This window comes from Podarcis melisellensis (genome assembly GCF_964234715.1).
Source record: "Podarcis melisellensis genome assembly, chromosome: 4".
Taxonomy (NCBI): domain Eukaryota; kingdom Metazoa; phylum Chordata; class Lepidosauria; order Squamata; family Lacertidae; genus Podarcis; species Podarcis melisellensis.
Window position 1 is genome coordinate 15,808,725 of NC_138531.1, and position 144,179 is coordinate 15,952,903.

The 144,179-nt window shown below is 42.2% G+C and overlaps 3 long non-coding RNA genes across 4 annotated transcripts; 1 reads left to right on the top strand and 2 right to left on the bottom strand.

Annotated features, from left to right (window-relative positions):
- Nucleotides 1-22,532: 22,532 nt before the first annotated feature.
- Nucleotides 22,533-26,771, bottom strand: LOC309368369. The gene is made up of 3 exons (XR_014167742.1): nt 26,748-26,771; nt 24,602-24,697; nt 22,533-23,499 (listed from the first exon to the last, which is right to left on the bottom strand). It is a non-coding gene; the product is annotated as an uncharacterized lncRNA (long non-coding RNA).
- Nucleotides 26,772-42,550: 15,779 nt separating this feature from the next.
- LOC309368370 lies at nt 42,551-74,751 on the bottom strand. 2 transcript variants are annotated; one of them, XR_014167743.1, is made up of 4 exons: nt 74,576-74,751; nt 68,742-68,804; nt 55,739-55,807; nt 42,551-42,756 (listed from the first exon to the last, which is right to left on the bottom strand). It is a non-coding gene; the product is annotated as an uncharacterized lncRNA (long non-coding RNA). The 2 variants fall into 2 exon arrangements; XR_014167744.1 differs by lacking the exon at nt 42,551-42,756 and adding an exon at nt 55,296-55,388.
- Nucleotides 74,752-86,003: 11,252 nt separating this feature from the next.
- Nucleotides 86,004-100,145, top strand: LOC309368343. Its single transcript, XR_014167707.1, has 2 exons — nt 86,004-86,488; nt 99,592-100,145. It is a non-coding gene; the product is annotated as an uncharacterized lncRNA (long non-coding RNA).
- Nucleotides 100,146-144,179: the final 44,034 nt, after the last annotated feature.

The following is a 144,179-nucleotide window of genomic DNA, read 5'->3' on the forward strand; positions in this document are numbered from 1 at the left end:
GCCTATGTGCTGGTCCTGATCTTTATTCGTATAAGGTGTATGAAAATAGGAGGGTGACTTATGAAGGTCATTCCAGGCTTGTAAAAAGCAGCGTGCAACACAGACCCAGATCAGCTTTCATGCAAGAAGATCAGTGAATGTGAATTGATGTGAATCTAATTGCTTCTTTCTGTTCAACTCTAGCAGAACCATGGACAGTTCCCTGGAGGTGAAAGAATGGTATAAGGCCTGCCCTCAGCCTGCAGACAACTGGGTTGTAGCCTGTCAAGATTTCACATAATCAAACAAATTTAAAGCAGGCAACTATAAAAGATATCACTCAAAGTAAATAAGATGTCACGACTTTCAGGCCTTTGAGCAGATTTCCTTTTGAGATGATTCTGCTTCTTAGATGTGGTGATTTCCTCCCCCCCCCCACTATATGTTACCAAGAACATCAGCCACCCCTGAAGCATATTCCTTTCATGCTGATTGTTTGGATTGAGTTCCTTATATTACCTGACAACAGCTAGTGATGTAGACAAAGCTCAAATTGGGCAAATTTGGAAGACAAACTCCTCTAAATTGAAGTTTCTCACATCCACACTATACATTTAACACACATCTAGAGCTTATGGATTTCCTTTAGGATTCGGTTTGTTAATAGTGTTGGGAATTGTAGCTCTGTGAGAGATAAATTACAGCCATGTGCTTTAAATGTGTGCTAAATGTGCTTTTCACATTCACCTGGTACTAGACCAGCTGCACTAGCTCCTGGTGGAGTACAGGATCAGGTTTAAGGTGCTGGTTTTAACCTTTAAAGCCCTATACAGCCTAGGACCCTCGTACCTAAGGGACTGCCTCTCCTGGTATGTCCCACAGAGGACCTTACAGTCTTCAAACAAAAACATCTTGGAGGTCCTGGGCCACAGGGAGGTTAAGGCTGGCCTCAGCCAGAGCCAGGGCTTTTTTGGCTGTGGCTCCAATCTGGTGGAATGCTCTGTCACAAGAGACTAGGGCCCTGCGGAACCTGACCTCTTTCTGCAGGGCCTGCAAGACAGAGCAGTTCTACCAGGCCTTTGGCCAAGGCACACTCTAACCCCCTCCTTTGGCAATCCTCACAGAACTCTAGGCCAATGGATGCCATTAATTTGATTTTGAATTGATTTTAAAATGAATTGATTTTAGAATGCTGTGTTACTTTTAGTGTTGTTAGCCGCTCTGAGCCCAGCTTCGGCTGGGCAGGGCGGGATATAAATAAATTGTTGTTGTTGTTGTTGTTGTTGTTGTTGTTGTTGTTGTTGTTATTATTATTATTATTATTAAAATATATGATGTGCCTGGGAGATTCCATTTCTTATCATGTTATTGCACCCTGTATAAAAGTGTATGAAACCTATACTATATCCTTTGCTATTATCAGTTGGATTTTATTTATGTTTTGTCCCAGAGCACAAACAATGTATTCCTCCTTACTTTATTTCATACCACTGGCTTGATCTTCTGTCCTTGTTTTTGCCAGTAGCGACTCTCTCTCTTCCTGGGCAACCCTTTTGGGTTCTCTGTCATATTTTTAGTACAACATGAAAATTTCTACATCTTAAGCAAGTTAGAAAACAGAAACACCACAATTGTCTCAATTATTGATAGTTTCTCGAGGGACCTTGATGTTTTGTTCATTCTCAAGATATGCAGCGGCATGGTTTTCCAGTTTCTCAACACTTCTGTGAATTAAAATATTCAAGAAGAAGGAAAGGGGAGAGGGATACTGGTGATAAGTGAATTCTGTAAAACTGTCCTTAAATCTTTTAATTTGTTGCCGATGTTATGAGTAATAGCTGTCTTTTATAACAGAAAGGGGGCTATTAAAAGGCAGCTGGTGTCATTATACACAAAACACTCATACCAATCTGCTGTGCAATTCTAGATGGATATCATGAATCTTGTACCAACAGCTTTCTTAAATTGTCATCTTATTTCATTTATTTTTTTAAAAAAAGGTCATTTAAAAATTAAGATGGTTTGAATATCTTAATGTATTATGTTGCCCTTCTAAATATTACATGTTATAAAATGTGTTATGTCTTCAATGAGCTATTTTTCAGGAGCCCTTTAACTTCTATGCCTCCTAAATATATTGATAACTGCTGAAAAGCTTAGGGTTCCCTCAAACCTCTCTCTCTCCTGTTCATAGGTAGTACCATCAGCAGTAACACTCACAGCCTGAACATCAGAAATATAGGGATCCTGCAACAAAAAAAAGTTTGCATTTGGGATGGGGGAGGAGGTGCTGTGGAAAATCCCAGATGCCCTACACTCTTGAATTTCTCCATGATTGTCTATGAGAAGCTAGGTCTTCTTCCCCTAGGGAGAATGTGGATGGTAGTGAATTGGGGCTTCTTTTACCGATCCAAGGAAGCTCAGACTCCCAGGGGCTCTGTTGATATCAGGCCCCATAAGAGAAATGTGCAGGAACTAGAGGAGCTCTTCAGTGATCAAGTACATGCCGTATTTTTTGCTCTATAAGACTCACTTTTTCCCTCCTAAAAAAATAAGGGGAAATGTGTGTGCGTCTTATGGAGCGAATGCAGGCTGCGCAGCTACCCCAGAAGCCAGAACAGCAAGAGGGATTGCTGCTTTCACTGCGCAGTGATCCCTCTTGCTGTTCTGGCTTCTGAGAGTCAGAATATTTTTTTCCTTGTTTTCCTCCTCCAAAAACTAGGTGCGTCTTGTGGTCTGGTGCGTCTTATAGAGCGAAAAATACGGCAGTTTCCACATTTCCCCCTCCTTTCTGAATGTGCCTTTAAGAGCCAGAAGCTAAAAATACAATTATTGGATTGATCTGCTGTATATAATTATGAGGGTTATATCCAATACTACTCATACTCAGAAAAGACCCCATGAAATTCTGTAGAATTCACTGGGTCTACTCTGCACATGTTAGATATCTTCCTGAGAGTTCTCACTCTCCTTTGGCTATTCAGAAACCTACACAAGACATCTGAAATGGCCCTTAGCTCTTTTCTACCTCTATCTCAAAAGCCTGAGTTACTTGGATGCTAGTCCCACTTAATCCAATTGAGAATTCTTCCAAGTGAGCATACTTTTGTACCTTTAATCTTCTAACCAATAAGGAAGATTGAAAGCCCATGTATGTGACCCTTTTCGAATTTAATTAGAGAGATCCTTCCTGCGTTCATGTCATTTGCCGCGGTTACACACCAATTCATTCTTAGAGAAAAACAAACACAGACAATAGGAGGACAGAAAAGAAGGACAATTAAATGAACTCCATCTCTCTGGATTGCCATCCACTTCATTCATTCTTCATCACAGTCTCTCTCTCCTCGTGGGCATGGACTTGGCAGCCGCTCTTACCACTTCTGACAGGGCTGGCAGGTTCCATTACCGACTCAGCTCTCTGCTGATATCCATCCTTGATTCTGCAGCATTGGCAGGCGTGTATAAATGGCACTGGAGTCTTTTAGTACATAGCAAAAGAGCCTTAGCCTAAGTGCACACAGCTCTTGGAAGATAAGTCCATGATGAAAGAGTCAGCTGCGCATTTGAATGGTGTTAACAAACACAAGCATAGGATGTACTGGGCCAGTACAACTTCACAATGCCCTGGGGTTGATGCAGTTTGGCCATGGTATCAGAAGGTTTGTGGCATTTATCACTGCAGTGTCTAACAGGAAAATGATTAGAGGGATTGCAGGTTCCAGAGATTCAAAACATTAAACAGTTATTTTGTGTGTTTGAATGTTCTCACATTGTAAGTCCTTTCCTCCCCTCCCTGTTTCGGAAATATTTAAATATCTCCAAGGATGTTAAAAGACAATGGGTTAGACCCTAAGATGTTAACATAAGGAAATTCTGAAACAACCGTCCACCCACAAGACTCAGGGTTGTCCTGAACAATGGAGGGTGGGTTGCCAGAATAGGAAGGGAAAATAAACCTGGATATGAAAGTAAGTTGGAAGGAAGGAAGGAGAAAGAAAGAACGAACGAAAGAAAGAAAGAAAGAAAGAAAGAAAGAAAGAAAGAAAGAAAGAAAGAAAGAAAGAAAGAAAGAAAGAAAGAATCCTAAGCAGGGTACAATGGCGTAGCGTGGATTGTCAGCACCCGGGGCAAGGCAAGTAATTTGCACCCCCTAACCCGTGGATTTGCGCCCCCTAACCTGTGGATTTGTGCCCCCTAACCCTAACCCCCAGATGTTGCGCCCGGTGCGGCCGGCCCCCCCTGCACCCCCCACGCTACGCCACTGGCAGGGTATATAAAATAATATAAAATAAATATTGATAACACAGGTATAACCAGCACAAATTTAAAAAGCAAGTACAGTGGTACCTCCAGTTGTGGATGGGATCCATTCCAGAGCTCTGGTCAGATCTAAAAGTGTCCACAACCGGAGGTGCTTGTTCTGCGCATGCACACAGCACAATAGAGCGCTTCTGCACATGCGCACACATATACTTGCGTGTTTTCCGCGTGCGTATCCCGAAGGATCCATAACAAGAGGGGCATGTAAGTAGAGGTACCACTGCATACATAACTAAATTATTTGTCTAGGCAATCTTACGGAAATAAAAAGCATGTAAGTAGATGTACCACTGCATACATAACTAAATTATTTGTCTAGGCAATCTTACGGAAATAAAAAGCAGGTGTGTGAAAGAGTATGACAAGGATTAGGGCTTTTATTCAGCCAGAACTTGCCAGAACACAGTTCTGGCACCTCTCAGATGGGTGCCATTGCCATTCTAAGATAATGAGGAAGGTGTTCATGGTGAATTCTGACACGTCTTTTTCTAGAAAAATGGCACTGATGAGGGTATAATAGATATGGTTATCCAAACCATAGGTGCTCTTGACAGAAGGCATTATCCAGCTCCTCCCATCTTCTCCAGGTGGCTCCACAAAAGTTCCTAGGCAAATAAAACGATCTCACTCTCATTCTTAAAAAGGATGCAGCAGTGTAGCTTATTTAGGCAGTGTTACCCTTCTTCCCTAGCTCTTGCTTTATTGCTTTGTAATGATCCCTTCAAGGCCTTCAGAACTATCCGTAAATATCTGAGAGCATCTGTTTATTCTAGCAACCCTCAGATGAGCCTGAGCGAACCTGACCCCCCACATACATTCACTTATGCCATGTTTTCTCCATGCTCTGCTTTGCAATTTGATATCTTTGGTCAGAGTGCTCTTTTAAATAGTATTACTCCAGCTTCGCAGCTCCACTTGCTTTTCGCAGATAGTCTGCGCTTTCATTTTCTCCTTCCCCTGGGTTTGGGTTGACACAGAGGGGTGGGAGTTCCCTTTGCTCGGCAGGCACGTGCGGAAAGCAAATATAACATCTCATTTCCCTGAATGAAAGCGCCAAGTAATGAACTAAGTAATAACTAGTGTGATGTTAATCACAACAAAGACAAACAAACAGATAACAGCATTACAATAAATGTCATACTAATGAATACATGAATCCAAAATTAAGTTTGAAATATGTGCGCGTATTAAGCATATGCATATCTGTCATAAAAGGCAGCTTGAACTATTAAATTAGAAAACTTAGAGAAATTGCGGCACTTTTGATCTACATCCAGTAGTATTCCTTGAAGCTACAAAAGGCATATCTCCCCTACCTCTTTATCAAACTTCCCACCCCAAATCACTAACAGCTCTTTTTCGAAATAGGAAGATTGCGGATAACAGCTCTTTTTCGAAATAGGAAGATTGAGGAAAGCATCAAAGGAAGTAATTTAGATGCTGCTTTATATTCTTCCCTTTGATTCCAGCTGCAGCTAAAGTCTCCCACCCTGTAGACCATAGTCTCTTGCAACAATTGATGCGCTAAGAAGCCAAATTGCTGCAACGTGCTACAACCGCAGCCTCTTGTGCTGCATGCTTAGAGAATTGGGAGGGGGGAGAGGGAGTAATCAGGGCACCAAGGCTTAACAAATAGCCTCAACTAAATCTTTCAAGCGCCAGCCACTATAATTAATTATAAACCTCAGAGGAAAGGACATCGCTAGGCTGGAAATCCTCCAAAAATGATGTTAGCAGTTATTATCCTTCCAGCCTTTTCACATGCATGACATATCCCTTGCTAGTGAAACAACAACAAAAAAACCAACCCATGATGTGAGTTTATTTATTTTCTATTTAAATGACTTTTGGGCTACTTTTCAGGATCATAGATTGCAGACAAAACAGCTTGCAATGAAACATCACAGTGCAGTGATATTAAGCACCCCAACAGTTCTGATGGAAACAGGCTAGGTGTCATCTGTGAGTGAGATAAAAGTGTCGTGTCTTACAGCAGGGTTGTTGAACTGGCTGTGGCTGGCAGACTAGATCCCACCTCCACCCCCCAGCAGGCCAAGATTGATAGGGGCTGCTCATCTGTCAATCACCTCCCATGACAGTAACCCCAGGTGGCCTGTTTTGTCCATTTGCTTTGAAATCCAAGTCCCGTGGTTTGCAAGTCCCATCAATCAGCTTCCAATCCCTGTGGGTTAGCAAGTCCTGGTGATCAGCTTCAACCCCCTTTTCGGGTGCTCACGTGCTGGCTGTGGCTGGGTGTGCTAGTCCCGGGGGGGAAGGTACTGTTACCGTAGCCAAAGTTCAGTCCTGAGGCACTAGCCTGGTAGAAGTTCACAAGATGAGAGGCGAGGTCTGTAACAGGGAGCCGGGTGGGGTCAGGAACACTTGAAGATCAGAAGCAGAAAGCCGGGTGGGGAACAGGAATGCTGGAAGGTCCGAAGCAGGAAGCCGGGAAGGAAACAGGAACACTGGAAGGTCCGAAACAGGGAGCCGGGCGGGAACAGGAACGCTGGAAGGTCAGAAGCAGGAAGCCGGGCGAGGAACAGGAACACTGGAAGTTCAGGTCTAGGTCCGGGTAAGAGCAGGTACTCCACAACGACGTTGCTCCCGCAACCTGGGACTGGGCTGACTGACCTTTATCTTCTCTAAGGCCAGGGGCAGCCCCAGCCCCCAGGAGCCCCGCCTCTCCTGGCCTTAAGGCGAGCACTCCTCCTGGGAGAAACCAGTTCCCTTCGCCTCTCTGCCCTAAGCCTCTGCAGTTCAGGAGAGACCGAAGGGTTACTGGGCCCCGGGGAAGGCTCACCTGTAGACACTGAGTCCTCAAGCACCTGTGGGGCCAGAATGGTTTCACCTGGTGCCTGCTCCTGAGGATCTGACACAGGTGCAGGCTCCTCAGAATCTAGGCCTTGCCCCAGTTCAGCCGGCCCTGGAGGCGGGGACTCCTGCGCAGGCTGGGATTCCTCTGGTCCAGCCTCTGAATTGGAATCCCAGGCCATCACACTGGGGGCCCTCTGTGCCAGTGTTGTCTGGTTCACCTTGGCTCAGCTATCTGTGCACTAGTGACCTCCAACCTGGATGACTGTATTGATGCCTTTAATGATAGTTCAGGAACTTCAGCTGGTGCCAAATGCAGCCACCTGCATTTTCGGGCCAGGTGGTGAGAACATATTACTCGTCTATTGAACTGACTGCACTTGTTACCAGTGCTTTTCCACGCCCAACCAAAAACTGTTGATGATTATCTTTAAAGCCCTGAATGGTTTGAAAGTGGGTAATTCAAAAGGAGTGCTTGCACCCATATCAGCCCACTAGGACTGGGTGAGATCTGGTTTTCAACATCACAATATATCACCAGCTAAGCATCATGATATACTGATATATCTCGATGTCTGTAATAAGGATGTATGTGTGTATGTAGAGGCACTGGCTGGCTTCACATTTTTTCCTGCATTGTGATTTTTGCATAACACACACACACACATCATGATTTGCAATATATTGCCAGGTCAAAAATTATGAAACTGATATCAAGATATGGGCTTGCAACCGGTTATATCGGTATAACGATATATCGCCCAGCCCTAAGACATGTAATGATTTGTGATATATTGCCAGGTCTAAAATTATGAAACCAATATAACAATATGGACTTCAAACCAGTTTTGGACAATATATTGATGTATCACCCAGCCCTACAGCCCACTTGTGTGCTACAATTTGCTTCAGAGGCCTTGCTTAAATGCCCACATGCTAAGATAGACAGGCTCACATGCACATAGAGCACTTCCTTCTTGATGGTGGACCCACAATTGTGCAATTCAATTCTGTGTGCAATTAGGCCAAATCAACTCCCCCTACTTAAAAATAAAATAAAATAAATAGTGCTGTTGTTACAGTGGTACCTCGCAAGACGAATGCCTCGCAAGACGACAAATGGACAAGACGAAAGAGTTTTCCGTTTTTTGAGTTGCTCCGCAAGACGAATTTCCCTATGGGCTTGCTTCGCAAGACGAAACGTCTTGCGAGTTTGTTTCCTTTTTCTTAAAGCCACTAAGCCACTAAGCTGTTAATAGCTGCTAAGCCGCTAAGTTGTTAATAGCCGCTAAGCCGTTAATAGCCGCTAAGTCGCTAAGCCGCTAATAGCCGTGCTTCGCAAGACGAAAAAACCGCAAGATGAAGAGACTCGCGGAACGGATTAATTTCGTCTTGCGAGGCACCACTGTAGTAGTGTTCTGAAACGAAATGGTTATTTTGGCTCTTTCAATATTATATTATATTTGTTATTTTGGTGTATATTTCTTTTCATTTCAAAAGGTGGTCTACGGTTGGTTAAAAATAAAAATAAGTGTATTCTGATGAACACACAATCCTCCCTAAAATTAGGAAACCTGTATTATAAGGCTTCATGGTTGTGAGGAGGCTTCTAAGCAATTTCAATTCTATAACTTTGTAGGAAGAAAAAAAATCATTAGGGAACAGATTCTCTGTATGAGAGATAAAGAGAGACTAAAAGCAGTTTGCCAAAGTTTCTTAGGATTTTTCTCTCAGCGTCTCACCAAAATGACACATGTTGATGAGAAACTTACCATTTTAGTGTCAAATTTCCCAGCGAGTTTCTCCAAGTTGACTTGAATTTAGACCCTCAGGGATACATGTTCAGCACCGTATCAAAAGACGTTATGTAACTTCCATTACTGGTAATGAGAGGCATGCAGCTATATCACCCTGTATTGTGTGAAAAGCATTTCTCTTTATGTTAGCTTAATGCAGTTTAATGTATAGTTGTGGGCTTTGAATTGCAGGTGATACTGAGATGGTGAAGCAGAAGAGAACTAAAAGAGACAATGAACTTGCAAATCTGGTGCGGAGCCTTTATAGATTTTATATTTGAAATCTTAAAAGTTCCATTGAACCAGCAGTATTTCTCTCTGGATAGAAGGATAATTTTAAGAAAATATAATATGCATCATAAAACCAAGAAGATGAATAGAAATGTAGCTGAACCCAGGACAGCAAGTTTCTTTGCTTCTGCTTGAGTGTGAAACTATGACAACAGAATGAAAAAGGATGCAAGATGCACTTAGATGAGATGCAAGGATAAGTCTGACTAGGAATCAAAAGTCATTCAAATGTTACTCAATGGCAGTATACAAATGATTTTTTTTAAAGAAACCCACACAATTGCTTGATCAAGTATGAAGAGAATAAAAGCAACGAAGAGAACTTGAGATATATTTTCTATGATATGTTATTACAGAAAAGAAATGAGGATTTGTTATGCAGCATTTGAGAAGGGCCCCTTCCCTTCCTAGGTTTCACAGTCACTTTTCTGATTCTCACCATCAGGGGTGATACCTTGAATAAAATATTGGGGGGAAGGGGGAGGACCAGGTAAGCTCTGCCCCACATAATCAATCACAAGATGCGGCACTCAAACACCTTTTGGAAGACAATGCCCATCAAAGTTTGGGGCCCTCGGTCCCCTCAAATATTTTAGGGGGAGCTGAAGGGACCTCAGCCTCTAGAAGTTGGCTCCTATGTTCACCATAACCATACGTGGGAAGACAGGTGAACTAATGCCAGTGTACTGGAAGAAGCAAAGATCACCAGTGTTGAAGCAATGATTCTTCAACATCAGCTTCGTTGGACTGGTCATATTGTGTGGATGACTGATTATCGTCTTCCAAAGCAACTACTCTACTCCGAACTTAAAAATGGAAAGCATAATGCTGGTGGTCAACAAAAAAGGTTCAAAGACTCTCTCAATGTAATTTTAAAAAAATGTAGTATAAACACCGACAACTGGGAAACACTGGCCTGCGAGCGCTCCAATTGGAGAACAACCTTTACCAAAGGTGTCATGTGCTTTGAAGAAACTTGAACTCAGGACGAAAGGGAGAAAAATTCTAAGAGGAAGGCACACTTGGAAAACCCTCACCGTGATCAACTCCCACACAGAAACCTATGTCCCCACTGTGGAAGGATGTGTGGATTCAGAATTGGCCTCCACAGCAGTGGCGTAGCGTGGGGGGTGCAGGGGGGGCGGCCGCACCGCACGCAACATCTGGGGGGGGGGTGCACGCTCACACTCGCAGCTCTCTGCCCCTACTAAAATCCTCGGGTTAGGGGGTGCAAATTACTTGCCTTGCCCCGGGTGCTGAAAACCCACGCTACGCCACTGCTCCACAGTCACTTATGGACTCACTGTTAAAACTTTGCTCATGGATGACAGTCTTACTCGGCTACGAATGATCACCAAAGAAGAAGAGGAAGAAGAAGAACGTGTGAGGGGAAGTCATGTACCAGCTTCACCTCCAAATCCCATTGCCCTCCCTCCCATAAGTTGGGAGAGTGACCATCTGAAGGGTGAAACCTCCTATACTCAAAAGGAGCCTCAGCCCTTGGGGAAGATTAATAGAATGATGGTGGGAAAGTAAGGCTGGTGCATTTGTTCCTCCACTCCTCTTTTACAAGTTTCCTCATGTCTTTGAAAAGGGCTTAGGAAGAGGCTTCTAGGTCCAGTATATCTGAAGGAGCGTCTCCTCCCCCATCGTTCTGCCCGGACACTGAGGTCCAGCTCCGAGGGCCTTCTGGCGGTTCCCTCACTGCGAGAGGCCAAGTTACAGGGAACCAGGCAGAGGGCCTTCTTGGTAGTGGTGCCCACCCTGTGGAACGCCCTCCCATCAGATGTCAAAGCGATAAACATCTACCTGACATTCAGAAGACATCTGAAGGGAGCCCTGTTCAGGGAAGTTTTTAATATGTGACATTTTAGTGTATCTTTCATCTTTGTTGGAAGCCGCCCAGAGTGGCTGGGGAGACCCAGCCAGATGGGCGGGGTACAAATAATAAATTATTATTATTATTATTATTATTATTATTATTATTATTATTATTATTATTATCATCATTATTATTGGATGCTGACCACTGACCCTCACCTCCTTCCCAACTGCCAGGACAGCCATTTTAAAAAGAAGCATGGAACAGTAAAGATCAGTGACATGTACCAGCAAAAGACAAACACAAGATGGATAAGAATGTGCTTATTTTTAGGTAGAATTTTTGAATTTTTGATTGAAGCACCCACTCTGAACCTAAAAATCAAGCCATACTACATATTACTATCCCCCACGCGCACACCCACACCCAATCATTTCTTCTTTTTTAAGTTCTAGAAACCATAAAAATGATCTGGGGGCAGTTGCAAAAAGAAAGCCACCGCCCAGAGGGTATATAGAATATATAAGGTAAAGGCAAAGGGATCCCTGACTGTTAGGCCCAGTCACAGACTACTCTGGGGTTGTGGCGCTCATCTTGCTTTACTGGCCGAGGGAGCCAGTGTAGAGCTTCCGGGTCATGTGGCCAGCATGACTAAGCCACTTCTGGCAAACCAGAGCAGTGCACGGAAACGCCGTTTACCTTCCTGCCGGAGCGGTACCTATTTATCTACTTGCACTTTGATGTGCTTTCAAACTGCTAGGTTGGCAGGAGAGGGACCGAGCAACAGGAGCTCAACCCATTGCGGGGATTCAAACCACTGACCTTCTGATTGGCAAGCCCTAGGCTCTGTGGTTTAGACCACAGTGCCACCTGCATCCCATATATGAAATATATACTACTGGTCAAAGGGCTACAAGATTCAATGGAAGATAGAGAATGCTTCAGATATGCTAACAGAGCACAAGGGGATTTGAACCAGTGGCAAGCACACAATCTGTGTGTGGGAGTCGTCACACTGTAGCAAGCACAGGGTGACGTTGCTCATCCGGCTTCCCGATGCTTAGCATCGCTGCCAGGAGTCAGAGGCAGGTGAGAGAGGTGATGAGGAGCTAGGTGCAGTCTGGGTGCAGCAGCAAAGCCAACTGAATGTACCTGCTGCTGCACCTGCACCACAACAGACTCAGCACTGGGATGCCAAGTGAGCATTACTGCTCTAGCCACAGCACCTCGGTTGGCTGAGCCACCTCAGGGCCACCTTTTGTGCAATAACTGCATTGGAAGGCAGTTGCAATATGGTATCTAAGGTTGGCATGTTTATTATAACATCACTCCTGTGCTGCACAACAGGCAGAAGTCTTGGAGCATGTGACACATTCTCCTTCTGTATCTCTATCTAGGGTTAAAATATATATTTGGGGAAAGTTCCCTGTTTTGTCTATCGGATGGCTATTAAAAAACAAAAACCACCACAACCACTTTTACAAGATAGATCTGGAAGGCTTCTTGTCCCTGTTCCTGTTCTTTAGTCATTTATTTTAAATCTTCCATCTTGAGCAGCAATTAGGTATTACAACTAAATCTTTTTTAAAAAAATAAAAAATAAGGCACTGATCCTAAACATATCCATATAGATGTACATCTAATTGAAATCAGTTTATCTACCTTCTGAGTAAATACATTTACAATCAGAAATTTTGTGTGCAGATTACTATAATTGACTATTTATACTGCCGTGCTCTATTTGGGTCAGTTCCTTGTGCTTTATAATCACAGTGGTTTTATTTCTTTTTATAATTGTATATTTTATTGCTATAACTTGGGACTTTATGGTGAAGGGATGGGTAAAGAAATTTTATAAATTAGTGTACAAACACAGTGAAGCTTCTGTTTTGGGAGGTTCAAGTAAATTACGGCTTGCCCCATTCAGTATCTGGTTTGTTATTTCTTTTGTCTCCTGCTTCTGACTCTATCTATGCTTATCCTATCCATAAAGATTGTTCTTTGGAGTTTTTCAAGGACCATTTCTGTTTAGCTGTATCCTAGACGTGTACGTGAATATTATGTCTTACTAGTTATGTGTGTTCGTGCATTTGTGTGCTATAGCAAACTATTCTAATAATTATTCAGCTGAAAGATTCTTGCCTTGGCCTAACATCCTGATCTTTCAAAATATGACAAGAAATAATTGTACAAATAGAGTTGCTCAGAAGATGTGTTCTTTTGCTTTCATCTCACAAAGGTCACTAGCTCATCCATCAAAATATTGGTTATAATTTCAATCTCTCTGTTCTATTTTCATCTCTTTTGCCTCCCCTGCCATATTGTATAGACACTAGCTGTAGGTTAATACAAATGATGCTAACAGCTCTTCACTTCTAGTACTTCATAACATCAGACACCTATTCCTTCGAGGCAGCTGGCTGTAAGCAATCTTTCTTATGAACTGCTTCTTTCATCCTTGGTGCTTTTTCCATCCCATGGATTTCAGTGGACTCATGCATGAGTAACTGGGCAAAGAATGCAGAAGTCCTTGTATTCCTAGTAGGTTGCTGTTATGTACTGAGTTGAATAGGATCCAAAATGCAGCAGTCTGATTGGTCCTAGAACAATGCAGCAGTATAATTGGTCCGCAGGAGCCACCCAATCCAGCTCCAGGTGGAAGTGAATCCGCAACCTGATTCGCCTATAGGAGAATCCCGGAATTAGCAAATCACGTGCGGCCCATTGTGTAAATAATGTATATAGAGCAGATATTTGGGGGGAACTTGCATTCCTCACTACTATAAGCCGAATAAAGAGCATGAAATCCACACTCGACTCCGAGTATATTTCAATTGCATAGAAAGGTATGCATGTTCTCCTTGTTTGGAAAACTGGCATTTTAAATTTATCCAGTTTCATTTTGGCCACATCTTTTTATTTCAAAGTCCCAGGAACCTTATGAGATCACTCCATTACCCAAACCAAGGGTGGGCAATGTTTTGGCATTTGAAAACCACTTTCTCTCCGGGATAATCTGTCAGAGGGTGCACACCAGTGGTGGGCAGGAATATGACTTTTCTTTCCTAAATTAGACTGTTGAAATGCAGAAAGCTAGTTTTGAGCAAAAGGACTGTGACCTCAATTCAGTTCTGGTACTGAAAACAGATTCATACCATGTGCTTGGAGGCTCCCTGTTCTTTCCCCAAAACTTTAATTCTTTTGCACCAGGCTCTAGCTAGTTGATTGTGGGCTTCCAATAAAAAGCAAAGTAGGTCTGGCCACTCTAAAGTCTGTGCACTCCTGTACTAGACGGACAGCAGTCTGCCTTGTGGCAGAATAGAGCCAGAGCCACAACAGGAACAGATTCCTTTAGCACATGAGTTTTTTGTGCTCCAGAAGGGTTTATTTCCTTCTCTGACCCAGTTAAGCTTATGGTTTTAATGGGATTACCACAAAATGGGAGGGAAATAACCTTCAAATCTCTCATTTTGCCATTCTAAATTTAATTTGATGGGTGTTAAATCCAGGTCAAAAACACGCCTGGCATAACTGGCTGCTAAAGTTATAGCTGCTACTGAAACCTGCCCAACACAAGGCAAGTATGGAAGTTCCTGCATAAGCAAAACAACTAACAATTTCCAGAAGAACTAAGTTTCATTAAGGCAAGTGCCAAATTGATGAACAATAAAAAAACATACCCATGTAACAAGATATACCTAGCCAGAACTTAAGCAGAGGCCTTTCTCCAGGTTCTCCTGCCTAATGAGATCAGTCAGGTGGTTATTAAGGAGAAGGACTTTTCAGACGTGGTACCTCCAGGCTTGACTACGGTAATTTGCTCTACGCGGGGCTGCCCTTGAAACTGTCCCACAAACTCCAGCGGGTGCAGAATGCTCCAGCGAGGCTCCTCACTGGGTCCCTGCCATGGAAGCATATTCATCCACTGCTTTACCAGTTGCACTGGCTCCCGGTGGAGTATAGGGTCAGGTTCAAGGTGCTGGTCTTGACTTTTAAAGTGTGTTGTGGCTTAGGGCCCTCGTATCTACGGGACTGCCTCTCCTGGTATGCCCCGCAGAGGACCTTATGGTCCATGAATAGTTTAGAGTTCCCGGGCCCTAAGGAAGTCAAACTATCCTCCACCAGGGCCAGGGTTTTTTCAGTGATGGCTCCAACCTGGTGGAATGCTCTGTCCCATGAGACTAGGGCCCTTCAGGATCTAATATCCTTCCATCGGGCCTGTAAGAGAGAGCTATTCTGCCTGGCCTTTAATTTGAATTCAGCCTGATCTTTTATTTCCCCTCTCTTCCCTCCCCTGCCCTTTTATGAATGATCACCCACTCTGAGACCCCACAGCTAATTCTCCCCTGACATCCTCACTGGCCCAAGTAGGACCAATTCAGTCAGCTAGCCCTGGGGATTATCTAACTGATTTTTGAATTTTATTGTAATTCTTGTTTTTATACTGTATTTTATGCTGCTTTTATAATTAAGTGTTTTAAATTTGCTGTTAGCCGCCCTGAGCCTGGTTTTTGAACCGGGAAGGGCAGGGTATAAATAAATTATTATTATTATTATTATTATTATTATTATTATTATTATTATTATTATTACCCCAGTTGTGGAATATCCTCACCAGAGAGTCTTGCCTGGTGATCCATATTAGGTCATATTTGATGCTTCCAGGCATTTAGATAATTGAGGTTTGGTGCATTTCAGATCCCTGACCAGTTTTGCCACTACCACTTTGTTTTCATCTAACTTGCGTCACTTCGCAACAGTTTTGCTCTGATTTGTGCATTGATACACAGCTTCTGTAGGCATTAGATTGGTTTGGGTTTCGCTATATTTGTATTTTATCGATTTTTACTTTTAAAAGGATTGTAAATGGCTCAGGGAACATGGTTAATTGGGCAGTATAGAAATGTTCAAAACAAACAAATAAACAAAATAACCACAGCATGACAAATCAATTAAAAGCTCCTTTACTCAAACACTATTGACCCCAGATGATAAATACAGAAGGACGACCCAATGAGGCAAACAAGCAAATGAAGAGAAATCACATGCTCGGAGTAGCCAATCAGATTACAAGTTTAAAAAGTCCTGCAGCCTTGCAGCAGAAAGTAGAGTTTGTGTGGGGTTTTCCCCCCAAAGCCATCTAGGAGGATTTACTAAACTTTTGCTTGCCTCTTTCCACCTACATGTGCTTTCATTGACAAGGGTAAGAATGTTCTCTTTTGGTTGGTGTGGAAATGAGGCTTTCTCTACTAAAGATGTCTTCAAAAGCTTTCATCACGCTTGCACCTTGCTCTGATTAGTTTAGGCTGAGAAATGTTCAACAGAAGGACAGCAAAGCCTGCTATTTGTTGATTACCCTCACTTTCTAATAACATTTCTCAACAAGCAGTGACTGCCTATGTATGCTGAAAGTCAATAGCTTGCCGAAAGTTAATGAGAATTTGGTCTCCATTTAAAATGTCAGCCCCACTGGGGATCCACTATAAAAAGTGCACATTGGGGTTAGCACATCTGTTTGCTTCAGCTCCACTTACTAAAGCTTGTACATATGAAATATGTTCTGGGTAAATATTCCAGGAAACAGTTTGCCTAACAGTAAAAAAAAAAAGAAGAAGTAACTTTGGAAAATAATGCAAAGACCCCTGGAAGTGAAAAGTAGCAGATGTTTATTGTTGATGCCAGTGTTGCTGGCTGCTGTCAAGATGACACATGAGTGTCTTGCTCCTTCTCCTTCAAAATCAAAATGTATCATTCTGACGATGCATGCATTTGCTCCTAGTCTTGTGACTCTACCCTGAAAAATCTCTAGTCGCAAGGAAGTATTTGTTGTGACGTTTAGTTGATTGATCGGATCGAGATCCTTGTGGTTGGCTAAAAGGGTGCAATAATTAATCAGAAAGTTTTTATTAAATAATATTTTTGGTACAAGTATTTCTATCTGGAGATTACAGGCAGCCCCTTTAAAAGGGGAAGATAAAGCAATAGAATCACACTCAAATAATCAACAACATCAAATTAAACATCTACAGTCTTAAAACTATGGACGGTGATCCCATCCTTTAACCATTGGACATATCACCTTCAAACTCAAGAAAAGAACTATGTGAAGAGATATGTTTTCAGATGGTGAAGAAAGGTAAAAAGAGCCAGCACTAACCATACTTCAGAGAGGGGGGCATTCCATAAACCAGGTACCACCACAGAGGAGGCCATTGCTCAACTTGCTGCAATATGTATCTCCCCGATAATGAGACAAAGCGAAGGTCCTGTTTGAAAGATTTTAAGGCACAGGTAGGCTGGGAAGGAGGTAACATTCCTCCAGTTTGGGGACTCTGAAGGTACTTAGGGCTTTATCAATAAAACTAGGGCTGTGCATCCTGTCTGGACAAATCCCAGATCCCGAAGTGAATCAGGCCAACCCAGAATTAGTCCAGAACAGGTTGAAACAGTCACATATTGACACAGATCAGCTTCAGTCCACCCAGAAGGACCCAGAGCTGTCAAAAGGGGTGATGGTATTAAATATGTGGTTGGGTCCAGGAGCAGAGGAGATGATGCAGGCAAGATCTCCTCCTGCACGCTCTGCTTCATTCTCACTCCCCTGCCTCCTGACCCTAGAGATTTATAGTCTCCCCAATTTTAGGCTGGGCTAGGAGTGATCCAGCTGAAATTGGTAGATGAACTGGACCCCAAACCAACTTGGAAGTGCCTTGTTTAAAACCTTGGATTGGACTTGGAATCAAACAGGCAATCAGTGCAGATCCTTCAGGACCAACCTCACAGAATCCCAATATAGCCAAAAGCAGTTTGCTTTGGGAGAACTTTTGGGATGCATTTCAGGTGTCCCCAAAGGCCTGTTTTTCATGCCTAAAGCTTTTGGTTCAGTCTATCAATGATGGGTTTTCCAAACAGAGACTCTGTCCTTCCTCATTTTGAAATGGGTACTTATTGTCAGAAGGTCCCACACATGAGTAGGAACCTGGCAGAGACACATGCATGACTCGCATGCTCTCTCCCTCCTGGTCATTCGTTCGGGAGCTTCAAAATCTTTCCCCATCCCGAACATCACAGCGACTGATGCCAAGAGGCATCAGCACACTTTAGGATCAGCAGAGTGTGTGCAATCAGCGTACAGACTCAGTAGCACAGCATTTTGGCTAAACTACTTTATTTACATATAATACACTCGGAGCATTCTAACTCAGCTCCTTCCTCATCAGCATCAAACAGCAAAAAGTCCTACATCATGGAAATACAGTAATACAAACACCCTGTCCCCATCACTTCCCACAATGTGGAATGAAAACATACACCATCATGTGCTGAAAACAATCCCATGACTGCAAGCACGGGAAAAGAACCCTAACTTGCTGCAATATATATCTCCCCTGATAATGGGACAAAGAGAAGGTCCTGCTCGAAAGATTTTAAGGCACAAGTAGGCTTTAGACATGAAAAACAGGCCTCTGGGGACACCTGAAATACATCTGCTTTTGTACAATCTGCTTTTGTAGACTTCATTGCTGCTCAGTGCTAGTCAGCTGTAGTTTCAGTGCCCTTTTTTACCATTGTGTCAGGGGCCGTGCTGAGGAGGGCTGCACTGAGGAGGAATGGTGGGAGCCTCCCCCTCTCCCTGCTCCTGGTTTGGATTCTGAATCTTCCCAGGAGCAGGAGGACAGTATAGATTTGGAACAGTGGTTTGCAGAGGGACATAGTTCAGAAGGCAGAAGCTGGGAAATACTGGATGGGGAACAGCTAACAGAAGAAACACTGGGAGAGAGAGGGTTAACAGATTCACTGTCTCTTGAAAGCATTCTTCTGCTCGGCCCAAGGTCAAGAAGAGCTGAGAAGGTGGCAAAACAGAAAGCACTCAAAGCACAGAGGGTATGAGCTCAGATTACAAGACGTAGGAGTGACATGGATTTATAGGGACGTAAGGGGGTGTTATCCTTAATTGGGAGCATCACCATTTCTAGGATTTGGGTTCTTTGTTCTCTCGCTGCGATTATTAAAGTTTCTAACAAGTAAGAAGACTTCTTTTCCTTTGCTCTGCTTATATATTGCCACGAGGGGAGGAAGCTGATTCCCTGAAGCCTTATAATTGGTTTGCCAAATAATAGTGATGCCAAATAACAATTATGGGGCTCAACACAAGCCCCTCCACTCCCTGAAAGAGTGTTTGGACAAATGGCCTAGCCCCATCTGCCCCCCCCCATTATCCCCCATCCACCACCATGTGCCTCTGCCATGTTCCCCCGATGGCTGGATGCTCAGTAGGGCGGTTCATAAATTATTATTTTTTAGAAATGCTTGCTCCAAAGGTCTTATCTTTCTACACTAGGGATTATTTAGCTATATCTGAAATTTCATGCATATCAGTTAATATCTTGACCCTGTGCCACTGAATTGAAATGTCAGCCTTCACAACATAGGAAAATGGGCCAAGTAATAGCTATTTTCGTGGAGGAGGGTCAAGATATTAACTGATATGCATGAAATTTCAGATATAGCTATATAATCCCTAGTGTGGTAAGATAAGACCATTGGAGCAGGCTTTTTTTTAAGTTTTTTTATGAACCGCCCTAATGTTCAATGGACATTGGAACTCCACCTTGCACTGAGAAGCTCAGCTTCTGTACACTTTCTGATGCCTGTCAGATTAATGTGGCAACAGCGGCCACACGTAGCCTCTGTGCTTTCTTTCCAAGCAAGAGTTCATGAAAAACCCCTGCTTGTCATGAAGGCACTCAGGATTGGGTAAATGGAAACATCCCTGAGAGGAAATGAAGCCAATTCAGAGTGGTAAAGGTAAAGGGACCCCTGACCATTAGGTCCAGTCATGACCGACTCTGGGGTTGCGGCGCTCATCTCGCTTTACTGGCTGAGGGAGCCGGCGTACAACTTCCGGGTCATGTGGCCAGCATGACTAAGCCACTTCTGGCGAACCAGAGCAGCACACGGAAACGCCGTTTACCTTCTCGCCGGAGTGGTACCTATTTATCTACTTGCACTTTGGCATGCTTTCGAACTGCTAGGTTGGCAGGAGGAGGGACCGAGCAACGGGAGCTCACCCCGTCGCAGGGATTCGAACTGCCAACCTTCTGATCGGCAAGCCCTAGGCTCTGTGGTTTAACCCACAGTACCACCCGTGTCCCAGTTCAAAGTGAGGGTGTTTCTATTAATAAAACACTGCGATGGATATTTTAAAAATTCAGGTTCTTCCAGACTGCTTCAACAATACATATTAAAATCAAGCCTATTTTAAGCATAGGAATTCTTGCTTTAATTTCTATAGAACTGGTGGCTTTTTCGTGAGAGAAAAAATGGAAATGCAATTATAGAAACATAACAAGCTAATATGAAATGAAGAGTGAAATTGACATGAAAAAAGAAGACAGGTATGTCAAGGAGATGCTGACATTTACTTTTGCATTGGAACAAATCAACATCATCTCTAAAAAAACAGAACACGGACAAAGCGTAGCAGGTTAATAATAGATACATAACATAAGGTAAGATCTTTCATTACTTCACATAAAAGAGTACATAAAATACACGTAACGTAATTGCAAGAGTAAAAGGGGGTTTTGTTTGTTTGTTTCCAGTGGGCAGGAATCTGTTTTCTTAAAACATAACTGAAGAATTAATATTATGTATACAAAGCATATGACAAAGCATATGACTCCATATTCAGTTTTCATGGAACAAAGATTATAACGGAACTATATACTACTATTCCCTAAACTAGGCACACTACAGAAGACCATTTTTTGACCAAGTAAAATTTGAAGTGCATTTCAATATTATGTTCAAACCGATATGTTATTTCTCCATCAGCTCTCAGATAGATAAGCAGGCATCCTCCTTGCAACTGCAGGGCAGACCAAATTTTCCTCTTGGCACCTCACTTTTTCCCTTTCTGATCAGGCAGGGTTGAAGAATAGGAGATGCCAGTTTTGCTTGCTGGATCTGGGCCAAATTAGAAGTTTGTGGAGATTATAATAAGCCTCCTCTTCCTGGAGGTGAACATTAGGAGTCCTGAATTTTTTCTCTGGCTTGGTTTAAAAGCCAAGCGAAAGAATAATTTCGGATTTAGTCACAACACCCTGAGAGCTTCCCTCCACTCCACCTGCTGGGCCTAATAATAATAATAATAATTTATACCCCGCCCTCCCTGGCCAGAGCTGGGCTCAGGGCAAGTAACACCAGTAAAATTACAGTAAAAACATAATGGGGGGGGAGAGATACAGGTTAAAATGCAATTTAAAATGCATCCTTACTTTAAAAGTAGCCCATAGATCAAAACCATAAGGGGAGGTAAACATAAGGGTCAGAATGAGTCCAAACCAAAGGCCAGGCGGAACAGCTCTGTCTTGCAGGCCCTGCGGAAAGATGTCAAGTCCCACAGGGCCCTAGTCTCTTGTTACAGAGTGTTCCACCAAGTCGGGGCCAGTACTGAAAAGGCCCTGGCCCTAGTTGAGACCCAGACACTCTCACCCTTTTCTTTACATGGCACTTGTCAGGCAACTAGCACTAGTAGGGGCAAAGAGAAAGAGAATGTGAGAGGTCATTTCTCTAGGTAGACCATCACAAAGCATAGTTTTCCCAAGGGCTACTAGAGTGCCACATGAACTACTCACACCTTTTGACCAACCAGCTGGAGAAGGGAGGGACCTCCATAATTTCCTATCCATGGGACAGGACCACTTTGGCTACTGCTGACTTGACTTAGCAAGTCTTGTTTTATAGGGAAGTGGGGCGTGAGGATAGGGCCCAAATTCAGATGATAAATAAATTGATCTGTCCCCTGCTTGTGGGGAGATAACTTGTCTTGTTGTTACACCAATCTGGTCTCAAGTTAGTATCGGAACCTCTCTCTAGACAGAGCTTTTTAAATTCCTAATGCATTTGGTTCCAGTTCATAAACTGGGTTGTCGTTGCTGCTGCTGCTGCTGTGTTGCTGTTGTTGTGATAATAATGATGATGATGATGGTGGTGGTGGTGGTGGTGATGATGATGATGATGATAATAATAATAATAATAATAATAATAATAATAATAATAATAATAATAATTTATTTATACCCCGCCCATCTGGCTGGGTTTCCCCAGCCACTCTGGGCGGCTTCCAACTGAATATTAAAAACAGTACAGCATCAGACATTACAAACTTCCCTAAAGAGGGCTGCCTTCAGTTGTCTTTTAAAAGTAAAATAGTTGTTTATTGCTTTGACATCTGCTGGGAGGGCGTTCCACAGGGCAGGCGCCACTAGCCGATGCATTTGTGATGCATTTTATTGTTGTGACTCATCTGACAAAGGGTGTAATGTAAGTTTTATAAAAGAAACAAAGTGCACAAATGAAATTCGGAATGTGAAAAATATGGGATAAATTGAGAGGCAGCAAAATGTGAAAGCATGTTCATTAGTGATAAAAGGAAAGACAATGGCAATGTTTACAGATCTAAATTATATCCTTTATTTTGCTCTGACAAATATTCTGTTCAGTTTGGTTTCTCTGGTTGCCTTGTGTTCCGTGAAAGAGAACTGGACAGAAACACAGCAAACTCTCTCTCTCTCGCTCTCTTTTCGTATGTGTGTGTTTTTAATGTGTGTAAGTGAAAGCTGGACCATAAAGAAGGCTGATCACCGAAGAATTGATGCTTTTGAATTATGGTGCTGGAGGAGACTCTTGAGAGTCCCATGGATTGCAAGAAGATCAAACCTATCCATTCTGAAGGAAATCAGCCCTGAGTGCTCACTGGAAGGACAGATCCTGAAGCTGAGGCTCGAAGACTTTGGCCACCTCATGAGAAGAGAAGACTCCCTGGAAAAGACTCTGATGTTGGGAAAGATGGAGGGCACAAGAAGAAGGGGACATCGGAGGACGAGATGGTTGGACAGTGTTCTCGAAGCCACCAGCATGAGTGACCAAACTGCGGGAGGCAGTGGAAGACAGGAGTGCCTGGCGTGCTCTGGTCCATGGGGTCACGAAGAGTCGGACACTACTAAACGACTAAACAACAACAACAAATAAGTGCTTACACTTCGGCCCTATTCTGCACAACAGTTTTTCTCCCCTGTACGAAAGACAACCAAGGAAAAATATCCATAGGATACACTGGTACAAAAATCTATTTTCCTCAAGTATTTGTGTAGCATTGTTATCTCATGTAGAGAGCCACGATCCAGCAAAGAAAAAACAGCTGCAGAACTGTTGGCTTTCCTCTTGTTGGTTATAGACAGACTATGCTGCTTGAGTAAATGTTCTGTTTTGCTATTCTGTTGCCAGCAATGGAAAAACCTGCATGAACAGACTTTAGGACTGCAGTCCAAGGCTTAGCAACACATTTTGACTACGTTGGCTTTCATCCCCCCCCCCCCCCGTTTCATCACCAGAAAGAAAGTAACTAAATGACAGACCTGTATCTGAGCTGTTTCATCATGTATTATAGTCACTGATGTAAAGTTGCAATTTCTAAAGGCATAAAAATGATGAAAATGTAGATGCATGCATTTCCCCTTGAAATAAAATTTCTTCCATATTTACCTGTCTAACGCTGAAGGAGCCCAAGAAAACAAAGAAGAAATTAGTGATGCTCAGATACAGAAGTAACTGGAGAATAATAATTTGGAGAATAACTGGAGAACTGGCACAATTTGCACACACACAGAAAAATGTGGACCCAAAGCTTCTTTGGGCACCTGCAGAAATCATTAAGTGTGAATAAGAAAACACAGTGTAGCACAAGGCGAGAAAGGAGAGAGACGAGAATAAGAAGAAGAAAATGCAGCGAGCTAACCACTTATTTCTATTAAATGTCCTGACTGTTCATAAAACCTCTATTGCACATTCTCATGTACAGAGCAGGCCTGAACATTTTTAGCTCCCGTTGCCAGTTATATAAAGCCAAATTTATTATTTATTAATTAAATCCACTTCCAACTCTTCCAACAGAAAGAAGCAATTATATATAAGCCCCACTGGCTGTCACTAAGTCGGATGAAACCTGCTTTACTTTAACAATGTAAAAGCACAGGGCCTGATTTTCTCTCTCTGAGTGTTTCTCTCTCATATATGAGATGCATCGTAATAACTTAATGATATAATTATAATGATATAAATTTGCATGTAACTTTTTTGGGGGGACTGGCTATGAAAAAGCAGCTCAGACTCAAGCAGGAGCTTCAAACAAAAGGCAGTTCAATACAGGCAAAGCTTGATCAAGTTGGAACCACCAGATTCTGTGTATAAATTGGTTCAACACTGATTCCTCCCTTGTCTGTACAGCTGAATCACTCATATAAAAAGGAAAGTATCATGATGTTAAATTAGCTCTTCCCTGGAATCCGTTGCCCTTTTGTCTGTGTGTATTGGCGTCTCCTTTCCGATGCATTTAAAAACATTTGAAAATGGTCAACTTATCCACCCCCCCCCCCGGAAGCTTTTCTTCTGGCTAAATTTTATGAAATACCTTCATGTTATCATGTGTCTCCTTGCAGACCCTTTATTATTCTCACAGCTTTCTTTGGCTAAACTCTTATAACAAGTGGGAAGGTAGGGTCTTCTGGGTGATTACCTGCTTGTATGAACCCATTTTCTTTTAGGTGCTTGTAAATTAATTGTTGATAGATGACTTTGATTTCTTCTTGTTTCTGTGGGTCTTCTTTCTCCCCTTTGTTTAAAGATAAATGCAACAGTATTATTATTATTTTATTCGGAGACTCTGCCACGTCTATATATGACCCCATATATAATAGCAATTGGCTCAGAGGTTATATCACCTAGAATCCTTGGTCTCATTGCTCCTCTATAGGTACCTCATCTATCAGTTTTCTCTCACATGCTCTATGCAAAACAACAACAACAACAACAATCAGATAGCTCTGGATGGCTCCAACAAAGCCTCCGGCATCATTACTCAAGATGACCCTTCTGAAGACTCCTTCCGGCGTCTCCAGCAGATATTGAACTTGCGACCCTTACGTCTCTTGTTTTGCTTCCTGTCTAACAACCCTCCCATTCGCAGACTCCTCAGACTTATTGGATCAGCTCCAACCTCTTCCAGGTCTGAGAGGCTGTCTCTGAGTTTATCCATGCCTGATAAACAGCTCTGGCTGTGTTCTAGCCTGCTCTCAGCTACTGCCTTATCAGCCTCTCTGACAAGGTCAGGAAGAGCCGAAGTCTGCAGCTGCCGGCTCTCCCCTGTCTGACTAACATCAAAGCCTCTCTGTTCCTGGCTGCTTTCTGCAATTGACTGCAAACCTTCACTGGGAGTTGGCTCATTCCTGACACCAGCTTTGCTGCTGGCTTCCCAAGCCTGTAGAGGCAGGAAGGGACTGGCAGCATAGGTCTGCAGAATGCAGAGGCGCCAACATCTGAGGAACATTGAGGGGGCCCGAAGCGACGGCAAGTGTTGATGTTTCTTGCATGATGTTGCATAATGTTCTGGTGTTGCTCTGTGCCCAGCTTTGTGTTTAGCCTCAACAATGGGGGCACGCTCCCCCCCATAAATATTGAGGGGGCCCAAGGTGCCTCAGCCCCCAGGAGTTGGCACCTAAGGCACAATGCCCCTCTTCCTGCCAAGTTAGTGAAAGGGGATGCAGTCCACCATCCAGCTTTGCCTTCTCCCCAGGTGCCAAAATGCCTCAGTCCACCCCTACTAGAGACCATGAGTAGGAGAGTGGTCCTGTACTCATGCCTTGCTTGCAGACTTCCCATAGGAATCTGGTCATCACTGGCCACCATTAAAATATTAAGAAATGAATTGGATAAGCATTAAGTCTGACCCAGCAGGGCCCTTCTTTTAGTGTGCTCTTAAGGGAATGAATTTTGAACAAAACCCCACATACATTTTGAATTTCACTTGAGGCAAAATCTGGTGCTCTTACTAGTGTTCATCAAATACTCTCACAGCGATCAACAAACAAACCCACAAACAGGACCCGAATTCAACAGCATTCTTCCTGGAGACTGGGAATCCCAGCAAGTTGTGAATTCTGGCAACAGGGGAGGCATAACACAGCCATTTATTCAAACTGAATTTTTCTTCTCTGCTTATATTTTGTGAATTTTGCATTGTATTTTTAATGAAAAGTTGTTGCATTGTTTTATTACTGATGTTTACAGCCTTGGGGGGGGGGGACTAATAAAAGTCAGCATATACACATATTTAACAAACAAACAATGATGGAATGAGAAAAAGGGTAAGGTAAAGGTAAAGGGACCCCTGACCGTGACTGACTCTGGGGTTGCAGCACTCATCTCGCTTTATTGGCCGAGGGAGCCAGTGTACAGCTTCCGGGTCATGAGGCCAGCATGACTAAGCCGCTTCTGGCGAACCAGAGCAGCGCACGGAAATGCCATTTACCTTCCCGCTGGAGCGGCACCTATTTATCTACTTGCACTTTGACGTGCTTTCGAACTGCTAGGTTGGCAGGAGCAGGGACTGAGCAACAGGAGCTCACCCCGTCGTGGGGATTCGAACCGCCCACCTTCTGATCGGCAAGTCCTAGGCTCTGTGGTTTAACCCACAGTGCCACCTGCATCAGTGAGAAAAAGGGTAGATGGATGCTAATCAGAGTTGTCTACATGTCTCAGAAATAAAACCTGCCTTACTTCATGCCTATCCAAAGTAAATTATGGGAATACATAAACTCTGCCCCTTGACTTCCACATAGATTTCTGCCTTTCACCAAGTAGGACAGTATATTCGAGATAGTTACGTGCTGAAGTGAATCTGTATTTTCTCACAAATACTTGCAACTGGGAGTGCAAATAGGATGTCCCTATTTTTTATCAGAGCAATGTTGGTGGGTATGAAGTTATGTGACCCCTGAGTCAAGGAGATAAGGAACTTTAAAACCTATAGGAGACATCTGAAAGCAGCCCTGTATATGGAGGTTTTTAAATGTTTTATTAAGTTTTTAGATATGTTGGAAGCTGCCCAGAGTGGCTGGGGTAATCCAGTCAGATAGGTGTGGTATAAATATTATTATTATTATTATTATTATTATTATTATTATTATTATTATTATTGAATAGGCTGTCCCTGTTTTCATCAAAGAAATGTTGGAAGGCATGTGAGTTTCTACCTGATAGGAAACTAAAACCTGTCCATTCTGAATAAAAACTGCTCAGGAGTAGAGGAACAAAATTAAATGTACAACAGAAACAATTGTTAACATTGAAGAACTGGTGATTTGCCAGGAGATTCACAGACTATAAGCTTCAGTTTGTTCCAGGTGAGAATACCATGGTGTAATTTGGCTTTTACATCCATATAACACGTTTCCAAAGCAATTCATATATCCTTGAAATGATCCCCTATATAAATGCAGTTTCATCTGTTCAAGCAGCAGAGGGGAAAAAAATCTTTAGAACAACCAGGAAGATAAAATACAGAGCAACCTTTTATATCAGTGCTGATACAATCAGAAGGAACTAAATGGACTTAGAAACTTCATTTGTTTTCGGAGTTGAACACCTAAAAGTTGAGAAATCCATTAGTCAGAAACTAAGTTTTAGAAATAGTGATGTTGGTGGGAATATCTGCAGTGTGTATGCATGAGTTGGCAGCACTTCACACAACCTTTCTTTTACAAGGTTCCCTGATGTGTGAGTGCTTCCTACATGCAGAACTGTTCCTTTGGCCTCCTAGATGCATGTGTTCATACATTGCAGGGGGGAGCAGGGGTGCCAACAGGAATTTTGGGGGCTCATAACACTGCATTTTGGGGGGGTGGGGAGGCCCAGAACACTGTATGCTGATTTATCATGCCACCCATTTTTATGTTTCTTCAATTTTCCAGGGATAGTCCCCGATTTACAGAAGCCATCCCAGTTTCTGTTTTGATCCTGGAATGTCCCACTTTTCCTTAGGACATCCCAATTTCCATTGGAGAAATGTTGGAGGGTATGGAAAAGGACATCCCTATTTTCATGGGAGAAATGTTGGAAGGTATGAACACACTTTAAGGCTGAATCTACACAGCTATAAAAAAACACTCTGAAGATTCTTTGAAAAAATGTTTTAAACCTCACAATGGAAAATTCCACTGATTTCCGATTTCCATCTCTATAGTGCCATCTGGTGTCACGGTGTTATAATACATTTATGACGTTTCATTTTTACTAATGTAGCTGAGTCTTATGTGGGGCTGTAATTGCATCTTATCTGGAAGCGGTAACTAGTCCAGAATGTTGTGGCAAGACTGCTCATAGGTGTAGTAGTTCTGCACTTGAACTTCCTATCTAAACTACTGTAGCAGGGAAAAGTGATCCCTCCCTTTCAGTGGACTTCATAGCTGGTGTAAGTCTTATCTTTGCATTCCCTTGCCCATTCCTAAAAATGTGGTGTGTTATTTTCGATATAATTTACAAGTTCTTTTAGTGACTGTGTTGAGCCAGTACATAATACTGATAAAACAAGAGAAGGCAGAAAACACATTTTGTAGGTGTGTGTCCACTCTCTTGTGGGGATGATCTATTTTTTCATTTTACCACATTTTGTCTCGACAAGCTGTGCACAGATTTCATTTCTCTGAAATAACATAAAATTTATGAGAACAAAATGAAGAGGAATTGTATTTGTATTGGTTTTCCTTCCCAACAACGCATCTAACTATGTTGTGCACAACAAGACATGATTTGGCTGTACGTCTTGAGAAATGCCATCCTACGGTCATTCTTTCAGTTACTTTTCTGTCCATTTCTTCTGAATTTTCTTGCAATTTCCCCAGATTTGCTTTGCTCGCTCCTGTCCTTGGATGTGCCAAATGCACAGCGGGAGAGAAAAACATATCATTTTCAGATACCTGAATGCAAGAGGCTGTCATAAGCCTTTGGCTCATTTTCTCTATCAAACACCTGCAAATAAAACTCTTCATTGACTAACTCCATTCTTTATCCTTTGAGTTATAACTGAGCTTTGATGCATTTTAAATTTCACGCACAAAAGGCCTTCATTTTAGGTCACCAAGCTGTTTCTGTTGCCATAGAGCAAATGACAGTGTTGTGGAGTTCATTTAAGCAGTTGTGGTTTCACTGGATATTAGGGAAGCCTGAGTTTCCACTTATCAGAAAGGCTAAGACAGCTGGATGGAAAATACAGCCAAGCACTTTTTAAACCACCTTGTTGCTTAGGTACCATCTGAAAATGCAAGGCCCATATACTATCATTTTAATTTATTGAAAGGATTTGTATGACACACTTTGGATAACTATCATTCAGAGCAGCTCATATAAATTATATTGGGGGGGGGGAATAAAAGAAGTCTAAACTACATCAAAACAAAAACAGCACCAGCAGACACACAATAACAGCCTGAAAAAGCAATACAACAGACACAGAATGAACCCTCCTAACCCGTACATCTTTACCGAACAGTGAGCCCCAATTGCACTCCCAAAAACTACATGAACTGAACCAACTGTTTCATGCAGATGTTGAACATCGTGGTAGACAACAACAAAAAGACCTGAGGTACACAACAGCGAAGAACTGCAAGGTGGCTGGACCAAAGTATGGATGAGATAGGAATCCAGTGAGCTGGGTTTCTAAAGTGAATCTCATTCATATCATCGGCCCACACCAATGTGAGGAGTGGCTCACTTCTAACCTTTTGAACCTGCACATTGGCAAATTCCTATATCACTGACAGATTTCAATTATTAGGTGGTCTGCAGGTTGCCTCTCTTTGTTTTGTAGACAAGTGGCATGCTAGCAGGGGCAGACTTTGGTAATATGGTGCCCTGTGCAAGGTCAAAATTTGACACACACACACCTCACTGTGCCTTCACAAAGCTGAGTAAGGAAGGCTCTGGGTTTGGGGAAGGAAGCATGACAGGAGCCTAGAGCTCTCCCACCTTCTTCCCCAGGCTGGGCAAGCACTAACTAGGCTTTGGGAGGAAGCAGAAGGACTCTGGGACCCTGTCAGAGCTGGGAAGGAGGTGGGGAGGTGTTTCCTTGGCACTGCCTTAAATCTGCCTTTAGGACAAGGTGCACCTGCTGCATAGTGCAGTGCCACCTGGAAGAAACAGGACTTGATGATGCCCCACAGTTCCGAGAGACATTTTGCATGAGTAAAAACATAGCTGCCCCCAAAGAGTGATGAAAATAAGATGGTACTCTGAATAGAACTAGCCCTGGGAACAGTCTGTGGATTTCAGCTCAAAAGTTCTCAACATTCTCTTTGTCCCTAGATTCTTTCAAACATAAAAGCTCGTCTTATTGTGAATTTCTGTCACATAGTATCCACTCCCCTGTGAATTCTCCTTTTTTACCACTTCCAGATCAGAAACATGAGAGAAGATAAGATCCAAATTATGTCCTTATGTTTTATTGATGAATTGTTAATAAAAGTTTGGATAGATTGCCCCAAATTAATCTTCATTCAGACATGCGTTTTGATAGATTAGCCCTTGTTTCTGTTCTCTTCCCCCCACCCACAACATCCCCTCCCGCCCTTTGAACCATCATCACCAAATGCAGTTCTTACAATAATCAGTGTGCTATTGTTTCAGTCTAACTAATCTCTTGATACTCCACTGTGGAACAGAAATGTAAAAACAAGGTGAATGAATGCCCACAATGATTAATTTCACAGTGATAGTTGTGCTGGTCCAAACAGCTCTATTTAAAGGTCATATTTTAGTTGCTATTTCCAGTACTACCCCCACCCCCCGATGTGTGATAACATTTATGGGTTGAAGCAATCAGAACTGCACATAGTATTTTAAATTCTTGTGGACCAGTGATGTATACAAAGGCATTCTGATGCTTCATGTTTTATTTTCAGCCCCCTTAAAATAATGGGTGCTGTACAACTCAATCATAAACAGGCAACCTGTGAAGTATGTTCTATTGAATTCAATGGGTGTTACTCCTATGTAGGTGGGGTTATGATTGCAGTCTAAGTCATCCTCCAAATATACCTAGTGAAATCAACTGATTTCAATGCATCTCCTCTGAGTATGAGGAACATTAGATATCGCCCCTTAGAGATGCATGACTGGTTAGACTTATTGATTGCTGAAGCGCACTTAGCTGGTATCTTGGCTATTTCACCATATGAAAATGAGCTGCATCTAATGCCTGATCTGTTTTCATGTTATGCGTAGCCAAATTGAACATGCCCCATAAGACCCTGTTTGCACTGCCATGGTTTGGCAACAATTGTACAATACATCCATCTGCCATCTAAAAGATGTATTGTGGTCTGCTTTGCCACCCACTTGTAGTGACCCATCTGGTGGGCAAAAGCAAAAGGCGTGTTGTAGGAGTAGCAATATTTACAGCATCACAGGAAATGCAGCTGTTCACATATTATGAGGTTTGTGTTGTTCACCTAGTGGGCTGGTTTCTCATGGAGAGTCTAATTTCCAAGTACATCTGTCAAATTGCTTTGCTTTTGGCTTAATATATTTTTCCTCCTTCCTTGGCATATCAGAGAGGTTAAGGGGGCAAAAAGAGAACATGTTAGCAGAGTTTGCTGCCATCGAAATCCAGATCTCTGCTTTTGAAATCGAGCTATTCCGTAGGAACAACTGGACAAGAAACAATGCCATTTGTGGAAAATAAAGAGTATAACATTATCCTTTCGTACAAGAGTACAGTGCAATGCAAATGGAATCTGCAATGCTAATTACATTTGAGCAAATCTAGGTGTGATTGTTGGAGCTAGAAGCAGTTAACTATATGTACCAAAATACACATTTTAAATAAGTTGATACAAACTGATTTGTTTGAGGGAAGGCTATACAACGTTGCATCAAGCAATTTGACCCCACATTTCCCAGTGCAATTCCACATCACTTTGGTTATTGCAAGAAATCCTTTGGGGGGGGGGGTGTGGAGTGGGTTTTTTGCCCATCGGCATCAAATCAACTTTAATCATGCAACATAAATCTGTCAGTCAATGAGTAAATCCCATCCGAAAACAGTGACGGTCTGGAAGCACTCACAGTTTTCTTCAGAGACCACAGGTGGGATCACATGCTGATCACAAGCTTGCAGACAGTGGATTTTGTTTCTGGACCGATCTTTAAACAAAATACTTGCAATTAGTGACTGACCTTTGTTTGTACCTGGCTGAGTTGCCAAATTCATTGCCAATGTTCTCACCTTGAATCATCAGGAATGGAGAACCACGGTGTCCCTTCCATTTGTCTATTGTTTTTAGCCCTCCAGATGTTACTGGAGCAATTTCCATAAGTTCTAGCCCGAATGGCCAATGGCCTGGTGTGATGGATGTTATAGTCAGCAAAATCCACAGGGCCACAGGTTAGCTACCTCCAACTTAATTTGTTTTCCCATTGCAGGCAGGTCTCTAATCCTGTTGCTATCAGATCCTTCATAGGACTCAGTTAAATTCGTAAAGAAAAAATGTTTTATGTGTGTTGTACATGCATGATAACACTATGACACCAGATAAGCACTGTGGAGTCCCATCTTTCCCTACTGGATTTCCCTGTATGAGTTTACAATGCGCTTCACTGAATCGCTTCTTTGGCGTGTCTAGATCCAGCTATAGTTTGGCTTGGATACAATCTTAAAATGCTGATCTATCATAATGGACAGCAAACTGTGCATTAACCTTTATCTGTTGTTTGAGATAAGGTACGTGGAGGTCTATCCTTCACAGTATTCCTCTGGCAATCACTTCTGTTGCATGAGCTCATACTGATCTTCTAGGAATTCATCCCACAGTTTGAATGTTTACAACAGCTCGAGTCAAGGTGAAATAAGATGTGCCCTAAAAACCAAGAGCATCTCACAGAGTAACAACAGAAGAAAGCTGTCAGGGTTTTGTCTGTGCACATGCTCAAAATACTAATAGGCGCTGCCAAGCGTGTTTCTTCTCTGAAATACAGCCATATGATTCAGAAATATGGAAACTGTTAAAGGCAAGTAAAAACTCTAATGATGCTAAGTGAATTGTGATGGTTGCATAAACAATATGGGTCTATATTTGTTGTTTTTTTTAAATAAACACACAGAGAGAATGGCATATGAGGAGTTGTCTGTATTAGCTGAATCTTGCTAAGGAAGAAGAAGAGGAGGAGTTTGGATTTGATTTGAGCCTTTCACTCCCTTTAAGGAGTCTCAAAGTGGCTAACATTCTCCTTTCCCTTCCTCCCCCACAACAAACACTCTGTGAGATGAGTGGGGCTGAGAGACTTCAGAGAAGTGTGACTAGCCCAAGGTCACCCAGCAGCAACATGTGGAGGAGCGGGGAAGCGAACCCGGTTCCCCAGATTACGAGACTACCACTCTTAACCACTACACCACACTGGCTCTCAAGGATTGAAGTACTTCAAAACTTGGCAACTGGCAATGGTGTAAAAGTCTTGGGAAACAAGTAGCCAGGGGTGCCAACTTGAATAAAATATTTTGGGTGGTGGGGCAGGTAAGCGCTGCCCTGCATAATCAATCACAGTCATGGTGCACACACACAATTTGAATGGCAATGCCCATCAACTTGGGGGGAGCCTGACTCCATATATATATATATATATATATATATATATATATATATATATATAGGCTGAAGGGACCTCAGTCCCTAGGAGTTGGCTCCTATGCAAGTAGCTGAAGGGTGCTATTTCAGATTTGGATTCAGGATGTCTTGAGAGCACCTTTTGGGGGGGGGGTGCAAAGTCAGCACAACATCTGAAGCAAAATCCTATAGTCAGAGTTCTGTGCATTAAAGTCCTTTACCTGGGCAATTCAGTGTTTGCAGCAAGAGAAGCTGGCTTCTGAAACCTGTCCACATCATGCCAGTGTGGGGAATTTGCATACTATAATAATAATAATAATAATAATAATAATAATAAGAAGAAGAAGAAGAAGAAGAAGAAGAAGAAGAAGAAGAAGAAGAAGAAGAAGAAGCTGGACCATAAAGAAGGCTGATCGCCAAATAATTGATGCTTTTGAATTATGGTGCTGGAGGAGACTCTTGAGAGTCCCATGGACTGCAAGAAGATCAAACCTATCCATTCTGAAGGAAATCAGCCCTGAGCGCTCACTGGAAGGACAGATCGTGAAGCTGAGGCTCCAAGACTTTGGCCAGAGAAGACTCCCTGAAAGACTCCCTTCCAGACTCCCTTCCAGAGAAGACTCCCTGGAAAAGACCCTGATGTTGGGAAAGATGGAGGGCACAAGGAGAAGGGGGCGACAGAGGATGAGATGGTTGGACAGTGTTCTCGAAGCTACCAGCATGAGTTTGACCAAACTGCGGGAGGCAGTGGAAGACAGGAGTGCATGGTGTACTCTGGTCCATGGGGTCACAAAGAATCGGACACAACTAAATGACTAAACAACAACAACAAATAATAATAATAATTTATTATTTATACCCCGCCCATCTGGGTATATACTTTGTTCTTTAGCATAAGTTGTTTTGATTTTAGACTATTTTGCATGATTGTTACAAGAGGACAAACTCCCTCATCATATGAAACTTAAAACTCCATAACCGAAAAGGAGAAGATCTGATGCAAAACGGGCATATATAAGTAGAGAAAAGGAGGAGGAATAAAAAGAAGGGAAAGCTGGAATGGAAAGATGAGGCAAGTGTAGAGAAGGATAACATGGTCATTAATGTGGTTACAGATGTACAAAATACATTTATCAACAGCTTTGGGCTCATTTATTCTAGACATGTGTAGGATTAGATATAAGGATTTTGTCCAAAGGTCTTTCAACATTTTTGAGAAATGTAATTTGAAATGAATGTAACTTTACCAGGTGGTGGTGCATGTCTACATTTAAAGTACCGTATTTTTCGCTCTATAAGACACACCAGACCATAAGACACACCTAGTTTTTGGAGGAGGAAAACAAGAAAACAAATATTTTGAATCTCAGAAGCCAGAACAGCAAGAGGGATCGCTGTGCAGTGAAAGCAGCAATCCCTCTTGCTTTTCTGGCTTCTGGGATAGCTGCGCAGCCTGCATTCGCTCCATAATACGCACACACATTCCCCCTTACTTTTTAGGAGGGAAAAAGTGAGTCTTATAGAGCAAAAAATACGGTACTTGCTACATTCGAATCCATTGAGCAATGTTGCATAGGGACAGACAGCTGCTGCTCAACTTGTCTCATGGGAAGGGCCAACCCTGGCCATGAAATGACTACTAGGACCTCTCTTTAGTGTGAGGCTGAAATGGCAGCAAAAAAATGTTTGCCACTGCTGAAGTTCATCTAATATTAACATAAGCCTCTTCTGCCTTTGCATCATCACTATCATCAGAATATGTTAAGCTTCTCTATTGGTACAATTAGAATGGCCATAAATTTATGTCATTGATCAGATATGACCAGTGCTATTCTTCTAGAAAAGGAGGTGCTGAAACTCACCACAAACGCCTCCCTCTTTCTCTTAGAATGGCAATAGCACCTACCTGAGAACTGCTGGAACTCACCTGAAAGGTTCCAGAACCCACCTGAGAGGTGCAGGAACTGAGTTCTGGTGAGTTCCCTCTGAAAAAAAGCCCTGGGTATGATCTGTTTCTCCTGCCAACCTAGCGGTTCGAAATCACGTCAAAGTGCAAGTAGATAAATAGGTACTGCTCCGGCAGGAAGGTAAATGGTGTTTCTGTGCGCTGCTCTGGTTTGCCAGAAGCAGCTTAGTCATGCTGGCCACATGACCTGGAAGCTGTATGCCGGCTCCCTCGGTCAATAAAGTGAGATGAGTGCCACAACCCCAGAGTCGGTTATGACTGGACCTAATGGTCAGGGGTCCCTTTACCTTTACCTTTTATAATCTGTTTATCACCATTGGGTCATACACTAGAAGAGGGGTTTGTGATGGCCATCTTTCCATGACATTTGTTGGAGAGGTTAGAGGCAAAATGGGGTAAAGCGACAACTGTAGGTTTTACCTTTTGTACAGTAGGTTATATAATCATCATCATCATATTTATACCCCGCCCATCTGGCTGGGTTTCCCCAGCCACTCTGGGTGGCTTCCTGCAGAATATTAAAATACAATGATTCATCCACTATTAAAAGCTTCCCCAAACAGGGCTACCTTCAGGTTAATTTCTACACACATGAAGAAACACAAGCACATCTGCATCTTTCAAGCAAGCAAAATGCATTGCCAGAGTTCAAGTACACCTTCCCTCCAGACAAGTTGGGGCATGAAGCAGCAGGACCAGTGAGAGATGTGGGATGGGGAGAGTTTTGAGGGCCAGAAAGAAAGACATGGAGGGTAACATTTTAGTCCCTGGGCAGAGGTTTGCCATCCCTGCTCTAGCTTATCAGTCTATCCAACTTCACCTCTTTCCTCATCCCAAGCTAGTTTACAATATCAAACCATTAACAATCTAACCATCTGGTTTTAAAGCAGCGAATCCATAACAACAGGTGACTAAGGCTGGATCTACACTGACGTATTTAACATTTCCCTCTCTTAGAACAATATTACATATGTCATTCTAAAATGTCACAGGGCATACTTGTTAATGAAAGCTTTTTAACCTTGGTTTCTTTCAACAAATGTAAGCAATACCCGGCCACGCCATGTTCCAAAATGCTGTTTCTTTCCCTGCTTCTGGTCACTGGAGTCAGCATGGTGTAGTGGTTAAGAGCGGTGGACTTCTAATCTGGTGAACCAGGTTCGCTTCCCCGCTCCTCCACATGCAGCTGCTGGGTGACCTTGGGCCAGTCACACTTCTCTGAAGTCTCTCAGCCTCACTTACCTCACAGTGTTTGTTCTGGGGGAGGAAGGGAAAAGGAGATTGTTAGCCACTTTCAGACTCCTTAAGGGGAGTGAAAGGCGGGATATCAAGTCCAAACTCCTCTTCTTCTGGTTGTTCTGCTCTTTTCTCTGGTGTCATGTTTTAATTCTTCCTCCCTCCCCCCCTGAACACTGCCCCTTGAATACCATTGGCATTTGAATGCATTAAAAAAAGGTAAAACACCACCACTACTACTACTACTTCTTCTTCTTCTTCTTCTTCTTCTTCTTCTTCTTCTTCTTCTTCTTCTTCTTCTTCTTCTTTTTCTACTACTACTACTACTACTAATTTATTATTTATACCCCATCCATCTGGTTGAGTCTCCCCAGCCATTCTGGGCAGCTCCCAGTGTTAAAACCAATACAGCATAGGGACATATGAGCAGTTTTTCACCTATATAGTAGCATAAAACGATAAAAAATTAATTGATAAAAAGGCAGGTTAATAACGCATTATGAACATAAAAATTAGGATGTTATGTGTCCATCTATGTAATCAAAATCATTCCTTACCTCCACTTTGACATTAAAAACCATGTGTGTATATCGGCCCCAAGTAAAACAAAGAAAACTTAATAACAACTCTAGACCTCAGCCATCAGATTGTGCATACCCGCTTCACAGATGATATCTTTCATTGGAGCCAATCCAGTGCTGTTTTGCTTGAAAAGCAGCTTTAAAATGCAAAGTTTCTACTGAAGAATAGCCAATGCTGTTTCACAGGTTTAAGGGAGGGGTAAATATTGTATTACGTGTGAATTATTCATTCATTCAATTTTGCATTCTTATAGATGGCTACCATCTCCTTGCTATGAAAACAAAATGAGGTTTCTGGGCAGAAGGCATGCATTGGATTAGAGTTCAATTAATAAATAGCTTCTCTGGGCTCATTTAGCGGTTGCTAGAAGCAACTTTTAATAAGTAAAGAATGGTTTGTCGATTAGTCCTGGGCAGAGGCTTTGGAAACATGCAGTGCAAATGTGAATTGAATGACTGTGGTGTTGATCAAGAACGTGAGAGACTTGGGCTTAGCAAAGGCTTAGCAACTTGGGACCAGTTTTAGAACATCTGAATATTGGCTCTGGAAAAGGTCCATTTGTTAAGTCCAAAACTGGCCGAAACACGCGAGCCAAGGTGGAAGAGATTGGCTTCCATAATAAAATGGCATAGAAATGAAGTTATACTTGGCATAGTACACCTAACATTTAGGTTAATAACATTTTTGTAATAGTGAAGATACCATGCAAATAGATTTTGCATTCCCCTGCCAGCTTGTCCAAACACCATTAGAGCCAGTGATTTTAATGGATTTTGGTTCAAATCCTAATTAAACATAAAACTTATACCAGTAATTAGTCTGCATGTTTTTCATATTAGTGAAGCCGTTTGCAGCAATGAGGAGATAAAGCATTTTAACTTCAGCAGCTTAGACATTAGGTGGAAGTATAAAGAAATAATTTAGGAGAGCTCAATTATAACTTTTGGTTAAAAACTTTCCTGAAGTTTCATTATAATCCTGCTTTTGCAAAGTTGATTCAGAGCACCGGATTGGTGCTAGTTAATAATGATGATGATGATGATTATGATGATGATGATGATAGGTGTTATTCTGCAACATGATGCAATAATATGCATCGATGGTAGATTTATCCTAGACTGTCCTCGGATTATTCAGCCTTATAAGTTGTTCTGTGATGCTTCCCCTGTTATTGCCATCTTCAGGGATCTTGTATATCCAAGGTTAAGGGGTGGCCAAGAATGCTTTCTATCAGCTCCACTGGACAAAAAGACTTTTAAATCTCATATGCAGACTGCTTGCCATTTATTAATTCAAGTCTGCATTACTAGAACACACTTTAGAAGAGGCTGTCATTGCTTGGTGTTCTACAAAAATGCAAACGCAACACGCTGGCTGATCTGGCTGATCGCCGAAGAATTGATGCTTTTGAATTATGGTGCTGGAGGAGACTCTTGGGAGTCCCATGGACTGCAAGAAGATCAAACGTATCCATTCTTAAGGAAATCAGCCCTGAGTGCTCACTGGAAGGACAGATTGTGAAGCTCAGGCTCCAATACTTTGGCCACCTTATGAGAAGAGAAGACTCCCTGGAAAAGACCCTGATGTTGGGAAAGATTGAGGGCACAAGAAGAAGGGGACGACAGAGGATGAGAAGGTTGGACAGTGTTCTCGAAGCTACAAACATGAGTTTGACCAAACTGCGGGAGGCAGTGGAAGACAGGAGTGCCTGGCGTTCTCTGGTCCATGGGGTCATGAAGAGTCGGACACGACTAAATGACTAAACAACAACAACACGCTGGCTAATAACTGCCAGTCAATATATAATCGATTATGATGTCATTCAAAATATATGAATAAGCCACTTCAAAATAATGTATATATCATACAACACATCTCACAAAATATACAAGTAACTACAAATTGTTATATGCATCAGAGTCAAACAAAGAATCAAATCAATGAATAGCGAGGAATGCCAAGCTGTCTCTCAAAGGAAGACGTCTCACAAAAGTCACAAAAGAAGACGTCTCTCCCTGAAGAAGTCTCAAAAGGACAGCATTTACTGTATTTATATTCAGTGTTAGCCACCCCGAGTCTGGTCTTGGCCAGGGAGGGCAGGGTATAAATAATAATAATAATAATAATAATAATAATAATAATAATAATAATAATTGGTGTTCAGCAGCTTCCACTCACTTGACAACATTGACCCTATGAGAAGTGGGTCAATGGGAATGCTTTATATTTTGCACTCAGAAAAAGAGTGGTTCCTGCATTTCAGGGGGTCATACTAGATGTCCCTTCGGGTGTCTTCCAACTCTACAATTCTGTGAATCTGTGTCATCCATTTTGTCCACATGATCAGAATTATCTGGATCTACTGGAGTGGCCTTAGATGCAGCCAGAAGCAAGCAACAACTGAGTAACATAATTAAAAACAGCCCAAAGCCCAATGAATTATGCATGAATTTTGAAAGCTTTCTCCCAGTATTTTAAATAGTTTGTTCAATAAAGGATCTTACTTGATCTCTGCTTCTTCTTCTCTGGGACCAACACAGCTATCAATACTTTCATGCAAGAATGGCTAATGACAGATTAATTTACTTTAAACATGAAAACACTCTTGACAAGAGATGTTACCATATCCTGTAGCTTTAGATGAATGGGATGTAACAAAGTACTGTTTGGAAGGGGGAAAGAGGTGAGGAGTTCTTAATTTTATTGAAGTCTTTAGTAATTAATTAGGAGGCACATAATGAGTACAATTCTTAAGTTGTAACGGAATAATAGACTTGCCTTTTCATCTTGGAACATCAGAAATCTGTAAGCAGAGACAAGTAAGCATAGAGTAACTAGCTGAATCTCTGGGAGGCAGAGGGAGGGGGAATGACTGGCTGAATCAGTGCCTGCGTTCTTTCAAGATATTTTGACAATACTTAAGATGAAGGCTTTGAACAATTCTGCATTCAAAGCACAAAATGCCTTTTACAAGACTAGGTGCGACGCCTTTACCATCTGGGCAGAATTCTAATGCTATCTTACGTTCTTGTTCCATGGGACCCTCACATTTCTGTCATTTCAGTTGTCAGCGGCAGTCCTTATTATTGGAAAACATTCACACTTGTCATACAATTGCCAGTGGAATTCCATAATAGTAGACAAACTCAAACATGGTCTCCTTGACCTCATGAAGTGGTTTATACTATGGTTTTGTGGTTTGGATAGCTTTTGACAACCGCATGCTTCATCAAAAGCCGTTGTTGCTATGGTGGCGGTGGTATGTTCTTCAGTTGGTTAGTTAGTTTCTCAAGGCCATGCCTTAGGGAAGGCAGTATCAGGTGATGGTGAACAAGACAATCCAAGGAAAAGCGTCTTGCTTCTCATCAGTAGGGTTGCTGTGCTTACAGGGAGGACAATGTGGCAGGAACGTCCACGTGGCTCAGGAGTGGTGGTAGGAGCACAGAAATGGCTCTGCCACTGAACTTGTGCTGGTCTCCCTGCCATTGTACTTCTCTTCCTTCCACTAAGTGCGGTGGAAAGCCAGATGCCCATGGAAAAAATTATGGAGAAGGAAATGGGGAGTCTGTGCGTAAATGGGGAGCAAGCATAAAGGCTCTGAGTTCGGCTGGTAGGAGAATCAACTTTTGAACCAGCCCTTGCATTGCCATAGTTCCCCCTTCTATGAAAATTGTTACATAACACTTTCGACAGGCCAAGCTGCCCTTAAAGGACATGGCACAGCAAATGGAGGTTAATCAGACACTCCGCTGATCTGCCTTTCAATCTTCAGATGCCTCTTGTGCTGATGTATCCACAATTCTCTATGCTGGGCACTTGTCATGATGAGGCAATCAGTGATGGGGGAGTCATTTGTTTGGTTTATATTTTAATGTGGCCTTATAAATTTTCACTTTCTGAACCAGTAATGAATGGAAACACAGCTCTTCTTTGAAATCCACCTCTTTGAATTTTGCAGTGCAGTCCTCCAACCAGAGTGTGCATATTAGGGGTTTTTTAAAAAAAGAAAAAAGGAAAAAAAATGCACAGAGATTTATTTTCACTAATAAACATATCTTCACTAAATTAAGCGTTTTCACTATTATACTTATTTGCACTAATATGCATACAGAAGTCCATTCTATAAGGCGGCGGCGGGTGGGATTGCCTGTGCAGGAAAACTGTATAAAGAAATGTGCATTTTAGGAGAAATGCATACAAAAAAATAAGTGCAATTTCCTGAGCAGGCTTTACGAAAGAAGAAGGTTGGACCAAACTGGAAACTATGAGAAACTAAAATTGACAGATTAGCCCAGGCTTAAGAGAAGATGGGGACTGGTGTCCTTTTTCTACAATGCACTTAAACATTCACTTAAAGTTAGTTATGGAATTGAAGCAGCCCACTGAGTGTTTTAAAACATCATTCACTGTTAACAGTTCTTGGAGCAACAGAGTTGGGGCAAAGCAATGCTGCTCGTCATTTATTCTTTCCATGAAGGCCAGATCCTTTTGAGCGATGACTGAAAGATTGTTAACTGTGAGAACCGTGTTACCCAGGGCCAAGGAAATGTCCATAGTCCTGTTGCTTCAGAACACTGAAGTCTCCAAGAAACAGGCCAGCTTTGGACCCAGCAGTTCCAGCACTGGTCCTGCCCATGTAATGTCCCAGTTTGAAGCCATACTATGGTTACTGCTGATGAAAACACCATCGGTGGCTGTATCTGCTCCATACTTTCAACAGTCACATTGGGGTCCTGAGTATCAGCAGAGTCATTCTCCCCCTCTTTTAGTGGAGTCTGGTGGAAGGACTGCATCACAGGGTCCTAACCTCCCACCAACATCACATACTGGAGATTAGGATGGCTCTGTGTGTGCTGTGTTTTAAAGTAGATGTCAGCTTTAGGTAATTGATATTGTAAAAGGAAAGGAGATTCATATTTAGGAGATGTGTCACCATGGTTGATTTCTAATGGTGGCTGTGTCCATTACTTGCCATTGTTATTTATCCCAAAATATAGGAAAGTGTTTATACTAATTTGCTCCATTGTTCTCCCTTCAGATATTTTGGAATGAAGATTTAATGGCATTCTATATGTAAATCTTGTGTGTCTGTGTAGCAGTTACTTATTTGTCTTTTGTGCCATTTGCAGGAAAGTCTCTAGAGTAGTATTCCAAACTATATATGGACGCAAATCGGTCACAAAGTTTGTATTGCAAACTATAAAGATTTGCAGACAACTACCGAATTGTTAAGGGGTATTGCTTGTTTAATTTTTGTTCTATCTCTGCTTTCTTTTTAAATAACGAAAATGCATTGTTTGTGAATTTTCTTGATTTTGGAGTTCTCTGCTTCATTGTGTGGAATCAAATGTATGTGTGAGGAATCTGAAGGTCTTTGGACAATTAATAAATTTAAAGCAAAGAAACTGTCCTTGCTATTGTCCCAGAACACTTGTCCTTTGCTTCCTACTCCTGCCAATAGAGGAAAAAAATAATTTATTAAATTTAAAGCGAATGACCATTTCTTCACTGGCAAAGATTCTCTCTATCAACTTATTTCAACACACTCCTATATGAGGATATTGCCAAGAGGTTTTCAAGGGCATTTTTGGTGATGTCTACCATTTCCTTTTATTCCTACTGCCAACTCCAAATAATAATAATAATAATAATAATAATAATAATAATAATAATAATAATAATAATTTATTTATTTGTATGCCGCCCATCTGACTGGGTTACCACAGCCCTCTGGGCAGCTCTCAACAAAGAACAGTAAAAACACAACACAACATTGCACAGTGAAAACTTCCCTGAACAGGGCTGCCTTCAAATGTCTTTTAAAAATCACCTAGCTGAATATAATTATATAAATATGGTTATACAATGATAATCGCATATGGAAAGACATATCGACGCAGTTTGTGTGTTCAAATATACATGCTTGCTTGCATGTATGTGCAAAAAACAGCACTAGAATTTGCACATGCATTTCAACATAGCTTCTGCAGTGTGGTGGAAGCCAGAAGTAGAATGTGGAAATGCAAGGGGGAGACAGAAGGTCTGAGACTAAACCTGCTTTGTCACCTGAGACTCATATCAGCCAATTTCACACCTTACCCAGGCTACACGTACATTACTTATTTCTTCAATACAACTATTTTGTATTACAACTGGAAAACTGCTTAGATGCAACAATAAAAGAGGATTATTTTCCCCAACCCAGCAATGATATTATTTCCAGGTTATCAGGACAAATTAGTAAGGAAGACTTTCATAAGTAGTTTTTTGTCCATTTTCCAATCAGGTAGAGGAAGACCTGGAGGGAATTTTAGCATTTGTGGAACATCACATTGGTGGACTAAGATCACGGCCCTGAAATAACATCAACACTGGAAGTATGCACTGTTTGGCATGGAGGTCAAAGAAGTCCCACTCCTAGTATAAAATCAATATTTTAACCATAACATTTAGAAATAAGAATCAGCCATGAAATTCAACCATGACATTATGGTGCAGGAAGAGCAACACCTGCATATATTATCTCCACTGTGATGGAACAAGCCTTGCAATTCTGCTGATGAGGCATTTAAAGAAAGTCCAGCTCTAAGGTAACTCTTCTAATTAGCCTCCCGCAGGCAGAGTGATACAAGGCAATGCAGAATACTTTTAACTATTTCTCAGAAGTGCATGTGTGTGACCCATACCTTGTGGCAGATGAGGTACTTTAAGCATTGCTTTTTGATCTGTATGTCACTCTTCCCTACATAATTGTGTCTCTAGAGGAACTCTGGGGGGAAAATGAAGATGCAGTGAAATATAATGATGATATCAGATAAAGAGAATGCAGTTGCTTCAACCTTTCTATGCATGACAGATTTGTCTTGGTTCGTATAAAGCTTCTCAACTTTCCTCTACCCCTGTAGGTTAAACTTTTTTTTCCCCTCCAGAGGGTTCTGACAACTTCCTGTGAATTTTCTTCAGTACTCTGTGTGAGGATGTGATTTAGCCAAAGTTAAGCACTTGAAAGCCTGAGCGATTTAAGCGGGGGAACTCAGCATATTCTGATGACACTCAGCTCTCCTTCTCCTTTAGGTGAGGCGGTAGAAAAGCTGGATCGGCGTCTTGCCTCGATAATGGACTGGATGAGAGCCAACAAACTGAAACGCAATCCACATTAGATTGAGGCACTGATCGTGGGTGGTTCCCTAGACCAGATAGCTGGGAGGTTGCCTGCTCTTGGTGGGGTTCCACTTCCTCTGACGGAGCAGGTTCGCAGCTTGGGTATACTTCTGGATCCTTTGCTGTCACTGGAGTGCCTTCCATCAGCTTCAGCTGCTGGCCCAGCTGTGCCCTTATCTGGACAGGGATAGCCTAACTTCTGTCATCTATGCTTTGGCAACCTCAAGTTTAGATTACTGCGATGGGTTGCTTAGGATACAAGCTGCCTCTGAAGACAGTTCAGAAATTTCAGCTAGTGCAAAATTCAGTGGCCAGGTTGCTCACCAGGGCAAGACGGTTTGAGCATGTTACACCGATCCTATTCTGACTGCACTGGCTACCAAGTAGTTTCCAGGCCCAATTCAAAGTGCTGGTTTTGACCTCTAAAGTCTTAAACGGCTCAGAACTGCAATACCCAAAGGACCGCCTCTAGTATTGGGGAACAAAGTTAGTGAACAGCAAGTACGAAAATGCTCAGAAATGAGAGCTGTTGGGGGAAAGTGAAAGAGGAGAGTGGCTGATGGATGGATGGGTGTGTACACACAAAAAAAATGTGCTGAGCGTGAATGGGATGGATGAATGGATCAGTGTGAATGGCCTTGCCCATCACTGTCTTTGGTCCTGACCTCTCCTGGCATGCAGCACTGAAATTATGACCCAAATCAGAATGTGGGCCTCTGACTGGAAAAAGTTCCCCACTTCGGCCTAACCTTTGAAAGTTATTTAAAACCAGAACTTTGAGTTGAGTCCAGTAGCAGTTCTGATTGCTTCATTTTTCATATTCTCAAAAAATAAAAAATAAAATCAAACACACTTCACTTAAATTGAGACAGGAACATTTTTTGCAGGACAAAGCAGAAACCTCAGCAACGGGAAATATTTTTTCTTAGAACGGGTATTCAGCCACCAGCCAACCTAAAAAGGCAAGGTAAAAGGAGACTGAGTAGCTTAGGTTAAAGCACTTCCCTTTGGCTGCTATTTCAGTGCACACCAAGTCTCGCAACAGAAGCTAACAGACAGGATAAAGCCCCCTGAGGCTCTTAAACAGCATCCAAATCAGTGTCCAGAATGAAGATAAATACCACACAATTTAACATTAGCTTCTCTCCCCACCAGCACCCCAGGCTCCTGCATCAAAACATTGCAGTACACAGTGCAATATAAGCGCTTAGCGTATCCCAGGGCATTTTCTTGCAATAAAATCATTATGGAAAGATCGACCTTAAAAGGACAATTGAAAGTCAGCAATAGGGTAAATTAAAAGGGTAAAAAATTAGCCTTGCACATAAAAATACCAAGGGGGAGCCGGAGCGCCTCAGGCAGAGTGAACAAAATAGCATAGAATTAAAATAAGAAGGCCTTGCAGTCTTGGAATTTGAATAGATATATGAAACCAGCAGAGAATACTAGTACCTCGGCAAGCTTTTACAAATCCCGAAAAGTAGCTTTAAACAAATAAAAAGATCTTCAAGCAAACTTTTGTTAAAAGTAGCAATTTTATATATGTATTTATCTGAGATTTACAGCCCATGAAAAGGCTAATAGGAATAAGCTAATAGGACTTATTTATCTCATCTAAAACAGTCAATAGTCTTCTCTTCCTTGTTCCTGAAAAAGAAAAGTTGGGGATGAAATGGCTGTAAATGAGTTCAACTGAGATGTTACAAATTTGTGTCCAGTTTTCTAAGAAGAGCTGCAACCAAAATGTTCAGCCATTGAAGAGAATGTAGGATTTCCTGCACAGATAGAGATGGAAGCTTCTTTCAATACGAGTTCTCCCTGTTTCTCATTTTTCTGTTCTTAATATAATAAGAGAATGCATTTTTGTATGCTCTTTTCACCAGTACCTTCATTTCATGCATACTTTCCCCTAAAATGTGCATTTTTGTAAATATTGTTAGGTTGGAAAATTGCACTGCCAGATTTGGGTGTGTGAGTTTCAAAGGTTAGTCCATGTGTGTTTGGGGTCGTTTGCTCCTAGCAAGCTTCCCACTTATGCATACTAGTGGAAATAGCATTGGGCAGGATCAACGTAGCAAAGGAGGCCCCCATGGGAAGGCTGGCAGGGAGAGAGATTGGCCATGGCATGCCCTAAACATGGATTAAGACTTCTGCTTGGTTGATAACCTTTACCGCAGACACCCAATGGCACCCTGTGTGCCTAGCTTGAACCACACCAGGGCTCAAGACAGAGTAATCCCCATGGGGTTGGGGCATTTTCCAACCCTCACAGAACAGCATTGCATCAGCAAGGGCTATTGGAATGTGCAATGGGATCTTTGTCCTACTGCTATGCCAACCCCGCTTTCTATTGATTTCAAAAATATTTGGCTTGATTTTTACCCAACGCTGCGTCTTCTCTGATCGTTTCACCACTGCCTCAAGACCCCAAATTGTCCCTGCCGGTCAGGCAGCAGAGGAACCAACCCTCACGGCAGGTTGCCAGGAATGGATAAGACAAGGAAAAGTCCTAATCATCTGGTTTTTATTCAACATTCACAGAGAGAGGCTTGGGAATGCAGACTTTAAACAACAGACTAGCATAATGGCGTTGTCCCGAGTGAGTTTCCACCCCCTCTGTCTCTCCCACTTTTTCATGCATCATTGCTACAGGTGCAGAAAAGTGCCCTCTGCCTTTGAGCTTTTTGCTCTGCTACTTTCAAGGCTCACCTGGTTCTGTGAGTTGGGGGGGGGGGTCTGGAATGCTTCTAAAGACACTGTGTCCATCAGCTGTTGCCCCCCCAGTGCTTCTTTTTCTTCCTCCTCCTCTCCCATTCTTTCCCAGATTTCCCCCTCATCTGCCTCTGAGCTGTGATCTCCCTCCAACCCCTGTTGTAATTCTGAACTGTCCTCTTCTTCTCTGGAAGGGTCAGGCTGGTGAGGTGGTCTCCACCATTCCTCCTCTGCCCAGTCACTGACATCATCAGGGCAAAGCTACCGATAGAATGCTTCACAATCTTTTCTTTCTTTCTTTGCTTGGTCTTATCAATCTGAATGTAGGGACGTGGGTGGCACTGTGGTCTAAACCACTGAGCCTCTTGGGCTTGCCGATCAGAAGGTTGGCGGTTCAAATCCCTGCAACAGGGTGAGCTCCCGTTGCTTGGTCCCAGCTCCTGCCAACCTAGCACTTCGAAAGCATGCCAAAAAGTGCAAGTAGATAAATAGATACCGCTCCAGCAGGAAGGTAAATGGCATTTCCATGCGCTGCTCTGGTTTTGGTGTTCCATTGCGCCAGAAGTGGCTTAGTCATGCTGGCCACATGACCCAGAAAAACTGTCTGTGGAAAATGCTGGCTCCCTCGGCCTGTAAAGCAAGATGACGCTGCAACCCCAGAGTCATCGCCGACTGGACTTAACTGTCAGGGGTCCTTTACCTTTTTATCACTCTGAATAATTTGGCAAACACAGCAAACTTGTCCACCTTACTACTCCAGCTCATTAATTAAACACACACAAACATTTCCCAACAGGGATCCTGGAGACAGAAGGCGAGTGGAGTGCAGCTGCTTTGCTAGTGTGCTGGTCCCGGGGGGCTACCGTGCGGTGTGGTCCGAGTCCAGTCTGAGGTCAAGGGTGTGGTATGGAGGCTGTCCATCAAGGCTGAAGCAGGGTCCAAGGTAAGGAGTTGGGAGTGGTCCAAGGTAAGGAGTTGGGAGTGGTCAAGAACTCTGGCAGAAGAGCAGGACAGGGTGCCGGCAGGAACAGGTTGCCAACAATGTTGCTCCCGCAACCTGGGACTGGGCTGGCTGGCATTTATCTGCTGGCCTGGAGGCGAGCACTCCTCCTGCGAGAACTTAGTTCCCTCCACCTCTCTGCCCTGAGCCTCTGCAGCCCAGGACCCAGAGGCAACCTCACCTTCCCCTGACGGGGCTGAGAGTAGAGCACCTGCAGGCAATGGGTCTTCAATCACCTCCTGAGCCAGAGCAGATTCAGCTGGTGTCTGCTCCTGAGGATCCAGCACAGGTGAGGACCCTTCAGGCTCATGCCCCAGTCCCGGCTCAGCTGGTCCTGGAGGCAGGGACTCCTTTGCAGGCTGGGATTCCTCAGGTTCAGCCTCTGAATCTGATTCCCAGGCTATCACAGCTAGCTTTCCAGTAGCTGAGTCACTGTGGTTCTAGGAGAGGGGTTAGGAATGCTTTCAAGGGACACTGAGTCTCCCCTGGTACTTCTTCTTCCTGCTGCTCTCCCAATATTTCCCAGCTTCTGCCCTCTGAACTATGACCTTCTGCAAACCACTGTTCTTACTCTATACTGTCCATTCCTCCTCAGTCCAGCCCCTGACGCTTGATAAACAGTAGGAGCCCACTTCCTGAGAAGCTAACACAGTGGCTCCACCTCAAATGGTGAGCCACCTCAGTAACCTCACTTCTTGCAAGCTTCCATTGTGAGAACTGTCTATTTATTATTTTCTCTGCTTACTGGCTGGGAAAGGTTCTGGAGAGGCACTTCTGGATAAATAAAATGGCACCAGAACAGATAAACAATGTGCTGAGTATACAAAGCAGCTTCATTTATTCATGTGGTGGGAAGAATTGCTCTTGACACTTTGCTGCTTGAGAAATGCTGTTGAAATGAGCATAAACAGCAATTAATGCATATGTGGCTCAAGGGGAATCTCACCACACCCAATCCTCAGGGAATTTATTTTTTATTTTATTTTAAGCTCTGATCTTTTTCATGTGACTAAACAGCAGGGAATGCTAACTGCATAATACTTGGGGTCATTTTTGCTTGGAAATTAATTATATGAATGTATAAACTATGCTAAAATGTAGGCAAGTAATTTCTCTCAATTAAATGGAAGATTATTCAGGGACGTGTGAGAACTTGGACCAACTCCTACATTCTATATTTTTGCAAGATATCGAGATACATTTAAAGTTCCACTATATTTGTTTCTCTAGCAGGCAATAGTAGAGAGCTTTAACTCTGGAAAACTTACAGCGCATTGCAGAAGTCTTACAAAGCTAAATGCAAGCATATGTATTTCAAAGTTCACATAGCTCTAGGGTAATATGTTATGCAGTTCTATTTACTGCCATAAGATAGTAGTTTATTATGGGTGATTGCTTTTTTCATTTCGTTCAGTTGTTATGAAACAGAACGACAGCCGTATAAACTTCCCATAAATCCTCACAATCTGTTTCTTAAGGGAATGTCTGAAGGGAGCGTCACTTACCCAGATGTAAGTGAAGGGGGGGGCCACAAAAGGAGAGAACATTTTGTGTGAGTGACTACTTGAGGAATGCTTTCACCGCACAATGCAAAACTTGTGAATAGCAAATATAGACTTTAAACAATAGACCAGAACGATGTGGAAGAAAACAGTTGCAAAATGTTATTTTGTAAGAAAGGTAAACATTGCCATCTTTATTTTTTCCTAGGCAGATAACATTTCCTGAATACAAAATCAATTCTGCCGAATTTCTGTTTTTTATGGGAAGCTAGAAGTCATTAGGATTCCACACTTCAGAATGCTGGAATGTTATGCTGAATCTTTGATAACATAATATGTTTTATTGTATTGTATTTTGTCTTTCAAACATTAGCTATTTTGCTGTAATTAAAGCTGCTCCTCCCACAATGACTTAGGGCAGAAATTTGGTAAGGAAAGCACAGGAGATCTGCAGAAATAATGCAAGTTGTGTGGGAACTATCACAAACAGGAGTCACCTAGGACCTGCTCCTACTTAATGGGAAGAGCAATCCAATCTCCCAATTCAACATACTGGAGGGGGCTTGGATAAGGCAGATGTGTCCCTCCCCCCAGTTCTGCACAGGAAGATTCCACTTCTATGGAGGTTCTCACTTCATGCACTGAAAATGTGGACAGAAGCTGCTACCAGCACTATGTTAACCCTTGGCATCCAGCTGCTACCAGCACTATGTTAACCCTTGGCATCCAGTGTAAAGTGCTGAAACAGGGCATTTTGAAAGTGGAGAGGAGGCAGAACTGGGGTGGCCAAGCATCTGTTAGGTCATGGTAGCTCAGCATATGGACCAAGAGCTGCATGTGGCTCTCAAGATATTTTTGGTGGCCTCAGCAACATTTGAACACTCCAGAAGGCAGGCAAAGGCCCACAGCCCAACTCACTAGCTGGCCAGGTGGGGCTCGCTAGTTCTGGGATGAGGTATATGATTCTCTAGCTGGAATAGGCTGGGAGCAGGTGTGGGTCGCATGCATCATCAATCAAGTGTTTGTTCACTTGCCATGTCGAAGGACCTTGATGTGGACAGTCAAGGACTTCCATGCGACTGTACTTTGGGCTTAAAGCTGGATTGCATCCTGGCTTTGGACTTGGATTTACCCTGAACCTTGTTCCCTGACCTTCAGCCTCTGGACTTTGAATTTTAGACTTTGCTGGTGCTGATTGACCCTTGGATTTTGAACTTGAACTTGGCACAGTGACTGGTTACCAGGTTGGCCAGGATCAGGACATTCAGCAAGAATGGCTACAGTTGAAATAGTAATACATTACATCGCATTATTTTGAGTAAGATTGTGATTAGGGGACTTGTGTGGCTGCTCTGCTACTGATGAGCAACTTTGTCTCGCTTTCAAAGGTTCTTTGTTTAGAACATACAGATGTGGACCAGACAGACCTTCAAGCAAAGGACTCATTCAAACAGAACTGAAAGGAAACATGGCCACTCTAGTCTCAACCAGCTGTACCTTCTGGTGTTGTAGGAGGCCCCAACTGAGAAACCTTCCCCAAGCCCCAGACACGCATCAAATCAGCTCCTTCCCTGCTATCTGGCCCTTCAACAACTGGATAAACCTACAGTGAAACACAGAATGGGTAGGTGGGTGCCATAACCAGAAGCCAAGATGCTAGCACGTATGCCAAACGTATGGTGGCTCTGACATTAATATACAATTGACTCTGAACCTGAGCCACATTATGTTCCAACAAGGGCTTAAGGAGGCAGAGAATCTCTGGGATTTCCTTTTCAGATGCTTTCTGAAAACTCAGAAAAGACACTGCAGAAATAGAGTATTATTAAATTAATCAGCTTATACTTAATTTAATCATTCTAGTAAATTTTAACGTGTGTTTTATTGTGGGGAAAATTATTTGACTGTGTTCTTGGCAGCCAATATAATTAAAACTAAAAGTATATCATTGAGACACAGCTCAGACCAGAGACGAGTGGTTCCTAAAATAAAACCAAGGGCATTTTGTTTCCACGTCTCATTGCAAATGCATTGGCAAATTTATAGTCACAGGCACACAAAAATGTTATACTCAGGACTTTAACTTCCTTTGAAAAAAAGAAAAAAAGCCCCATTAGTTCTGGTTTTTTAACTCAGAAGCTGGGAGATGGGAAAATAAAATTAGATTCCATCTTCTTCAAATTACCTATTGATTTAATGTGTCACATTATCAAAAGGAACTAAAAATAAAAGTGCATTGCAAAAATTACTGCACTGAGTACATAAGGGGGGGAAAGCCTAGGCTGTTCCAAAAAGGGGTTCACAGCAACTCCAGAACTGAAGTCACTGCTTCCAAATATTCCTTCTGTTCTGAGTTGATAAGGCGAATCTACTAATTCATAAAAGTTCCTGTAGTCTTGCTTCCCCCTTCCCCTCTGTTTTCTCCCCTGCAACCCCTCTTAATAGAATCTTTCGTCACACACAGCAGCTGTAGGGACTTCTTCAAAACCCCAACATTTAAAAATTAGATTACATGCCAAAATCTTATTTCAGCATTGTTTTTCTTGCCAGAATTCCTGGGTCTTATACCAGCAGGAACACTTCAAGAAATGAATGGCCGTTGTAACAGGCAAATATGGCAAGAAAAACCCATGCTTGTTTTTTAAAGCCCCCAAAAGAGATGTATAAAATAATTGCCCCAATCCAGCTAAGGAGATTTACAGGTTAAAAGCAGGCTTTTAGGAGCATATCATTCCTGGATTGAGAAATATAGATATTAAGCAATTGGGCACTGAGATACACTGCCAAATGGGCATCCAAGTAGGGATTGATCCTGAGGAAAATTCCAGTGGGCACCTCCTATTCACATTCTTGCACAACGTGTCACACGCCCATGCCATATTTGCAGATGACTAGATTCAGAGCCAACATTTGTGAAATCTATTATGGGATGCAAGAATGCCCCTTTAGTTAAGGCAAATAGCAGCAGCTGCATGCTTCGGCTGTTCTAAGTTTCAAACTTCTGTTGCTTTATAAAAAAATGGCACCTGCTGAGAAAAAAAACACACTTGGAATGCATGAGGTATACGCGGACAAAAAAACTCAACAAAGTTTGTGTCTGGATTTTCACTTTTTGAAATGGGGCAACCCTACCTGAGGGAGAGCTATGAATGTGCCAAATTTCAAATACAGTGGTACCTCGGGTTAAGTACTTAATTCGTTCCGGAGGTCCGTTCTTAACCTGAAACTGTTCTTAACCTGAAGTACCACTTTAGCTAATGGGGCCTCCTGCTGCTGCCGCACCCAGTGACGTAGCATGGGTTGTCAGCACCCAGGGCAAGGCAAGTAATTTGCGCCCCCTAACCCGTGGATTTGCGCCCCTAACCCTAAGCCCCAGATGTTGCGCCCGGTGCCACTGTATATGCAGTAAAAATTGCCACAATTACAGCAATTAAATGGCCTCAGCCTAGTATACCTGAAGGAGCGTCTCCACCCCCATCATTTAAGGAACCACAGAAAGAGGGGGAAGGAAGACAAGTTTTGAAATGTCAAAATGATTGTAAACTTAGTGAAATGTATAAAATTAGTGAAATGTATAAACTTGAAAAGTAGAAATTAAAAAAAGAGAAACTCAGAAAGAAGGAAGGAAGGAAGGAAGGAAGGAAGGAAGGAAGGAAGGAAGGAAGGAAGGAAGGAAGGAAGGAAGGAAGGAAGGAATGGGTGTGGATCAAATCACCAGATAATTCCTCTAGCAATACCGTAAGGCTCACATGCTTCATAAGGCAATACAAGCCCAGGATACTTTGTGGCATATTGCTGGTCCCAAGCCCTCCATCCTCCCCAGGTCCCCATGGATTTAGGCTTCAAATATGAAAGGTGGGGGTGCCTGGAGGCTTACAACTTAGCTTACCCACACTTTTCCTCCATCTTTCAGACCCACTTCCTGTGCCAGGGACCAGCACATATGTCCCATGTTTCCTGGGCTTCTCGCATTGCCTTATGAAATGCTGACAGACACAATTTGTGACATTGACATTGCACATTATCGGCGCTGATCACAAAGCATGTCTATTAAGACATCAGTCTGATCTTCCAGTTTCCTGGCTTTGTGGATCGTGATACAATACTAGAAAGCCTAACTCTGATCTTAAATTGGCTCCTCCTCCTCCTCCTCCTCTTCCTCCTCCTCCTCCTCCTCCTCCTCCTCCTCCTCCTCCTCCTCCCCCCTTCCCCTTCCCCTTCCCCTTCCCCTTCTCCTCCTCCTCCTCCTCCTCCTCCTCCTCCTCCTCCTCCTTCTTCTTCTCCTTCTCCTTCTCCTTCTCCTTCTCCTTCTCCTTCTCCCTTGAATTTAGTGGATAACCCTATGCATACTCGGTTAGAAACAAGAGTCATTGAACACAGTGGGCCGACTAGATGGAGGGATGGGTGGAGAGAGAGAGCATTTTTCCTTTTTTTTTAGTTTTGTGAAATGCAATCGGAGAAGGACGGATAATTGGAAACTTGACAATGCTAACCATCTATTTAGCAGAAGACATGGAGCAGGAGGCAGTATCCTTTCCCCAGGGCATTTTGAGAACAGCAGTCCATGCACTAAAGCCTTCTTCTGCACAGGAAATATCCTTACTAGAATACCTGAATTAGCCCAACTGCTTTCCAAGATAACCTCTCTATATGCAAATATTTTGTCATTACTACTTTCCGTGAAAGCGGCGTTCCTTGATATTTCTTCCATCAAAGCACAGAAGAGGAGAGCTGGGCTTCATAATTCTAACCATGTACTCTGAGATACTCACCATTTAATAACCACTGGATTTAAGGGGCTTTTGAGCATGCAGCTATTTGAAATGTTGCCGATGTTTACACGCAGAATAGTTTGTGAAAAGGTGATGTGAAAATTCATTGAGCATTGGAGAGTGGCGCTGAATAGCAATATGTTTGTTAGCACACATACAAAGACGTATGATGGAAACAAACACAAGCTATTAGTATTTGCATTGTAAATGATATATAGGTATGTAAATCAGGATAGTCTCTCATACTGATTTTGAGGTAAAAAGTAGTGCTTCTGAGTAAGTGATTTCCCCTTCCCTAAAAATATATATATGCTTATTTGGCAGAATAGTTATAATTTTATAGCACTACTTCCTTCTATTCCCCCCTTTTAATGCCTTTGTACTATGTTTGTTCTAATTGCTAATTATTTATTTACTTAAGGTAAAGGTAAAGGGACCCCTGACCATTAGTCCAGTTGTGACCGACTCTGGGGTTGCGGCCCTTATCTCACTTTGCTGGCCGAGGGAGCCAGTGTACAGCTTCTGGGTCATGTGGCCAGCATGACTAAGCCGCTTCTAACGAACCAGAGTAGTGCACGAAAACGCTGTTTACCTTCCTGCCAGAGCGGTACCTATTTATCTACTTGCACTTTGATGTGCTTTCAAACTGCTAGGTTGGCAGGAGCAGGGACCGAGCAACGGGAGCTCACCCTATCGCGGGGATTCAAACCGCCGACCTTCTGATCGACAAGTCCTAGGCTCTGTGGTTTAACCCACAGGGCCACCCACGTCCCTTATTTATTTACTTATTTTACAGCTAATTTCACATAGCAAATAAGGTGATGTCACAACACAATGTGGTCAGCCGGTTTTAGCTACATTTTAATATCACTGAGGACAAATTCAAAAGCAGTGCTTACTGACTAGACAATTACTTTAGCAGCAATCTCACAGAACCTGCAAAAAAGGAGAGTGCTTTTTTGAAGCTGTCAGAAGCGTTCATGAAAAACAATGCATACTTTCAATCCTAAGAATAAACATGTCAAAACCTACCTCTTATTACCTAATGACTTTTTCCAATATTTCCAAAATGTGAATAATGTTCCAAATCTAATTGGGTTAACAAAAACTCAGTTTTGTTACTGTGTGTGTGTGTGCATGTTCAATCTAAAACCTCTTTCCGAGAAATATAAGGATTGGAGCACAATCCCACAAAATGGGCATGATCCAGCACAAATGAAGAATGCTTGCATCCAGTAAAAGTCAAATAAATCTCTCTCAGTTCAATGGGCCTGAAATGTGCTTACCTTTGACTGGTTTGTGCCCATGTTGTGTACAGTTAAGGACATTTGAGCTCCAATGAAGTAATCTTTTCACTGAGAAGAAAGAACATTTGTCCATTTAGAAGGAGAAGTTTCTCTTTCTTTGAGGATACCTTTGCCAGCTTAAATGAGTAATCTATTTGTTCTTCCATTGTTGGAAGTAAATTCAATATGCATTTGAAGGATTAAATGCTATAATGGGAGTAAACATAATTCATGCTGATCTTATTTACATACAAGTTTCAAACTAGTCTCAGGTCCAGGAGATAAAAGGGTTCCCATTAAAGATTTATTGAAGATTTAAACAAATGTGACTACCTTGAGGCCAGTCAGAAAATCTATTAAAACAATGCAAATTAAAAGATGGAAACACACAGATTGAAAGGAATAGTTGAGGAGCAATGCAACTGCTAAAGAATATTTGTTGCATATTGGGTGTGGCAACAACTTCCCAAGCCAATATGATCCTAACACCAACAACAACAACAGTCTTTCCTCAGACACTGGGTTACAATATTTAAGTTCAAAAGGGCATAAGTGTACAGTTGGATTAAAAAAAAATCATTAGTAAAGAAGGGGACAGAAAAAGAAAGAGATCCATTAATGCACCTTAGATTTCATCATTAATAATAACAGCTCCTTGTGATGTACAATGCAATTCTATATATGTCTTCTTAGAAGTAAGCTCTATTTTGTTCATTGCCAGGTAGGTGAGTATAGGACTGCAGAGTTAGTGACAGAGGAAGCAAAACAAAAGTAATGAATCATAATGAATCATAATGTGACCACAGAAATTGTATATGACTCGGTTAACCCCATTTCAATGTACATATCAGAAGGGCAAAATCAGTGGAGGTGCCTCATTTTTATGCCTTACTGATGAGCTTCCAGCTGACTCCTTTTAGAAGCAATACCCTGAATTAGCACCTTTGAGCTCCAAATCTATCTTGAAGACCTTGGGTGGTGCGGCAGATATATTTGTCCATCCTACTTATGATAGCGTTGAATGAAATGATATGGAAAACTAATTTTGAGTGAAATGATACGGAAAACTTATTAAAGTGAATCTGTGAATAATAATGCCACGTTCATGTTATATTTCAATATTCAGACCGATATATTTAGCAACAGATAAATTTAGCAACAGATGCTCTTCAGGATGAAGAGCATGAGACTCTTGATCTCAGGCTTGTGGGTTTGAGCATTGGGCAAAAATATCCCTGCATTGGAGGAAGTTGGACAAGGTGACTCTCACAGTCCCTTCCAATTCTACTACTACTACTTATCAAACCTTTATTAGGCATTATGCGAATAAAACCATAAAAGAGAAAATAACATATAAAGGCCTTGAAATATATATAAAAGGGCAGCAGTTGGCTACATACATATATATATATATACATATAGAGTCAATGGTTTTCTTTGTTAACCTGCTCCTTGGAGGACTGCTACCAAAAACTCGGCTACCCCCGCCGTTACCCTTTGGTCAACGTCGGATAGGTAGAGTCCCACACATTCACCTTGCTGGGGTTCCAGACCACCCGAGAGAGGGGACAGCACGCGTTGACGGAGCGTACTGTACAATGGGCAATGAAAGAGAATATGCTCTACAGTGTCCGGGACATTCATAGAACATCTGCAGAATCTCTTGTTTCTAGGAATATTTTGATATCTTCCCCTGACAAATGCTGAGGGAAAAACATTCAAACGGGCCAGCATAAAAGCCCTACGTTGGGCTGGGATTATTAATTTAGTGACGTAATTGGCTCTGCTATCTAAGATGTTTAAATCATAGAATATGGGGACCAATTCTACGATTCTATGATTTGCTTTCTGATACCTTCCTAATGCTGGAACATAGATGGTGAAATGATGTGGACAGCATTTGGGGACTAATTCATTTATGGCACGAGAAGTTCAAGTCTCATATCTGCATCTTTTTCTTCCCATGCACTTATTCATTGGATATACCATTGTATTACAATGAATGGAACTCTCTGAAGTGAGTTAGGTTCCAGGGAATCCGTTGTGCAGCTGATCAGGAAGGTTCTGTAGTTCTTCAAAGTCCAATGAAGCAGTGGAGACACACACACACATACTTCTGTGGGATATAATGCTGTTCTCCTGCAGCCATTTTGTACAGTGGTGCCCCGCAAGACAAATGCCTCACAAGACGGAAAACCCACTAGACGAAAGGGTTTTCCGTTTTGGAGGTGCTTCGCAAAACGAATTTCCTATGGGCTTGCTTCGCAAGACGAAAATGTCTTGTGAGTTCCTGCGGGGTTTTTTCCTTCCCCCCCTTTTCCCAAGCCGCTAAGCCGCTTATCAGCCGATCCGCTAAGCCGCTTAACAGCTGATCCGCTAAGCCGCTTAATAGCTGATCCGCTAAGCCACTTATCAGCTGATCCACTAAGCCGCTTAACAGCTAATCTGCTAAGCCGCTTATCAGCTGATCCGCTAAACCCGCTAAACCGCTAATAGCACTAATCCGCTAAGCCGCTAATGGGTTTGCTTCGCAAGATGAAAAAACCGCAAGACGAAGAGACTCGCGGAACGGATTCTTTTTGTCTTGCGAGGCACCACTGTATTCTTTATGTAATTTTGCTGTCTGCTGGCTTTCAGCCAGCAGCACATGAGTTCATTCTCCCTATGAGATGAACTCACAGTTTCTTTGTGTAACTACCAAGTAAAGTCTGCCTTTCAGGGATCAAATCATAAACTGAAACATGAGTAAACTTTTTGTTACTTTACTCAGAAAGACTCTTGTGTCTTTATTCTTTTAGGAGGGATCAAAGGGGACACCAGGAATAAAATTAACTAAGAGAGTCAAACGAATCTGCAAACTAGCTTCCAGCTATATTGAAGGGAATCTGCTCTGCTATATCACTTACTAGCATGAGTGAAGGAAGAATATTCAGTATATCCTTTCCTCTATCCTTAACATTCCCACAACTGCAATGAATCAACAGGTAAGGAGGAAGGTTTAGATAGCAGACTTCAGCAAGGGCATGTAATATTGCAGAGCCACGAGACAGAAATAGATTTATGTATGCACAAAGGATAGCCAGCTGCAGGAGCAGCACCTTAGAGACAGTGATCTCATCTTATTGTCTAGATACAGCCTGGGCAGGAAAGAACTGGGAATCCAGCTGCTTAGCTTGGGATCACTTACTGCAGGAAAGAATTAGAAGTTCACACCTGTTTGGAGCACCATTTTCTACAACAGGTAACATGGATTGTTTTCCTCCTGCAGCCCCTTCCTCTGGCACTCTTTTTCTTGCCAATAATGGGAGTCCATATCAAGAGAAATGACGCTCTGGGGTTGAAAATGAGTTCTATAGAAGAGCAGATGTCCAGTTCCTATCACCTCCATCTCCATTTGGCTCCTAATATTACAACCTTGCCAATACCTTGCTATTGGGGCCACAGGGTCTTTCACCATCAGAGACAAAGCAACCTGCTCTGGTACCTGGAGCGGAGCTCGTCCCAGGGGGCATGGCGCGCATCCCAGGGGGCATGGTGTGCCACCCACAGGGGCCATGGTGCATGTCCTGGGGGCATGGCACCCCCCTTTGGAACGGCACCTGGAGTAGCCCATCCCCCGCCCGCCCCCTTGGAATGCCCCTGGTCCCCATCATTAGTAGTTTGAGTCTCATGTGGTACTAGAGTGTTTCAGTTTTGTTTTATCTCCACTTCTCATTCATCCAGGCTCCAATCCGGTTTGCCACATTTCTGCATTGCTTTGTGAATTGTTTTAAGAAGTCAGCATACATGTTAGCATCTATAGACATTGCACTGTTCCCATGAGTTGAGCTGTGTGAGAAGCGATTTGCACATATTGGAACCAATTCGTAGTATATGTATCAGTCTTCCTCCCAGTTACAGACAGAAGGTACACAGGAGTTACTGCCTCTGTGGTTTCTCCCATGGTGGTCTAGGTCAGGGGTCTGCAACCCGTGGCTCCGGAGCAGCATGTAGCTCTTTTACACCTTTGCCGCAGCTCCGGGGCAGATACTAGCAAGGGGAGGAGGCGCATTGTGCGCCCCGACACTCCCCACTGTGGCGGGCGCTGTACTGGCTGTGACGTCACATGGGGCGGTGCGTGCGTTAGTCACGCACCGTCCCGACATCACCTTCCCGCCCACCTGCCCACTACATTGTAAGGGGCATGTACGCTGGTCACTGCATTGGAAGGGGGCATGTATGCTGGTCACTGTTTTGAAGGGGAATGAAGAACACACACACACACAAAAAGGTAACTTGTTAATTTAACGTTTATTTCTATGAGGAGGAGTAATTCAAAATAAGTCCCCAGGAAGATTTTGCTTATGAATTGTATGCAACTTGGTGCTAAGTTGGATGTGTTTTCTTGTACAAAGGAATATTCTCCCCTTCTCTTTCCCCAGGCTTAATCTGTGCTGGGGCTTCTCCCACCCTCCAGAATGCTAGTGCTGATCTTTGTGCTAGTGCAATTATTTAGTTGCATACTGCCCTATATTTGGGTTAGCAAATGTACCCACTTCACGTTCACAAGGTCCTCTTTGTGGTACTGGGTCTTCAATACTGAAAGTACAGTTGGTGGGTGTGTGAGAGAGCCTTTTCAGCTGAGAGGTCCAAATTGTTAAATTGCCCTCAAAGGGAATTTCATCATTTGTCCCCACCTTTTAACTGCTTCTAAATGGGCTCTCAAGCCTGTTTTATTCATGCAGGCATTCACTATTGTTATTTTTGCTTAGAGCCTATAATGTTTTAGCTGCACACTGAGATGCTTTGTGATGTTGATGCTGCTATTATATTTGTGTTTTTCATGGTTATGATTGTATTATAATTTGCATTGTATTGTGCATTCTTTTGCTTTGAAAGCCACTGTTGTGTGCACTTGTCACAGAAAAGCAGGGTGAAAATGCTAGTATAAATAAAGAAAAACAACAGCAGAGACACTTGTGCAACTAAAGGTAGATGAAAAGGATGGTCTAAAATGCTAGAAAAGGTGCTAGTTATATTTTAATCAGCTTCAGGTTTTGGCCATGTTCATATCCTCTAACTCCAAACAATTGTTGTTGTTGTTTAGTCGTGTCCGAGTCTTCATGACCCCATGGACCAGAGCATGCCAGGCACTTCTGTCTTCCACTGCCTCCCGCAGTTTGGTCAAACTCATGCTGGTAGCTTCGAGAACACTATCCAACCATCTCATCCTCTGTCATCCCCTTCTCCTTCTGCCCTCCATCTTTCCCAACATCAGGGTCTTTTCCAGGGAGTCTTCTCTTCTCATGAGGTGGCTAAAGTATTGGAGCCTCAGCTTCAGGATCTGTCCTTCCAGTAAGCGCTGAGGGCTGATTTCCTTAAGAATGGATAGGTTTGATCTTCTTGCAGTCCATGGGACTCTCAAGAGTCTCCTCCAGCACCATAATTCAAAAGCATCAATTCTTCGGCGGTCAGCCTTCTTTATGGTCCAGCTCTCACTTCCATACATCACTACTGGGAAAACCATAGCTTTTACTATACCTCTAGCTCCAAACAATAGAATCATAAAATTGTAGAGTTGGAAAAGACGTTGAGGGTCATCTAGTCCTGCAATGCAGGAATCTCAACTAAAGCATCTATGACAGACGGTCATCTAACCTCTGCTTAAAAACATCTGAAGAAGGAGAGTCCATCACCTTCCAAAGGAGTCAATTCCACTGAATTAAATTCTATTACATACTTTTCCTCTTGGTGTGTTAATGAGCAATCTATTTCCCCAAACCAATTTGTGCAACACGGTGCCCTCTTTTTACAGAATAAAAACAACAGCACAGCACAGGAATATCCCCAGAGGACCAGCACATGCATTCCCTTCATTGATTACATTGTACCGTATTGATAATTACATCGTGTTACATCACTTAGCAGAATGATAACATTAACAACAGAATGAGAATACATCATACACTGGATAAAAAGGCAACGAATCCAGTAATTAAGAGCAGGCCACTTTCTCAGAGAAAAAAATGCAATCAAACTTGATTACCTTACCAGCTTAAGAATTCCAAAACTATGTACCATCTTTCAACCCAAAGATGTATCAGAAACCAAGTTTCTGTTTCACCCAGCAACATTGACTATCAAAGTTACATGTTTTTAATGTGAGCCCCCCAACCCACTGTATTTGCTTATTTAGTGACAAATTACAAAAGATACTGTGAGATCAAAGCTGTTGTCCATCCTCCTATCACATACATCTGGAGGGGATTAGAGCTGGTGGAATTTGTCTATCCTTTATCCTCTGTACTGTTTTGCTGAAATAGTGCCCCACACCCAAACAATACAAATGGCAGCTTCAATGAGTATTAGGGGAGTGGGTGATATTGAGGAATGATCCAACAACCCCATTCCCAGCACCATTCTTCCAACTCCACCCTTCCTGATAGTTGGATTTGCTTTTAATTTATAGATATATATGAAGCAGCTGACCATGTAAAATTAACAGCTGATCACACTGGCTGTTGTACTTTATCATGTCATGTTATATTCCGATAGCATGTGTTCAGCTATTGTAATGGATTCATTTGATGGATGAATCTGCCAGTTTTGGTTTCTTCATGATTCTCATTTTTTTTTTTTCAGTCTTAAGTTCAGTCTGCTATGATTCCTTGCCAGTTTGTGCATTTTTTTTAAAGTCCTCACCCAAAACTGCAAGCCTTTCAGTGGTACCTTGGTTCTCAAACTTAATCTGTTCTGGAAGTCTGGAAGTCTGTTCCAAAACCAAAGCTTTTGTGTTCTAAGTTGTTCGTGAACTAAGCTGTTCGAAAACCGTGGTACCAGTGTATTATTGTACACATATTTTGACTGACGAACTTAACCACAAAATTGGGAGAAGTGTGAATTTTGAAGGATAATTGTGTTTTGGCTCATGTTATTTTGGGTAAGTTCATATTGAAATGCAAACCAAACCAAACTTCTCTCTGATCCCACCCTCCTGTCCTTGGCTTGCCAATTGCAAAATTGCAAACCATTGCAAATACAAAAAACAGCCATCTGTGAGAATGTAGGGAAGCACCAGAACAACCCAAAGGTCTGCCTAGCATTTCACCACCATTCAAATAACACCCACCCAGCCAGATTTCTCTAGAAGCTCATCAGTAGTGTGTGATGAACCCCTATCCCTTCTGGTTTGTTACAAACATCTCATATACACCATGCAAACTTGGAGCATCCAAGCAACTAGCATGGATTATAGTGACTAGTAAATGGTAAGCCAAGTTTTCCCGATTTTATCTAGTAGTTTTTAAAAAGTCACAAAAGCTCATAGTCATCACTGCAGCTTTTGAAAGTGGATTACATATGTTCACTGTTTGTATGTATTTCCTTCGCATCAAATAAATTCAACATTGAGTTATGTCTGGTGGGAGAGACGTTCTCCTTTTCTTCCTTGCGTTCAAGAGAAGCCATTGTTTTGTCTGTAGAACAGTAATTACACGAGTAGGTGACATTGTCTGTGCTTCAACCAGAAGAAGATGAAACTTTAAAAATTTCTAATTAAGCCCCAGGCCTACACAGTTTGGTAGAAATTAGAGGAGAGAGCCTTTTAACTAGTTCTGAAAGATGCTCTGAGTTTCTGAAGAGAACTCTGAAAGTAGGATAATGAGCTATCGGAATCTGAATTGGTACTTTTATAAATAAACTTTCCCATTTTGAAGAATATTTCCCAGCCTACTGTAATGTTGGAGAATTATAACACTCTTGTTTAAACTAGAGGAAAACTTATCAAAAGCTTTCTCACACTGAGAGGGAAATGACATTTTTTGTGTTATTAAAATGTAATGTATGCTAATAATTAGGTTTGAATTATTTAAAATCACAAAACAACTCATAGACCAAAGCCACAATGAAAATTCTGTAGGAATCAACATAAACAACTTTGATTAGTCAAACAATCATGTGTTGTCAATACATTAATTAAATGCAATTTTTATAATTGGATGCCCAGAAATGTGGCTTATATTTAAGCAGTATCAGCACAGTGTGTTAAATTAAGCATTTGCAGTGGGAAGGGGAAAAAATGAGACAAAGAGAGAGCTTATAGCTGGAAATGGGATTAAAATGAAGACCATTGGTTTATAAAAAGGACAGGGTATAGTACCCATGGCCATCTTAAGCCTATCTGGTGCTGTGGTGCAAAGATCCTTCCGGTGCCCCCCACCTTTCCCAGAGTTTTCAACCTTTTTTAGGGCTGGAGGAGACAGGCAGCAGCTGGAGGGCGGTTCCTCCGGCGGGCAAGAGGCGGAGATTGGACGCGGCACCTCCCGCCAAGTGCCGGCTCGCTTTCCCCCCTCTTAGCCTTCTGGTGCCCTGCAGAATTCAGTGCCTGCAGCATAAAGGGAAAAAACCGAGCTAGCGCTCGCTGGGAAGATGTTTGAAAAGGAGCGAGGGGCTGTTGGCTCTGCAAGCAAAGGGTGATATAATTGGGATATGAGGTTCGGAGCACATTTCCCCACAGGGGAACTGCAGAAGGAATGTAGTTGGTCAAGGGACCCATGGACTCAAAAAGGTTGAAAGCCTCTGTCATAAATAGCAGTTCCATTTTGACTGCTTAGACTTCTGAATCCCCTGCCACCAGCCATCTTGGCTGTCAGGACCCCTTCACATCAATTCATGAACTCTGAATGTGCACCAGTCACGGGATTAGCTTTGTATCTGTAGCCTTATTTCTGGATCCAATTTGACTTGTTTCCAGTTTGACTTGTTATTTGGGTCCAAATCAAGTAATCAAATTTTGCTTCTCACCCCCTAATTTCAGGTATTCTTAACTTGCTAAAATGAGCCAAATATAGTTGGAAAATAGAACATCAGATTACACCCAGTAAAACAGCTCTTACCAAGCAGTGTGACCCTAGCAAATGGTTTCATCTACAGCTGATCTCCAAGTCCCAAGGCATGCTTACTGTTGGGCCATTTAAGGAGCCTTCCTGGAGAAAGCTCCATGCTTGACACGGGGAAAACCAGTGGGGACAACAAAATACACATGAGCACCCAATAAGAGTCATCAAGGTGAGGACCCCCATGCAAATTGTACACACAGAATCCCATTTGCAGCCCACACCTTGCACTCAACACTCATGATAGAAAATCTCGGATCCAACTGGTGACTTAAATGCAGCTTCTTCCTCCTTTGATCCCAGGTCTTAGTCTGACACTCCCTTCTTCTTCTTCTTCTGTCACTCGTAGCCGAGTAAGATTGTCTTCCGTGAACATGGTTTTAACAATGAGTCTGTAAGTGACTGTGGAGGCCAATTCTGTAGCCATACATCCTTCCATAGTGGGGACATAGGTTTCCGGGCGGGAGTTGATCGTGGTGAGGGTTTACCAAATGTGTCTTCCTCTTAGTACATTTCTCCCTTTCATCCTGAGTTCAAGTGTCTTCAAAGCCCATGACACCTTTGGTAAAGGCTGTTCTTCAATTGGAGCACTCGCAGGCCAGTGTTTCCCAGCTGTCGGTGTTTATGCTACATTTTTTTTTTTTTTAGATTTTCCTTTAGAGAGGCATTACACTTTCCATTTTTAAGTTCAGAATAGAATGGTTGCTTTGGAAGACTATAATCAGACATTCACGCAATGTGACCAGTCCAACGAAGTTGATGTTGAAGAATCATTGCTTCAACACTGGTGATCTTTGCTTCTTCCAGTACACTGGCATTAGTTCGCCTGTCTTACCAAGTGATGTGTAAAAAAAATTCGGATGGTGATGGCGTTTATAAGTGGTCCATGTTTAGTGGTTAGATGTTAAGTGGTTAGAGTCTTACACTCTAACCGCTACACTACAATGGCCCTCAAACTGGTTTATGAAAGTGAGTGAATGAATGGAAGAGATAATGAATGGATGAACGATGACTGAAGATGGGGAGGGAAAAGGGGGTACCCCCATTCATTGCTTTTGGCTTTGCCCCCACTACCCATTGTCAGCATTTGATCCCCTAACTAAAAGGTAAAGGTTAAGGACCCCTGGAAGGTTAAGTCCAGTCGCAGATGACTCTGGGGTTGCGGTGCTCATCTCACTTTACAGGCCGATGGAGACTGTCTTTGTCTGCAGGCAGTTTTTCCAGGTCATGTGGCCAGCATGACTAAGCCGCTTCTAATACAACGGAAAACCGAAACCAGAGCAGCACATGGAAACACGGTTTACCTTCCCACCAGAGCGGGACCTATTTATCTACTTGCAGTTTTGGGCATGCTTTTGAACAGCTAGGTTGGCAGGAGCTGGGACTGAGCAACAGGAGCTCACCCCATCATGAGGATTCGAACCACCAACCTTCTGATCGGCAAGCCCAAGAGGCTCGGTGGTTTAGACCACAGTGCCACCTGCATCCTAATCCCCTAACTACTAGCCACCAAAGGAATGTGGCTTTCAGTTTCAAAAAAATATTTGCTCGCATCTGCCATAAGGGAAGCCTTCATGTATATGTGAAGGACTCCCATTCTGCAAATACCCACATCAGTGAGCTATGGAATTTCAGGAAGTTCTAGCTGTTAGGTGCTTGCTGGTGCAGCATACATGCCAGATTACTTCTGAGTAGAGATTAAGCCAATGATGAATACTACAGGTTTATTTAATTTTATTTTTTTCATATTTTTTTAGGTATTTGATTATCTCACATTCATGAACAGTTGAGCAACATGTTGCTTGTGGCATGGTGACAAATTGGCAAACTCTTGATGAATGCACTTGTTATTGAGAACCTCACTATTTAAAAATTAATCTGTAAAAGGTCCAAGATTAAACATCTGTTCATCCAACTCCTACCTCAGAGAATAAGGTTGAAGAGGGATAAGGAAGCAATCCCTTTCCATCTGTGGGTTTTTGTTTTGTTTTGTTTTTGCAACGATAAGCTCCTATAATAGATTTCCTTTCTACAAAAGATTTGCATTTGTTGCTTTGGCGAGGAATAAAATTTAATATGCTTGCAACAAATATTGAACTGATGGAAATGCTCAGTCCAATACTTCAGAAGCCGAATATGTTGCACGGCTGTTAAAGAAACAATCTAAATAAAGAACCATTAAGATGAAAGATTATCATTCCTGCTGTGGAAGAAGGAAAATCAGGTAGCTCAAGGCATGAAATGGGGAGTGAGGAATCCAGACAGAGATAGCAGAAGGAGTAATTAGCAACAGTTTGTGTAACAGAGGGGATATTATGTTGGTTTTAATCCTTGCAGTTCCATGATATTCCTAAGAGAAGTTTCCCACATTTTGGTCAATACCTTTGACAATAGCTTTATCCAAACACTTTCAGATTTTAGGGGCACTCCTGCCAGGCATCAAAGGTGTGTGGAATTATCTGTCTTACTGGTACAATTATGGAACACTAATTTAGATTTTATATTATTAATATGAAAGTTCCCCTCACAGTTGGTTGGGACACTCACACTGCAGACCTTTTCACAAAGCTCTCCATGTGTACAGAAAGTGTGTATTGATTGATGCACAATCTAGGGAATACTTTCATAGGTGAAGTTGTGCATCAGTTCCCCATCACTCCCTTTAAACCCAAATTCCTAGAACACAGAAGTGGATTGTTCCTTGAATTTCTTTCAAGGGAAAGAAACAACCAATAATTAAGGACTAATCTGCAACCACTCCAACAATATAAGTGGCCATATTAACTTACAGTTTGGTCCACAGTTGTGACTTGTTTATAACCCTACTTTGCATAATTATAAGGATTAGTGTGCATAACGAGAGCAATGCAACAAACTGGATTTTGTGTGTACAATTTTTTTTGATTACTCGGTTTGCCTAGGGCCGTGGGAGAGCTATGCTGTGTCTGCTGTAGCCCAGAGCAAGATAACCTCAAATAATAATTATTATAAATACATTGCTCACATAGAAGTTAGGAAATAGTGTGGGACTTGATAATCCTGTACATGTGTTATGTGGTGGCTGGAAAGCAAAACTGGAAGTTTAGAACATCATCTCTTTCTCTCCAATGCATTTTATTTCTCTGTAGGATTTTAAAATAGAAGTGGCTAAAAATGTGCCTGTGTGATAATTAGAATTATGCTGATTAGCTCAAAAGGATGAGTAATCTCATTTGCTTCCAGTGAGTGGAAGATAAACCACATAATATTTCTGCTGGCTCGAGTCCTGAACAGGCTTGTATGATTACCCAAAGTGTAGTTACACTAAAAAATAAAAAAAGTGAGAGATTGTGAGCTTCATAGTTGGAGCTAAACCGATCTCCATAATATGGAAAATAATGGTACAGCCAGAAACAACAACAACAAAGTTATTTTGCCAACTTGCATATTTGAAATATGAGCCTTGCAAGGAAAAATATTTGGGGCATACTGAACAGGATGCTGGTACTGGTTATTAAAACCATCATTAGAACGTGACTCTTCTGAGGTAAGATGTTTGACTACTAGGGATAAGGTCTTCTTGGTGGGGTTGCCTAAGGAACTCCCTTCTCTCTTCTTAGATCACCTTACACCTGGGGTAGGGAACCCATGGCCCTTGAGCTATTCCTGAACATAAACTTGCATCAGCTCCAGCCTGCATGGGTAATGGTTAAGTATGACAGGAGTTGTCAGGACTCAGACAAACCTAGCCAATTTGTCACCCATAGTGCTAACTTTAGTGAACCAATTTATAGATTGTGGCAGCTTCATGTGATTTGGGGGAAGTGTTTTATCTTAAATCCTCAAATTGCTGTACAGTACTTCTGTGTTGTGGAGTTGTAGGTAGTAGTGGACAGTGTGATGGGATGGTATTGCTCACCTGATCTCCCATTGGTCACATTGCTGCTGGTTACCAGGAGGTAGAGAGAGAGGGGAGACAGCAGGGAGGTCACCATGGAACAAATGAATCAATGGTGCATTGACTTCCCTCCTTCCCTGCTCTCCCTCTGAGTATAAGGAACAGGAACATGAGTGATCAGAGGTCAGGTGAACAGCGGGCCTACACCAGGCTGTCTACTACTGGCTATTGGGCCATAGCACTGTGCCCTTACCATGAGATGAAAATGATTGGATATTGAAGGACACAGGACAGGAGAAAATACCGAGCCAACATTCTGAAAAAAAATAGAGATGAGAACAGGCTACAGTTTTGCTTGTTGACAAACAAGGAGAGAAATAATTATGAATGAATGAGGGAGAAGTTCAAGCTCCACACACTTTTGGGTAATGTAACATATGTTGGAGAAGCTGCTGGGTTCTTAATTCCTAGGAAACTTGGACGTCAAAAATCATCATTGGCTGGATTCAAGCTGGGCCATAGCAGACCCAACGGGACTTCAGTTTGATCAGTAGCAACTGGTAGGGTGGAATGTGTGGGGCTCTGCTGCTCTCCTGGCTTCCCAACATCATGGGTTGCTGTCGCTTACCAAAAGGGAGAGGAGAGGAGCAAGGCACAGGGAACGTAGCATGGTGTGGACTGTGGGGGCAGGAGACCAGGTAGACTTCATCTCACTGCACTGAACTTCCTGCACCTTTGGCTCCCTGCCTCTTGTTAAGTAGCATTGATCTTCAGAACTGGGAAGCTGAGAATGCAAAAGAATCCCACCTGTGCTGCCTCACCAGCTGCTACTGAACTAGGTTGTGACTAACAGGCTCCATTGAATTCAATGGGTATACTCTGCTTGAAGAATGTCTTAGTCCAAATCCATCCCAGTACTTTGACTCAAGTTGCAAGACTAAACATCAGGAAGAGCTTTCTGACAGTAAGATAATAATAATAATAATAATAATAATAATAATAATAATAATAATAATAATAATAATTTATACCCTGCCACTCTGGGCGGCTTCCAAAAAAATATTAAAATACAGTAATACATCAAACATTAAAAGCTTCCCTAAACAGGGCTGCCTTCAGATGTCTTCTAAAAGTCTGGTAGTTGTTGTTCTCTTTGACATCTGGTGGGAGGGCGTTCCACAGGGAGGGCGCCACTACCGAGAAGGCCCTCTGCCTGGTTCCCTGTAACTTGGCTTCTTGCAGTGAGGGAACCGCCAGAAGGCCCTCGGTGCTGGACCTCAGTGTCCGGGTAGAACGATGGGGGTGGAGACGCTCCTTCAGATATACTGGACCGAGGCCGTTTAGGGCTTTAAAGGTCAGCACCAACACTTTGAATTGTGCTCGGAAACGTACTGGGAGCCAATGAAGGTCTTTCAAGACCGGTGTTATATGGTCTCAGCGACTGCTCCCAGTCACCAGTCTGGCTGCCACATTCTGGATTAGTTGTAGTTTCCGGGTCACCTTCAAAGGTAGCCCCACGTAGAGAGCATTGCAGTAGTCCAAGCGGGAGATAACCAGAGCATGCACCATTCTGGCGAGACAGTCCGCAGGCAGATAGGGTCTCAGCCTGTGTACCAGATGGAACTGGTAAACAATAAGAGCTGTTTAACAGTGGAGTGGTCTCCCTCAGGAGACCGTGGGCTCTCCATCTTTGGATGTTTTTAAGCAGAGGTTGGACGGCCACCTGTCATGGATGCTTTAGCCGAGATTCCTGCATTGCGTTGGTTTGGACTAGATGAGCCTTGGAGTCCCTTCCAACTCTCCAATTCTGTGATTCTGTACACAAGAGTCATTGCAACTCACAGCCTTATCTAGAGTTATATGTGGCAGATAAACACACCTCACAGATATCTTACCCAAATATCAGAGCAAAGGTTGTCATTATAAATAGTGAAGGACTGGAGCCATTCAGCCTGTCAAGAGTCAGGCTTTGATGTAAAGGCCTACAATTTATACTTCAAAATATGCCTTTTCCAAGTCACTTTAAAATTTATGGGCTTATGTAATAGTGGGCTGGTTTAAAATGAATTTCTATTAATACCTGCCACCTTCATTCAAGGCTTTGTGTTAGGTCCTGAAAGCTGGAGCACAGAAAGTGAAGTGGGTGTGCATATTGATGTCACCTTTGGTGGGAGAAATGATTTAATATTAAGTTTTCCTAATTATGAAAATACACCCACACACCTGTACAAAATTGCTTGGAACAAATCATTGCCTAAGGCCAAACTAGGAGTCCTACCTGGAGCGGGCATATTATCTTTCTCCCTCACTCCCTTGGTAAAAGTGCCACAAAAGGCTCTTCAAAAACAGACTACAGAAAGCAGATGTTTATCCTGGAGGTAAAAAAATCCACATATTCCATAAATCCCGAGTATGAAAAATGTAAGGTAAATATTAATCAAGGCGGAACTCCCCACAGACTCTCACAATACACATGTCAGCTCAGGCTGCTAACACACCATACTTTTAAAGCATGTGATTTCCCCCAGCAAATCCTTGGAACCATATTTCATTAAGGGTGCTGGGAATTACAGCTCTGTGAGGAGTGAACTGCAGTTCGAAGGATTCTTTGGGGAAAGCCATGTGCTTTAAATGTGTGGTTTGTTCGAAGCCTGCGACTCAAGGGACTCCTGAGTGGCAGGCTGAGTCCTGGTGTCAGGGCCTGACTCTGAAGCACCTCTGCTATTTTCGCTGCTTGTCTTTCTGACTCAGCTGATCCCTTCTCTCCTTGCATCGGAGTCCTGCCTGCAAGTGCCTTTGATTTGATGCTCAAATATGCATTCTTTGCCTTGAAAATAAGTGCATTGGAAAACAGCCAGTATAGTCTTCAGACCACTTTCCCCACACTTCCTTAAAAGAAAGCCCAACAACCTCAAATTATTTATTTGTAACTAAATTTATAACTTGGGAAGCCATTTATTTATTTATTTATTTATTTATTTATTTATTTATTAATTAATTATTGATACACCAAAAGAAAAGAAAAAAAAACAAGAAAAACAAGAATACAAATGAAAATAGAGATAAACACAATATTAATTACAAGATTATAAAGCAAAAAATGGTCTTTGGACTATAGACCCGACCTCCTGTCTATTCCCTGTTTCAATGATATGTTGCCAGTACACACTTTTATCATAGATTGACTAATTCTTAGTTTATCTTAGATCTCATATCTTTCTTAAAGCTACTACTGAATTTATTCAAATGCCATTTTTAATCAGTCTCGTTTATTTTTATTCAACAAGTTTTATATACCGTTCAATCAACAAAACAATATGAAACTTTCATTAGAAAATACCTATAAAATTAAACGTTAAAAACAAATGATTGCTCAAAATATAATGAAACCAAGGGTTTTAAATTAAATGTGCATCGTTTAGTTTCATGTTCAAAGGACATGTCTGAGTAGGTTGTTTCAACAAAATGCTGTTAATAGGTACCAAATAAAATACAGTGAAAATGCCTGCCTAATGTTAATGAGTGGCCACCACACTGACCAGCTGGTTCCTTACAAATACAGAACTCATATTATGTGGTGCATATAAAAGTCCCAGTTGTGCGGTTTGAAGCAGTCAAGCAGGTACATAGGTAGAATAATAGAATTGTATAGTTGGAAAGGACCCCAAGTTTCACCGAGTCCAAACTCGCCACCTCCCGAGTCCTGAGGGAGTCCATTCCACTGTCTAACAGCTCTTACAGTCAGAAAGTTATTCTTGATGTTTAGTTGGAATCTCCTTTCTTGTAACTTGAAGTCGTTGGTAGGGTCCTAACCAAGGCAGGAGAAAAGAAGCTTGCTCCATCTTCTATGTGACAGTTCTTTAGATATTTGAAGGTGGCTATCATATCTCCTCTCAGTCTCCTCTTTCCCAGGCTAAACATATCAAACTCCCTCAACTGTTGCTCATAAGGCTGGGTTTCCAGACTCTTTATCATGTTGGTTACCCTCACTTGTCTTCCCTCTCACTTATACTGATGGTTATATCTAAGTCACAAAGTGTATTATGATTCTGTATCTGTTGGTGAATAAGTTTTTGTGTGACAAACTTTCTCGTACATGTTCAACTTAGAAGGAGTATTTGATGGAAATAAGGTCACGGTATTCAAGACGTCAGGAGTGTTCAGAGTGCGAAAGCAAGTGTGAGGAACTTTGGCTTTCCAAATGTTGCTGAACATCAGCCCCAGCAGGTATTGCAAGTGTCCACTTAACAACCCCTCCCCAAGAAGAACCGTCACATGATTGCTTAGCAAGTGAGATGGGAAAATAAACTGTGTGGAAATAAAATTATTAACTAAAGGCTCTGTTTTGTGGAAGATCTGGAAAGGAAATGAAAGGCTTTTGGATGACGCAGTTCTAATTGGGAACCGCCATTATGAGACAGACTTTGTTGCAAGATTTACAGCCAAAGGGGGAGGGAGCCACTGCTCTGTTATCATATCTGAATTCTACGTTTGATTTGGCAAGAACTCCCCTGAAAAGGCTGATAATGAGCAGACTCTTAGACTGTATTTTATGGGAATTGCTGAAATGGTGCCTGCCGTTTGAATAGGACTTTTGGATCAGCGTGATAATCCACACAGGACTATAACAATGTTTGGTTCAACTCGCTTGTGGAGATAACTCAGAGGTTATTAAGAAGAAAAATGATAACAACAAGAAGATTGGAAGACGGGATTTGTAAAGGATAACAACAAAGAGACGGAAAGATGGGACTTGTGAACATCAAAGCAGCAGAAATATGAGATGATTGGACCCTTTCTGAACTTGAAGCATGGGTACCCCCAACAAAAATTTAAAATTCAGCTAAATATTTTGAGTTTATTATGCATTGGTATAATTTAATGTGATATGATTGGTTTGTTAATTGGAAATTTAATAAACGTTTTTTTAAAAAAAGTTTTGCCAGTGCCCAGGAGTTATAGGAGTTGTAGTTCAGCAAGATCTGGTAGGCTAAAGGTTCCCCACAACTGTGCTAAAGCAATATGGACATATTATCATCTGCCCCTATCATGTAATTGTCATACATAACCTGTCTTTCAGTGAACTCCAGAGATAAGCAATGCTTCCAATAGATTTCTGCTCTATTGAACTAATTTTAAAGATAATTCATTCTAGGAAGAATAGGCAAGAAAGTAGACGAGCTGGCTAGCTTCAGACACTCCAGATCCTGGTCTACTTACTATTTCTCCTTCTTGAGCAGGGAAGACACCTTCAACTCAGAATCTAAACATTAATCAGCCTGAAGCAGTAGATTCCGCCAACAGAGAAGGGACACAATTTTCCTGCCTCAAGCTCAAGTTTTCTGTATCAGAAGACAGGTAGATGGATATGAACACTTGTCCACAAGGGGTAAATATTCTTGACCTTTCACCTTAGGTGTAAACACACACACACACACACACACCAGTTAGCACAGCTTAACTTTATTAAATACCACACATAATAGTGCAAGAGAAAATAAATACACAAAGTAGCATTCCAGAAAATAAATGTGATGTGTGTGCCTCTATGAAGTAACTAAGGGCAAAGAACTGAATATGGAATGAAGAGCTGAAGACATAAATAAAAGCAAGCTTAGCAATGTGGTCTATTTCAGTATGCACAGCAATCATATATAGGTCATAACAGATTCTGCATATAACCAAAAGATACATTTAAAATGAGGGCAACATTTTCTCTCACAAAAAGTTGCTGTAATTTTATTTTAGAGTTTATAAAATGTGCTGGTGGGGAGCATTTAGTAACAGAAGGTCATTATAGCAACGTGGGGCAACATGCCATAGTCTCTAACTGGTCCCCAAATGCTGGGACTCTCCCAAAAACCCGTATGCCACCACAGTTTCTCACATTGCCACACAGAGTCCAAAATTTACTCTTAAAAACATTGCACCAAAGAGCACCTATACCACTATAAATGGTGGGCAATAGCTCAGTGGGAGGGTATTGGGTTTGCATGCCAAACATCCAAGGTTCAATTTCCAGAATTTCCAAGTAGAAGAGGGGCCAGTCTGAACACCTGGAAAGCTGTTATTAGTATAAATACAGACCTAGGTGGATTAAGCCTCTTACTCTGTTTACATCAGCTTCTTGTGTTCCTATGGTCAGCCATCTCTCCTTGTTCTCCCAGCCCCTGCAGCCCATGTTCATTGTGAGGTACCTCAAAGCATCTTTCCATGGTGGCGTTGATGGGGGCAAGTGGTCCTTTCTGCAAATGCTGCCATGACCTGGAGCAACAGCAAAACAGTACTTAGTATTGTCTTTCTTTTTAGAAGGAAAGGAAGGGAGACAAGCATCTGCCACCAGCAGTTTGGAATGTATGTTTCCCAGCCAACCCCAACAGTGAAGATGGTTTGTGATCACTTCAGGCTTAGCTTTGTAAAATGGACACTTGTAACCAAAAAGGCTGGCCTTGCCCTTCAGTTTAGAAGTATGCATATCTGCCGAAAGCTTTCCTGGTGTTGCAACAGTATGCTCTTTGCAGAAACAAGGTTGTTCCAAATTCTATCTGGAAGCATTTTAAATTATCCTCATCCACTTGCCTTCTGAGGACTGTGCATAGGGTGGAATACCAAATTGCCGGCAAATGAACTGAACTGTTAAACAAGTATTGTGTTTCCCTTGCATTTGTATTCCTCACTGCAAACAAGGGCTAAAATGTATTGCTCCCGTTTAAATGTATCAGCTTGGATCTCCTTGATGTCTTTCATATCTGCTGCTTCTATACCAGAAGTGGCTTGCTGCGTGGAGTGCAGAGCTGCACTTGCTTCCCAGAAGGTATGTTGCTGTTGCCTATTGGGAGGGGAGCCATGAGGTGGTCAGCTTGGTGAAAGTATGCAAGGAGCTAATCCAGAGTCCCAAGCTGAAGTGGTCTCTTTGAAGGTATTGGAAGAGGCAGAGGCATAGCAACCTGTTCTGGTACCCAGAGCAGCACTCATCCCAGGGAGCATGGCACATGTCCCAGGGGGCATGGCATGTGTCCCAGGGGGTATGCCGCACATGGTGCGCCCCCTGGGGTGCTGCCAATAGGGGATCAGCATTTCGTCACCCTCCCTTTGGAATGGTACCCGGGGTGGACCACCACCTCCCTTTGGAATGGTACCCGGGGTGGACCACCACCTCCCTGGGCATGCCTCTGGTCAGATGCAGGGATGAGGAACATGTGGTGCTCCAGATGTTGCTGGATGCAAACTCCCATCAGCTCTACTAGCCAGTATGGCCTGTGGTAAAGGAATTATGGGAGTTGTAGTCCAAAACCATCTTTGGAAGGTCACAGGTTCTTCAACCCTGGTCTGTGGCAAATCAGCATTTGTAAGAAGCATCCTGAAGTGAAGCAGAGACCCTTGCAAGGTTTTATGTTGGTCTGGCATTTCAGACATCCAAAAATGATGCAGACATGTGTCCTCAAAAGTACAGCTAATGTCTCTAAGCTTAGCAGATAAGGAAATTGCCAGATTGGGGAAGAGAAGGGACAGCAAATTCCAGGGTGGTGAAAGGAGGGGAAGGAGAACTCTGTTATGACTGACATGTCAAGCTTGTAATAAGAGGAAATGGTGTTTCTCTCCAATCCCAGTGCTTTGGGAGAAAGATGTTGTAATACAGTGGTACCTCGGGTTACATATGCTTCAGGTTACAAACGCTTCAGGTTACGGACTCCGCTAAACCAGAAATATTACCTCAGGTTAAGAACTTTGCTTCAGGATGAGAACAGAAATCGCGCAGCAGCGGCGCAGCAGCAGCAGCAGGCCCCATTAGCTAAAGTGATGCTTCAGGTTAAGAACAGTTTCAGGTTAAGAACGGACTTCCGGAACAAATTAAGTGCTTAACCCGAGGTACCATTGTAAACTGCAGGGCACTTACAATGCAATTGAATGGAGGAGGTGTATTCATGTACATTTGTATCATGTATGCCCCCTTCACATTAATGTCAAATGCATGACTACTTGGGAAATGGTCAATAGACGCAGTGGGATTCCCTCCCACATGGGTTTGCTAAAGGCATGGAGTTAACAGACCTATATACGAATTAACCTTCTAACACATTGCCCATTCTTTGAGCGCTCTCTAGCTCTGATTTCCCCAATTCCAATAAGGGTCTAATTCTTACCATAATGTCAAGTGTCTTTTGAAAAGGGGAAAATATTGTTGAAGAGTCATTTGACACTGAGAGTAGACTATATCGGAAAGAATAAATATTATTGACTGAACAGTGGCATTTTTATCCTTATATAGGGTGTTATATAAATTCAATTAATAATAATAATAATAATAATAATAATAATAATAATAATAATAATAATAATAATAAAATTATTTCAAGTAATTGTGTGGACATTAAACCAGGAGTAGCTGACACATTGCCTGCCAGATGTTCTTGGTCTACAACTCTTGTCATTCCTGACTATTAATCATGCTGGCTGAGGTTGATGGACATTATGGTCCAAAAACATCTGGAGGGCAGCAGATTGGTTATCTCTGCTTTGAACTATCAAGGCTTAAAGAGGTCAGCCATTTTAGCTGGGAAAACTCTTTGCATTTTCTGAATCTAGAACAGGGATGGGATGCAGGCAACTAAACTTTCAAAAGAAGAGTAAGGTTTTGCCAGTTATGGGAAAGTTAAGGGCCTCTCTACTAGGACTGCCAGCTTTAAGATTTAATCACAGTGATTAATCAGGGGGAAAATGTAGCAACATTCTAAAAATTTGTGCTCAGTTAATTAGTGGGGCTGACAATAAGAGAAGATGCCAGGAGGTTGTCTCTTGAATTGTCTGTCACATTGCAAAGAAGCAGCAGTTTCCGGCTGCATTGCTAGGCTAAAAGCCCACCAAGCCAAATGTTTAAACTGCCCTATCAGGGGCATGCAAGTGTGAAGGTCCTGCATGGCAGACCAGAGTGGCAAAGATGGGCCATAAAGCTTCCAACAGAGGTCTAGGAATTGCCTCTTTGATAAATTACCATCTTAGGGAGGCCTTCATCCTTGGCACTACCCTGTTCAAATTTCAACTGTCCATTAGGAGCCTGAATACACCCAGAGCTTGAGCCAAAGTCTACCTACAGTTCTAATCAACAAAGTTGTGGCCAATGTTTACCCCAGATTATCTGTTCCTTTACTCCTAACTATTGCTCTCTCACCTTCGTACTGGGGAGAGGGCGCTGTGACTGGGTCTGCAACACCATCTGGCATGGATTTAACACGCCTTTCTTTCTGTTAAGCTTATTGTTTTACATTCTCAGGCGTATCCAGGGCTGTTTTTCAACTGGAACTCACTGGAACTTAGTTTCGGCACCTCTCAGGTGGACACCATTGCCATTCTAAGACAATGAGGGAGGTGTTCATGGTGAAATCTGGCACCTCTTTTTTATTATTATTTAATAGAAAAATAGCACTGCTATCCATACTAAAAAAAAAAAGGAATCAAAAACCAACAATGTGGATAGCTATATTTCTGGCATACCCTTCTTTTATCTAGACTTTTTAAAATAAATAAATAAAACCTTCTTAATCAAAAATTAAAGATATGTGATGCTCCCTCTAAGCGATGTGCACCACACATCTTTAGCGCTGAGTGCTTTGACACCCAACTGTGTCTCTCTGCGGGAATTGTCCTTTTCTGTCCCCTTTTTTGACTAATGTTATGCTCTGCAGAAATGATGCATGGTGATAATGGTAGCTAAATAATCAGCCGTCAATACTACATGGAAACTGGAGGGTGGGGTGGAGACAGCAGAAGTATGCTTATAGCTATTGTTGCGAATCTATTAACAATGCAACGTAACTGGAAGAATAAGTCATCTTCAGGTTGGAAGAGAAAGCAAGATGTGTAAGCACGTGTCATGTGTGGTTCTGAGTACAGTGGTACCTTGGGTTACAGATGCTTCTGGTTACAGGCTCTGCTATCCCAGAAATGGTACCTCGGGTTAAGAACTTTGTTTCAGGATGAGAACAGAAATTGCGCGGTGGCAGCAGGAGGCCCCACTAGCTAAAGTGGTACCTCAGGTTAAGAACAGTTTCAGGTTAAGAACGGACCTCCAGAATGAATTAAGTTCTTAACCTGAGGTACCACTGTATTGTCCAGGAAGGTTTGCCTCTTCTATATAGGAGTTGAGCCACATAGTTCTTTTTTATAGTGGAAAGAGACAAGAGCTGTCTGGGCAGCTGAAAACTTGAGATTCACATGCACCCACGAACTGATCAGAGAGGTTTTGGGAGCCTGGTAGAAGTGGGACAAAAGAGAGGGGACTTAGGCCGGATCCTAAGCTTGTTCACTTTGGTCACATGGCTTGGTATAAAACACAACTTAAAGGTTTATTTTCTTTCTGCCAGGATTAGATAGAGCAGCAGCAGCAGCACCACCAGCAGCCCCATTGCTAAACTGGGTTTGAATCTGGTATAACCTTACGCTAGCTTGCTTTACTCCAGCCTGGCCTGGGACTCGGGCTCAGAACCAGAGGAGTCTCAGTCTGCACTGGATCCTTTGCCTCAGGCATCATCTGAACCAAGTCTGGGGGCACTTCAGTCATCTCCAGGCTTGAGGTTCTCCGCTCCAGCCCTAGGTTGCCTGAAATGGCACCATCAGGTGAGTGCTGCCTTCCACAAGGGCATCCCTCTGTGCATTGCCAGCATGCTCATTTGGGTACCACCTTAAGTGTGTGACGCAGCCCATACACTTCATTTAAGAGAAGAGAAGAGAAGAGAAGAGAAGAGAAGAGAAGAGAAGAGAAGAGAAGAGAAGAGGTGCCTGCAGTAAAGCTGCACTCTCCCTGCATATGCTGCGAAGAGCATTTTGCGTCTCAAATCAGCTAGCTATTTCCTGATTAGGCGTGACAGCTCAGTTGCTGACATTCTTAATTAACTTGTGGGATAAAATATTTCCTCCAGGGGATAAGAAACAATTTAATCTCCCAAGACTGGGATTTATCTGGGACAGAGAAGTTTACTTACTCTCTTACCCTTCGAAAATGGCTGTGTCAAGTTATTTTTGGCTCGCACTCATTTGATTATCCATTACCACTATGAAAGTCAATGTGGGGAACCCCTGCATTGCCAGGGGTTTATGAACTACAGCTCCCATCATCCATGGCTATTGGCCCTACTTGCTGGGACTGATGGGAATTATAGTCCAGCAAAATATGAGTAGTAAGAAAAGAAGGGTTAAAAATTAAACGAAATTAAGGGGAAGGATTTGCTGAATTAAGATAACAGAAATTGGAATACAGAGAGGGGAGGTATGGGGAAGTCGGGAAAGTAAGGTATAAGAAAAAAAGGGAATGAAATTATACTTGTTCTTTTTTGTCTTGTTTTTCTTTTGTCTGTTTTTTTATTATTGTCCTGTTTTGTTTTTATATAACTATTGAAAAACTTAATAATTTTTTTTAAAAAATATATATATAGTCCAGCAAAATATGGAGGGCCAAAATTTCCCCATGAGTGGATTCCCGCTCATTAAGAGGATGCTTTCAGCATTTCTAAGGTGGTACAGAAGCATAATTGGGGTTATTGCTGACGTATGTAAACTCTAGGCCTTTTCTCAAGTACTGCGGCTAGCATTGATAATTAGGAGATTTGAATCAGGACATTGCTAGTTTAAAACACATTCTCTTAACTACAACTATCACAAGCTATACTATAATAGAATCATGGCATTGGAAGAGAAACCATGGGTCATCTAGCCTCGTGGTTCCCAACATGGGGCACATGCCCCAGAGGGGGGCAGTTTGATTTGGGGGGGGGCAATTTGAGAATGAGTATGTCACGGGGGGGGGGGCAGGATTTTAGAGATGCTTAGGTGGGGCATGGCCAAAAAAAGGTTGGGAACCACTGATCTAGTCCCACAATGCAGAAATATACACCCATACAGGGTTTGAACCCATGACCTTGAGGTTATCAGCGCCACTCTTTAACCAGCTGAGCTATCATTTTGACATCTTGAACCAAACATTCTGTTGCCCAAAAATGCTGTTGTCCACTCCAAAATTTGGCATACTTGTGATGTCTATTTTAAACACTTGTCTTCCCTGTGTTTAAGCAGGAGAGGACAGAAGACCTGCATGCAAAGCAGGTGGTCCAATCCTGCGCTATGGAGACCCCTAGCCTGCTTTGAAGGATGTGGGGATGTTCTCCCTTTGGAAATGGGGCTGCAGGAAGAAGGATGTGAAATCTGTGAAGAGAAGATGCAGCCCAGCTGCAGGCGGAATAGCAGGTGCCTCCAAGTACTGACACACAGCACATCACCTCTCAGGAGGCGGCGAGGTCCGGGGGGGGGGTTGCCACAGTGACAGGGACCTGCCTTCCTTTGTGATATCTCTTGCTTCTCCCTTAAAAGTCATTGACTTGAAGGTGGCCATTGTGGGTTAGTAGCGAGGCGAGTTGAGTAGTAGAGAGAGGAGTTGGTGGTGGTTGGAGATGATAAGGAGAGGTGTTCATTTGATTATTTTGATTGTCATTTGATTTATTACTTTTATTTGATTCATTTGATTTGATTTATTTTTATTTTGTTTATTATTTTACTTTTTTATTTTAACACTTTCATTTTACTTTCTTATTTTTTTGTTCTTTATTTTCATATTTTTATTTTACATTTTTATTCTGTGCACATTTGTGCACATTTTGTATATATTTATTTTGTTTATAGAGGAGTAGTTAGGGGTAGGTGTAGGGTTAGGGTGGGGGTTAGGCTTAGGCTTAGGGCTGGGGGTCAGAGTTTGGCTTGGGTGGGCATTTTAGACAGTTAGCTAGTTTAGAGAGGAGGGTGGGAATTCTTCGTGAACAAAATGTGCAGACTGTAAGTAGCATTCCTTTGCTTTCTCTTGGTCTCCTGGGGGCGGGGTGTGAGTCCTGGGGTCCCCTCCATAGCCTTAGCTCTCTGGAAATTGACCCGGCCAGTCTTCTCCAGAGAGCTCAGCTACTCCACACTCTTTCCCTGCCTTCCCCTTTTCTCTCCCTTCTCATACTTTACTAGGACATTCCTAGCCCACTTTCCTCCCAGGAGCTCAAGGTGACCTTCATGGTTCTCCCTGCCACCAGTTGTTATCTTCACAGCAGCCCTGCAAAGTAGGCTAGGCTGGCTCAAGGTCCACCAGGGAGCTTCATGTCTGAGTCGGGATTTGAACCCTGCTCTCCCAGGTCCTCCCAGTCCAGCCCTCCAACTACTACACCTCTGCCTGGCTCCATTTTGCATCTCTCCAGCTGCCCTATGACATCGACCTTCTCCCCCTTCCTGGAGGTCTCTCTGGCTCCAAGGAAGACTCCACCCCCTTCCTCGTGGTCTGCCCCTCTTCTGGGACACCTTGATGCTTGGAGGACCCTCCTAGGGGTCTCCTCCCTCACCAGGAAGGGCAGGGCTGTCCTAAGAAGACGAGGCAGAGCAGCCCTTTAACAGCTGGCAATGCTTGTCTTCCCTTTGGGTTGGAGCTCTTGAACCCATAGCACTTGGGGCCTCCTTTCTCCCTCTGCCAACCCTTCGTGCTCTGGGCTGCCTCTTTCCAGCTCTGGTGATGCCCTTTCAGCCAAAAAAATCATTCCCATCGCAAAAAAAAAAAAAAGGTTTTAAGTGCTTGTGCTCACAATGTAAATAAACCAGAAAATAACACTTGCATCTGTAAGTATCTTATTTTTCCTTCTTTTAATAATTTCAATGGGGGTGGGTGACAAGAAATTTTCCACACCGGGTACCACCTGACCATGCTACACCACTGGCTTCTCCTGCATATTACTCCTTTAATACATAACAATAATACATTCATTGGATATAGGCAGTGCTTTTTGGGGGGTGTACTTAAGGGTACACAATACAATACCAGCATCTCTCCTCCACACACACACAAAAGGTTAAAAGTGTATTGTAACAACTTCAAGGTGTGTACTGCCACCTTTTCTTTTCTTTTTGTAACAGAAAAGCACTGAATATAGGGATTTATTTTCAATCCTCATTGCAGGGGGAAAAAAGAAGAGAAAAGAAAAGAAAGTAAAAAAGAACTTGCAATCAATACACGCACAAACACACATCTGATAAAATTCTATTGTTGGATCAATGGCTGCACAAACGGTGGGAATTTCTCATTATTGAGAAAGTGTCACATCAATTGAGTGAAACAATGGACCTTGCTAATCCTGAAGACTTCCTTCTAACATGGAAGCATTTTCTAGCCTGCAGACGCAAATATGTTCTTCAGCTTCACAGCCCCTGTTACTTGGGAGGTATTTTGAGTGCTACAAAGGCACACATTTCCTAAAGCAGAGTTCCCCAAACTTTGGTCTGTGAGCTTCAGTCAGGTGGCCTGCGGCATACCCACATTAAATATTCATATCGACTTCTAATTGTATTCTTACTGCCCTTTTTATTTCTTATATTGTATTTTTTTAATTACAATTTGGGTTTTATGGAATGTAAATTGTAACCCAAGAAAATGCAACGAGAGAAATAAAAGGAGCAATTAAAGCACAATTAAAAATCATTCCACTCCTAGCACAGCGCATGACAATTGCTGCAACAGGCGGGGGAATTATGGGGTCCTCTAAGGCCACCAGCAATTTTCAGGTTGTCCATGGGAACCACTGTCCTAAGAGGGGACAGGGAGTAGGACTTTTTCCCCACTCAGATTTTCAGAATGCTTATGAGGCGTTCTACTTAGTGGCTGATTGCAATAAGAGAGAAAGGGGAAGGAGTGTTTTCCTAGTCATGGTTAGCCAATGAATTGAGTTCTTTCTGCATTGCTCTTCAGAAGAAGAAGAAGAAGAAGAAGAGTTTTGATTTGATATCCTGCTTTACCACTACCTGAAGGAGTCTCAAAGCGGCTAACATTCTCCTTTCTCTTCCTTCCCCATAAGAAACACTCTGTGAGGTGAGTGGGGCTGAGAGACTACAAAGAAGTGTGACTGGCCCAAGGTCACCCAGCAGCTGCATGTGGAGGAGCGGAGACGCGAACCCGGTTCCCCAGATTACGAGACTACAGCTCTTAACCACTACACCACACTGGCTCTCGTGATCTGCATGACCATCTCATGTGTTTAATGTGATAGAGGCTCAGATCTGAATGTGTATGTGTAAAACGGGTGGAGAACCTAGCCCTTGAGTCATCCTGGACCACACACCCTCCCAAGTCACAAGCACCAGCCCTCTTTTACAGTCTCCTTGATATTGTTTTCTTTTGTCCTAACTGGAATTCATTTTCCATTATCAGAGGCATAGAGATGAACATGAAGCAAGCCTACTCAATAAAAGGTAAAAGTCCCCATCTTTGCCTATGGCCCTGCCTACCACTAATATGTGGGCCCCTAGAAGGCTATCCCGAATAGAGTGTGCCCCCCCCAGGCTATAAGATGTCCCCCAGCTTGGTGCAAAAGAAGAAAAGTCTTTTCCTTTCTTCTTCCCTGCTATTTAGCATAATATAACTAATCCACTTTATTCTCTACCAGTCTCCAAAATCCACATTAGTAGCCTCATTTCCATTGATCAAATAAGTGCAAATTCCTGTTTGGAATTCATCTAATGTGGCTGAATCCATTTAAGGCTTCTTTAATAGTGTTAAATAGATTTAGCAATTTGGATACGATCAGTGCTTTCTCCTAAATTACAGATTTCCCTCCCTTCTCACATTGTCCCAGATTTTCCTTTAATTCACATCCAGAGTGTTCTTTCCAATAATGCAGCATATGATTACTCTTTAATTAAAGTAAAATGAAAAATCCACTGTGAAGAAAATGGCCGGGACAAAATCTCACGTCTTTGTTCTGTACTACTTTTTACAGTGAAGGAAATCAGCATTGCTTTGAAATGGGGGGGGGGGCAGCCTACATTTTGCATTTATCACATGGGGACAACTCAGACATATCTATATTACCTGGCCTTTGAAATGTATGTACCTGGTCACAACTTTTTTCCTTCCTCATCGCAAGATACATTTCTACACCACTGTCACCCACGGCATGTAGGTTTTTGCCAGTGGAGAGCAAAAGAGGTTTAAAGAAGCTCTCAAGGCAAATCTTTGAAAATGACAACTGGGAAACATTGGCCTTCAAGCGCTCCAGTTGGAGAATAGCCTCTACCAAAGGTGTCATGGACTTCAAAGAAGCACAAACTCAGGATGAAAGGGAGACTGAGCTAAGAGGAAGGCACATTTGAATAATCCTCACCGTGATCATCTCCTGCTCAGAAACCTATGTACCCACTGTGGAAGGACATGTGGATCCAGAATTGGCCTCCACAGTCACTTACGGATTCACTGTTAAAACTGTGTTTATGGAAGACAATCTCACGCGGCTACAAGTGATCAAGGAAGGAAGGAAGGAAGGAAGGAAGGAAGGAAGGAAGGAAGGAAGGAAGGAAGATGTCTGCAGATGCTCCATGTAACCTGGAAGAATATATGTCACTATATGTTTTTGTATTGTGACAGCCAGATTAGCAATATCTGAACATTGCATAACCTTTTTATTAAATGTTCAAATTTTAAAAATTCTTTTAAGCAACACTCAGAACAAATCTCTCATATCCATTGACTTTCCCTCAACCCCCATGGTGCTCTTTTCTTACTATATAAACCTGCTCTACTACTTATATTTTACCCATTATATACATTGATTCTAACTTATTAAATGTTGCTATTCTTCCTCCATACCTTTTGACATAACCATGATTCCCCCCCGCCAAATATCTATACCTTGGAGGACTTCATCTGGGGACCTGATTCTTGAATGAGCCTCTCAGATTTGGTCTTTAACTTTGATGCAGAAGTTGGCATATGAAGTACATGCAAGAAGAAAGAACTGCACAATAGATACATTTTGTTATGTTTGGCCAGACTTCATTTCTTCTTGCTCTAGTTATCTCCTGCTTGGACTACTGCAATGTGCTCTACGTGGGGCTACCTTTGAAGGTGACCCAGAAACTACAACTAATCCAGAATGCGGCAGCTAGACTGGTGACTGGGAGCAGCCGCCGAGACCATATAACACCGGTCCTGAAAGTCCTACATTGGCTTCCAGTACATTTCTGAGCACAATTCAAAGAGTTGGTGTTGACCTTTAAAGCCCTAAACGGCCTCGCCCCAGTATGCCTGAAGGTGCGTCTCCATCCCCATCGTTTAGCCCTGACATTGAGGTCCAGCGCCGAGGGCCTTCTGGCGGTTCCCTCACCGCAATAAGCAAAGCTACAGGGAACCAGACAGAGGGCCTTCTTGGCAGTGGTGCCTGCCCTGTGGAACACCCTCCCATCAGATCTCAAAGAGACAAACAACTACCTGACATTTAGAAGAATCTGAAGGCACCCGGTTTAGGGAAGTTTTTAATGTGTGACATTTTAATGTATTTTTAATCTTTGTTGGAAGCTGCCCAGAGTGGCTGGGGAGGCCCAGCCAGATGGGCAAGGTACAAATAAATTATTATTATTATTATTATTATTATTATTATTATTATTATTATTATTAATATGTGTGTATCAATGACTAACAAAACATGCATTTTAAATTCCTATTGCAAATTGCTTCAGCATCTGCTGTCATCAGTTGCTCTGATAACAATGATGTCATTTCAAAGGTGGCAGTTATAGATCTTTGAGGACAGAATTCTCAGGAGACCTTCATTCTCTGAAACTAAGCAATCCTGGTGCTCTCCCTGTGTTGAAGCCATGCAGTGTTAATGTGTCTGGCATGTACATCTAAAGGTTCTCCCTTTCTGCTAACATTTTTGGATCTGTTGGCAGCTCCAGAGCAATTACTGCCAGGCTGCAGTTCTGAGAATTCAAATGTTTACCACCAGGCATATATTAGCCATATGTATGCTCCTAATAGTTAAATCTGTTTTTTTATTTTTAAGAGAGCTATTGTATGTCAGAAGAAAGCATGTTAAACCTACAGCTGAGACCCATGGCTGTAAAAATCCTGCACTCTCTCTGCACAACTGGGAGTACCGCTCCACATGACCGTTTCCATTCACTTCAATAGAGGGACCGCTCTCCTGCACATTTTTGGTGAGTATTAGTTGACTGCTAGGTGAATGCTTTACGGTGATGGGTGTCCACAGGAGGGGGCAATGGTTAAATGCTTGAGCCAACGCTGTACTTGCCTCATGAGGTTGTTATGGGGAAGATTAAGCAAAAGACCCAATTCCAGAGAATACAGGCATTGTTTTCCAAATGCAACAATGATATACAGCAACTACGAACCCATGCTAACGATTTTCCAATCATGCTTTAGCTAAACATTCCTGAGGGGCTGTTCTGTTGTTCTCATTTATTTGTTTTACCCCATAATTGCCTTCCATCTTTGTCTGCTTAAGACAACGAGGAATAAAAAGGCACTCATAATTGAATTCAAGGAAGAAATGATACCATGCGGATTGATGCCAACCTTCCCCTGAGATAATAACATGGTGAACACAAGAATACAGCTGAAGGATCATGTATTTTATTATGAGAAGCATCATTCAAAGCAACTGGGAAATTAGTAAGAATCACCACATTTCAGTATACTAACATGGTGGTGCAGTTCTATGAGTTATGCATAATAGTAATTTTGTGAAGAACATTGCAGAATTACAAAGTCTTTGAGGAGTAACAGATAACTTAAATGTGTCTAAGTAAAGGAGAATGATATTGGCTTCACTTTAAGGAGAAAGTGAAGCTCTTTATGGATGTGATTAGTTGTTCTTGTGGTGGTGGAGGAGACTCTTGAGAGTCCCGTGGTCTGCAAGAAGATCAGACCTATCCATTCTTAAGGAAATCAGCCCTGAGTGCTCACTGGAAGGACAGATCGTGAAGCTGAGGCTCCAATACTTTGGCCACCTCATGAGAAGAGAAGACTCCCTAGAAAAGACCCTGATGTTGGGAAAGATGGAGGGCACAAGGAGAAGGGGACGACAGAGGACGAGATGGTTGGATAGTGTTTTCGAAGCTACCAGCATGAGTTTGACCAAACTGTGGGAGGCAGTGGAAGACAGGAGTGCCTGGCGTGCTCTGGTCCATGGGGTCACAAAGAGTCGGACACGACTAAATGACTAAACAACAACAAAGTTGTTTTTGAACAAGGCATAGATTGAAGCATTTGTGTCTCACGGTACTGCATCAGTTATTACTGTTTAAGAGAAATGTTCAGCTGCACTTTAGTCCATCTTCACATGAAGAAGAAGAAGAAGAAGAAGAAGAAGAAGAAGAAGAAGAAGAAGAAGAAGAAGAAGAAGAAGAAGAAGAAGAAGAAGAAGAATTCAAGTTACTTGGACAAATTGTAAACATTTCACAGAGATCTGAAAGTGTCTGTGTGAGAGCCTCAGCTGATTTGTAGGCTTGCCTGTATTAGGTCCTAATTTCCAGCAATTTTAGTTAAAGAATCTTGGGTAGAAAGGTTGAAAAATGCATTTACTTGTATTTCTGCTGCCAGTCAGACTTGACGGTACAGTGGTACCTCAGGTTACATACGCTTCAGGTCACACACTCCACTAACCCAGAAATAGTGCTTCAGGTTATGAACTTTGCTTCAGGATGGGAACAGAAATCGTGCTCTGGCGGTGCAGCAGCAGCAGGAGGCCCCATTAGCTAAAGTGGTGCTTCAGGTTAAGAATAGTTTCAGGTTAAGTACGGACCTCCGGAACGAATTAAGTACTTAACCCGAGGTGCCACTGTACTGAGGTGGATGGACCAGTGTTGTGACTTGGTTTCAAGTAGATTCATATGTTCATGAACCTCTTTGTAGTCTATATCACTGCAGGTGGGAGCTCATGGCACTGAATGCTCTGCCCTTCAAAAAAAACCCCTACGTCCTGCTCAGCTGGCCACAGGGACACTGCAAGGAGTTGACAAACTGAGTTTTATCATTCCCCTGCAGAACTCACTTCACCATTGACCCCATTCAATAAATGCCATGTTTGCCTTTTCATGCTTCCTTGAGGGCTCAAAGATAGAAATCCCCTGCTTTGTTATTCATCTCAGCTGACTCCATGCTGGGAAATAGTGGACGGTGAGTTTTGCACAATGGTAGTCTGGGTGAAGGGTTTGCATATTGCTAATAGTGCATGGATGAAATAAATGGGAGACCCCAAACAACTCAGTGACACCTCAATACCTCTACAGTTTCTGCTGATATACTGTGTCAAACAAAGGGAGCAACTTGTTAGGTTGATGAATGAGCAAACACTGGACCTAGGACCATCTGCCTACTTTGTACTTTACCACTAGGGAATAGTCCTACAGTAGGCCTCGTTAGTTTGGATATGGCTATATTGCTATTCTCTTTGGAGGTTGAAACACAGGATGAAGTAGAAGGTAGTGTTCCACAGGCCAAGCACCCAAGACGCAACAGACAATTCATTAGTCTACCTCCCATCTGCTGCTTTGGCTGTGGGGTTAGGGATTGACTTTGCATAGTAAGAATTTAGGGCTTTTGACCTGCTTCTCATATTTCTATTTGGCATCCTTGGCAAAAACACCCACTGACTTCCATCACAGCTATAAGGCAGCTTGTGGTGCTGGCCTGTGAGCTTTTTCTTGTGATATATGCCATCCTTATTCATCAAGCTGACATCTTGTTCCTCCACACAGGGGGCACTAAACAGAGCAGAGTTTAGTAGGAGCTTTGGATCCATAGCAGAATCTGAACCATGATTCTGGAAGCTCCATGAGATTTCCACACCTTCTTCTTACCTAATGGACGTGAAGCTTGATGTATGCTGTTCTTGTAATGGTAGTCCTTTGTACTCTGTCTGGAGTGTTAGCTATTTGCATGCTGTCTGTTTTTCTGCTGCTAGGGGACATGAGCTCCTACCTGCAGAAGTCCCTGAGGTCTGTGGTTTGTCCATTGCTGTTTGCCTTCCTACCCATTCCACCGTGGTAGCCTGCACTGGAAAGGAGCACCTTCTTGTACTGTACATTGCTTGTACTGCACATTGTATATACATGGAGGTTCATGACACAATGACAATGCTATTCATTGATTGGTGTCTCCATACATGTCCAATGTAGAAGGCATCACCAGCTGGTGTTTGTGTGTCTGTCAGGGTTGCTGTTGGCCCCTTGTTTCTATAACTGTTGTGGTGCTTCTGACTTCAATCATGATTCCATTATGCCAGGATTCCATTCAGCGCCATGGTTCCTGACCTAGACTGTTGTTTATCTGTTGTTTAAAAATAAATTGTAACTTAGAAATAACAACAGTAGTCACTTACAAACAACCCAGTTCTCACAAAATATCCAACAGTTTGGGAAAGCATATAATTAAGATTGTCTCCAAAACTTCAGCTAAACTATTTCAAGTAATTAATCACTTGTACTCATTTTTTTGTTATGTATTCAAAGTTTGATATACCTTTAAACAAGTTCTTTTATAGACTGTGAGCTTCCCTACTGTTGCAATTTCCCACATCTTCAGGAGCTATTCATCTTTGGCCAGTGAGCTATTTGCTGAGTGTTTTGAAAAAACAAGTCTAGCAATCAGATTACATATTACTTCCTGATTACTTTTTGATGCACATATAAACTAATATGTCGAGACTACTTTCTACACTTTTGAGATATCAAAGCTGTGAAGGTTGAACGTTACTGAATAATCCAAGTGCCCAATTCAGAATGCCAAAGATTTTTCAAAATATAGCAAGTGTAATTCCAATTTCTTTGGAGCTGTAACAACACCGAGGCTATGTTTTGTAGCATCTTTTGATCAAATCCCACTGGGACTTACTTTTGAGTAGACACATAAAGTATTGTGCTGTGATTCTCTTTTCAACAGTGGCAGCAATGAAGCCTGTGCAAAACAGTACAATGATAAACATGGATCAGAGCCTAGGTCCACCATTGTTGTTCCTCATCGAAACCATTGAAAATCATTCCCACTCATTGATGTCCCTTCTAACCATTCATACAGATCTTAGTTGGGCTTTAGCTGTTCACATCCATCATTTGTAGTACGCTGTTGGGATCACAATCTGGGTCTATCTCTCCTGTCTTTTAAAGGATTTTACCATCACCCTCTGGACCTTTCTTGCTACCATGGAAAAACGAGACCCCACAACACACCACCTCTCTCTGTCTCACTCCAGTCTGAGAGCCTTTCACTTGTCTTGTTATTCCCTGCAGCTGGTTTCCTTACTTCACACCACTTCTGATACACAGACCTGTCACTTTCCACAAAACAGCTGGAGCTTGGGCGGTGAGGACTGCTGTTTCAAGTCTTTCATTACATGTAAAATCTGACCAGTAGGAAATTGGCAGCACAAAGCTCTTTGGCAATGGTAATTTGACAGGGTTTCTATAATTCCTGGGGACCTCCCTGCTCAAGCTAGAGACCTGCTGGATCTTGCTTGACCTGGTGGGTCTTGCCATAAATTGCTCCCTAAGCATACTTAGGAACTGTACTGCCTGTCTATTGCTGATGCATGAATCTGCCTCCACATTTTGTGTTGTAATCTTCTTTGGAAAGGAAGGAAGGAAGGAAGGAAGGAAGGAAGGAAGGAAGGAAGGAAGGAAGGAAGGAAGAGTCTGGGTAGCTGGGGGTATAACCCCCTTTCTGTACCCTATTTTCAGTTAGCTATATGAAAGTGCTGTCTGCAGCATGTCTCTAATCATTTCATAAGCTCATAGGTGAACCAGTCTCTAGTTTTGGGGTGGCAATATATCTCTTTCCTCTTTCCACTATTAAAAAGGAACTGCACTTAAGCTTAGTGGTCCAGTTCATATATGGGAGAGGCAAATCTTCCTTGCCATTACTCAGGACCGCATATGGCAAATATGCCTACACATCACATTTCCTATTCTAACCAGGTAAAGGTAAAGGGACCCCTGAGCATTAAGTCCAGTTGCGGATGACTCTGGGATTGCGGCACTTACTGGCTGAGGGAGCCGGTGTTTGTCCACAGACAGCTTCCGGGTCATGTGGCCAGCATGACATAACCCGCTTCTGGCGAACCAGAGCAGCGCACGGAAACACCATTTACCTTCCCGCCGGAGCGGTACCTATTTATCTACTTGCACTTTGATGTGCTTTCAAACTGCTAGGTTGGCAGGAGCTGGGACCCAACAACGGGAGCTCGCCCCATCACGGGGATTTGAACCACTGACCTTCTGATCAGCAAGCCCTAGGCTCAGTGGTTTAGACCACAGCGCCACCCACCAGAGGGTGGCCAATTTCCCAGGCTATGTTACAGTGTCAAGTATATTTCACAACACTATTAGCAATAAGTATGCTTCTGCTATGTTTCCCCCCAGTATCCATGCAGTGTTGAAGGCTGATTATTTAGCGACCATTATCACTGTGCATCATTTCTATGGCAAACAACATTAATCAAAGGAGAGACAGAAGAGGACAACTCCCGCAGAGAGACACAGTTGGGCGTCAAAGCTCTCAGTGCTAAAGATGTGTGGTGTGCATAGCTTAGAGAGAGCATCTCATATCTTTAATTATTGATTAAGAAAACTCGATTAACGAAAATAAGTCTAGGTAAAAAGAAGGTATGCCAGAAATATAACTATCTGCATGGGGGGGTCTTTTTTAATTGGAAATGGCTGAGAATGTAAAACAAAAGGCTTAGCAGAAAGAAAGGTATTTGAAATCTATGACAAATGTTGTTTTACAATCAAGACAGGATTGAGAATTGATCCATGGTTTCAACAAATCACATTCCTTTCACAACACAGCAGTCTTCAATGTGCATACAGAGCAGCCTTTACCAACCTGTGCTTTGGACTACAACTCCCATAAGCCCTAGCAATAGAACAAAAAGGTAAAGGTAAAGGACCCCTGGACTGTTAAGTCCAGTCAAAGGTGACTATGGGGTTGAAACGCTCATCTTACTTTCAGGCCGAGGAAGCTGGCATTTGTCTGCAGAAACTTTCTGTGTTGTGTGGCCCCCAGGACTAAACCACTTCTGGCACAATGGAACACTGTGATGGAAACCTGAGTACACAGAAATGCTATTTACCTTCCCGCCACAGTGGCACCTATTTAACTACTTGCACTGGCATGCTTTTGAACTGCTAGGTTGGCAGGAGCTGGGACAGAGCAATGGGAGCTCACCCCGTCATGGGGCTTCGAACCACTGACCTTCTGAAGGCAAGCCCAAGAGGCTCAGTGGTTTAGACCACAGCGCCACCCGCGTCCTAGCCCCAGCAGTATTGCAGGTTTGTGAAGGGAAGGCTGACCTAAGAGACAGCATGTTTGAATATACCTCTCCCACAAAATCTCCCTGGATGGGTAAGCTTAGCACATCTGGAGGAAGGCTTCTCGTTGACTTGAGCTATGTAGGAATGATTAATGCTAAGATGCTATGTGTGCATCTGATGTAGTGATACTCCTGCACTTTGTAATTGCCTGCTTCAGTGAAAACATGTGGTCTGCATCCCATAAGACTTTTCAGAGGCATTTTTAAAAGCACCCATCAGCTTTGAAAACCAAGAAAATGAAGGCAAGGGGAGGGCTTTGTGGCAATCTATAGTCTCTGCCTAAGCTTCAGCTTATTTGGGTCAGAGAGCTTTGGTGTGTTTTGTCAAACAAGCCCAGATATTACACAGCTCCCTTGTTCCCAAAGCTTTGAAGCATCCCTGGGTTTACCCATAGCTCTCTGAAGCCTTAGAAGATCACCCATTGGGGGCTTTTGCATGGCTCAGTCTGAGCTGTGATTAATGTCCAAGACTTGTCCAAGAAACATGGACTTTTCTGAGGGGCAGTTAATAAAGCAGTGTGTTAAGGTTGCCAGCACTATAAGCTGGGACAGATCTTTTTATTATTACTTTGGGAGAGGGTTAAACTTTTTATTTCAGAGTTTTCTGAGAAAGCTCATGAATACCAAGCCAGAAATAAATTAAATGGGCATGAGGGAGAGATGCAGTACTATGAGGATTCTACAAGGCGGCCTTCTCCAATGGGGGCTCAGATATTTATATTGTGGAATAAGTGACAACTGTGACTTACAAGTAATTGAATACTGCTGAAAGTTACACAGGTTTCTATAGACGCTTTGGGTTTCATAAAGCAGAAAAATTAAGTGCCAACTGGGATGGGGAGGGGAATTCAGTTTGCATTCTAATGGAAACCTTTGTATTCTGAAACAATACGCAAACTGAAACCCAGCTTTCCTTCCAAAATTCACACTTCTGCAATTCTCCCCAAAATGTGTAAAAAATGTATGTCTCAAGGGAAAGTATGCATAAAAATGCATATATCTGTGAAACCGACACACAGCTTTTTATTGGGGAAGTTGATTGAAAAGGTAAATATTAAGCAAAATTGCATACCAAATTTCCTAAAAATAATAATAATAATCAGTAAGTGATACATAAATATTGCAAACTGAACCTAAGAACTGAGGAAAAACAACAGCTGCCTGATTCCTCCATCCTTGTTTCCAGCACTATTAAACTGGTCCGTACAACTGCACTAAGCTTAAAAGTATACGAAAGAGTGTGCTTCCTTCCACTATGCAGAGAACATGTAATGGGAAATTGGGTCCTCCCTTAAAGAGGGCATGTATTGCAGTGAGACCTGGAAACTGACACCCTGTGTTGTGGGTGGGTACGATTGGTCAGCCACAACACCCGATTGGTAGGTCCCTCGTAGCTGGGTGCAATCTGGCCAATGGGATGCAGTCCAAACGGTTCGAGGGACCTATTTATACCCATGCACGTGACCCAGAGCTTCCTCTTTCGGAGCGTGCATTTGGAACACCCACCCACCTCTCCCTACTTTTAGGGCTTTGTGCTTGACCTTGCTATGCCGTCGTGTGTCATCTGTCATTGGGACAGGGGTATGGCAGGAATTTTCCCCGCTTGGCTGATTGGCTGTTGTCATTTGGGTTTTGCCTGCGTAGCAAATCTTCACAACTTGTAAGGTTGCAGATAGGCTCTGGTTCAGATGATAGGGATGGGAGAACGCTCTTGCCATCCCTATGTGAAGGGTATTCCGTTAAAGGAATCCAGGGACTCGATGGTTTGGTCAACACCTGAGAGGGGGTTGTGCCCGTGCCTGAGTTCAGGGGGACATTTGGGTGGTGGAGATAGCCTGTTCCCAGCTTTCCGCTTATCCAGGTGTTCACCCTTGGCTGACCTATGCTGGAACCCTGGGTCAGTGCTGCCTGCAGAATGTAGGGAGCTAGTCGAACCAGAGCCTATGCAACCATTCACTTTCTGTAATCAATAAAGTTGTGGCCTAAATTCTGCCAAAAACCAAAACCAAAATTTGAGTGAATTTATTTAGGGGGGAGGTTTCTGCGTCTGAACACGCAAAACCCTTTCACTGTTGACAGGTCAGGCAGAGGGAGAGAATCTTGTAAACCAGATCCCTGCATGACTGATCCCGATTTTACTGGGATATCACTGATGGACAGCAGCTGTCCTGGCTTCTTATGTCAATCTGTGATGTCCTGCTTCCTCAGGGTCCCCACCAAGGCCTGAAGGCCTGCCACAGTCACTGACGTGCTTCAGGAAGCTGGGCCACACTTCCAGAAGCACACTTTCTCTCCTCTCCCAACCTGAGCACTCAGCAGAAGCCTTTTGGAGATAGTGGGACTTCTGGTGGAGGCAGTGGGTGGGGGGATGCAGTGGTGTAGTGTGGGGGTGCAGGGGGGGCCAACCGCACCGGGCGCAACATCTGGGGGGGCGCGCTAGCACTCGCAGCTCTCTGCCCCTGCTAAAACCCACAGGTTAGGGGGCGCAAATTACTTGCCTTGCCCCGAGTGCTGACAACCCACGCTACGCCACTGGGGGGATGAGTTGTGAGGTTGCATAGGGTAGTGGTGGCAGTGACAGACCTGAGCGGGTGGGGGGCAGCGGCATGGATTTCAGTTAGAATAAGTTGGAGGGTGTGGTGATCACACAAGGTCCCTGGACATTTAATGGTCTATTGATCCCTGTGCCACCACTGTGATCGCTTCCCCGCTGCCACCAACCAGTTACTCTCTGGTAAAACACTGAGTCCAGTCAGTTGTCAAAAGTGAACCAACCCCCCCCCCCAAGATTATTAACAAGTTTATGGTTTCTCAGATAATATTCCTGTCAGTATCTAACTTTAGTTTCTTTACCGGCCTATAATACCCTCCTAATACCTTCTGACTGATTATCTCAACTGTTGGACTGACTCCTCCTAACAAATTCTCTCACTCTCTCACACCAGACTAGCCCAACCAACAGACTCATCCTCTCTGTCTCTTCTAACTCCAGACTGTCTTCTCAACAACTCTAACTAACTAAACCTTATACACAGTTAACTCTGTGCTTAAACCTTATACACAGTTAACTCTGCCCCCTGGGTTCCCATTGGTTAGACATTTTATAATTAGTTAACCCTTTCCCTATGAACCCCATATGATGTCACACACATAGGAGGGCAAACGCCACAGAGGGTTTGCCCTTGATGGCATCTCTGTGCTGAAGGAGAGGGAAGTGATCCAGCTCATCTAGCATGCAAGAAAGTGACTACACTGTCAAATGTATGAAGCTGAAAAGCAAAAGGAAAGAAAAAAGGCACCAGTGAAATGAAGAAAAGGAGGGAGATAGAATCTGAAGTAAGTAAGCCTGGGGCAGGGGGACTGCATTTTGCTATGGTCAGTAAAACTTTGTGCACATTTGAGAATTAATATCCCCCCTTTCCCTCTTTTTAAATGTATGAAGGAGGTTGCAAGACTCTGAAATTCAACCACTCTTGTTATATATAGCAATAGCAGCAGAAAATATGATTAATAGGCGGCCTGATTTCTGAGCAGTAGAAGAAAGGTAGAGTGTGAATGTAATGAAGAAGAAATGATACACGTCACACAACCCAACTTTCTAAAATGCTTCCAAACTCCAAACCATTCCGGATGCCCAAATTCAGAACACAGAGGGGAATTTCTCTGGTCAGCATGTTTAAACAGTGAATCAGACAGCCGGGGTTTTATTGATCTGGCATGGATTTTACCAAAAGGGGTCAAACCTGAAATACTGTAGGTTAAATATTGTGGGGGATGTTTCTCTTTTGTGAAAACATAATTCGCTTCAGGCAAAACTGGTAGCTCTACACTTTGTGTTTGAAAACACAGTTTGTGTGACACTAATAAAGGGAGACTATGACTCAGACACCTTATTTATGCTACAACATGCTAGAAATATAATTCAATGAGTATCCTCACCTGGCAATAGCTATATATATGCACTGAAGAATTTTGCAGTATTGTCTGAAAGAACATATTATATATCAAATAAAGAGAAGACCCTGATACTTCAGGATTTTCTCCTCTCCCCACCCTCCCAAGCAGACAGTGGGTGACATTTCAATTTTGCCTCTACTTACCTTTACACAGGTGGTGCTGTGGGTTAAACCACTGAGCCTAGGACTTGCTGATCAGAAAGTCGGCGGTTCGAATCCCTGCGACGGGGTGAGCTCCTGTTGCTCGGTCCCAGCTCCTGCCAACCTAGCAGTTCGAAAGCATGTCAAAGTGCAAGTAGATAAATAGGTACCACTCCGGCGGGAAGGTAAACGGCGTTTCCGTGCGCTGCTCTGGTTTGCCAGAAGCGGCTTAGTCATGCTGGCCACATGACCCGGAAGCTGTACGCCGGTTCCCTTGGCCAATAAAGCGAGATGAGCACCGCAACCCCAGAGTTGGTCACGACTGGACTTAACTGCCAGGAGTCCCTTTACCTTTACCTTTACCCTGTATGGAAGAAGAAGAAGAAGAGTTTGGATTTGATATCCTGCTTTATCACTACCCTAGGGAGTCTCAAAGCGGCTAACATTCTCCTTTTCCTTCCTTCCCCACAACAAACACTCTGTGAGATGAGTGGGGCTGAGAGACTTCAAAGAAGTGTGACTGGCCCAAGGTCACTCAGCAGCTGCATGTGGAGGAGCGGAGACGCGAACCCGGTTCCCCAGGTTACGAGACTACCACTCTTAACCACTACACCAGTGACTTATTTAGCATAGAATTGTAGATTTGGAATTAATATAAAATTGCATAGTTGGAAGGGACCACCAGGGTCATCTAGTCCAACTCTCTGCAACACAGGAATCTTTTGTCCCAGGTGGGGCTCAAATCCACACTCAAAATAGTCTTGGTTTTTATTTGCATTGAATGTTATTTAAGCTAAAGCTTTCAATTTATTGCCATCTGTCTTTGAAAGCTAATCCTACACTTTCAAATGTTATCAAAAAGGATCTCTGCTGTTGTTTTTTTAAAGACTGGAGTTCTGATTTTTTAATTTCATATTTTTTTGCTCACTTTGACTCATCTCTTTGAACATAAAATTGCAAGGGTGAAGTAATCTAACAATTTTATATGCATTTTAAGCAAGTTGTGGGGGAGTAACACAGTACTTTTGGAATACCGAATGTGAAACTTCTTTTTTTTTTTTCAAGTACTGGGGTAAACATTTTATTTCCGTGGTTTTATTTTGAATTGTGTTTTAAGATGCTCTAAGTATTTCACATGTATTGGTTCTGTGTTAGCTTTGCATCAGGTTTCAAAGATAGGGCATTTTTAGCTGTACATTTTCCCCATCCTTCTTATTCTCATAGATCATAATGATCTTGCAACAGTTCAAAAAGATACTTAGCATACATTGCTGTTTACCCATATTTCTCAGATGTTTCAGAAATGGGAGACCTGGAATGGAATCAGCTGTTATGAAGGATCTGAAAATCAAATCCATGTGGCACAGATCTAAAATGCAGAGCAGATCACTATGGATGTCTGACTTGCTAGTGTCTTCAAATCCTGAATGGAATTTGGATCTCATGTACTTTGCGTCATCTTAACTTACAATGGGCTTGTTTTGCAGCAGCTTCTTGTATTTACGATTTAACAGGATTGTTAAAATCTCCTTACCTTTGGAATACATGACAACTTTCATCAGAGCATCTAAAGGCATACAACTGCAACACACACACACACATTCTTATTACAAAATCTAAACTGTCAGTACAATAAATGTAGATATATTTTGGATGGACAAAACAATGGTGTGAATACAGTAGTCAAAAGCAAACTTTTAAAATTGCTTAAACTCAGCCAGTGAGCAGCCCAGGGGAGTGGGGCGGTGATGTCACCCCCCCGGGATGACACCCGGGGCAGACCACACTCACTGCACCCCCCCCTTCCTCTGCCAGTGAACTCATGACTTCCCTGAAATCTGGTTAGATCACCTCTCAACAGATTCTCCATTCCAAATTCCATTGGTTGCAAGATCACAATCAATACATAATCAGAATGAATTGTGTTTGTTTTTAGTGCCTTGGGTGGCACTATTATTGCCACTGTTATTATTATTGCCACTGTTATTTTATTCGCCACTTAATACCAAAATAGGATTCCATTTTGGTAACAGCACATCAGAGGCATCCCTTGCACCCCCATTAAGGAGCTGCATCTGCACACACACCAGAATATATATATATATATATATATATATATATATATATAAATAGCCACATTAGAAATTACTACCTTTTACACGTCTCAAATACTTGAAGCATCCAGAGTGAAGGCAAGGCAAGGAGGAAGGGTGAGCAAATTTGCATGCCTTTGTGCCGCAGTGCTTGAAGGATGAGAAGCTTTTCCTATGTTTGATCTCTCAATAACAGTAGCATTGTGTCACCACACACATATGTATCAGACACTCCATAGTCTGATTTTTGCACCCCACTGGGCATGCACCCTTGCCGGGGGGCAAGATTCACCAACCCCTAGGGATGCCTCTGCACCACATGCTTCTAGATCTTCTTGTTTATCATTATTATTGGTTTTCCATCTGACAAGGCTTATCGCTGGCTATTCCACTGGTGATAGGTTGTTGTTTTTTTAAGCCCGTTATTAGAAAAGTTGCCATTGTATATAATTGACCTCCAATAGTAGCAAGGGTCAGTTCATTAGGGGAAACTGGTCGCAAGTCTTCTATGAACATTCTGTTCTCATACTGCCCATTAGCAGTTGCTAATGTATATTAATGATTGAATGTGCATTAATGAGCCATTGATTTTTTTTAAAAAAAAAAAGAATTAAACAGCGCTCTTAAATTATATCAAGGGAAATGGTCTGTTAGTATGATGCAAATTAATGCTTACCACTTCCCCCCAAAGAGAGAGAAGAAAGTGGAACATTAAGACCAGGCTGTTTGGTATCTTTCAGAGCCGTACCCTGGCAAGAGGCAAAGAAAGAAAGAAAGAAAGAAAGAAAGAAAGAAAGAAAGAAAGAAAGAAAGAGACATCAAAAGTGCAATGTCACCATCTCAACGTGCTATCAGACTGAGCAGAAGCTAACTGCAGCTTTGATCATATTGCCGCCTCAGCCTTAAACTTAGTGCAGAATAAGGGAGAAGGGGATGATGCTGTCAGAAATTCCTTTTAATCTTTAAAAGAAGAAAGGAAAGAAACTGTAACTGCAGCAGTAGTAAATCAAAGTTAGACTCCCAGATAAGAACTGTTAGCTGATAGATTCAGAATTATTAAGTGAATTGTAAGATAGGATGGGGTGTTGTACATTTTCTTCATGTATATCAAACCGGCAGTGTAATGTTCTTAACATTAATATGTTTTTAAACCATGCAATAAGGTTCAGTGGGGCATTCCATGGTAATTGAGCATAGGATAGCAGCCTTAATTATCTGTCTTTGTTTCTTGGTTCCTGTATGATAATAAATAAAACAAATAAATGTGATCCAAAAAGTTTAGTGGCACTCAAAATCACCCCTGAGCATTATTTCCTAAGAAATAAGTTTGACTGGTTTTAATGGAATTTACTTCCAAGTTAGCACACAGAGGTTCTCGGCATAACGCTGCGGCCTTCAGGTAGCTTAAACCAGTTGATTTCTATTGACTTTAACTGAACTCAGAACAATTTAGCATGGACGCTTCCAGTGGTTGGTTTGTTTTTTGTCAGCACAATAACCTCGTAATAAGGAAATGTAATCATCATGGTTCATTCTGCCTGTCTTAGACTTCCAAAAAGGAGAGTCACCCAAAGCCCTTAACCTGATCAGGCCAATATAAGCAGCAGTAACTGTTCTGTTGCAAGTACCCCCTCAGTTCTGGGCACCACAGTTCAAGAAGGACACTGAAAAACTGGAACGTGTCCAGAGGAGGGCAACCAAAATGGTCAAAGGCCTGGAAATGATGCCTTATGAGGAACGGCTAAGGGAGCTGGGCATGTTTAGCCTGGAGAAGAGGAGGTTAAGGGGTGATATGATAGCCATGTTCAAATATATAAAAGGATGTCACATAGAGGAGGGAGAAAGGTTGTTTTCTGCTGCTCCAGAGAAGCGGACATGGAGCAATGGATCCAAACTACAAGAAAGAAGATTCCACCTAAACATTAGGAAGAACTTCCTGACAGTAAGAGCTGTTCGACAGTGGAATTTGCTGCCAAGGAGTGTGGTGGAGTCTCCTTCTTTGGAGGTCTTTAAGCAGAGGCTTGACAACCATATGTCAGGAGTGCTCTGATGGTGTTTCCTGCTTGGCAGGGGGTTGGACTCAATGGCCCTTGTGGTCTCTTCCAACTCTATGATTCTATGATTCTATGATTCATGCAGGAAACTCGTATGTAACTAGGGATGCATGCATTCGTCCATTTTGGCTCTCTAAAGGAGCAAGCCAAGACAAGGGAAGGTAGAAAAAGTTATATTGGTATGTCAAATCCAAACTCCATTCAGGAGTGGGGCTACAGCTGACTGAGCCAGTCAAAGCCTGGCAGAAGGTAAATAAGCCTTTAAATTGTTTGACTTATAGCACATCTTTTGAGCTCCGAGCCAACCAAGTCCTTCCCCCAAGTAAATAACTTCACACTGACACGCATTTTTAGTTTAAGTTATTGGGTAAAATTTAGGCCACAACTTTACTGATTACAATAAAGTGAGTGGTATTGGCTTAGACATTGGAAACTGACTATGACTGACTCCTACCTCTCTGGCAGGTAGTCTGGAAGGGTAAACAAACGAGGGAGCCACATCAATGAAGACCAACCGAAGCTCACCCCAGGGTTCCTGTGGTCCTGGCATGGCCCTAGCCCCTCAAGTAGACTTCGGATGAGATCTAGGACCCTCCAGATTCCTTTACCGGAATACCCTGTTCATGGAGGGGCAGGTGATGGCCGCACCTCCCCTCCCAAACACCTCACTAAGCCAATGCCTAACTGCCAAACCTTACAAAGTTGTGACAATTCCTAAGGGGGTAGGCGAAAACCAAGTGGCTAGTGCCAATTTGCCCAAAGGACAAAATTCCTACATGGCCCCTGTTCCAAAACAGGCGACCAACTAACATTCAAAGCAAGGCCAATGCAGCAACCTATAAATAGGGACGGGAGGGCAGGTGTTCAGCAGCGTGAAGCAATTGTCTTGGCCATGTCACACTGCCACTTTTAAAGGCCCCTCCCCCCCCAATCACACCACCTGCCTCGGATTGGCTCAAACGGCCTGGTGTGATTGTGGGACCATAATGACAGGCCTGGGACATGCCCAACACTTACCACCTAGTGGGGTGTGGGTGTGTCTCAGGGGTCTGAGCACAACCAGGACCCTCATTAAGGAGGGTCCCCTTTGCCAGCTTATTTTACATTGGGTTGCCACATCGTGTGACCAAGATGAAGGAGTTTGGTCCAGGCTAAGTGTCCACACCACTTTCCGGTCCTCCTGTCATACCTGTGGAACACATTGAGCTTGGCTCAGCGTGTTGGGTTCTGGCTGAGAATGGGGGAGAGATGCTGAACATTCTGTGGCTGAGTCACGGGTGAAGGAGTTAAGACAGCATAGCCTGGGTTCACCAGATAAGAAACTGGCTGACAAGTCCTCAGCAAAACTTTCTCTTGGTGTAATCGAACTTACATGGTTGAGAGAATAAAATGGGTAGCCCACATCTGCTACCTGAACACATTGAAAGGAAGGGTGGCGTGCAAATGGTTTTAACCAAGCAAATGGATCAATTATTCATTTAAAAACAATAGATTTTGCTAATTAAAAACCTTTCGAAAGTTGACTGAGAAATCCATTATAAAGCTAATATAGTCTGAGGAAATGGTTTCTACAGCTATCCCACAGTGATTAACTGGACACATTCTTATCTGTCACTTAAAAGGAGACTTGGCAATCACGGTGTCTGATTTTGACTCTTTATGAAAAGAATAAAATATAACATATGGTTTGTTTATTTCTCTTTCTCTTGGTGGTTGAGGAGGCAGATGCTTAATGGCAAGACTTTGAGAAAGAGCCTTTCTAAAAGTCACTTTTAGAGTTATCTGTCAATTTGATTTGAGAACGTAAGATGGCCATTCTTCTTAGTATGAAGCCCAATATTATGATAGAATGAATGCAATTTCTGACATAAGCATTTACATCATTACCTCGGCTTCTTCATAGCTATAGCATATTAGTCAACCAGAAGTCTTGGGAAGATAAATCACTGTCAGCATAGGAGGGAGATGTGATTTATATTCCACTTCCATGTATTTATTTAGAATGGAACTATGAGATTAAACAAAAAGCTAAATTGGCTGTTGACTCAACAAGGGAAAAAATGAACACTTGTAAATAAATTGTGCTTCACAGACCAGTACTTGGGACATTAAATGTAAGCTCTGCCCCTTTCTCTCCAGCAACTAACTGCCAAACAGCATGTAGAAAATAAATTACGAGGGGGGGGGGGAATCACAATTTGCTAATGTTCTCCAAAGGGCTGTGCCAAGTTATGAATAGAGGTTATAATTCTTGTGGCTTGATTTGGCAATAATATGGGAAGTGATGTTTTGCTTAAGATGCAGTCTGATAAAAATGTTGACTGGGTTGCTCTGTTGTTTTTGTTTTTAAATGCATCCTGTTTTCAAAAACACGGGACTGCTATCATATTTCTGGGAATATTCAGTCATTCATCTGTGTATGCAAGAAAAAATTGTTTACTAGGGCCATGTGTTAGAAGCTCTATGCCAGACCTTCCCAGTCATGCAGCAAAACACAGTTCATCAGAATTTCCTGTTTCTACCTCCTGGCTATGTATGTAAGAACCAGGAAATTGCCAAGTACCAAGTAGGTTAGTGAAATGGGTTTTCCTTGTTGATCAAACGGTGTATGGGGCTGCTCTTTGGTAATCATATCATTTTCAATTAATAAATATATTTTTATAGAGGTATAATCTAGAATTCCGAAGCTCTTTCTGAGTCTGCCCTGAAAAACTCAGACACACCTAATAAATCATGACAATAACATCACCTAGCCTGGTAAAAGCCTGGGATACATTGAACTCAGTTTCCTCCTGTACTGGACTCTAAATACAAATAATTTACTAAGACTACTGAAGCTATTCAGCTCCATAGTCAAATTAACAAAGCTGATGTTAGGGAGGAAAAATATAATTTGTGGTTATCATGATCTTTCTCCCCAGGAGCAGAGACCGCTTCAGGCTCAACAACATAAACAGAGCCCTCTGGATCAGACCAGTGGCTCATCTACAGTAGTCCAGCATCCTGTTTTCACAGGGGCCTACTAGGTGCTTATGGGAAGCCCACAAGCAGAAGCTGAGGTCAACAGTATTCCTGTGGTTTCCAGCAAGTAGTATTCAGAAGCCTACTGCCTCTGTCAGTGGATTCTTGATGTAGTGTTCTGTTCTGAGCCATATTCTATTCCAGTGCTTTCTCTAAATGTGGAATTCCATGGTGGCACCATTGCAGAATTGCTTGCTCATTGTGATCTGTCCAGGGTGCTGAATGACCGACCCTATTTCTCTCTCCATACATTGATTCGTGATCCTGAACGGGACCTGCAACTCTTATCTCTGCATGGCAGGCTTGCATTTAGAGTGCGAACCTGTGCACTTACTTGTGAGTAAGGCACACCGAACTTTCATTTTTGATAGGCTTGGTGTGTTGGACAGGCAAGCTGGTAAATAGCCTGTTTTCATTTGAGGGACCAAACCTGGAGAGCAATTGGATTAATCCTGGAGCCTTTGGTGGACACAGGTTATATCATTTCCAAAAAAACCAATCATGCCAAGTACTATACAGCACAGGGTACAGGTTATTTGCCTGATGTGACATTCCATACAATTTGCTATTTATTAGGACTTGAGCTAGGGAGAGCTAAATACTCTAGGTAGGTAAAATCTATTAGATGTACTGCAGCAGCTACCCCCTGTCAATAAGATTGTGCTGCTCAACTGGTGGAGACCATTTGTAGCTAATAAGAATCAGTGCATCAAATTGTGTTAAGACTATGATTTGATAAGTCAAATACACCATCAGTGTATCAAACACCTAGCAGACCAAAAATAAAAATGTAGGCGTTCTTTTTGGGGTGAACCTTAAATTCTATAGCTAAGTCAAGACTGAGAGAAAGGAAGGGGGGGAGTTAAGGAAACATGAAACAGGGAAAGTAATCGCTAATATCAGCTATTAGCTGTGGTGGCTAAATGAAACATCTCTTTTCAGAGGCAGTATAGCATAAAGCCCAACTAAACCTGTGGGGTGGGGTGGCAAGAGGTGAAGAGGGGGCTTAATCTGTTCCCTTCATGCTGTTTCTTTCTCTCCACATAGCTTGTGGAAGGCAATTTGTAGTAGAAAAGCAGCATGAGGAGAGCACGTTAAGTCCCGCTTTCCCCTCTCCACGTCAGTCTTCATTTTAGTTTGCAGTGTTCAGTTGTGCATTTCGAAAAACAAAACCCACCAAAGTCAGGGTTCAGATCCCTGCGGCTAAGCTTCATGTATAGCCTGACCTTCAGGGTCAATTGCACAAGAACATTGGATTGGGTCTCATTTTCATGCCCTGCTTCACCTTCCAGAATTCACCTGTATGCAGCTAGATGCAGAAAGGCGGACCTTTGACCCGATCCATCAGGGCTCTTCTTTTGTTCCCAAGCTCTTATTTGGGGTTTGATAAGGGGCTTAAAGGATGAAATAATCTAGCCACAACTAAATTGCGAAGTTACTGCCTTCATGTGAGAACCTATGTTTCCCCATAGCCAATTCACCAGAAAGAAGATTTGAGAGCCTATGATTGTGGGTAAGCAGGTTAAACTTATCCAATATAATGAATTAATTATCTAGAATAACTGGAAGAGTACAGGGTGGAGCTGACAAACAGCCTAGTTTCTTCCTCTTTCCCATTGGATGATGACATTGTCACTTTCTCTTTTTTTCTTTTTAGTATTTTTTGCATTAAATTTTTTACAAGGAAAGCATATATTAAACACTACATCCAAATATTCAAAACTAAAAAGAAAAAAAATACAAAACCATATATATATGTATAAAATGGGGAGGGGGGAGAATTTTTGTACTCCTTTTCTTCTTTCTTTCTTTCTTTCTTTCTTTCTTTCTTTCTTTCTTTCTGTCACTTTTTTCTGTTCAGGAGAACTGGTTTGAATCCCTTCTATGTTGGTTGACTTCCCTCTATCTCTTTTTCAGTTTCAATACTTTCCTTAAGTTAAGTAACGAGTATTCTGTATTCATTTATTAAAATCAGTTTTCCCCATATCACTGTGAAATTATTCTAAGCACAACCAAGTATTGTTTTTGGAACCATATTTTATCAGGTAGTTTTTGAAGCAAGCCCATTCTTTTTTTACCTTATCACCTGAGTGGTTTCTTATTAGGTCAGTCATTTTGGCTAGTTCTAGTTACTCGCACAACTTTAATTGCCACTCATCTTTTGTTGGTGTTAACTCACTTTTCCAATATTTCACTATTAGCACTCTGTTGTCACATAGAGAAACACTCTTCTATTTTCATTGACACTGTCACTTCCTTTGCCCAGCTAAACAAACTCTCCTCTTTTTTTTCCAGGTGAGGAAGATATGGCAAAGGAAGATATGAGGCCATTCTTCATGCCCCTCCTCCATGAGAGGTCCAGAATGATGACAACACAATAATGGACCTTTTTTGAAGAGGCTCCCTGTTTGTAGAATGCTCTCCCCAGGGAAGTTAGCCTGGCGCCTTCATTATACGGCTTTAGGTGTCAGGCAAAAATGTAGTTCAAATTGTAATAGTAATAATAATCCTGCTCTAGAGTAAATACTTAGTGGATTGTAGCAAAACAAAACAAACAAAACACCAACCTCAATTTTTTATTAATTCTCATTTTTGAATGAGCCCAATACACTAATTCATTTTTCTAAAAGTGCCAGGCCCGACAAAGCTGATTTGTGCATGTGTTGCTATTTTACAAATAACCAAATTAAGCTTAATTAAAACAGAATCACATAGATGCTTATTAATTTCAAGTGAACCGTATTTAAATATTGCAAATGATAAGGGCAATGTTTTGTAAATGTTTCAGTTTCCTTTTATGGTTTTTAACAGGAGATGCATTTTAATATTTTCTACTTGAAACAACTATTTAATTCTTTTAAATAAATGTATACTATAAATATATTTGGAGTTGAAATATGCATTCTGCTATTCAAGACCCATCAGCTACGCTTCAGAAACATCTCAACAATCTCATGTGTTCCCTTACATTATCATATTGCAGTAATAGTGCATTCAATTCAGCGAATAGCATGGAAACAATCCGTTAGTTCTACTGCAGGCTACACCATATGCACTACTTATTCTGTACCTTAACAAATAGATACACTTCATAAAATGTAGCTATATTATATAGGGAATCCTTGCAACAGCGCTGACTGTTTGCATGGCTGGTGATAGTGATATGCATCACAAATCCAATAACAGTAGACACAAATTCAAATGTCAGTTAATAAGGCAGTGTAGGCTCTCAGTATCTTCTGCCTACAGTTCCTTGAAGAAATATTGAAATTTATTTTAATTGCCTTGTCAGGTGTTTTTCCAAGAGGATATTGGAAGTATTTATGCCTTTCCTGCAAACAAATGTCCTTAAACAGTTTGAAAAATAATACTCCCACTGTTTAGATGCAGCTTCTGCTCTCTTTGATGATATTTAGATGCACCATTGCCAGCACACACACAAAAAGGACCTGAGATGCAAAAATTAAGCACTAAATTATGGTTATATTTATTAAATGTAGCAAAATCAGAATATCTGGAAAACCAATAAACCAGATTGAACCAAATCGTGGAAGTCTGGTCAAGTGGGTATATGTAATAAGGAAATATATAATCCCTCCCATCTCCTGAGCATGTTTACAGTTGCAACCTGGGGCCATGGGGTCAAGGTTTGGAAATAAATTCTGTCTCCTTGCTATGGGAACCTTGTGTATTTGAACCTAGCATTGCCCCTTGGTGTTAGGGACTGGGCAGAGGAGGAATGGTGGAGACCGCCTCCCCATCCTGACCCTTCCAGGGAGGAGGACCATTTAGATTTATGGTCTTGAGGGAGATTTGTGGTTTGAGGGAGGTAGCAGCTCAGAGGCAGATGAAGGAAAAACTGGGAAATCATGGGAGAGCCAGAACAACACCCAGCTGATACGTTGTGATTAGAAAGCATTCCAGACCTTCTATCTCCCAGAACCTGGAGAGCCTTAAAAGTAGAAGAGCAAAGAGCTCAAAGACAGAGGGCATGTAGCAGCACCCGTTAGAGGAGATGATGAGAATGGCGAATGAGGAAGTGGGAGAGACAGGGGTGGAGATTCACTCGGGACAATACCATTATCAAAGAGGCTGTGGTATGTAAAACTGCAGTCAGGTACAACATTCCTACAGTGGACATATTAGGGGATGTTTTGTACCACTCAGGAGAAGACTTTCTGTTTCCTCCTGAGCTGGGACAGAATTCCACTACATGTGACTTGAAGAGGGTGTGGTCCATTGCACTAGCATAGAGGAGTACACGGCCTCCATGCTCTGATCAGTGTGTGTTTTCCATTCTGTATGTTGCTGTGTGTTTGGAGACTAACTTGGGACTAACTTATTTATGGAATAGTTTTAGTTGTTATATAAGCTAAGCCTGCCTTCAGGGATATGCCAGTGAACCCTAATGAATCTGTGAGTAAACTACTTTTATATTAACGTTAATCATATTCTTCTGTTTATTCTTTTTAAGAGGGATTAGAAGGGATTTTACCAGGAAGGAATCTTTACTAGTAAGACTCAGATGAGTCAGCAACAAGCTGATCTCTGCGTAATTTAAAAAGGGGGATGTTTGGAACTCTGCTAGAATATGGAACTTGCTTGCGCAAGTTACGAAGGATATGATTAAATAATATATCCTCTCCTGCCTCTCTAATTATCCCTACAGAGGCTGGGTTCTATAGCCACTCTCTGTAAAGATTGAAATACAAATGGACAGTAAGAAACTTTTCCTTGTCTTTATACTTTCCTGGGCAACCAACCGGGAGCAGCTGACAGCATCCTGACACTGGGTGAACATTGGATTGGATGACCATTGAAAAAGCATCAGTGCTTTTTTTCCTGGGGGGATGCAGGGGGATGCATACACCTAAACATTTTGTGAATCTTTGTACTTTTGTCCATAAAGGTAAAGGTAAAGGGACCCCTGACCATTAGGTCCAGTCGTGACCAACTCTGGGGTTGCAGCGCTCATCTCACTCTATAGGCCATGGAAGCCGGCGTTTGTCCACAGACAGCTTCCGGGTCATGTGGCCAGCATGACTAAGCCACTTCTGGAGAACCAGAGCAGCGCACGGAAACGCCGTTTACCTTCCCACTGGAGCGGTACCTATTTATCTACTTGCACTTTGATGTGCTTTCGAACTGCTAGGTTGGCAGAAGCTGGGACCGAGGAACGGGAGCTCACCCCATTGTGGGGATTCGAACCGCCGACCTTCTGATCAGCAAGTCCTAGGCTCTGTGGTTTAACCCACAGCGCCACCCACATCCCTTCTACTTTTGTCCATATACTGTATCTATTTTTCCCAATTTGAACTATAAATGGAGTACCCCTAAACATTTTTTTTAAAGAAAAAAGCACTGGATAGCATAGTCTAAAGGACACCCCCAAGGGTACCCTAAGCCAATGGCAATGAGAGGGGACTAAAGAACATTCCTCACCTTTAACTCAATACTGCCTCTGGTGTTCAACAACACATTTCTTAAAATTCCCTCATCAAATGGCCAAATAACAAATACTCACATATGCCACTCTTCTAAACCAATTAGAATCACCCAGCAGTGCGATGGAGGTGAAAAAGAATTCCAAAGGCCAATCAGGGATTCCTTGCAAACTTCCAATGAGGCAACTGGCAAAGCCCACATAGTGAAGGGAGAGTGCTGCAGGAAGAAAGAGGAGCTGTGGGCAGGAAGAGCTGGCTTCAGAAGGCTGACACCACTCCTTCTTATTTGTCTAGCCAGCCTCATATGTCTCTAGGGAGCTCCTCCCCTTGGAGTAACCACTTGAGTCTTCTCTGTAAGAGGAATGCGCGTGGCACAATTTGAGAGTGGGAGTTGCACTTTTGTCGTGCTGTGCTCTGTAAAGGTCTAAACTTTAAAACACTGTTGAGTTAGCAGCCTCACTGAACCTAACATGCACGTTCAAGTACACATAGAAAACTCCTCTTTGAGGAGGGGGGGGGACAAGTAGTTTCATCCCATACACAAACAGTAAAATTTGGCATTTTGTGATAGGAGTTACTTGGGTGGGAAAGGTTCATGCCTCCTTGGTGGGGGGGGGGACTAGTTTATAAATAAAATTTGAAATGGGTCTACTTATTTCACAAAAGTTATTTTTGCTTCCTTGGTATCACAGCAGCTCATGGCTTCCACAACATGCCAACATGAGGGCAATTTCCTTGTACATAGATAAATTTCTAATAGTGGATGATGATGATTGATGATGATGATGATGATGATTTTCTTAAATTACAAACTGCTTTGCAACTGCTTTGGATGTGCATTATTTATTTGATACATCTGACTCATAATTAGATCTTTAACACCCATGACTCAAGTTTCTTGGAGCAGGGTAAGGATTTCACAGTGTAAGCGGAGCCTTTCGGCCTTGCCAAAAGGGGACTTGGGATGCATGCTGCAGCATACTGTTTTGATTTCGTTCCAGCCCAAGCCATATTTACACAGTTCTGTCAATTTGTTAATATTGTTTGTGCAACAAGACAATCACTCTTGATTTCCAGATACGTGCAATTTTCGCTGCGGCTGCGATAATAAAAATTGTGTAATTTGGACAGTGTTCTCAAGCTGTTCTTCTCTTTCCTCCTTCCAGTTATTGAATGAGATCCCTGTGCTGTCTTGGAATGGCAGAACAGCAAAGCTTAAACTAGAATATACGGCTGCCATAACCAGGTTGTAAGGCAGAGGATTGTAGCCAGTGTTAGCTTCCATTTCCATGTACACCCATTGAAGTTAATAGGCAAGACTATGTCATTGATCCCAGATGTGTCCTATTTAACAAAGAACCTGAAGAAGTACCAGAAAAAAGTCATTTTGTAGCCAGCTGTGAACAGTGTAAATTATGCTTTTGAAGGAAATGTTTTGAGAGACTATCCATGATCTTGGAGCCTGTGCCGGAAAAACATGAACTCAAACTTGCTAAGCATACTTGAATTCTTCAATGGTGATAGTAGCCAGAGATATAAGCTCAAGAGGAAGGAGAGAGAGGGGTGTTGATATAGAGACCAAGAGAACAATCCTATACACAAGAAGCTGGCATAAAGTAAGATGGTGCAAATTAAACAGGAATAAAATTACATCAGATCCAAACTCCATTCAGCAATGGGGCTAACTGCTAGCTGAGCCAGCCTAAGCCTGGTAGAGGGAAATAAGCCTTTAAAATTGTGTCTGGGTTAATTTATGTCTAGTTGCCAGGTTACACGACCAGAAAAAACTTAGGAGCCAGCTTCAGTCCTACCTCTCTGGTAGTGCCCCCATGTCTCCAGAATGTCCCCTTTCAGGGCTTTAAAAAAGGTAAAGGACCCCTGACAGTTAAGTCCAGTCACGAACGGCTCTGGGGTTGCGGCGCTTATCTCGCTTTACTGGCTGAGGGAGCCGACGTTTATCTGCAGACAGTTTTTGCGGGTCATGTGGCCAGCATGACTAACCACTTCTGGCGAAACCAGAGCAGCGCACGGAAGTGCTGTTTACCTTCCCGCTGGAGTGGTACCTATTTATCTACTTGCACTTTGATGTGTTTTTGAACTGCTAGGTTGGCAGGAGCTGGGACCGAACAACGGGAGCTCACCTGTCATGGGGATTTGGACCACCTACCTTCCGATTGGCAAGCCCTAGGCTCAGTGGTTTAGACAACAGCGCCACCCACGTCCCAGAGGGCTTTCAGGGCTTTGGCGGTTGGAGGATGGAGGATGGATGGCGGCTAACAGATTGAGGTTGAATCCTGACAAGACAGAAGTACTGTTTTTGGGGGACAGGAGGCGGGCAGGTGTGGAGGATTCCCTGGTCCTGAATGGGGTAACTGTGCCCCTGAGGGACCAGGTGTGCAGCCTGGGAGTCATTTTGGACTCACAGCTGTCCATGGAGGAACAGGTCAAATCTGTATCCAGGGCAGCTGTTTACCAGCTCCATCTGGTACGTAGGCTGAGACCCTATCTGCCTGCAGACTGTCTCACCAGAGTGGTACATGCTCTGGTTATCTCCTGCTTGGACTACTGCAATGCACTCTACGTGGGGCTACCTTTGAAGGTGACCCGGAAACTACAACTAATCCAGAATACGGCAGCTAGACTGGTGACTGGGAGCGGCCGCCGAGACCATATAACACCTGTCTTGAAAGACCTACATTGGCTCCCAGTACGTTTCCGAGCACAATTCAAAGTGTTGGTGCTGACCTTTAAAGCCCTAAACGGCCTCGGTCCAGTATACCTGAAGGAGTGTCTCCGCCCCCATCGTTCTGTCCGGACGCTGAGGTCCAGCACCGAGGGCCTTCTGGCGGTTCCCTCATTGCGAGAAGCAAAGCTACAGGGAACCAGGCAGAGGGCCTTCTCGGTAGTGGCGCCCGCCTGTGGAACGCCCTTCCAGCAGATGTCAAAGCGATAAACAACTACCTGACATTCAGAAGACATCTTAAGGCAGCCCTGCTCAGGGAAGTTTTTAACGTGTGATATTTTACTGTATTTTTGGTTTCTATGGAAGCCGCCCAGAGTGGCTGGGGAGGCTCAGCCAGATGGGTGGAGTATAAATAATAAATTATTAGGCAGCTGGGTCCTGGCTGAGCTGGCATGGGGAGAGATATCCTGGTGTATATTTGGCTGAGCTGAGGATGAGGCTGTTAATTCTTCATAAACTAGATGAGTCAGGAACCTCCTAATCCAGTCAGAGTTCTGCTGAATCTGAACTTGCATATACTGGTTAATTTTGCTTTAGAATTGCTCTCTGAGGTGGGAAGTGGGGGGGGGGTCACAGATTTATTTATTTTTTGCATTGATATTATGATTGGGACAAAGAGGAGGGGAATTAAGCAATTAATTAAGTATATTAAAATAGAATCTCACCTTTGCATCTGTCTTTACTTATTTTACCTGTTCTAATCAGTCCTGTTCTTTTCTTTTTTCTTTGTCAAAGTAGGGCTCTCTTCTGGTATGGCTCACTTGAAACTAGTTGCCTTCTTGTCCCTGGGAAAGTTGAGTCTTGTAACACTGCTGGGAATCCCATATTCTAAGGAAAGGCTGTTACTCAGGTAAGGCCTTTCAATCTCTGACATTAATCAGGTAGGGGATTAAAGGATTTCTTACCCATTAATTTCAAATACCTATTTTTTAGAGTAAGTAGAATAAGGATAAAAATAATTGGCTTCTCCCCCCACCCCTTAAATGCAGAGGTTGATAATGCTAGTAGGACCAAAGCAGTGTTGTGGACAAGAGTTTTGGGGAGCGGAAATGGGAAATATATGTTCAGGTGCCATCAAACCACATGATGTCGTCGGGCAAATCAATATACTGCAACTGAACCTAATTATGAAGACAAAGGGGATATGAATTGTAAATTTTGTACATGGAAAGCTGTCACTGAAGCAATTGATACACTTGTCATTTAACAGATTCTATTTATTTATTTTTAAAAATGGGGGGTTTCAGCCCACACTTACAAAACAAAATAAAATAAGTGTAAGCTACACAAGGCTGTAATGGCTTCGGGTCAACAGATAATAATTAGTCCCAGTATTATTGTTTCTAGTGTTGGGAATATCAGTAAGGGAATACAGTATTTGGATTTGTGTGTGAGAGAGAATCTGAAGTTTATATTATAGGGTTTTTGGTTGAGTGAAAATTCACTTAAAGCAAAAATTCAAGGTGCATTTTATAATCCTTTTGGGAGCAAACCATATGAGAATTTTCACAGCATTTCACAAGAGGGTTTTTGTTTTTTGGGTTTGTTTTTTTGATCCTGCAAAGTTGTGTAAAAACCAAACTTATTTTTTTAAATATAATAATATTTTATTCAGTTTTAAGAATAACAACAAACAGAAAAAAACACGAGAAAAATATAAAGGCACAAAGATACAAAATTACAAAATACAAAAAATACAAACATTTAACATAAGAAAAAAAAGAAGAAGAAGAAAACACACACAAAAAGAAACAAAAATCCTTCTTTTTAATTTCTCATCTTTGATTCACTTATTTTCCTGAATTCCTCACGCCTCCCTTTTTTGTATCCCTTTTAAAAATTAGTTCAGCAAATTCATATCCAATTAATTTATCTGTTATCAATCCAATCTTATTTTTTACCTTGTTGCTAGAACCCCTTCAGTTCATTTCAATGTCATCAACATTCAGAAATTTTACAATGTTTCTGTAAATAAATTTTAAATTTCCTCCAATCTTCTTCCACCAACTCTTCTCCCTGGTCTTGAATTCTGCCAATGCAAAAACCAAACTTAAAATGGGTGGAGGGATTCGACTGACAAAGTTGACAGATTTTTCCACACAGATGTCTTCAATTAACTTATGTACTTTCAGTTGTCTGCAGTATGTCTCACTGTGGGCTTAGAGTCATCACCAAAATGTCTCCTAAAGCTGCATCTGAAGTTAATTTGACGTACGTATTCAGAAGGATGAATTTGGTGAGAGGGCAAAATAATGTTGCTATGGAAGGGGTGGTGGATCTCTGCATCCCTAGGCTGTCACCAGATCATGCATGAATTAAAATTTGAAATAAATTTGGATCTTTAGCTTAACATCTGATAAATTGTGACGAAAAAAAGTTGAATAGGCTATGGAATTTCTCAGGAAGGTTTCACACGCTTCTTCGTGTGAACTATCCACTACAAAACAGGCTTATTTTCTTTAGCTTGGCACTTTGTGTGCGCACGCATCTCTGAATTTTAATAATGGGTTCATTAACTGTTTCATTAAGCATAAACAAGAAAAGGCAAAGAAGCAGAATGCCCAATTGTGATTTTGTGGATACAGCATTAATGTCAGATACTATAATATCATCTTAGTGTGCATGATGTAAACATATTGTTTCTCCTCTGAAACAGCTTTCTTCCCATTTTTCGTGTCCGCTCAACACATAAATCAAGCTTTGCAGTTTATCCATGCCAATATTTAATTATTTTGTGCTTTGTAGTCTTTAATCTGCTTAATCACATATTATTGGTAAATTGATAGGAAATGAACATTTTGCAAATGTAGAATAGAAATCAGATCTAGTAATGGAATCTTGTACTTATCACTCAAATGTCAAAAGCCATCTTGCTTGTCGTTTAAGTAGTGTATGACAAGTGGAAGGAATTCAGGAATGACATCTGTCATTTGGTTGAGCCATCTGGATCTGTTTTACCAATGCAGAAACTCCAACACATTTCTTGTGATGTACAATAGCAGACCTAGATAATATATCTGTTGCTGGACTGCTATACAGAGAGAGATTCAGATCCTATATCTGAATATTGGGGGCGGTGGAGAATTCGCTGTGGTATATGCTTTAACATGCTTAACTAGGAACTGAGAGATCAGGGTTGAAAGCCTCTCTTGGCCATAAAACTCACTGGGTGAACTTGGGCTTTTCAATCATACATGTCTTTAGGCATGAGATGAAAACATGCCTCTTTACTTAAGCCTATCACTATTAAGCAATCTATGGCCTGTGAAAGTGTGGAAGAGAGGACTGTTATTTTTTTCCAATTTTTAAAATTAATTTTCCAGAATTTTTTTTTAAAGAAACAAATAAACAAACAAACATACATACATACATCTCAACCGCAATTAAACCAAACTTCATAACATTGTTAAGTGACTTCCTCGTATCCCCCTGGTTGAATTTCAGTGTATATCATTTTAACGGTTTTGTCTGAGATGGAAGGGAAATGAATCAGGATGGAAGGAAGACTAGAATGGAAGAGATCAAAAGGTCAGGGGATACTTTTCAATTGAAGTCAGACACGTCCGGAATAGGATATTGCAACTATAAATTAAAATTGTTGAGTAAACCTTATCATTTTTTATGATGCAACTAATTGTGTTGTGTTGTTGTTGTTGTTGTTTTTTGAAGACAACTAATCCATGTGCTTTGCTGCCCCAGTTTGTATTGAGGCAAAGGGAATCAATTAATAAGGTGAAAATCCCTTTATTCACTGATATGTTTGAAAGCTTTTAGCAATATTGCATTAACCTTGACTTTCAATCTATGCTTTCCTGACACCAGTCTCCTCAAAATGACTTTTAATCAAAGGGGAGGGGAGTTATGCTGCCTAAACCAACAAGAAGAGGCTCATAATCATAGCAATGGTATATCAAGGTGGATTTTCGGAGCGCAGTGCGCACTTTTTACTAATTAAGTATTAAAAGACTATTAAATATTAATTACAATTAAAAGCTTGGCTGCACCAGCAGCCATTTTTAAGCAATATGTATCTCTAGGCAAAACTGGATTTGGGCCATATTCAGTCTACACAAGCAAGAGGATGGAAGAAGCTGCTATATCTAGAGCAAAAAATTCAGATTGTGCAATATTGCATTGAATTCTTCCATTTTTTTAAAAAAATGATACAATTACAATAAAAAACAAGAGTACATAAAATAAATCAGATTTCACCCATGGACACATTTGCAAATTGAAGAAACTTTTGTGAACACCACACAAAGAAACTTAACATAGATTGCAAAATATTATGTGGGTTATGATGGAGTGCTTCTTACAAACCTACTTTCTTCAAGGGAAGAGAGCCCTGTGGCAATAAAGGCCTCTAAGGGGACATGTGTGCCCATGGATGTCATGTCAACAGTGTCATTGGACAAAGGTTCTTGAGAGCAGAAGAAGCAGTAAGGCCTACATGGTCTACACAATCATTCAAGCCTAAGTCTACTAACTGTTAACTGTTAACAGCAAACTGCTAAGTCACTATGACTTGTGTCTCATCTTGGGTGATGACTCATTCTCTTCTATAAAAAGTAGCCAGCCTCTCTATGGGCCTCAGTTAGTGCCCGTGTGTCTCATCCAGTGTGTGTGTTGTGTTGTTGCAGACAGAGTGGCTCCAGGACTCTAGTAAATCAGTAACTAAGACTATGCCTCTGTGAAGGGTCAGATAGCTGCTATGAGCTCTCTATGTATGCTCTTTGACTAATCTGTTTATGAACAAGTTTATTTTCTTCAGTAAAGTTTTATTAAGTTTATGAAGAAGACTCTGCTTGATCAATTTACCTCTATGTGATAAGCAGCCCCTGATACACCTCATTCCTTGTATTTCCAAATCATGGAGTGAATGGCAATGCTTATGTAGCCAAAATGGCAGCAGATTAAGAGAAAAAATCTACCCCAGGTTTGCATAAGTAAAGAAAAGGTAAAAACGAAACAAAAACCCACATATCCCAAACCCAAAGGAGGCCAACACTTCCTGCTGCTAAAACAAAACAAAACAAAAATCAAAATTGTGTGTGTGTGTATGATTCAGCTACACAGGTTTGCTACTATAAAAATCTGTTGGAATCAGAGCTCAAATGGCAGACCTCCAAAATCCATTAGACAGGCACCTGGCGGAGTGAATAGTAGATCTTGATATATGTGGTTTTTTTGGGTGTGGGGGCATTAGACTAATTAATTAATCCATGCAACATTGACAAATTATTGTTCTTTTATCAGATAAGCATGTTTGCTACCAGCATAGTCATACACAGAAGCAGAGTGTTGGAAGAATCAAAAGGCCATTGGACCTGCAATCCTATGCCCAATGACCTGGGAGGAAACCCCATGAAACTCAATAACTTATTTCTGAGTAGACATGCATAGGTTTACACTACTGATCACATCTCATTATATGAGATATGGGTTTGTAAAATGGTTTGTTGAGGAAGAGGGGAAAGTTGATGGATGAGTGTCAATAAGATGTAGTTGAGATGTTTCCCATTTCTATTCACTGTCAGGTTTAAAGGCCGGCACTTGAGAGAGGATGTTGGGGAATTCTGACGGAAATGGAAGTGGAAGCTGCAATAGCCTTTCCACTAAACTGAATGGTGTGAAATAACACAATGATATCATAATTAATTAGGTACTGGTAAAAATCCACCATGTAGGGACACGGATGGTGCTGTGGGTTAAACCACAGAGCCTAGGACTTGCCGATCAGAAGGTCGGCGGTTCGAATCCCCATGACGGGGTGAGCTCCCGTTGCTCGGTCCCTGCTCCTGCCTACCTAGCAGTTCGAAAGCACGTCAAAGTGCAAGTAGATAAATAGGTACCGCTCTGGCGGGAAGGTAAACAGCATTTCCGTGTGCTGCTCTGGTTTGCCAGAAGTGGCTTAGTCATGCTGGCCACATGACCCGGAAGCTGTCTGCGGACAAACGCCGGCTCCCTCAGCCTATAGAGCGAGATGAGCACGTAACCCCAGAGTCGGTCACGACTGGACCTAATGGTCAGGGTTCCCTTTACCTTAAAAATCCACCACAGCAGACAGCAAGATGAACAGCATAGGTTTTGTTGAAAGCTGAACTGCAGAGGAAGGGAAACAGTGCTACGTGCGTCCAAATGGAAATGGCTGCCATCTTACATCCCAACTCTTGAGTGCACAGCATCTTTTGCTACTTTACCATTGGCAAACATTACAACCCCCCCCCCACCCCACCCCCCAAACCCCACAGACTGTTGGCCAGAAATAAAAGAGGCTTTCAGGGGGGAAACCAAACACATTTGTGAAGAAACTATGGGATTAGGAGCCACAGCAGTGTGGCTCCTTCCCATGCCATGAAGACCACCTAGAGGGAGCCCATGGTACAGTTTATGAAATGGGCAATGTTTGAATAGAAAAGAATGGTTGTCAGGGACTACATTTGAGTGGCTTGGAGCTTCTGATATGTCAATTGCAGCATGGGGAGAAGCCACAATCCAGTGGCTCCATCCCATGTTGTGAAGGCATACCCTCCAACATTTCTCTGATGAAAATAGGGACATTCTATTCCATACTGATAATTTTATGCTTTATACCCCACACATCTTACTGGGTTCCCTCAGTTCCTCTGGGCAGCTTCCAACATATATATAAAAAAACATAATGCAACATTAAACAAAACACCTTCCCTATACAGGATTGCCTTCAGACAGCTCGGGAGTCGAATAACTCCATACCTTCCAACATTTCTCCAATGAAAATAAGGAAAAGTCAGACATTATGGGATCAAATCAGAAACTGGGATGGCTTCCCTAAATCAAGGACATCCATGGAAAATAGGGACACTTGGAGGGTCTGTGAAGGGGTCCAGAGATGGGTGGTGGTGATAGCCATGCCCTCCTTAAATAGCATTTTTGTGCAATACAGGACGGAATCTTCACTGGGATAGAACACGGAATACAAAAGCAGTCATATTACAACCAATGTGATTATGTTGCACCACTTAAACGAGGCGAGCGCTGTGCTCAAGAAATCCAATATGCTGCAGCTTTTCTTTTCATTTAAATATTGTATAGACCATTAAAAATGAGAGGGCAGGAAATTAAGAAAATGAGGCTGACGGGGAGAGCTGAACTTTGATCTTGCAAAGGTAGGGATTTATTTTTTGCTTTCTTTGCCAGCCCTACGTCCTGCAACTCAGCAGCTTGTCTGCTTTCTCAATCAGCACTTCTCTGATAACTGCTTTAAAGTGTATGTTTGCTGCACATTCTTTCCCCACGGGACTGGGAGTTCAGAGGGGAAATTCAACCTAAAGAGACTGGGCAAAGCAGCTAAAATGAAAACAATGTGACAAATAGGCAGCAAGCAATCGTCTAACACTGAACTGTATGTTTGCGCACACAGAGCAAAGTGTTGATTAGGCCTACCCTAACTCATATTTCAAGAATCAGAAGGCATTTATTTGTTATACTGGTTGTAATGGTTGTAAGGGGTTACTTGTGCGTAAGTTGCCTGCTAGTTGTGTCTGATTGCCTGGTTCACCATGCCTTGGCTGACAGCCCACACTCCGTGGCCGGTCAGTCGCTTGCAGAATCTGTCAGTGGGCGTTTCTTGAACCTTTTCCAGCATAAGAGCTGTTTGACGACAAGTCTCCTCCTACTTTCCCTGCGCGGAACTCGTCTGCGCAAGTAAGGGGAAGGCAGGGGTGTGCCAGCGCTCTCTCCACTAGTCTCTGATGCAGGGTCTTGGAGACCAGTCTCCAATTCCTCCATCTCCCTCCCTTCTCTACTGGTGTTGCGCTGAATTTCTTCCCCCCTGCTGGTCCCCTCTCCGGCATCGCTCTGGAGCCCTGCCTCCGCCTCTCGCTCTGATGTCAGTTCCCTGACACTGGTAGATGCATTTATATGTTTTATACACACACACACACACAATGCACACAAACCCAATTTATCTCCTAGCTTTTCTCCAAGGAGGTTAAGATCGCACACCAAGGTCACCACATGAGCTGAATGGCAGAGCCTCCAAGTATCCCTATTTTCCAGGGACAGTCCTAGATTTACAGAAGCCATTGTGGTTTCTGATTTGATCTTGGAATGTCCCGTTTTCCCTTAGGACGTCCCCGTTCATGAGATAAATGTTGGTGGGTATGGAGTTATGTGACCCCTAAGCCAAGGAGATAAGTATACAACCTTTAGAAGACATCTAAAAGCAGCCCTGTATAGGGAAGTGGTTTTTTTTAAAAAAAATGTTTAATGTTTTTATATGTTTTGGAAGCTGCCCAGAGTGGCTGGGGCAACCCAGTCAAATGGTCAGGATTTAAATAATAAAATTATTATTATTATTGAATAAGGCGTCTCTCTTTTCAGTGGAGAAATGCTGGAGGGTATGTAATGGCCAAGATAAGATAGACTGACAATAGAAGATAGGTAGCGTTTCAAGTGTATACATGGACTCACATGTGTGTAGCTATCGCTCATGAATGTCCATAAACACAGTGGATGCTTGGGTTGCGAACGTGATCCGTGCGGGATGCACATTCACAATCCGCAATCCGCAACGTCGCGTCTGTGCACGTGCAGGTTGTGATTTGGCGCTTCTGTGCATGTGCGGACACGAAAACCCAGAAGGAACCCATTCCGGTACTTCTGGGTTCCGGAGGTCCGCAACCCGAAAAAACACAACCTGAAGCATACCTGAGGTATGATGGTACACTGCTGAGGTGTTTAGGATATTTTGCTGGAGTTGTAGTGTGTGCTTGTTAGGGATGTGTGCTAACCCTTAGCCCTATGCCCACAAAAAGCTCTCACAGAAAGAAATGAAGAAAGTTTGGTTTATTATATGAAATAGGAGTGACATAATATATAAAAATGCTACTTCAGGCAGCAAAGTTGCGATCTAAACGGGTAGCAAATTTTACAATACATACACATCTTGATTAAAGGGTAAAAGATTCCTTATTTTAGCCATCCACCTGAATCAAAGAGAAAGAGGGAGGTGGGGACGCATTTATTTGACCTACACCAGAACCAGGGGCGACTCCCAAACCAGCTAGGGAGACAGTTTGCTGTAGTTTTTCGCACCTCCACTAACCAAAACAAGGGGGGGGGGGAACTCTCCGGAGACAGACTGAGTGGGAATATATCCGCCCACACACCCATGAGTAGCAACAGATGGAAGCTTTCAAACCCTTCATTTGCACTCTCAAAAGCTACCCTAAAACCACTTTTCAAATCCTCTACCCTGATAGAATTCAAAAGAAGCCCACTGTGTTGATTGTTCCCATTATAAATATATTTTTAAAAGATCTCTGGAATGTTTTCATAGCAGGAGCAATTTACCATGGACGAGGGTTTTTTTTGTAGACCACCTACCTTTTTTTATTCATGATAACTTAACTAACACCCTTCTGTGGCTTTACAATATCCCCAAAACAATGGTAGAAATTGCTTGCATGGAGAGACAGAGAAAAAAGGGAAATGTAAAGAAAGCATCTAATATGCTTTTCTCTGCATTATGAAGCCATTTAGTTGCAGGAAATAGGAAGGAACAGTAGTAATCGAAAAACTCTCCACAGACCAGTAGCAAATGCTCTGTGAATTAATGCTTAGGAGCCAATACATGGGCTATTTGTCTCCTTCTTAGGAAGAGGTTTACTGGAATAATTGAGGTTAAAATTGTGTGTGTGTGTGTGTGTGTGCGTGCGTATGCCAGGGTCCATTACAGTATGTGTGTGTGTGTATTTATATATATGCAAATGACCAAATGCTACAGCTGCCCATTAGCATTGGCTAAATTGCAAGAAGCGAATTCCTGTGGGTGAAAATTGTTTTTCATGTTGGACCGAAATAGCTTGTCGACACTGACCACATCCAACAAATTCCAGGATTTGCTTATTATTTAAGCACGAAACCTCACATTGTATCCAAAAATGTTCATGCCGTTCATGTAGCAAAACAGCTAACAATGCACGGGTAGCTAGGCATGGACTAATAATTTTAAATATCAATCAAGAATGGAAAGCAGGTTCCCATGTTTGATGTTCAGGGACAACAACTATAAGTGAGCTTGTGCAGGAGTGGCCTGGTCATGAGGTGAAGCCGGGGTCACATTTTGCTGTGGTAATTCCAGTGAGTAATTGTTTTAATTAGTTTTTCTTAAATTTTACAAAAAGACTTGAATTTTAAAAATAAAATAAAGGAGCAAAATGTTAACAATAAAGGTGTGCTGTTTGACATTAAAGTTACCTACATCTTGATTAATTTTTGCTGTTGTGTATATTGTTGTTGTTGTTTAGTCATTTAGTCGTGTCCAACTCTTCGTGACCCCATGGACCAGAGCACGCCAGGCACTCCTGTCTTCCGCTGCCTCCCGCAGTTTAGTCAAACTCATGCTGGTAGCTTCGAGAACACTATCCAACCATCTCATCCTCTGTCATCCCCTTCTCCTTGTGCCCTCCATCTTTCCCAACATCAGGGTCTTTCCCAGGGAATCCTCTCTTCTCATGAGGTGTCCAAAGTATTGGAGCCTCAGCTTCAGGATCTGTCCTTCCAGTGAGCACTCAGGGCTGATTTCCTTAAGAATGGAGAGGTTTGATCTTCTTGTAGTCCATGGGACTCTCAAGAGTCTCCTCCAGCACCATAATTCAAAAGCATCAATTCTTTGGTGATCAGCCTTCTTTATGGTCCAGTTCTCACTTCCATACGTCACTACTGGGAAAATCATAGCTTTAACTATATGGACGTTTGTTGGCAAGGTGATGTCTCTACTTTTTAAGATGCTGTCTAGGTTTGTCATTGCTTTTCTCCCAAGAAGCAGGCGTCTTTTAATTTCGTGGCTGCTGTCACCATCTGCAGTGATTATGGAGCCCAAGAAAGTAAAATCTCTCACTGCCTCCATTTCTTCCCCTTCTATTTGCCAGGAGGTGATGGGACCAGTGGCCACGATCTTAGTTTTTTTGATGTTGAGCTTCAAACCATATTTTGCGCTCTCCTCTTTCACCCTCATTAAAAGGTTCTTTAATTCCTCCTCACATTCTGCCATCAATGTTGCATCATCTGCATACCTGAGGTTGTTGATATTTCTTCTGGCAATCTTAATTCCGGCTAGGGATTCATCCAGCCCAACCTTTCGCATGATGAATTCTGCATATAAGTTAAATAAGCAAAATAAGCACACACACACACATATATATAGTATTACCTGGTAGGCAGGGGAGAGACTATGAAGAAATTTCCCCACTTGACAGTCAAAGTAGATGGATTTGTTTCGTTGCATTGCATTTTGGAAAATGATATAGAGCATCTGAGAGGATTCTATTTATATGTGTGTGTGAATGATATTCCTTGACAGAATTAATTTGCCACAAGTGTCAAGTGCAAAAATTTATAAATGTTGCTGTAAATGTCAGAAACTTGGTGAATGTTGACATTTGCGAATAATTCTTAAGAGTTTAGGAGGCCAGTGGGGGGAGTCAGAAACGGCCATTGGACGGGAAGCTTCCAGCTCATGAAGCTCTGAGGGGGAATCTAAATTTCAGTTTTGCAAAGGAGTTGGGCATAAATTAAGAACACGTAAGACCTCAAGAGATTGTCTTCGTAAGACAATAGGAGACAGGCTGCTTCTGAATTACGTATTTCCAATTAACCTGGTAGAACTGATGATTTGTTCTACTTGGATTTACCTCAATTTATAGCTGTAATTTGGTGCTGTTGAAAGAGACCAGCAGGTCAAAACATGTCTGCAGCTGTGCTATTTTTGCACAAGCCTTTTTGTGGGGGGTGGAAGCTGGGCACTGACAATTTCATATGTATTCTCGTGTAGGTTGACAGATGTGTGTTTTATTACCAATGCACAATGGGAGTTGTGTTTCGTCAATTTAGGAATGGCCTAGTTTTTGAAGGATGAAATATCTTTCAACATTATAGTTCATATATTTGATATGAATGGATGGTCTTTATACGATGTGTGGTGATCATGAATAAGTCCATTTTGTGTAGTTTTGTATACTCTCGAGTATATTACTGGGAAGGGAAGACATTCCCCATGGCAATAGGTATGCCGTCTGAATATACGTAAGCTCGTATTTTATTGTTGTTGTTACTCAGATAAAATTCTGACATCATTCCAAAGCCTGGTGTGAGTGTATTCACAGGTCATAGAACTGTAGAATTGGAAGGGAGCATCCCCCTTCAATGCAAGAATCTTTGGTCCAATGTGGGACTTGAACCCACAACCTTGAGATTAAGAGTCTCATGCGCCCGGGTTCACATCTCCATTCCTCCAAATGCAGCTGCTGGGTGACCTTGGGCCAGTCATACTTCTTTGAAGTCTCTCAGCCCCACTCACCTCACAGAGTGTTTGTTGTGGGGAAGGAAGGGAAAGGAGAATGTTAGCCGTTTTGAGACTCCTTCGGGTGGTGATAAAGTGGGATATCAAATCCAAACTCTTCTTCTTGTTGTTGTTGACTGAGCTATCTGTCCACCTGAGTAAATCCGCCATCCATTTCAAGTAAACCATTACTAGGCGTTACTATTTTTAAATAGTTTATAAAAAATGGTTTATAAAATAATCCCACATCCAGTAGTACCTCGGTTTAAGAACTTAATCCATTCCGGAAGTCGGTTCTTAAAAGGAAACAGTTCTTAAACCGAGGCACGCTTTCCGTAATGAGGCCTCCTGCCGCCGGTGGCCTTCCACCGTTCGGATTCCGTTCTTAGACCGAGGTAAAGTTATCAAACCAAGACACTATTTCTGGTTTTGCAGAGTTTGTAAGCCAAATCATTTAAATCGGGCTGTTTGTAAACCGAGGTACCACTGTACTAAGGTATGAAAAATTCTAGCAATTGGATACACACACACACACACACATATATATATGCATATGCTTCTGTTGCTATTAGTAGAAGAACCTTTCAATGATATTTATTGTGTGTGTCTCAGTGAAAATGATGGTTATGGTTTTTCGCAATTGAGGTGAGCATTTCATAAGCATTTTGTGGCTTCCATATACTGTAGCTAGAAGAGACTCCTTGCATTTGAGAAATTGAGCTGTGTTTGTACAACACAGTGGTACATCGGGTTATAGACGCTTCAGCTTATAAAAGCTTCAGGTTACAGACTCCGCTAACCCAGAAATAGTACCTCGGGTTAAAAATTTTGCTTCAGGATGAGAACAGAAATTGCACTGGTGGCGGCACAGCGGCTGTAGGACGCCCCATTAGCTAAAGTGGTACCTCAGGTTAAGAACAGTTTCAGGTTAAGAACGGACCTCCAGAATGAATTGAGTTCTTAACCCGAGGTACCACTGTACTCAGATATCTAACCAGCCACCATGAAGCCCCTTGAAGGTTGGGTCAATTTTTCTATTATGATGCAGTAAAGAATGAGGGCTATTTTAAAGAAAAACACTTTGAGAGCATTCCTATGCACACAAAAAATGGTGTAAAGCAAGTCCAATATAAATTAAGCCAGAGTAAAGGATACCAGACGTGTTTAGGAGTGGGCTATTGCTGTCTGAGGTGGTCGAAGTCTGGCAGAGGGACAATAAGCCTTTAAAATAGTGTTTGACTTGCACAAACCTTTTTGCCAGCTGAATTTATGCTTGGATTCCTGGTCACATGATGAAGCTGAATAGGTTTAGGATTCAACCAAAGTCTTCCCTCTCTAGTCCTACCCCAACCCTGCCTCTGGAACACCTTTTTTCAGGGCTTACACTGGCTGGGTCCTGTCTGACCAACATGGGAGAGTTATGCTGCCATTTCACTGTCTGAGCTGAGGGTGAGGTAGTTAAAACAGCATAGCCTGGCTACACCAGAAACCTAAAATGAATGGCACCATTTTTACAGAAGCACAGTTCATCTATCCATAAAACAGCGAGAACAACTTTAGTTTTAGATACAAACGTGTTATAGGAATGCAAAGCATCGTTGCCTGCTTTGAGTTGTTTGCCTTATCCTTAATCCAGGGTTACAGCACTCATTTTTGCAAGTAAAAATGTATGGATGTTGAAGACTCGCTACCCTACTGTGCAGCAGATGGGAACATAAAATCTTTATTGAATAAAAATACATCACTATGCATATTTTATGTGTTGATTTCTTGGCACTCCTTGCTAATAGTAATAAGAGATGAGAAATGCAAGCTTTTGCCACTTGCCTACATGAGTCCATTTGACGTGTTTATCATAGAATAGTAGAATTTCAGATGTGGAAGGGATACCAAGGGTCATCTAGTCCAACCCCCTGCTATGCAGGATTCCCCCCCCCCAGCATCCTCTTTCCAGGTAGGCCAGGGCTGGATCTAGACACATCAAAAGAACGTTTCAGGAAAACACCTTGTAAAGCTTGTAATGGGAAATCATGTTGCTGAAGGATAGAACTCTACAGCACCATCTGGCGTCACAAACTAATGTAGCTGAGTAACAGGTGGCTCAGGGACATTTCTAAGGCAATCCAAGCTGGGATTCAGGGGCATACTGGTCCTGCCCAGAGCTGGCTATGGGTGGCCCAAGAGTTCCCCAATAATGCTACATAAGGTAATGGGTAATGGGACCCCTGACTATTAGGTCCAGTCGTGACTGACTCTGGGGTTGCGGTGCTCATCTCGCTTTATTGGCCGAAGGAGCTAGTGTACAGCTTCCGGGGTCATGTGGCCAGCATGACTAAGCCACTTCTGGCGGGCCAGAGCAGCGCACAGAAATGCCGTTTACCTTCCCGCCAGAGCAGTACCTATTTATCTACTTGCACTTTGATGTGCTTTTGAACTGCTAGGTTCGCAGGACCTGGGACCAAGCAACGGGAGCTCACCCCATTGCGGGGATTCGAACCGCTGACCTTCTGATCTGCAAGTCCTAGGCTCTGTGGTTTAACCCACAGCGCCACCCCAAAAAACATTTGGCGAAACACTCTCCTGCCTGGACTAACAGCCAATCAGTCAATCAGAAAAAACACCACTCCAGAACAAGAAAACTCCCAGCAGTATGGAATAGGCCAAAAGAAGAGTCCTTGTGCCAATTTGGGGCTCTCCCAAAATTCCTACACAGCTCACCAAAACAGGTGAATAGCAAAGCTGATACTGGGTTGGTGCAAAAATTGGATGAAAGTGAGGCGACCTGTAATAAACTACAGCTACCGTATTTTTCGCTCTATAAGATGCACCAGACCACAAGACGCACCTAGTTTTTGGAGGAGGAAAACAAGGGGGAAAAATATTCTGAATCTCAGAAGCCAGAACAGCAAGAGGGATCGCTGCACAGTGAAAGCAGCAATCCCTCGTGCTTTTTCTGGCTTCTGGGATACCTGCGCAGCCTGCATTCGCTCCATAAGACGCACACACATTCCCCCTTACTTCTTAGGAGGGAAAAAGTGAGTCTTATAGAGGAAAAAATATGGTAACTCCCACACAGGATTGGCCTATTAAAACCTGTCTGTCATTGCCCACTCCTCTCTTGAGTAATAGTACTGAGTCTTCTTTTTTCAGTGAGACCAGGGTGTAACAAAGTTGCCCCCATTAAGCTGGATGTAATAGCACTGTGCAATAAGAGTGGGACAGAACCAAAGGAATCCTATCAAGGTTTTTAATCATCCATGCAAAATACTTTGAACTCACGGCTGCATTCTCATAAAACTCTTCTACTCCTCCTCCCTAAGATATTCATAAAAAAAGAGGAAGGTTGGTCTAAAATTTATGGGACCACAAGGGAGTGTCTGCTGTGAGTGAATAATAAGAACTTTACTACAGATAGCAAGATGTACTAAAAATATAAGATCTTGAATTCATTAAGACCCTTGTAGTTAAAATTACTCAACAAGGTTAAGGGCTTTAACAAAGATTTCACGAGGGAAAGTAAGGTGAGTACGAAACCAAGCCCATAAGTAAACTGAGGGAAGAAAACAAAATCAATGATGTTTTTAAAATGGATGAGCTGCTCAGCTGCTTTATGAAATCAATATTTAACAAGAACAAAAAAAAAATAAAGGAAAGGAAAGAAAAGGGGTATGTAGAATTACAAAGTAATAAAGACCTTGTCAATATTGATGTTGATGAAAAGCTGGTAAGGGGATACAGTGGTTGTAAAAACAATGCTATACAAATCACCACAGCCTGGGTATGATCTGTGACACGAAAATGAATTGTATCTGGTATGTTGCCCAACCGTTAGTTGTTGTTGTTTAGTCATTTAGTCCTGTCCGACTCTTCGTGACCCCATGGACCAGAGCACACCAGGCACTTCTGTCTTCCACTGCCTCCCGCAGTTTGGTCCCAACCGTTAGTAGTAGATTGCAAAATGCCACCATCCATGTCTTGGGCTAGAACCATAAATTACTGGAGGAAAAATCAGCATGGATGTTTCTCTTTGTCACATGCAGTGATTAAAATGATAATTGCGATCTCCATGCTAAATTGAGAATATAACTTTTTTGCATTAGACAAGCTATTCAGATCATGGGCTTAAGAGTGGAATTTCAATTTGCCTAGGGACGCGGGTGGCGCTGTGGGTTAAACCGCAGAGTCTAGGACTTGCCGATCAGAAGGTCAGTGGTTCAAATCCCCGCAACGGGGTGAGCTCCTGTTGCTTGGTCCCTGCTCCTGCCAACCTAGCAGTTCGAAAGCACATCAAAGTGCAAGTAGATAAATAGGTGGGAAGGTAAATGGCCTTTTCGTACGCTGCTCTGGTTGGCCAGAAGCGGCTTAGTCATGCTGGCCACATGACCCGGAAGCTGTACGCCGGCTCCCTCAGCCAATAAAACGAGATGAGCGCCACAACCCCAGAGTCGGCTATGACTGGACCTAATGGTCGGGGGTCCCTTTACCTTTACTTTACTGATTTTAAATAGATATGGTATAATGCAGGAAACTCCTTTATACCAAGTAAGATCATTTGTCCATCTAGCTCAATGGGCCAGAGCCTGGGTTGCCTCATCCCTTGTGGGCTATTTTGACAGGTTTGCAGAGCTCATCTACCTGGCAATCACTATGTTGTCAGGAGGCCTATTTTTTCCATTTAAGCTGCATTAGAAAGGAAGTCCAAGTCTAGCAAACCAGTGCTTGAAGTTACTGCCAATCAGCTTTCTGCAGAGGACTTCTTTATCATACCAGATGCCATAGAACATTAAATAAAATATTAAGCATCAATTTTATGCGCATTGTAAGTGACATCAAAGACGACGTCACAAAAAATTCACTGGAATGAATGCCACATTTCAAAATGTATTATATGTATGCCTTACATCCTGACATGTATGGAATTAGCCTTCAGTTGCCTACTCTCAATAAAGATCAATGAATTATCACGTGCCAGCCCAAGTTAGGCATGCTTAAGTGCCATTGATTTTCAGTGGCTGAAATCAATTTGTTAACTTTGGCTGGGTTGTTCCTAATATTTGTATCCCTTGGTACTTACTTGCTGTAATCTCAGATATAGCAAAACTGAAATAAAGTTAAGATCTGATATCTTGGAGGGAAAGGATATAGAAATATATAACTTCTGGTTTTATATCGGCTCTGCCTTGAAGTCTCATGGAGAGATTTTTGCTTGACCTGTTACTTTCAGTCTTTTATCTAGGGGTTGGACCTGGGACATTCTACACACAAATCTTGTTCTCTGTAGCTTAGTTTTAGCAGGAATTGCTATTTTGGTTTATATATATATATATATCAATAAAACAAAATAGGTTAGGTTGTGAGGATTTCGTATATACAAAATCCTCACAACCTAACAAAGGTAGGCATATTTGTTACAAAGGGAAACAGATAAAAACTAAGATTTCCAAAGTAATAGTTTCCTTTTATCTATATAGAAGAAATGCTAATCTTCTACTTCAGCTGATCTCAGGAACTACTCACATGGTTGTTTTTTAAAAGACTTTGGTGGGCACATCTTAGTGCCATTTTACATCTATAATTCAGGGTCAGGGGACAGCCACCCGTATATATGTGTGTTTACCCCTCAATAAGAGTGACAGCCAAGCTCTTTCCAGGTGTTCTCATCTTCTACATGAGTGGAATCATAGGTGAGAAACTGGAAATAGGTCCATTAGGTCCACTCTCTCACCCACAAAGAGGCACATGTCCACAGTGGGTAGCCTGCTTTACTCATGACCTCTCCAAGCACAATTTAAAACCTTGGAAGACTTAGAAAGGCCCCCGGCTTCAGAGGTTGACCAGGATGGTGAAGGAGAGTGGAGCCAGTCTGCTTGTCCCTGCTTTCCTGCATTGTGAGAGTGTTCAGATCTGGACTTGAGTGATTACTCACATGTGTGAAACACCAACAATAAGTGCTTTTATTTTTTAATTTATTTTTGCAGATCAATTTCCTCAAGGGTGAAACCACCCACTCCACAACAATAAAGTGCTGTAGCCAGACGTGCAGGCTTTGTTTAGCAGATCTGTTACTGCTATTTATGAAGGTCGTAGGGGAGAAAAACTCTCACTCATACCATTCTTCAAGATTGTACCACGATTATGTGACGAACTCCTTGGACGTGAGCAGTCTGGTAACTAAGCATATTAAGACCACAAAATGTGATGATAACTGCCAGTTTAAATGGCTTTAAAAGAGAATTAGGCAAATTCATGGAATATAAGGCTACATTAATGGCTATGAGCTCAGAATCAGAGACAAGCATACCATTGAACGTCAGTTGCTTGGGAACGAAAATGAGAGACAGAGATTGTGCAGCTTGTGGGCTTCTGAGAAACATCTAGCTTGCCACTGGATGTTAGACTAGTTCGGCTCTTGGTCTGAACAAACAGGGCACTTTTTACAGCCATCTTTCTGAACACTAACCTGCCCATCTCATTACAACCAACACTCAAGTTTTTGAACGGAGCATATATTGCTCCATAATGAGTTCCTTACTATTTATTGTGACACATTGTCAGTGGAGTCAAAACAATGAATGCAAACTTTATACCTTCATCCCAAGTGGCTACACAGATGAGCACCTGACAATGTGAAAACATTATTATGATTTTTTGAAGGGCAAAGTAATTGAATGCTCATTAGTCATCTGCAGGGATATAACAATGTGAAGTGCTCAAGTAATTAATGTTATGACTTAACTTATAACACAAAGCCATGGTTCAAATTTATTGCCATTTTATTACCATATTAACACCTCCATATTGTTCCGAGTGATTATTTAAATTAATTCAGGGTCCTTTTCCAGCTAACTACTGTATGCATATAATTTGTCCCATGAGTCCAGTAATAGTTGCTGTAATTCACAAAAGATACATGTCTTGGAGGGGGACAAAGTTCCCCTTCTTTGAAATGAAGACTTTGTCACTTTCTTCATTAAGTCTTGGAAGATTTGGAATAAAAAAAATACATATTATATATTTTAGTATAATGTATTAAACATAAGTCTTCTTCACTCAACTGGGGAACATGAGTGCCATTAATGAATATGAGTCATGGAAATACACCCTTGTGTGTATTTGTTACTGCAAATGTCCAAAATCTTGTGAAGGAAATATTCGCATATTAATGTTGACTATTCAGAAATAATTTTGTGAATCCGTGGTATGTACCCTCTTTTCTTAGAAATATGTCGGTGAATGTGGACAATCACATTCTGGAGATTGTCAGCATTCATTGGGGTAACTCATATTTTGTTTGGTGGGGGACTATCCACTCATATTTTTGCCGTGGGTTGTCATTATTTGTATGTGAGCGTCCATGTTCACCAATCACTACAATACACATATTCCAGAAATGCTATGGAACAGGGTGGTCCAACTTTTCATACCAAGTGGGCGACAAGAATACAACACAGAACTCACAGGCCACACACTGCCTTGCTGTGCAGGTGGGGAGCAAGGCCAATATTTGGCACACACCTGCACTCAGCTCTCACACTGCTCTCCCAAAACTATGGAATGCTTCACCTAGAGTCCTTCCACCTCATTTCCAAAGTGGAGAAAGCACTAACTAGGCATTGGACCACCTTGCTGTAGAAGATTCATCTGAGCTGAATGATTTCCGAAAGCTTTCTTCTATCCTCAGATTATCTGCTGGGGAGAAATACACTAACACTGGCCCAAGGAGTGTCACAACACCCTGAATCATCTTTCTTACAAGTTTCATAATAACTATTGGGTGAGGAAATGGCACTCCTTCCACCACCCAAAGCATCTTTGTTGCTTACGTCCTTGTGCAGAAAGCACCACCTGCTTCTGATTTAATCTAACAGTGTATTTTAACCTTTTTTTGAACTGCAGTCTTTGGCACCTCTGTGATCAATTTGTTTTAAAGTTTGGATTGCTATCTTAATTAAAATATTATCCATCTGGCTTCCAGGGGCAGGTTAATTGCTTCTGCAGCACTTCGAAGCAGGCAGGTTAACAGCTCCTTGAACCACTGAGACGAATGCTGTACCACGCAAGAGACCAGAGAGCACACAAGCGGCATGAGATTTGGATTTTATGGATGCTGTCTAGGCTTACTTATTTGGAACATGGGTTAGTGGGACTTCTGAGTACACAGGATTAGGTTTTAAGCAATACCCCTTCTTTCACCCCAAGCTCGCTTTTTCTGATCCATGAAGACAAACTGTCTCCTCCTTTTCAAGGAATTGTATGAATCAGGAGACCTTAGGTCATCAATGACTACCGGCATAGTAGAAGAAAGGGAGCATGCCAGTGCTTCAAATATGTGGTTAGTGTGAGCTGAATGATGATGAGAATGCCTGAACTGGACCCCTATAAACAGAGTAAGACAAGCTGTATCTCAAAGCGATCTGCGAAATATAAGGAACAGTAAATCTGAAAACTTGACTTCTAGGAAATGGACTGCCTAGAACAATGCACAAGAATGGTTAGCATTATCTGTTTATTTTCATTTAAGTGCTGGTTATTATTATTTATTGATTATTATTTAATTAATTTATACTTGGAGGTCTCACATTTGGCCAAGTCTTTAGGAACTGATGAAATAACAACAACAACAACAACAACAACAACAACAACAACAACAACAACAACAATAATATATTATTTATACCCCACCCATCTGCCTGGGCTTCTCCAGACACTCTGGGTGGCTCCCAACAAAATATTAAAATACAGTAATGCATCAAACATTAAAAGCTTCCCTAAACAGGGCTGCCTTCAGATGTTTTCTAAAAGTCTGGTAGTTGTTGTTCTCTTTGACATCTGGTGGGAGGGTGTTCCACAGGGCGGGTGCCACAACCGAGAAGGCCCTCTGCCTGGTTTCCTGTAACTTGGCTTCTCGCAGTGAGGGAACTGCCAGAAGGCCCTCAGCGCTGGACCTCAGTGTCCAGGTAGAACGATGGGGGTGGAGATGCTCCTTCAGATATGAAGGAGCAAAGGAAACAATATGAAGTTGGAAAAAGAGAGAGAGAGAGAGTTCCACCTACTTGTAGCAATGGTTTCCAAACTTTCTGCCTTCTTGAATCTTTTCCACATTAATTAAACTTCTAAGGAGCTTCAGTGGATTCTAAGGCCCACATATTCACTTGACCTCACCAACTACCTTGCATTCACAGAATGTGTTGTGGAACAGGTACTTCTGCAGGTGCACTTTGTAGGTTGTCTCATGGATATTGTACTGTGGTCTCTAATACAATTCATGTCCCACATTCTCGCCACCAAGGAGCTGTACACAACCCTGTTAATAAACCATTTTGTTTCAACAAAGTCTTAGCTCTTTAACAGAATTTGCCGATAACACACATGAGAAAAATGGTAATAGATGACAAGGTAACTACTCCAGAAGCTTATCGGATGCTCCTCAGGGGAAATATCAGTAATATCAGATAAGCTACCTTAGAACTGAAACACAAGATTTGAGAACCCCTGTTCTATTGTTTTTAATTGTCCTATTCATATAGCTTACATTGGGAAATGTGCCACAGGCAGACCTTTTGACTGTATCCTCCATCAGGGTCCAAAAACTGTCAACAAAAGCTATGCATGTACAGCTTAATGCATATGCAAATCTAACATGAGCACAAGTTGAATACATGTAGTCTCTTTCACCCTGTGAACATCTGGATTGGATGCAGGACCATTGGGACCAATCCCATCATCTGCCCTGTTCCATCATATGTTATTCTATTAGGGGACACGGGTGGTGCTGTGGGTTAAACCACAGAGCCTAGGACTTGCTGATCAGAAGGTCGGCGGTTCGAATCCCCGCGATGGGGTGAGCTCCCGTTGCTCGGTCCCTGCTCCTGCCAACCTAGCAGTTCCAAAGCACGTCAAAGTGCAAGTAGATAAATAGGTACCGCTCCGGCGGGAAGGTAAACGGTGTTTCCATGCGCTGCTCTGGTTTGCCAGAAGTGGCTTAGTCATGCTGGCCACATGACCCGGAAGCTGTACGCTGGCTCCCTAGGCCAACAAAGCGAGATGAGCACTGCAACCCCAGAGTCGGTCACGACTGGACCTAATGGTCAGGGGTCCCTTTACCTTTACCTTTTATGTTATTCCATTAGGCTCGAAGCTGTGTAGGGAAGAGAAGCTAGCTTCATAGAGCTTCTCCCTCCAGCAACTGCCACCTCACAGCAACCATACCATCAAGGTGCAACAGAGAAGGGAAGCTGGGCAACTCTATCAGCTCAGCCAAGATCAGTGAGTTTTGGTTTCTCATTTTGTTTCCATTTCAGTATGTTATAGGAACTTTATAACCAAGTGTCTGAATGTGAACCCCCCCAATCTTCCTGCCCAATCCCCTCTCCTATTATGACTCCCTTTTTAATATGCAAGTCTGATGGCAGAGTCTGCCTTACTATTGATCTTCCGAAGACACTTAGGAAGTCTTCTTTTCCAGTTGAAAGCTAGGAAAAAATTGCTTTAAATAAATAAGGGATTTGCCTGAATAGTGCTGCAGTTAGTTAATATGAAAGAAGACCATATTGTGCATCAAGATGTTCCCAATTTCAACCTGCACAGATGGGAACCATAAGTGCCTTAAAATCTCACATGCAATATGCTGCCTCAAGTAGACATTACTATTGGATGTCATGGTGTCCTTCAGCGCTCCAGATAAAATAGGAATGACACAAAGTTATTCACTGAATGCTTGCATTTTATATGCCACTCTATAAGTAGTACTATTATAATTTATCAGAGCTGCTATAAGAGCAACTATAAATTCACAATGAATTGCACAGGATATTTTCTACTCACTGTAAGGCAGATGGCAGTGCAGAACTGGAAGGCAAGGGTGATGATTACCGGCTCAAGTAGCTCATGAGTCATAAAGTTAACCTTTCTCTCGAAAAACTATCTTGACTCCATTGATGTTATGATTTCTCATTTGTCTCATTTGATGAATAACTTAAAGAGTTACAGACCTTGCTTACTTCTCTGACTCATTTGTCCCTAGTGCATTGAGGGGAAACCTTAGGCTTACGTAAACAACCAAAGAAGACTAACTCTGAGTGCATGCACTATAACTTTTGAAGCAGCAATTAATCAACCATTCAAAAAGTAGACAGTGTAAGGATGTACAGTTCCTTCACTTGGGATCTGGCAAATACTCTGCTTAGCCAAAAGAGCTTTCAGCTGAATCCCATTCTTCACCTTGATATCCTGCTGCAGACTGAACTGGCAGAGTTACCAGGGGCTACAAGAATCGAGATAAGCATTGGCTGGCTTCACAGTCTTCCCCACATTGTGACTTAATGCATCACACACACACACACCATGATTCGTGATATATTGCCAAAATTCAAAATTATGAAATCGATATCACAATATGGACTTCAGACCAGTTTTGGATGATATATCGATATATCACCCAACCCTGTTCTCCAACCTGGCTTAGCTAAAGATACGCTGCTCTCAGTTGCTCATCCCAGCTAAGCTGAAGTTGGTTGAATTGAGCAGCAGCAGCTCACTGTTGAATGGAGTTTCGATCTTGTGTAATTTTATGCCAGTTTAGCTCATCCTGGCTTGCTGTACACCAGCCTCTTGTGCATAGGATTGCTCCCTAAAAGAAGAAGAAGAAGAAGAAGAGTTTGGATTTGATATCCCGCTTTATCACTCCCTTTAAGGAGTCTCAAAGCAGCTAACATTCTCCTTTCCCTTCCTCCCCCACAACAAACACTCTGTGAGGTGAGTGGGGCTGAGAGACTTCAAAGAAGTATGACTGGCCCAAGGTCACCTAGCAGCTGCATGTGGAGGAGCGGAGACGCAAAACCGGTTCTCCAGATTACTAGTCTATCCCTCTTAACCACTACACCACACTGGCACCAAAAGGCCTGGGGAGGGGGGGGGAACAGTATTTGGCAGTGAATTTGCTGCCCCAGATTTGCTGCCAGGTGAGCCTCTCTGCAAAAAGCGTTCTACATACATGGAACCGCCACTGAAAAGGTCTTTTCTATCATAAGCACCTACCCCACCACACTTGGTGAGGACACTCAAAGTGCCTGCAAAAATACGTCAGGGTATAAAGGCTTACTGTGCTAATTTAACAGGATTTGGGCCATGGGAGAAGTGATGGGGGAGCCACAGTTCCATAAACTTGCTACTCACTTGTTTCACCCCAGCCTGTTGGGTTGAAATAAACGACAGACGAATGGCATGTGTCATATGGGAGGCATCTCCTGAGCATGTCTCGGGGAGTCCCTTTTATTGAATATTACAGCAATGCCACATATGTGCTTGTTGCTGATTGGTTAACACAAATACAATGCAAAGGTTGCATATAAGCATTAATCATCAATAGATTAAAGGTTGGGAAAGGGAACACAGAATTGGACAGGCATGAAAACCTCCTTATTAAACTATTACTAGTGATTGATATAGCAAGACTTAAAAGAACATAAGTATCGCATTCCGTAGATGTGGTCAACCATGCATCAAGAACAGGTCAGGGTACGATGTTTCATGAACTCAATGTGAACTAAACATTCTAGGGTGGGTGAGAATGGAATGCTTCAGCTTAGAGCAGTTTGCCAGAGTCATGAGCAGAAGCAAAACTTCCCATCACCAGCCTGTACTTCCAAACCCTCTAAACACACAGGACTTCACTGTGAATTTTAACTAACAGCCTTAAGTTATGCTCCTAAAATGCTTATATTGCTGCTTGGCAGAATTAAGGTTTAGTATGAGAACTGTTTTACTTCAAGAAAAGAAAAGAAAAGAAAAGAAAAAAAAGATTGATGAGCTTGGCCTCAATTTCCCCATGAAAATTCACAAGGTTTACAGTAGGTCATTGCATTTTCTGTGCAGAGTTAGTGATAGCAAAGAAGTGGTATCTTTGTAAAAGGTTTTGATATCAAGCTATATCTGTCAGCAGTTAAGACTTGAGTGTATTGATTCATCTGGAAGAGACAGAATGCCTGTGTACATTTCTTTGATGGTGAATTAAGTTATAACCATGTTGTTTCTGCACAGAGGGAGAAGAAAGGGACAGAGAAAGAGCATCAGACAATATGAATCGTGGAATTTGGAAGTTTTATAGAGCAGAGAGGGGGAGGAAGAAGAGGTTGAAGTGCACCAGCTGAAAATGCTTGGCAAAGTGATACTTAGCGTTCTGCTTCAGTGAGCAGTGTGTTTATTTCAGTTAGAAAATCTGTCTGGATAAAAGAAAAATTTCATAAAAGGGCTTGCTTTTCTTCCTGCCCTCCTTTTAGATCTCGTACAACGTGTAGCACTGACCTTTGTAGAACCAGATGTATTGAGCAGCAATTCTGGTGTCTTACGTTTTTATAACCTGTCCTTCGTAGGTCTCAGGACTTCCAAGTTTCGGTAGACTTTTCAAATCAGCAGTGAGGCTTCTAAAAATGTATCCCTAGCTGATTGAGGATCTAACAGATACACAGATTATGCTGTTTATAGATGGGGGACTAATTCTATTGAATTTATATTTAATGGCAAATCAACCCAATTTGCACTAACTGAAACAATAAATGAACTGCAACACAGTCACTCTTCCAAGGTCATACTTCTCTGAAATTTTGTTTTACGGTACTCTGGGCAAGTACCACACCAAAAAATGCATGTACTGGGATAAAGCCTGCCCAAAATGCATATTAGTGAAAATTATAACATACAGAAATGCATTATATTAGGGGAAATACAAATATTAGGGAAATATGTTTTGGAAACATTGGTATATTAGTTAAAATTGCTTACAAAAATTGCACTAAAATGCTGATAAATTTTCATCAGGACTTTAAATATACATACATAAATACATACATAAATACATACAGACGTACCTTGGAAGTTGAACGGAATCCATTCCGGAAGTCTGTTCAACTTCTGAAATGTTCAGAAACCAAGGCACAGCTTCCAATTGGTTTCTGATTGTGCAGGCATGCTAGAAACAATAGCAGAAGCTGCCCAAGACATTCAGCTTCCAAAAAAAGTTTGGAAACCAGAACACTCATTTCTGGTTTTTGATTGTTTGGAAACCGGAACGTTCAACTCCCAAGGTGCTTGGGAACCGAGGTACGATATCACAAACAAATGTAGAGAACTGAATTTAAGATTGGAAAACATAGAAACATAGAAACAAAAATTGACAGATTCACTCATCCCTTCTGCTATTTAGATTGTTTTCCCATGACTAAAAAGCCCCATCCGACAGGGAGGAATTTATATCATATTTTAGGTGATAGCACCAATCATCTATTTGTAAAGCTGGAGAAACACGATTCAGACCCCTTCTTCCCTGTTCTGTTCCCAAACAGGTGACTGTTGTTCTTTCTGATTATCTGAATAGTGCTGGCTGCTGTATAGGATTTTTAAGACCTGGGAACCACTTGCAGAGCAGCTAGCTACTAAAAAATCATATGTAATTGGATTATGGTCAATGTGTTCTTCAGAATTATGACTCAAAGATACATTACAACAAATGTAATGCTGGAATATCTGAATTCGACGTTTTCTAATGTCACTTGTTTTCACTAATATTATCAGGAAGAGGACCATGAAATTGTTTTAAAGTGCAGTAGCAGTGATAAAAGAGAAGAGAGATGGATATAGTAACAACAAATGAAGGCACAACCCATGGTTGCATTTGATCCATGACTTGCAGAGATGAAGAATCTTGGAGACAATTCAAAAAGAAACCCCTGCTTCTTCTTATTCATAAACAGTAAATCAGTTATTATGCATCCGAGCAAATAACAAAGCATTTTCGATTCACATCCCCTGGAAAATGTTCTATGGATAAACTATAACTGTTGCAGATTTGTTCTCCTTAGCCATGTCTGTAAGATGGTTACACTTAATGGTTATAATCCATCAAATGCACCATATCTACGATGCATTTATTTCAATATATATACTCCAGAACACAATACTTAACATTTAAACAAATAGCTTCTGTTTAAACAGATGGAAATAGATCTGAACCATCTTACACCCAGGCAGGAGCAGCTTATCTAGTGGGCTGGTGCTACACTGTTGCCCTCCCAACAGAAGGGGTGGGGCAGGAGAGGGCAGCTGTGGGGTTAGGAGTGTGCAGTGGCAGAATTAATCCAGAGTTCCTGTCATGTGCCACACAGTTCAGACCTCATTGCTACTCTGCCCCATGCATGCACCATCCTGGTAAACAGCAGTGGGGTGGGGCAATAACACTGGCACATTTGTGCTTCTGTTTCATCTCAAATATCTGAAAGACCATAACAGTGGAATGGATGAAGTGAATATTGTTTTTATATAGCTCACAGATGAATAACAACAACAGAACAGGGCTCAGGGTGGCTAACACCAACAAAATTACAATAAAACGTAATAGGAAAGAAAAACAAAACAAAACAAAAAACAGTTAATTAAAATACGGGTTAAAATACAATTTAAAATGCAGCCTCATTTTAATAGTAGCCCATATGTTGCCTTATGTTGCCTAAATATAAATCTGCCCTCTCATTTAAATTATCAGGACAGACTCTATATACAAGACTACTGTATACACTTATACACTTTCACGTCTTATGTAAAAATTATGTAATTTGTATTAGATGAAAATGTTATTAACAATTATTACACTTTCTTCTTCTTCTTCTTCTTCTTCTTCTTCTTCTTCTTCTTCTTCTTCTTCTTCTTCTTCTTCTTCTTCTTCTTGTAAATTCTTTACTTTCTGAATCTTTTTTTCTATCTTTCTCTTTTCAATTGTTCTTTCTTTCTTTCTTTCTTTCTTTCTTTCTTTCTTTCTTTCTTTCTTTCTTTCTTCCTTCCTCCTTCTCTATTTCTCCCCTCACCTTTTTTATTGCATCTATGTAAGAGTCTTGGTTTGGTTAAAAAATGGGGAAATAGAACAAGTATTGTATTTTTCTCTATAAACCTTAATAAAATTCATTTTTTAAAAAATCCTTGTAATTAGGGATGGCCAGGAATGAAGGAGGGATCTTCTTCCAATGAATTGTGGGCTCTGCCAGCTGTCATACTTCTTTGTTTCTTGCCCACCCTGCCCTGTCACTCCGCTTTTAAAAGGCAAAGGAATGTGAAATGACCCTGCCAGTGAAAAACAGCCAGCCCTGTGTGATACAACAGAATCGTGCATGAACTTAAGGGTAAGCCCCAGTGTGGCATCACTAGGATTTCAGATGGACCCTCACACCAAACAGAGAGGGAACACTAAACCTTTACAATAGTACTAGGGCCCTTATGTAGCTTATAGGATCATGTTGCAAAGTAATTTCCCCCTCAAATTTTCTTGCCATTGAAATATCTAAAATTAAACCAAATTATGTAGGAGCCAATGCAACTAATCTTTCTTTTCAGCTGCAATACATTAGAAAGGATTTCTTCTTCTTAAAAACAATGTTTGATTCAGTCCGGGGACATCTACAGAAACACTCATTTATTTAATTGTACTATAATTCTAGCTTCTTGAAATTGCATGAGTAAGAGTGTTCAGAATATAATTGGCTTGAAACTATAGAAATGTACTGTATTTTCAAAAAGATTTTATGGACCTATCTAACAAAAAAAAAAAAAGAAGGAATGAAGACAATTTGATCAGAAATGAACAACTAAACATATTGTGTGTCTAAGTAGAAATCTTTATGCATGGCACTACATCCATAACACACATGCTGTGTTAAAAATATAATAGCGATACATATACTCGAATCTCCAAATGAGCAACGGACACCAACAGAGAGGCAGGTGTACAAACAATTTCAAATATCAAACTACAGGACCAATACCAGACACTTTTGGAAGAAAGTGATTTTCTAGATGCGTTTCAATTGTGGTTTAGGCCCCAGAATTGGAGTTTTGGCACAGAAACTGCTTTGGTTGCCCTGTGTGATGACCATTGTTGGGACAAAGACAGGGTAAATATGTCCTCCTTACTTCTCCTTGTCCTCTCAGTGCATTTTGTAACATTGACCAATGTATCCTTCTGGAGCAGCTGTCTGAGTTGGGTGTAGGCAGCAGTGCTTTGCAGACGTTCTGATCCTACTTGGAATTTTGTTTCCAGAGGGTGATGCTTGGGGACCATTCTTCAGCCCTGTGAAGCCTTCAATGTGAGATTCTTCAGGGTTTGATTTTATCCCCCACGCTGCTCAAGATCTACATGAAAACACTGGAGACTTGGTGTACATTGATATGCTGATATATGCTGATAGGTAAAAAGGTAAAGGACCCCTGGATGGTTAAGTCCAGTCAAAGGCAACCATGGCATTGTGGCGCTCATCTTGCTTTCTGGCCAAGGGAGCCGGTGTTTGACCACAGACAGCTTTCCAGGTCCTGTGGCCAGCAGGACTAAACCACACCTGGCTCAACAGAACACCGTGACGGAAGCCAGAGTACACAGAAACACTGTTTACCTTCCCACCACAGCGGTACCTGTTTATCTACTTGCACTGGCATGCTTTTGAACTGCTAGGTTGGCAGGAGCTGGGACAGAGCAGCAGGAGCTCACTCTGTCACAGGGATTTGAACCACCAACCTTCTAATTGGCAAGCCCAAGAGGCTCAGTGGTTTAGACCACAGCGCCACCCGTGTCCCAATATGCTGATGGCATATAGCTGTACTTCTGTTTAAGTTGTGCAAGACAACTGTCTTGTTTTGGTAATGGATTGGATGAGAGCCAATAAATTGAATCTCAACCAGATAAGACTGAGACACTGTTAGGGGGCAGTTCCCTAGACCAGATGCATGAGAGGTGGTTTAATCTTGAAGGGGTTATATACCCTCTGAGGGAGCAAGTATGTAGATTTGGATTTCTTCAAGATCCACGGCTGTCGCTTGAGGCTCAAATGGCCTTGGTGGCATAAAGTGCCTCAGCCAATGGCCAACAGTTAAGGATCATGGAAGCTGTAGTCCAGCAACATCTGCAGGGCTACAGCTTCCACACTGCTCTAAGCAGTGCTCTCTGTTGCTTGGGCTCCAAACTCATGTGGACCTTCCTGCTTCCTAAGAGAAATGCCAGGTCTACTTGTACAGCTATGAAGTATGGTTAACACCTTAGGATTTCTGAAACATTATAAAAGTATTCCTCATTCTTAGGTATAAAACACAATCTATTTTTAAAAACATATTAAGTTATGAGGAATGTTTGTGGAAGAATGGATCCTATTTTCCCCAGTACTGTTTCCTGCTCCGTGGTGTCAGGATTACATCACTTTCCTATATTAGCCATAAAGCAGAAATGAGCTTTCTTGACCCCAGATTTTCAGATATCACTCGGTGACATCTCAAATGCAATGATTCTCAGCAAACATGTCATTTTGCACATTGGGCTGTCAATCAAGTGTTGAATAATCAAATTATGAGAAAGCAAGTGGCGTATGTGAACCAGGCTTAAGAATGCAAAGATTTCCCCCCATTTCTCGCCTTCACTTTACCCTGAATATTTTTCCGCTGCTGATGCTATTTTTATCTGCATTGTTTTGACCCCTCCCAATATCCTAATTTAGTTTATTTCATACAGTGTCAACTTAACTAGGAGAATTTCTAAAATTAATTCTGTAGCATGTGCAGATTGCTGCAGCTTTCAGCTGTTCCATTTCATTTCCATCTCTCCCTTCCTCCACCCTGTCTATTGCCATTGTGAATGGGTGCACAATATGCACTGATAAAACAATGTTGTTGTAATTATGATACATGTGATTGCATCAAAACAATTTCTGCTTGATGTTGTGCACACATGTGCTTCGGCAGAGTGGTTAAACACCATATGCAAAGATGCTGTTGCACATATATTCACATCAGGAATGTATTGGGATGTTTTTCCTTTATTTTTATTTTTATTTTTGCAATGTTTTATTTGGCAACATGGAGTGGTAAGGAAGGCACCGAGGAACTGAAGGGGCTCAAAGCTGTAACAAACGACACCCGACAACTCTGTTGTGCTCTTTATAATTTTTTAAGAAACTTTTTCTTAATGCGACAACTGAAAAATTCTAATGCATCAGATGAGAATTGAGGATGTATCCTTATCCAGTCTCAGATAAAATAATAATAATAATAATAATAATAATAATAATAATAATAATAATAATAATACTCCGCCCTCCCCAGACAGGGCCTGGCTCAGGGCAGCTAACCCCAAATATGAATTACAATAAAACATAATAGGAAAAAGCAATAACAACAACAAACAAACAGTTAATTAAAATATGGATTAAAACACAGCTTAAAATGCAGCCTCATTTTAGTAGTAGCCCATAAATCAAGACCATAAACGGAGGAAACATCAGATATTCACCTGAGCCAGCTATCCATGCTGGTCCTACTTGGGCCAGCAAAAAAGCCAAGGGAAAATTTATATACCAAATCCCATATAAGGGATCAGAGTGAGTCTAAGCTGAAGGCCAGGTGGAACAGCTCTGTCTTGCAGGCCCTGCGGAAAGATGTCAAATCCCGCAGGGCCCTAGTCACTTGTGACAGAGCGTCCCATCACGTCGGGGCCAGTGCTGAAAAGGCCCTGGCCCTAGTTGAAACCAATCTAACCTCCTTGAGGCTCAGGACTTCCAAAGTATTGTTATTTATGGACCTTAAGGTCCTCTGCGGGGCATACCAGGAGAGGTACCAGTCCCGTAGGTACGAAGGTCCTAGGCCACATGGGGCTTTAAAGGTCAAAACCAGCACCTTGAACCTGACTCTGTACTCCTATGCATACTTATGAAGGAGAAAA